The sequence below is a fragment of the Hemitrygon akajei genome, chromosome 22, assembly GCF_048418815.1.
Source record: "Hemitrygon akajei chromosome 22, sHemAka1.3, whole genome shotgun sequence".
Lineage (NCBI taxonomy): Eukaryota > Metazoa > Chordata > Chondrichthyes > Myliobatiformes > Dasyatidae > Hemitrygon > Hemitrygon akajei.
In genome coordinates, this window is record NC_133145.1 from 33,321,140 (window position 1) to 33,445,756 (window position 124,617).

Genomic DNA, 124,617 nt, shown 5'->3' on the forward strand with positions numbered 1-124,617 from the left:
GCTCTTGTTGCTGACAGTGCTTTCTTCCAGCTAATAAAAGCCTATCTCTTGCCTCACGTCTCCGAGAGTTATTGATGGTGCATCAGTGGCATTAAGGAACATTGATCCATTTCCCGTATTCAGAACAATTAAACATTTCATCTAACCCTGCCCTTCCTAAGCTATCAGATCCAATCACTAATTCTCAGGAACATTTAAAAATTGCATCATATTTTAACAAAAGCAATCAAACACATGAGCATATGTTGTGTAAATTTTAATAAGTATTATCAAATCATGCTGCAGAAATGTATTGTATAGTGTACCTTAATTATACAAATATTTACAGTTTAGTGTGCAATCAGGTATCACAAAGCAGTGCAATTCATCTGAATCACTGGACATTTTATGTACAGCCCTTCAATAAGGGAAAGTAATAAACTGCCAATGCATTCTCTGCAGCTTCTGGGGAAAACCAGCAGGAAGTCAGAACCAATAAGAAGTCAGGATATATTATTGCACATGTTATATTATCTCTGTCAAGACAGGAATAGACACGTCATGCCACTGGCTTATAATATTCTATTTACAAACATCAAATGAAAGTGGTTAATCTAAAAGAGGTCAGATTTGTTTAACACAGTCAGGAATTTTCCCCAGTCAGCTTTCAGATTGGATTAGCAGTAGACAACAATCAACCTGGCCACAATTCCATCATGTTTAATCTTTCTGAACCTCCAAATACCAGGTTAAAATTTACCACATGAAGATCATCTAGAGTAACATTCATATTCAAAATGTGCACGGAACAATTTGATAAATTCTGATACAATCAGTTGACATAATGCAAATTATTAGAGAAAAGAATTGGAGGAAGATGCAAGCTTTGGAGGCAAGGGAAGATTTTGTTTGTTAGAATAATGCATTCCTGATTTTGCTACCCAGAAATGTTAAAAACCTCTGGATGGTCTCACTTCAGCTTTCATTTGAAGGGAGATCCAGAATGCTTGATCTATCATGATCCAACTGAAGTTAGAAACAGAATCAGCTGCAAATCAGCTCAGGCAGGGCTTGCAGGCTATTACTTCCTACAAAACAATATCTAACATCTTGAGTGGCAGTGATGCTTCACTCACAGATGAGCTGAACATCTTTTAAGCATGCTTTGAAAGGGAGAATAAAACTACATCTGTAAGAGTCCCTGCAGCACCTGGTGACCCTGTGATCTCTGCCTCGGGGGCTGATGTTGGAACAGCTTTTAAGAGAGTGAACCCTTGCATGATGGTGTACCTGGTTGGGTACCAAAAACCTATGCCAACCAACTGGGCAGGAATGTTCAAGGACATCTTTGATCTTTCACAGCTGCAATGGAGGTTCCCACTTGCCACAAAAGAGCAACAATCAAATCAGTATCCGAGAAGAACAGAGTGAGGTGCATCAATGACTATTGACCAGTTGCACTCACATCTAAAGTGATGAAATGCTTCATGCACTTGGTCATAGCCGGAATCAACTTCTGTCTAAACAAGAACCTGGACCCTATCACCTATCACCACAATAGGTCAATGCAATCTCACTGGCTCTCTACTTGGGCTTGGACCACATGGACAATAGCAATACCTATATCAGTCTGCAATTTGCAGTTTGCAGTTCAGCTTTCAACACAATCATACCCTCAATTCTATTCAACAAGCTCCAAATCCAAGGCTTCTATACCTCCCCCTGCAACTGGATCCTTGACTTCCTCACCAGGAGACGCAGTCAGTGCGAAACAAAAATAACATCGCCTCCTCAATGACAATCAACATTGGTGCTTCTCAAGAATGTGTGATTAGCCCACTGTTCTATCCTGTCTACACCCACGACTGTGAGATTAGGCACAGCTCAAATGCCATCTATAAATTTGCCGATAACACAACTGTTGCTGGCAGAGTTTCAGGTGGTGACGAAGCAGCGTACAGGAGTGAGATAAATCTTGAGTTGAACGTTGAGTGGTGTCACAACAATAACCTTGAATTCAATGTCAGTAAGACCAAGGAATTGATTATGGGCTTCAGGAAGGGGGAAGTCGAAGGATCAGCAGTGGAAAGGGTGAGCGGTTTCAAGTCCCTGGGTGTCAACATCTCTGAAAATGTATCCTGAGCCCAATATATTGATGCAGTTACAAAGAAGGCATGACAGTGCTATATCCCATTGGGAATTGGAGGAGGTCACCAAAGACTCCCGCTAGTTTCTGCAGATGTACTGTGGACAGTATTTTAACTGGTTGCATCACCATCTGGTATAGAGAGGACACTGCACCAGATCGGAAAAAGTTGCAGAAAGTTGTAAACTTAGCCAGCTCCAGCATAGACACTGGACTCCAGCATCATGGATACCTTCAAAAGACGAGGCCTCAAAAAGGCAGAATCCATCATTAAGGACCCCCATCACCCAGGACGTGCCCTCTTTCTCATTGCCACCATCAAGGAGGTGATGCAGGGGCATTTAGACACGCTCAACTTTTCAGGAACAGCTTCTTCCCCTCTGCCATCAGGTTTCTGAATGGACAATGAACCCACGAACACTACTTCACTATTTTTCTGCTCTCTTTTTGCATTACTTAATTTAATTTTTCTATATACACTCCTTAATATAATTGATAGTTTTATTATTATTATTTCAATATATTGCTGCCGCAAAACAACACATTTCACGACATATGCCAGTGATATTAAACTGATTCTGATGATAACTTTACATTTATTCATCCTTCGCATCCTTCCGTGAATGTATTTAGAGATCACATCTGTGTACAATACTCCAGGTGAAGTCTCACAAAGGTTTGATACAAGCTGAGCCTAACTTTTCTACCTTTCAGTGATATCCATTGAGGCACAAAAAAGTAGTGCTTGGTTTGATACTTTTAATGAATCTAATAACAATTTTGCTATGTTTAGCAATTTTTGTATTTATTCTCCCAGGTTACAAAGATTCACCACCTTCGATGAGTACAGTTTTACCAAATGAGTTGTAAACTTCTCATTCATCTTATTAACTGTGTTGTGATTAACTTACTAATTCATATTCCTATTCAGCAAATTTATGAATTAACCCTTTAATTATCATTATCTCTTCAAAGTCACCACTCAAAACCAAACTACCGTTCCCTAGTTCACAACCACTGCAGTTACTGACACATGGTGTCATCTACAAATTTTATAACAAATTTTTAATATCAAAATCTAATATAGATGCACTGACCTTATACTTCAATCTATTATAAAGTAGCTAGAAGCCCTTTGGGAAATCTTCATACACTATGTTAGATTAATTACACCACCTTTAAGTATCCCGTCTCTCAGCTAGTTGAAGAATTCATTGAAGTTGATAAGACCAGACTTCTTTCATGAAATCCATGCGGTCTCTTAATTACAAGAATATTTATTTCACAAGTATCTTTCTTTTTTTTATTTATTTTAGTGGAATTCTATGCTTCCTTTACTGGTCTCTGTTCCCTCAAGAAACTCCATCTCCTTTCAGATATGCAGATGGTGTTAGCTATCTGCCTGCTTTCCAGCATGCATCTATTTTAAAATCAAGTATTATCTGACATCTCGACTAACTTTTCTTTTAAGATATGCTCTGGATTGAAGGATTTTTCACTTTGACTTTGATTATTTCATTTAATATTATTAGTCCTTTTGGATTCAATGTAATTATATTAATTCTAACCTTGCCTTCTGAAGACTTGACAATGTGATCTGTCTCTTGGGTCAATACTGAACCCAAGTAATCATTTAATATTCCTGCCATTCTGCTGTCTTTCCCCATCATACTATTCTTCTAATTAATTTGAATCTATATCCATTAGGCTCATTTTAAATGTATGTGCTACAGTTAATTTTTACCAGTTTATGTCCTTTGATAATTTAATCCAAAGATCCTCATGGTCAGCTTATTATTTTTGCTGACTTCTCACTGAATCTAATCACTGACAAGATCTCTCTTGCTCTTTTACACAGCTATCTATCTTTCTTACCTTCAGTTATTTTCCTTCCTGCCCTTATACATGCAGTGTATAGGTTTGCTTTTGTCATGTTGTTTAGTATGCTTTTGTTACTACTTCATCCTTTGCACTTTTTCAACTTTTAATCTAAATACCTCACAATCAAATTTTGCCCAATTCACCACCTCATCTTTATTTATACTTCAATTCTTCAAATTACTATCTGAACATCTATTTCATTAATTATTCAATTCAATAATAAAGCCTTCCATTTTTGTTGATCAAAATTCTGAGTTCAAAAGGAGTCCTCTACATATTTCAGGGAGTAATTTCCTTTATACAAGTAATCATTTGTTCCAGCCAATTAATTTTGGAATAATTCATCATTTTAAGTTTTAATACACGTCTTCAGTTTACTTGTATATTCCCTCCTCCATTTATTTTCCAGTATTTAATGATGTATGGATATGCAGTTAGTGCAAGAATGTGGGAGCTGAGCTAAATCATATTTGGAAGAGGAGCAAGCAACTCAAGAAGGGGTAACAGTGACTGAGCAATTTTGTAAGAGTGTTAGAGTACAAAAGTGAGAAGAAATTGCTACCATTGTCGAGAGAACTATAGTGAGACATCAACTGGAGTACTGTGTACAGCTGTGATGTCTATACCTATGAATTTTTATACCTAGTAATTTTCTTAATGTTTACATGAAAAAGGACTGATAAATCCATTTTATTCAACAACCTATCATCAACTATGGTCTTGAAGTATCATCTTGCAGAAATTTACCTCATTTCAGTGGAAGCTGATGGTAAACCTTGTGATTTGTGAAATGTAACCTTTTATTTTTGCATTATTTAAATCTTTCAATATTTACCTTTAAGCTTTCTCTATAGAACATTGTTTTATCTTCTAATTGCTTAAAGTGTTAAAAATGAAAAGAAGCACCTTTTTTTTCCTCTGCACCAAATTCTTATCCTCATCTAATTCTAAATTAGCTAAATTATTCAATTAACCTTTTGACCTCTGGATGCACCATTTGCTTCAGTTCATCAATATGAAAACTGAATGAGTTACTTTGCATTTAAGTTGAAGCATAAGCTGGCCTCTGCTATGACGCTTAAAGTTTCATTTTCTGAAATAGTACAGGAACAAATAACCACAACTTATCAAGGAACCATTTTCTTTCTTCCTTTGCAAGCAGCCTCATTTGCAATGGCTATTAAACAGCTTATGCTAAACCATTTCTACCAGTTGGGGTTCAATTTCAATTGGTAGTGCCTTTTTATGGCCTAATAAATAATTGTAATAGTGCCAGAACAAAATATAAAATCAAGTCCATTGTTTTGGCAGTATTTTTGGTCAGTAGAGATAATAAGTCATTATCTACCATCCCTAAGGTAACGCTCCGCTGAAGGTTATAATTGGAAGGCAGAGAAGTGAGTAGGACTTTGATGTACGATGCAACTTCTGGAATGAAGATTTTTTGTTCAGTTTCTGTGGCATCCTGTCTTCAGGCTTGTAACATACAGAAACCTCACATCTAAACAAAAGAAAGATTAGTAAATACCATTTCATTTAAAATATTCAAATTAGAAAAAAATAGGTATATCTTAAACTAATATGTTACAGATGTTACTGCTTTAACAATTTAATACAGTTTCGCCAAAAAATATCTGATGCTCCAGCAATATTTAACTTGTTTTTAGATACTTATGTATAACAACACATCAGCTTGTTACATGATTGTTCATCTGCTACAAAGTACATATGTATGGGATATAGAGGACACCGTATGGAAAGGTGGCAATTTCCTAGTTATCACTGTGTATATATTTGTGATTGTCCCAGTAAGATACAGGGTGCCAATACATAAAACACGAGATAAATATAGAAAAAGCTAAATACATGTCACAGTTCTGACATGATGATGCTTATGCAGTCAATTGCCTTTATGGTAACTTAGAGGTTCAGGTTCTTATCACTCTCTTAAATAAAGTTTTCTAAACTCCATTTAAGATATTTGTGACCATCGTTATTTGGGCATCTTGTATTTGGCTCCCTCAAGTGTCAATTTTATCACTTATAACTGCTTTTTCAGCCTGAATCTATGAAAAAAATACCAAAGCAAATACATTTTATTGATTCTGATTAGTGGACGTGCAGTATATGAAGTTAAAATAACGCAATAACTTGCAAATTGAACACTGGAGGTTGTGGAATACAGTGGTAAAGCTGCCTCAGCTAATCCTTGAAGGCTGAATTTGTTCTCTCCTCACTATTGTCTCTGCATCAGAAGTCTAAAGATGCTGGCCTCCGTACATGTAAATAAAGCTAACATCTGGAACAGAACTAGGGGAGACAGGATTATTGCATTATTGTAGGAGTGTACTCTGAGGAGAGTTAAACTAATATTAAATAATGTGAAAGGGTGTGAAATAATTCATGACACATTGGAGGATCTATTGTCCTGATCAATACTGCTTCAGGTAAGATCCCAGAGATTGGATTGACTAGCTACTTACTGAATTTATAAAAAAAAATGCGGGATGCCTACAAAACATTATGTTGAAATGTTATACCTGCGCAAAAGTAATAACAAACCATCACAGTACAACCATGTTTTTTTATATTAATATAAATTTGAAAAAATTAACAGGTGAAAATGATGAAATAATTCTCCCACCTGGTTACGCTTTGAATAACTTTTTTCTCATCCTGGTCCAGACAAACTGCAAATGTGGTATTATTAACTCCGACTATCTGTACCTTGTCAATTTTGATCTGTGTTACATTTATTTGCTGAAATATCAGAAAAAAAATCATTTGAAATAATTCTGATCATATATGGATTGAACAATCATTCTGTGGAAGATGTATTTATCACCAAATGAACCATTCACCATTAATTAATTTACCTTTTAAAGCAATTGCTCGCTTTAGCTTAGCAATCATAAACTTTAATTCAGGTTATTTATAAATTATGTTTATTTCCCTTGGACAAAGGTAACAAATTTTTGCCTTGGGATGGTAGAGACAATATTTTTCTGCTTTTCCTGTTTGTGCTGACTAAATGCATGTTATATCTCAATTAAGTCTCAACGAAGTGCCTAAATTTTGAAGGGTAATATCGAGTACACTTCCTGCTTCTCTATGACACACATCAATTGCTCATGGGATGATGATTGGGAGTTATCAGTGCTTCACCCAGCCGTGATATCCTTACTATCAGAAAACCCATGGCAATCATAGTCAAGAGTAATATAGGAATAAAGGTCACTTGTGCATCAGGATAACCAAACCTTAGAAATGCACTTCAGTGATAACATGAAAAATTGAGGTTATAGGTAATAGCTTTTGCAGAAAGATGATAATAATAGAAATTGGGGTGAAGTATTTTTTTTCCCTTTGAGGCAGACTTGGAAGGCTGTTTGATAATTTCCTTCACCCAGCAGAAATATTTAGTCCCTGCCTATGTCAAACACATTCACATAGAACTTCCCAATTGGCAAAAATTTAGGATTTGTACCTCAGAAATTCTACTTCCCAACAATATAAACTATCCTTTATTTGGAGCATCATGAAGTTTGTTATAAAAAAATTTAACTACGTATTAGCTCTGTTCCATTTTTAATATGTAAATGACATGATTTAATGCCTAATCCTTTACACTTTTTGGGGTTTGATTTTACCAAAACAAGGCATGCCATTTTGTATAAACAGATACAACTAAAAGCACATTACTTCTGGCAAGTTGCTGCCAATAACATAAAACAATTAAAACCAGCTACTTCATTTCAGTTAAATATGTTAATATCATTTACTGTGCTTTAAATAAAGATTTCATTATTCCCATTATAAACAAGAAGACAACAAGAACTTGTATATTATTGTCTGTGTGTATTATGACCATGTATTGCACTTGATCTAGGCTTGCAATAGATAATATTCCCCACCAGATAGTGGACAGTGAAGAAGGTTTTCAAAGCTTGCAGAGGGATTTGGACCAGTTGGAGGAATGGGGTGAAAAATGGCAGATGGAGTTTAATGCAGAAAAGTGTGAGGTATTGCACTTCGGAAGGTCAAACCAAGGTAGAACATACAAGGTAAATGGTAGGACACTGAGGAGTGCAGTAGAACAGAGGGATCTGGGAGTGCAGATACATAATTCCCTAAAAGTGGCATCACAAGTAGATAGGGTTGTAAAGAGAGCTTTTGGTACATTGGCCTTTATAAATCAAAGTATTGAGTATAAGAGTTGGAATGTAATGGTGAGGTTGTATAAGACATTGGTGAGACCGAATTTGGAGTATTGTGTGCAGTAATAAGGTTGAAAGAGTGCAGAGAAGGTTTACAAGGATGTTGCCAGGACTTGAGAAACAGAGTTACAGAGAAAGGTTGAATAGAAACATAGAAACATAGAAAATAGGTGCAGGAGTAGGCCATTTGGCCCTTCGAGCCTGCACCGCCATTCAGTATGATCATAGCTGATCATCCAACTCAGAACCCTGTACCTGCTTTCTCTCCATACCCCCTGATCCCTTTAGTCACAAGGGCCATATCTAACATCCTCTTAAATATAGCCAATGAACTGGCCTCAACTGTTTCCTGTGGCAGAGAATTCCACAGATTCACCACTCTCTGTGTGAAGAAGTTTTTCCTCATTGTGAAGAAGTTTTTCCTGTGAAGAAGGGAATAGGTTAGGACTTTATTCCCTGGAGCATAGGAGAATGAGGGGTGATTTGATAGAGGTGTATAAAATTATGATGGGTATAGATAGAGTGAATGCAAGCAGGCTTTTTCCACTGAGGCCAGGGGAGGAAAAAAAAACAGAGGTCATGGGTTAAGGCTAAAGTTTAAGGTGAAAATTAGGGGGGGGGCTTCTTCACGCAGAGAGTGGTGGGAGTGTGGAATGAGCTACCAGATGAAGTGGTGAATGCGGGCTCACTTTTGATATCTAAGAAAAACTTGGACAGGTATATGGATGAGAGGGGTTTGGAGGGATATGGCCCAGGTGCAGGTCAGTGGGACTAGACAGAAAAATGGTTCCACACAGCCAAGAAGGACCAAAAGGCTTGTTTCTGTGCTGTAATGTTCTATGGTTCTAGATCACAAAGTTCAACATCAGTGAAATATTAAGTCAAAACATCTTTGAATATTGTTTCATTTCCTGCATTACCCAATGCAGTGGCTAAGCTTTTCTCATCAACCGTGGTTCTTCAAAGCAAATTCCTTGAGTTCCTTAATTGCAAAATAAGTTTATGCTTACCTGATTATAACTTTTTTTGGATTTTGAGTTCTGACGCTTTACCACCTCAGTCATGGAAAGATGAAGGTACTCTGTATTAAATTCTAACAAAAATATAGGAATTTATTTTAGAAGCTAGTCATTTTGGCTAAAATAGTATAACCGTAAGATACAGAATTTTGTTTAAAATTTATAGTTATCTTGTGTATGCGGCTGAATGGCAATAATAGTATCTGTAAACTGTTAAGTAATGATCTAGCATAGAATGAATCAAATTTCATGAATGAGTGATAAGTGCTATTTACACATTATCATTTTTTTGCAGCAGCAAAAGTCTAAGGTCCTGTTTTTCATTTCAGAAACGCAACATGATTGCATTATAAATATTACCTAGCTCATCATATTTCTGACAAGCCTTGCTTAGATTTACAGATGTGCAGTTTTTTTCCACATTGTTCCATTGGTTTCTTCTGCTGACTGTTGCCTAGTGGAAGAGAAATATCGATTATAAACTCCTAGAATGTGAGATAAATAACATGTTGCTGACAGATTTTTAACATAGAAACATAGAAAACCTACAGCACAATACAGGCCCTTTGGCCCACAAAGTTGTGCCGAAAATGTCCTTACCTTAGAAATTACTAGGCTTACCCATAGCCCTCTATTTTTCCAAGCTCCATGTACCTATCGAAAAGTCCCTTAAAAGACCTTGTCATATCCGCCTCCACCACCGTTGCCGGCAGCCCATTCCACGCACTCACTGCTCTCTGTGTAAAAAACTTACCCCTGACATCTCCTCTGTACCTACTTCCCAGCACCTTAAACCTGTGTCCTCTTGTGGCAACCATTTCAGCCCTGGGAAAAAGCCTCTGATTATCCACACGATCAATGCCTCTCATCATCTTATACACCTCTATCAGGTCACTTCGCATCCTCCGTCGCTCCAAGGAGAAAAGGCCGAGTTCCCTCAACCTATTCTCATAAGGCATGTTCCCCAATCCAGGCAACATCCTTGTAAATCTCCTCTACACCCTTTCTATGTCTTCCACATCCTTTCTGTAGTGAGGCATCCAAAACTGAGCACAGTTCTCCAAGTGGGGTCTGACCAGGGTCCTATATAGCTGCAACATTACCTGTCAGCTCCTATATTCAATTCCATGATTGATGAAGGCCAATACACCGTATGCCTTCTTAACCACAGAACATTATTAAAAATTATTGTTCAAGCATCTATTTTCTTTCTAAAATAGATGTTTGAACAATAATTTTAGTGTTGCAATTTTGGAGCAGCATATCACTGTACAAAAGTCAAAAATAAATTCACAGAAAATGGAAGTCAGTAACAAAAACAGTAAATATTAGAAACAATCAGTAGGGAGGGTAAAACAGTAAATGTTTCAGTGAACCTTCATCATCTACAGATGTTCTCTGATCTCTTCCTGTCACTATGAATTTAAAATGGAGAAAAACTTATTTCAAGTGCAAAAGAATGTGGAAGTGAGTTACTAATCTTACTGCTACATTCATTGACAATATAATCTCTGATAGTTTCTCTACTGGTTCATGTACGAACAAAATCTGAGGAGATGTCATCAAATTATAAGCAGTAATTCAGTTCTGATCTACCTTCACAGATGCTGCCCGATCTACTGGGTGTTTCCAGCATTCACTTTTATTTCAGATTTCCAGCAGGTGCATTTGGCCATGATCCCAGCCCTTCTTTTATCCTCTGTCCCTATTCATCTTCTACTTTCATCGAAGTTACGGATCGGTTGTAATGAATAAACCTTCTCCACCCTTCCTCAGTTGGCCCTAAGGCTACCTGTGCTATTTAATCTCTCCTGGTCTCCAAACTGTTAACAGACATTAGCTTTGTTATCACCACTTTTCACTACAACTTAACGTTTGCTCATGTGATTACTAACATATCGCAGTTCTGATCAAATGCTACGGGTCTCAACTTGCAATCTCTCCACAGATTTACCTGACCTGCTGAGTACTTCCAGTATTCTCTTTCGCTTAAAGTGCTCAGGTCTCTAGACAACCGTGAAACCTTCTAACTCAGTTGAAGTTTGTAATGTGTTACTCTTCCCTTTGTATTTTCACAGATGCTCAATTTAAACCAAGGTGTGCATTTTATTTCTGCAGCTCTTTAAGAGCAAAATAAAATGGTTATAAATAATGCTTTCTATATTGTGTAGCATTTTCCCTACTTTTGATTATCAGGGCATGTGCATTTGTCAACTGGGGAGTGATATTAAAATTAAATGTTACTCTATTTGCATAATTTAACTGCTTCAGCTATTCAGACTGTTAGCTTTCCAATGAACAGGAGTCTGCAATGCAAGCAAAAACTGATTGCAAAATAGACTGCATGAAAACAGGAACAATTCCTCCAGTTCCTCTTTTTACAGATATATATCTTTAAAAAATATGCATTCCAGATTAAGTTATCAAGTATCACTCAATTTTAAAATACTTAATCAAAAATATTACAGAAGCATCCTTTTTTTTTACTCTGACCGTTCTCCATCATTAAACCTCTACAGTTGCAAGTCCAGGATCAGCACCCGCAGAGGCTGCTCAGCCAGAGATCTAAATCATTAATATAAATCTACTACAGGGGCTCTAATAAATTCTTTCTACTTATTTGAATTCTGGAACTATTTTTTCTGAATGTGATCCCAACATCATTAATATGATTTCTATACTTCTGTTTTATGAAATCTATAACACATATTAATATCAGATGAAATCAGTAATTAAAATTAGTAACAGCAAATGCAGTCCTGAGACAGGGCCTCGACCCGAAACATCATCAATTCCTTTCCTCCCACATTGGACCTGCTGAGTTTCTCTAATAGATTTCTTATTGCTCCAGGACTTTTTCCTTTGCGCAGTAATGATCAATACAGAATTTTACTGAATTGTCTTCCAGAAGTCCACAAATAGTTTGCCTACTACTGGCCCCTTTTTGTTTCCTTTTAATTAATGCTGTTTTTCAAAAACTATTTCATTTTCACAACTTAGCTATGATTTGCAAAGTGCCTTATCGCTATTTCCTTGATAAGGATTCCAGCAGCTTATCAATGTTGAAGACCAGTTTAACTGCCAGTAGCTCCCCGACTTCTTCACTCCTCCTCTTTTGAACAGAGCTCTTGTATTACACAATCTACTGGGATCCACCCAGAATCAAGGAAAGTTTGGAATATATATCTACCAATACATCTATCATTTCTGCAGCTGTTTCCTTTAAGACCCAAAGCAGTAGATCACTAAATCCAGGTCCTTTGTCAATCACTATTCCCATTAATTTACTCTGTATCTTTTCTGTAGAATGATGATTGCTTTAAACGCTTCCCTTCCTTTTATCCCTGATTTTCTACTATTAGTCAGAAGCATTTCAGTATCTTCTACCATGCACAAATATGCCTATTTGTTCAAAGTCTTTTCTATTTAGTTTTCCCCATAATTACTTCCCAAGTCTCATTATTCTAAAGGACAACATTTACATTACTTGTGTCCTTCCTATTTATAGACTTATAGGAGCACCCTCTGTTTGTTTTTATATTTCTTGCTTGTTTATCCTCACACGTTTTATCCTTCTATGTTTTTAGTCATCTTTTGCTTTTTTTCTAAATTGTTCTCCATCTTCCGCTCATCTTTGATATTATGTGCCTTTTTTACCCAGTTTGACATCATACCTCTCTTCCTTAGTTTGTCATGCACTTCATTTCCCAACGATATTATCTTTGTTGCAAGTTACAATTTAATTCTGAAACGTATGCAAAACTTTTCCAGGAATTCTAACTGAAGGCTACGTATCACAACGTACCTTGCAATAAGTAATCTGCAGTGCTAATGGTACTGCTTCTCTGTCATCATCGATTCCAAGTCTTTTACATCCAGGTCCTACGTTATTTAAGAATAAACAAGAATCAAATTAAATACAGGAATCAGCAAATCACACCAGAATAAAGCTGTGCAGTTGTTCTTCTCCTTTTTCTAGCAATATAGTTTATACAATAAATATGGTCAGTATTCAGATCTCCCTCAATTATGACTTTGAATTGCTCTAAGTTGGCACTTCAACATTCAGGAAGTTACTATAATTGAATTAGTGCTGGATTCTAGGCTGGTGCAGGCATAAGATGTGGTTGCACCTCATGGCTTCTGAACAGTTACACCCAGATGCATTATAGATCTCTTATTTCAACACAGCAAATTAATTATGAAACTTATTCTAGGAATTCTAACTGAATTGACTTCAAACAGGGACTAGCATATTTTAACAAAATGAAACTGGTCTAATCGCAGTTAGAATTCTGGTTAGACAAAAGTCTAAATGTAAAACTAAGTTAAATAAATATAACAGCACAGTTCATAATTGATCTAACCTCTACATTTCCAGCTATTTGAGAAAGTATTTCTTAGAAGAATTCACACTTTTATAGAGAGAGTGAATGAGCTCATTGAATATCATTATTTGCATTTAAAGGTTATCACTGACTTCAAAAATATAATCAAAAAATAATCCCAGTGTAGCAAAATACGATTATTTTCATGGTCACCCTACTAGCCTTCGGGGATAGACAGGCTCTGTGTATTCAGACTTCCAATGGGTTGTCCAGGGCAACTCCATCTAAGCATCAAGGAATTGCTAATTGGATATATATAGATCTACAAGGGTAGCATATCAGCCTTTGTATAAAGATACAGGAAACGATTCTTCTGAAATCACAGAAAATAAAGCCCACCTGAAGCCTTAATTGCTCTTGTAGCTGCTGATTGTCCAAGCTCAAGGGAATACACAAACACTTCAGATCTCTTCTCTCCTCCAGCCAGAGTTAACTGTCAAACAAAAATGTAATTCAGCCTAATTATTCCCATATTTTAGGCTTAGAAACACAATTTTCTCTCACTTGCCTTTGCAAAAGGTCAAGAACAAGTCAAGTCAATCAACATTGTCAGGGGATAGACTGAACTATTTAACTGTTGCACACTGTATACCTGAAATAGATTAATTGCAGATGAACAGTGTTTGAATAGATGCTTAAATTGTAAATGGCAATAAAGACTGCTGAATCAAAGTTTTATTGCAATTTTTGAACTAAAAGTAAGTGATTAATTATTTATCATTTTTTGACTGGGGAAGTTGCTTTGGTTATGAATTCTTTTATATGTAGAGTCCAATCTGAAAGAAGAAGAAAAGGAAGTAATGTCATGAGTTTAGATATTAGCTAAATGACTGCATTACTTAGTTTGAGACAAAAGACTCATTACTATAGGGATAATATATTAGGCCTAGGCATGGGGAGAAATTTCTGCCCTACTATGAATATTGGCATGGGATATTTTATGTCCACTCATGAGTAAAGCAGGTAATCTCAGCTCAGCACCATCTACCCTGAATTGATAGCATGTTCTCAGATCTCTGACGCTCCTTTAATTCACAGCCTGATGACTCATGTAAGAGGTGTAACCACTACGCCAAGACTTGCGCAAGCGGATTCAGAAAGTTCTGCTCTATACCGTTTTATTGGGACAGTGGAGAATCAAAGACAGACAGAGAGTCTCCCATGCTGACATTTTTTGCTATTTTTTTGTCATCTAGCTAGTTTGAGAAAGTGGTAGTGAATCTTTAATTACTGGCTTACCAAGCTGTCTGGGTCATCAGTTCTGCACCGCACTCTCCATCTAACTAGAGACAATCTTTTTTCATTCCACAAGTAAATTTCTTGATTTATGAAATGGAGGGTCACTTTGGGCACTAATGTTCCGTTTCAGTCAGGTAGTTCAGGAAATGCAATAAAGTTATCTGAGGAAGTTCTAATAGAGCATCATCAATGAGGGCGGGGGAGGTTCCGGAGGATTGGAGGGTTGTGGATGTTGTTCCCTTATTCAAGAAAGGGAGTAGAGATAGCCCAGGAAATTATAGGCCGGTGAGTCCTACTTCAGTGGTTGGTAAGTTTATGGAGAAGATCCTGAGAGTCAGGATTTATGAACATTTGGAGAGGCATAGTATGATTAGAAATAGTCAGCATGGCTTTGTCAAAGGCAGGTCGTACCTGACGAGCCTGATTGAATTTTTTGAGGATGTGGCTAAACGCATTGATGAAGGTAGAGCAGTAGATGTAGAGTATATGGATTTTAGCAAGGCATTTGATTAGGTACCCCATGCAAGGCTTATTGAGAAAGTAAGGAGGCATGGGATCCAAGGGGACATTGCTTTGTGGATCCAGAACTGGTTTGCCCACAGAAGGCAAAGAGTGGTTGTAGATGGGTCATATTCTACATGGAGGCCAGTGACCAGTGATGTGCCTCAACGATCTGTTCTGGGACCCATACTCTTTGAGATTTTTATAAATGACCTGGATGAGGAAGTGGTGGGATGGGTTAGTAAATTTGCTGATGACACAAAGGTTGGGGGTGTTGTGGATAGTGTGGATGGCTGTCAGAGGTTACAATGGGCCATTGACAGGATGCAAAACGGGGCTGAGAAGTGGCAGATAGAGTTCAACACAGATAAGTGTGAGGTGGTTCATTTTGGTAGGTCAAATATGATGGCAGAATATAGCATTAATGGTAAGACTCTTGGCAGTGTGGAGGATCAGAGGGATCTTGGGGTCCGAGTCCATAGGACACTCAAAGCTGTGACACATATTGACTCTGTGGTTAAGGAGGCATACGGTGCATTGGCCTTCATCAATCATGGGATTGAGTTTAAGAGCCAAGAGGTAATGTTGCAGCTATATATGACCCTGGTCAGACCCCACTTGGAGTACTGTGCTCAATTTTGGTGGACGTGGAAGGATGTGGAAACCACAGAAAGGGTGCAGAGGAGATTTACAAGGATGTTGCCTGGATTGGGAAGCAAGCCTTATGAGAATAGGTTGAGTGAACTCGACCTTTTCTCCTTGGAGTGATGGAGGATGAGAGGCGACCTGATAGAAGTGTACAAGATGATGAGAGGCATTGATCGTGTGGATAGTCAGAGGCTTTTCCCCAGGGCTGAAATGGCTAGCACGAGAGAACATAGTTTTAAGGTGCTTGGAAGTAGGTACAGAGGAGATGTCATGTGTAAGTTTTTTACACAGAGAGTGGTGAGTGCGTGGAATGGGCTGCCAGCGATGGTGGTGGAGGCGGATGCGATAGGGTCTTTTGAGAGTCTCCTGGATGGCTACATGGAGCTTAGAAAAGTAGAAGGCTATGGGTAAAGCCTAGGTAGTTCTAAAGTAGGGATATGTTCAGCACAGCTTTGTGGGCCAAAAGGCCTGTATTGTGCTGTGTGTTTTCTATGTTTCTATTAGAGAGTAAAATACAAATACAAAACACAAATATTTCCCAAAATACACATTTAAACAGAATATAATATGCAAACCACACAGACATAAAAATATACAAGTTAATGTGTCAAATATATTTATTAAAGTGCCAGTGTATTTTGTTTCTAAAAATAAGTATAATCTTGCCCTGGTCAGACTTTGATCTCTGATTTCCCATCATTTAGTCATCGTCATGAAGTGCAACTTTGACAAATGCAGTTCAAGATTTACCTCTGCTTGGTAGAGCTGGATTAACACTGGGTAAGTAGCATTTCGACAATAGTAAAGGATGAGGTCAGCCATGATGGGAAGTTTTTCTGGCACCCTTTCAGATGGACAATTCTCCGGCTTGGAAGGCTCCTACAGAAAACAGATTACAATGATATGGTAGCAGTAAGATTCATCAGAACACCTTAGTCAATAATATTTAATGTTTGTCAGAATTTCAGTAAACACATCTATGACAATAGTCAGCAACAATTTAAAAATCAGCCTTTATTGTATTTCTCCCAATTTTTCCCCTCCCTGTCTCTTTCCATCTCTTGCTTTATTCTTCTCAAGAGAAAGCTTCCAATTTTTTGAAATCTTTGTGACTCTTTATTTGTAATCAACCAAGTCCATTCTTTCACCTTCCTGCTTTCTCTTTGGGCCCTCTTTCTTTCAGTCCACACATTCCATAAGAGTGGTCCTTAAAACCAGTTTTGTGGGATGCACTGATCATAGTTTGCATTGCAATTAAGCTGCACTATTTCTCCAGTTTTGGAGCCCATTTTCCTGCCTTGAACGTGCAAAGCTAGAATCACCAGTTGTACAGTATTAGTTTCACTTTACACAGATTATACAGCTTTAGCAACAAATTACACAAAGGATTATTTTATCTGAACTTCTCCCACTAATTTACTATATCCGAGAAATTTCCTTTTGCTCTATCTCTTACACTCTCCAGCTTCTCTACTTGGCTCACTTATTTCTGTTTCCCATCTCCACTAAAGGATCCAAGACTTCAAAGACCTTAGCTTCTTCTTCCACAGAAGACGCCTGTTCTTCTGAGTTTTCCAGCATTTTCTACTTTTATTTCAGTTTGCCAGTACCTGCAGTTTTTAAAAATACTTTTTCTATTCCACATATAGTTCACTAACCCTATCTTTATGCCTCTTATTTGTGCATTTTCTTCTCACAAGGGTTTGGAGGCACGTAGTACTTTTACTAGCTGTCCCTCCGTGAATACCCTAGATTAAATGAGAGCCGAGAGACTAAGACTGGCAACAAGGTCATAGTATGCCTCTCAAGTCAGAGGCAGGTTGAAGGACAAAGAAAGGAAAGTGGGAAAGATTTGAACCAGACGTTAAGTGGGTTTAGTGATTGACAATTGGTAAATGCTTCATTGTTGTCACATGTAACCGCGATGCAGTGAAAAGCCTTTTGCTTGCATGCCATCTGGATGGATTATTCCAATAAAAATACAAAGGGGAAAACAGTTACATGATGCAGAATATAATGTTACAGCTAGACAGAAAGTGCAAGGTAGACAAATAAGGTGTAAAGACCATGATGAGATCAAAAAATCATCTTCATCTCTGAAGCGGTCAGCTTAAAGTGGCTAGAGTCAATAGAAACTCATGTTTTCAAACATTTGTGTCTTCTGCTCAATGGAAGGGAGTAGAAGTGTAATTGACTGAAGGGGGAAGGGTGTTTAATTATGTTGGCTGCTTTCCAGAGGCAGCAACAAGTATAGGTAGATCCAATGAAAGAGTAACTCATTTTAGTAATAGACTGAGCTTTAGTCACAACTTTCTACAAATTCTCACAGTGTTCAGCAGAGCAGTTGACGTATCAAGCTGCGATGCACATGGATAATATGACGCACTATAAAAATGAACGGAGCCAGTAGTGCCAGACTTGAGGCTGGGAGAGACCTGGACTCTGTGCTGACAGTCTTCCGATCTCCTTTGCATTGGTCTGAAGTAGTGATTTTACTCATCATTATACTACTATAGCATTTATGAGAAAACATAACCGGGGGATTGAGGGCCTGGTAGTGGAGACACAGAATGAGTCATAGACCAAGGCTGTGGTCAAGCTGCCATTTAATTTAGAGATTTGATATGAATGAATGGTATGGAAATTTTATAAAACATCTATCGAAATATCACTACTATACGGCTCCCATTTTAACAACTCACAATTACCTTATATTGTTGGAAAATACATATCAAATGTGCTCCAGCCTCCAGATCACCTACCACCCCACCAACCTCTGGATCCAACACATTATCCTCCGCAACTTGTGCCACCTTCAACAGGACCCCACCACCAAGCACATCTTTCCCTCCCTACCCCTCTCAGCTTTTCACAGGGATCGTTCCCTCCGCGACTACCTGGTCCACACGTCCCTCCCCTCAGAACTCCCACCTGGCACTTATCCCTGCAAGCGCAAATGCTACACCTGTCCCCACACCTCCCCCCTTACCACCATTCCGGCCCCTAGACAGTCCTTCCAGGTGAGGCAACACATCACCTGCGAGTCTGCTGGAGTTGTCTATTGCATCCGGTGCTCCCGGTGCGGCCTCCTCTACATCGGCGAGACCCAACGCAGATTGGGGGACTGCTTCGTCCGTCGCAATAGACAGGACCTCCCGGTTGCCACCCACTTCAACTCTGCCTCTCATTCCCATTTAGATATGTCCATACATGGCCTCCTTTACTGCCATGATGAGGCCAAACTCAGGTTGGAGGAGCAACACCTCATCTACCGTCTGGGTAGCCTCCAGCCTGGTGGTATGAACATTGAATTCTCCAATTTCCGGTAATTCCCTCCCCCTCCCACTATCCCAGGTCCCTCTCTGCCTCTCTCCCCTTTCAACTTTCTGCTTCTTTATCTCTGCAGTTCTTTCATGCTTATGCCCTCCCCACTTTATCTTTTCTCTGATTGATTTTCCACCTGGCACCTCTAGGCCCTACCCCATCCCCTATCTCTATTACTGGGCTTTGGCCCTCTCTTCCCCCCTCCATTCCTGATGAAGGGTCTCGGCCCAAAACATTGTCACTACCTCCTCCCATAGATGCTGCCTGAATGCTGAGTTCTTTCAGCGTTGTGTACATATTCTTCGATCCACAGCATCTGCAGTTGTATTTTTGTATCAAATGTGCTGTTTGTTGTCATGCAATAATAGAAATAAAAATCAAGCAGTACAATTGTGAAATGATCCTTTAAGAATTCCTAGCTACGTAGCTAGAACAAGATAAAGACTGAAGATTTCACATTGTAAATGCAGAGTATGCAATATCTCTTCCCAAAAATAGACCTATCAATAAAAAGCTGAAAATGAGGTACAATCTTGGTATCCTATGAACAGCAGAGACAATTAGTAATAATATTTCCAGTGGTAGGGTCCAATATTCAAGCAGAGCCAACAATCACTTTGAACTCAGTATCTGTCGGGACCACAAATCATGCACAGTTTAAAGAGAACAAAGTTAAGGCATCTAGAATATTCCAAATGATTTTCATACAATGTATCCGGACATGAAGCATATTTAAATGATCAAATACAACTTTCTGCTGAACCAGATATAAAGATGGATTAGTATTATATTTATTCTTCCAGCTATTGTCACTGCAGATCAATTCTTTCCTCTGTTACTCAAAAAGCAGCCAGCGTGTTCAAAAACCCCACCCTCCCCGTCATTCCCTTTTCTCTATTCTTATATCAGGCAGAAGATACAAAAGGCTGAAAGCACGTACCACCAGGGTGAAGGACAGCTTCTGCACCACTGCTTTAAGACAATAAAAGGGTTCTCTCGTACAAAAAGTTGGACATCATGATCTTGCCTCTCTGTATTATATTTTGTCTGTAGCTGCTCTACTTCACTCAGCACTGTTATTACCTCATTCTGCCTCAATGCAACATGTAACAATTTGATCTGTATGAACAGGTTTCACTGTAATTCAGTAAATGACCAATTCTAATTCCAAATCCATATTCACCAGATACAAGATCAAATAATTAAGAAGAATACTTTAAATAGCAAGCTCATCTGGGGAAGATCTGGGCAACGTAGTTGTTTTCCTTTGAATGGATGAGGAAGGCAAATACAGGGAAATGAAAACATAGTGAGAAAACAAAGAATAAAAACTCTTGAGTACAGTACAAGTAACTGTGATGTTAACCGTGCATTTAAGTGCCTTTATGCTTACCTGGCAAAGAAGAGTTGTTGGCAAGGTCAGTAAATCTAGAACATTTCGCTCGTACCAAGAATCCAACATGCCAATGTATTGGGCAATGTTATTGGTGTTATCTTTTTCTGCAGGCTCAAGTGAGCTGAAATCCTAAAATAATCATAAACCCACAATAAGCTACTGAAGAACAATGTCTATGCAACTTCATTTCATCTTGAATTATTCCTTTTGTTAAGCATGCTGGCACCAATAGACATTCAATTCAAGTTTAAGCAAATAAGTGAACAAATTTCACATTATACCGGAGATTCCCATTTTTTGTTTGGGAAGGAAACCCTTATGGCTTCCACATGCACTTATTTGCTTGTTCTTAGAGCACATTGCAAAGCCACATTGAAAGTCAGCACAGTGACACAGCTGGTAGACCTGCTATCACATAGCTCCTGCCCCTGAGTTTGATCCTGACCTCCAGTGCTGTCTGCATGGAATATACACATTCTCCCCGTGTTTCAACCGGGTGCTCCAGTTTCCAGCCAAATCCCAAAGTTGGATTGCTTGATTGGTTAACTACCACCATTATTGTCCCTATATAGGTGATTGGTAGAATCTGGAGTGGGTTAATGGGAATGTAGAGAAAATCAAATGGAAATAGAGTAAATGTACGCCTGGTGATCAGCTTGACTCAGTTACCCAAAGGCCTGCTTTCATGCTCCATAAATCTGTCCCTTTGGCTTCATGAAAGAAAACCTGGGGATTTCTCTAGGTGATGGCTGATCTTTGGTGTCTGTTATAAACCTGCACAGGAAAATAGAAAATCAACCAAGCTGATTTTGACATTTCCTGAAATACACAGTTGACTTAAAAGTCCAATTCTCACTTAAGCTTCTCCAAATGATCTCTCTCTCTACTCTTTGTCTGTGTAGTGGATTTACTCAATGAAAAGTAAAGCACCCAAATGATCTCTCTCTACTCTTTGTCTGTGTAGTGGATTTACTCAATGAAAAGTAAAGCACCCACAGAGCTTCTCCCAGCTCATGTTATAAAGTTTGGTAGAAATGCAAATTCATAATTAGAAATCAATTTAATAATTTAATCAGAATTTTTTTTATCATTTCTCTTAAGCCTTCTCTTCTGAGAAAACAAATCCAGTCTACTCCAATACTGCCACTTAAAATTAGCCTAGAGTTCCACACTGTAACAAAAATGTCTATGACCTCAGGAAACTCTTTTGGGAAAGTATTCTCTTTAGTTCCAGAAAATTATGGGAATCCATGGTAAGCAACATTAGAAAAGTCATCGAGTTAGATCAACGGCTAAGCAAGTTAATCGAGTTCACCAGGAAAGCAGGAAGTAAAAGGCTCTTTCCTATTAGTTTTTACCATTTTGCAACTATTGTTGGCAGAAATTCAGAGGGTGACGAGAAGGCATACAGGAGCAAGATAGACCAGCTGGTTCAGTGGTGTCACAGCAACAACTTTGCACTCAGCTTCAGTAAGATGAAAGAACTGATTGTGGACTTCACAAAAGGTAAGACGAGGGAACACACACCAGTCCTCATTGAGAGATCAGAAGTGAAAAGGGTGAGAAATTTCAAATTCCTGAATGTCAATATCTCTAAGGATCTATCCATATCAATGAAGGCATGGAGCAGCTGTATTTCATTAGGAGACTGAGGAAATTTAGCTTATCACCAAAGACAAATTAATACAGATGTTTTGTGGAGAGCATTCTAACTGGCTGCATCATCATCTAGTATGGCGGGTGTGGGCACTACGTAGGATTGAAATAAGCAGCAGGAAGTTGTAAACTCAGCTCTATTGTGGGCACTAGCCTCCCCGACATCCAGGACATCTTCAAGAAGTGATGCCTCAAAAAAGCGGCACCCATCGTTAAGGACCCTCAATACACAAGACATGCCCTCTTCTCATTCTTACTTTTAGAGAGGAGGTACAGGACTGTGAAGGCACACCTTTTTGGGGAACTGGTTTCTTTTCTCCAGAAAATTGTGGGAATTCAGAAAGCTTGAGGGAGAATATTGCTGAATTTATATCCTTAACGTAATGATAACTACAATGAAATACCATTTCTTGGCTTGGAAAAGAAATACAGCTACCTAAAAATTGGTCATTAATAATTGAGTTTAAAAGCAATCCAACTATTAGTTGCTGTTCTATGCAACAAAAGTCAAATTACTCACCATTTGCATTAATGTTTTTTGTTGATTGTCTGAGGGCGAGTTTGTGTTCTGTACAGGGCTGCTGATTGAATTTCTTTTGAGAGGAATGTGAAAGAATTGCATCCTGAAGTATTTTGTTAAAAAGGGTGTTTTGCTTTCTTGTAATCTGAAAAATAAAAAGATTTGTAATTTGATATCCACCAAATTTCTAAGAGAGCCAAAAGATTTTAACCACAAGAGATTCTGCAGATGCTGAAAATCCAGAGTAACACACGCCAGATGCTGAAGGAACTCAGCAGGTCAGGCAGCATCAAGGAAAGGGATAAAGAGTCAGCATTTTGGACCAAGACCCTTCACCAGGACAGTCCTGATGAAGGGTTGTGGCATGAAATATTGACTCTATATTTCTTTCCATAGATGCTACATAGACCTCCTGCATTTTGTGTGTGTGTTACAAAATATTTTAACCCTTTCAAAGTAGGCAAGATGAAAAGACTAATGTTACAGTTATGGTTATCTGCTGCCAAGGACAGGTGAACACAGTGGTAATGTGGCTTGTTTACAGCTTTGGCTGAATTCTCAGAACAACTTTTCACCTTTTGATGAGTTAGCTCTTTTGACAAGAATACATTGCTTTTTAGATTCATTCATAAGTACATTAGTCATTTTCCATCAGGGTGATTTTTGTGATTTCCATGGAATTTACTTGACTGTCTTTGATTTCTACAGAACTTTAACACAGTTAAAGGTTTGTGTGACTTGCTGTCACAATCCTAACTCATTTGTTATGCTATTAATTTTCTGCTCATTTACTTCAAGAGGAAATGACATGGAATTTGTGTTTCTTGTTCTTGTTATTAGGACTTCAGTGTTTCATGTGTGCAAGGCACAATCAGAGATGTAGACAAAGCTTCCAGGTTTTCTAATTTCAAACCATACATGTGGAACAGTATGTGAAGGACAAAGTAAAAAATACTTACGTAACTCTTAAGACTACTATGTAAAACGTCTCCAATATAATATAATGCAAGGCTTGTTGCTGGAACTTCATAATCTCAGGCATGAAGTTGGCCTCGAATGAGAGGTTATTAATTATTGCAGGCAATTTAATGTGTCCTCATATTTAAATTAAAATATATAAATGTGAAAACATACTACTCTGAACCATCATATACTGTGTGATTGTAGAAGAATTTCCAAAGATACACATCAACTCCCACTGATGAAGTGGGTAAGCTGCAAAATAATACATTTCTGCCAGTAGGAGTGAATACTGGCATTCTAAGCATGGTGATTTCACATCTTGGAGGACTTTACATCCATTAAAATAACAAATGTAAAATCAATTTGGAGAGGGGTGATGCACACTCAGCTCCATTCTGAAATCCCAAAGATCACATTTTGCTTGGAGAGAGGCTGTTGCAGGAGAACTGTTCATTGGGAATATGTCAAATAGTAATTAAGAAACTAAATTGTTAGCAATGGATTTGATTTAATCTCTGGATTCACTTGACAATCTTAAACAAGTTGAATTCTCCTGTGCTGTCATCTATAGGAGCACAGAAACAGATAGCAATCCTAAATTGACTATTAATGGTTAGTGTTTGTTCTGGAAAAGATGGTAACTTTATACAGAACTAGACAGGTTAAAAAAGTACATATCACTTACCTCAGGTTACTGTAGGCTCTTGCAACTTTTCCTAAAATCCTGTCAGTACCAAATACAACAACTCGCAGTGTCATAGTTTTACAATCGTCCTCAAAGCTGAGATATGGCCGGCGTTTGAAGTATGTCGGCTGTTGTAAATACCTTTCTGACTGGAAATTGTAGCTTGCATGCTGTGGCAGTGAGTTTGAGCGCCTGGACTTCATTGGAGGTTTGGATTTCACTTCAGTGCAGCCCAAACTTTCTGCTCGACGAAGAGGTAGGGTGCCTGACACAGGTATCCCTTTACAAAGATTTGAGTAAGAATTGTTTAAACTGTATTTTGGATCTGCTTTATGTGTCAGGGAATTTCTGGTTTTGAAGAAGTTCGTTAGCTTTTTTGCCAATTTATTTCCCACAGTGCTTTGCTTTTCGTCTTTCTGCTCTGACATCCCTGTTGTTTCGGATGAGCTTTCATCTCCATCTTCTACATAACCACTGTCCATATAATCTGAGAGATTTGAGACAAAAGATTTCATATAGTCCTTGGATGTTAGAGATATTGTAGAGAGCACGGAATCTCGCTCACTTTCAATTGCATCATCCTCTTCCTCAACATTGTTGTCTTCCTCAACTTCAATATTTTTGTTGTGCAAAGGAAGTAAGACACTATCAGGAACCTCACACTCTTTCTGGAGAACTTCCTTTAAAATATCTAAAATAAAAATTAAGATACTGAATTATCTTGTGGCAAACAAATTGATTCAAAAATTTGACAGATTCAAGAACATCATTTCAATAATTCACACTGAACCTAGAGTGTTGCATTAATCAGGCTTTTTCTGGCTCTCTCAAGTATAGCTACAGAATCAAAGAGAGATGCAGCACAGAAAGTGGCTCTTCAGCCCATCAAAGTGGTGTTGACCATTGAGCACCCAATCTCTACCAATCCTACCTTAACCCATTGGAAAAATTACTGTTGCTATTGCTTGTGAGCCGTTGAGTGGAAATAGCTCTAAAATAGTTAAATAAACAGGACTCTTCACATCTTCGCACTGCAGTACAGTTTAATTTTGTCCTTTGTAATCTTACTTCAATTAGTCCTACTGCTCCAGCAGTGAAGCTTTACAATTTTAGAAGTTCATGAATAAGTGTAATTTACTCCAGTTTGCGGATGATTCAGTGTGCGCTGTGAGGAAGATGCAAAGAGGATTGAGGGGAACATAGACAGGAAAAATGAACATGACGGAATATAGTGAAATCACTTACTTTGGTAGAAATGAGGAGAGGCAGAATACTTATTAAACGGTGAAAGATTGAAAAGTACTTGTGTTCAATATGATTCGGGTAGCATTATACACAAATCAGTGTAAGAGAGTTTAAAAATCTTAATTCATCTCAATCTACAAATTCTAATAAAATAAGCTATCCATTCATTTGTTAGATTGTGAGTTGGTATACTTGCAAAATTTAAGTATATTTGTCAAGATACGAAGAGGCTAATTTACACAATTTAAGGAGTAATTCAATGATAATAGGATGGCATAAACAAACACGTGGAGGTGTAGATTATTACAAGTGTTTGAATTCAATCCACATTGCAGTCTTAGCACTAATTGTATAGCTCCCCTGCCCCCGTTAGATCTTTGATATATAGAATTGCTTGAATGTTACTGTGTTGCTGTGTGCTTACCAAAGTTGTCCTGGTCCCAGTGATAGCTGTAGCAATTTGCAACTGGCAGTGGAATTGTTTGCAGTTTAGCCATCCCATTCTGGGCTATTGAATGTAACAAGAAAATAGACATTTCAGTTAATATAGTGGCAAATACTAAACTGTTAAGTAATTCTGTTTCAAACCATACTTAGATTGAACATAGGAAAGTACAACACAGGAACAGAGCCTTTGGCATGAGATGTCTGTGCTGACCGAAATATCAGATTAAATTAACCCCATCCGCTTGTTCATGTGCCTCTTAACTGCTTGTCTCTGCATCCACCCCTGACTCTGACAGTGCACATTCCAGGCACCAACTTGAGTCTTTATACAAAAAGGGGAACCTGCCTCTTAAATCTACTTTAATCATTCCCCCACTTGCACTAAAGCTGTGTTCTCCAGTACTTGTCATTTCTACTCTGGCAAAAAGACTATCTACCCTATCTGTACCCTCTCATGATTTTATAAACCTGTATCTGGTCTCCACTCAGACTCCTGTGCTCGATAGAAATCAATCTAAGTTTGGCCAGCCTCTCTCTTAAAGCTAATACTCTCTAAAACGTGAAGCATTCTGTGCAGAAAAAGTTCACCACTCTCCAAACCCTCCACATCCTTCCTGTATTGTGGTGGTAGGAAATGCTCACAATACTCCAAATGTGGCTTTATCAAAAGATTTAAACAGCCACAACATAACTTCCTGACTCTTGTACTCAGTGCCCCAACTGATGAGCACCAGTATGCCACTTGCCTTCTTTATCACCCTACTTAACTGAGTTTTTATTCTCAGGAACCAAAGTGGACTTGGACCTCATGATCCCCCTGTATATCAATATCCCAGAGGTCTTGAGTAAGATTGTTATAAAAGTGTTTTTTTTTTCACAATGGCTTTAATTTTTGGAGTAATTTGAATCTTCCAAAAAAACCCACATCCTTTGTAGACTTTACCCAGGACAGCCAGCAGACTGGTGCATGCAAACTCCCTAAAGGCCCAGCTACCGATGTAAGTGGATAGAAAATCAACAACAATAGTAACAGTACATCATACCTTTAACAAAGGTAAAATATATTTTTCTATATTCTGAAGTACAAATATAGAAAAATCACGTTTTGCCACCCAAAGTTGGTTAGGGCTTGACAAACATGGAATCTGGTCTCAGTTATTTATTTATTTGCATTTGCGCAGTGTATTGTCTTTAGCATATTCGCTGTTTATCCATCCTGCTGGGTGGGGTCTTACACTGATTCTATTGATTCTTGGATTTATTGTGGTATGCCCATGGGAAAACAAATCTCATGGTTGTATATGGTGACGGTTATTAACTATGGTAATAAATGTGCCTGGGCTCGGAGTGTGTTGTCCAGGTTTTTTCTGCATTTTGGATTTGGACTTCAGACTATAGTCTCTATTTTTCAGTCTTACAGTTTTTACATTTGTGTTTTTTTCCCCTGATCCTCTTGATTTTTTTTTGTGGGTGGTGGGGGATTTGGGGGTCAATGTGGCCGATCCATTTTGTTCATTTTTTGTGGAGTGAGGGGGATTGGGGATCAACGAGGCTGTTCCCTTTTTGTGCAGGACGAGGGATTTGGGGGGTCAATGTGCCTGATCCATTTTGCTCGTTCTTTGAGCAGGAGAGGGGAGTTGGTGATTGATGTGGCTGCTCCATTTTTGTTTGTTCTTTTTTTTGTGGGCAGGTGGGACTTGTGGTTGATATGCCTGTTCCGTTTTTATTCATTCTTTTTCTGTGGGCAGGTGGGATTTGGCAGGGGTTGATGGTCATGCTGCCTTTCTTTTCTTCTTCTTTCTTGGCTACCTGGAGAATTTCGGAGGTGTATACTTTGATAATAAATAAACCTCTGAACCTTTGAATTGAAATTAATCCAGTCAACCAATTTAGGATGAGGTCTCAGATTCTCTGCTGCTGCATAGCACTGGAATTATACCCGATTTCAAGCAATATCCTTGTTTTTTTTCCAGAAACTGTTTCTGAACGCTTCACACAAAGGACTGTTTTGCAATTGCAGATCATTTAGAGATCTGGATCTATAGCTCTTCATCACCCCTAGTGGCTTCATTGGGTAGTGTAGGGTGAAGATTTGCCAATATTCCTTCATTAATATAAATATGGTATCTGTTACAATAGATGCACAAATATAAATTTAAATGTGACAACGTTGAGATTTTATGTAGTTCAGCTTCAGGAACTAACTCTATGAGTGTACTTTGATTTTATAGAGCTGAGGCTTTCAAACAATGTGATACATTCTGTAACTCACTATTGTGTTTGTTAATGCAGAATTCAAGAAGCCCCAATAACCAGATTGAGGTGTCATTCAGTGTCTTATCTGTCTGACAAATCAATATCACCACTAAGTGGTGATCTAGGGAAACAACATCTCAATGTTTAGGAATAAAACTGCCTTGTAAAATGTTACACGAGTGAATCTGCAGATGCTGGAAATAAATAAAAACACAAAATGCTGGCAGAACTCAGCAGGCGAGACAGCATCTATGGGAGGAGGTAGTGACGATGTTTCGGGCCGAAACCCTTCATCAGGAGTCTTGTAAAATGTTAACTATGATCACAGATTAAGAGGGAAGGATAATATGACAATAACTCATGCAGTCAGCTCTATGCTCCGTCTCATCATATATCTCATTACCCACCACTGAAATGTGTGCCTGTCACCATCTGTGCTGAACTAATTAATATCCAATAATTTAATCAACGCACACCCAGCCTGTCTTCTCAACATCTCCCCCAGCCCCACCAAGCCAAACCAGCACCACTCTAATCACTGAGGCAGAGGTCAATTAATGTTTTTTTCCCCCCAACAAGAATGCTGCCTCCTCGTTCTCTCCAAAAGGAGAAGATTTTGCCTGGACCATGGTTCACAGTGGATCCATGCCCTGCTCGAATGTACATTCTCTGAGGCTGGTCGCCAACTTGTGGGCCAAGACGGGTGGACTTGGTCTCGTCCTGAGCTGTTAAACACAAGTACACTTTGGAATTGGATTGTGATCAGGAGAGGGAAATCCAATTCGCAGGAACACTGAAACCGATTATAGGTATATTCGCAGCTACCAATAGCCAACACTTGATAACGGACCAAACTTGCAAAGACTCATATTTGGCATTCACCACCTGATATACATTTTGGCTGAATAATTGTGTTAGCTACTATGATATTTGTAAAATCTCAGCAAATCTTATCCTGAGCAAAAAGAAATACTGCCATTGAACTCTAGTATTAAACACGTAACACTGACGTGATTTTGACTGAGGTAGAAACTCATAAGACAAAAGGTCTACAAAAATAAACCAGTGAATATGAAAATCACAATACATAATTGTTAACAGCTGCATGCAATATGAGGGTGGGAGGAATCATTAGCATGTCCCGGTCCAACTACAGAGACGCCACGATGAAGAAAGCTCACCAATGCCTCTATCTCCTCAGCTGGCATGTCCACATCGACCCTAGCCAATTTTTATTGATTCGCCACAGAATGCATCCTCTCTGAATGCGTAAGGTCTTGATATGGCAACTGCTCTGCATGTGACCACAAGCACATGATGGAATCTGGCCTCCCACTTTGTCTAATAATTCCCACTGTCTCAGTAAATCAGCCGGCATAATCAAAGACTCCACCCAGCCCAGACATTCTCTCTTCTCTCCTTTTCCATTTGGCAGAAGATACAAAAGACTGAAAATATACAACCAGACTGAAGGACAGCTTCTATCCTACTGTTATAAAACAATTAAAAAGGTCCCGAGTATGATAAATGGGACTCTTGGCCTCACTATTGACGTTATGATTTGCACCTTATTTTTTCCTGCTCTGTACTTTCTCTGTAGCTTTACACATTATTCTTCATTGTCATTGTTTGATCCGGTTCTATCTCAATGTCCTGCATGATGATCAGATCTGTATAAACAGTGTGCAAGATAAGCTTTTCACTCTGCCACAGTACATGTTATGTACAAAGTCAGCAACATGAAGTTCATCAGTATTATCATTTCAGAGGATTTTACCTTGGCCCAGCACATTCGGTGCCATTTTATAACCATATATAACCATATAACAATTACAGCACGGAAACAGGCCAACTTGGCCCTTCTAGTCCGTGCCGAATGCTTACTCTCACCTAGTCCTACCTACCCGCACTCAGCCCACATCCCTCCATTCCTTTCCTGTCCATATACCTATCCAATTTTTTTTTAAATGACAAAATTGAACCTGCCTCTACCACTTCTACTGGAAGCTCGTTCCACACAGCTACCACTCTCTGAGTAAAGAAGTTCCCCATCATGTTACCCCTAAACTTTTGCCCCTTAACTCTCAACTCGTCCTCTTGTTTGAATCTCCCCTACTCTCAATGGAAAAAGCCTATCCATGTCAACTCTATCTATCCCCCTCATAATTTTAAATACCTCTATCAAGTCCCCCCTCAACCTTCTATGCTCCAAAGAATAAAGACTTAACTTGTTCAACCTTCCTCTGTAACTTAGGTGCTGAAACCAAGGTAACATTCTAGTAAATCTCCTCTGTACTCTCTCTATTTTGTTGACATCTTTCCTATAATAAAGAAAGCATGACAACACCTCTACTTCCTTAGAAGTTTGCAAAGATTCAGCATGACTTTTAAAACTTTGTCGCACTTCTATAGATGTACGGTGGAGAGTACTTTGACTGGTTGCATGACCTGGTATGAAAACACCAATGCCCTCGAACAGAAAATCCTACCAAAAGTAATGGATATGGCCCAGTCCATCACAGGTAAAGCCCACCCCACCATTGAGTATATCCATCATCAAGGATCCCACCACATAGGCCGTGCTCTCTTCTCACTGATGATATCATGAAGGTGGTACCAGGGCCTCAGCACCCACATCACCAGCTTCAGGAATAGTTATCACCCTTCAACCATCATGCTCTTAAACAGAAGAAATAACATCACTCGACCCATCATTGAATTGTTCCCACAATCTTTGGACTCATTTTCAAGGACTCCAGTTGGAATTCCAATTAAAGAGTCATAGAACTAAACAGCACAGAAGCAAATTGCCCAACCAAGTTGCCTATCTGAGCTAGACATAATTACCTGTGGTTGGCTCAAGGACCAGAAGATTAAGGAGGTGCCTGCATTTGGCAGTAGGACAAGGAGATTTAAAACAAAGAAATTAAAAAAATAATAAAAACACAAAATGCTGGCAGAACTCAGCAGGCCAGACAGCATCTATGGGGGGAGGTAGAGACGACATTTCGGGCCAAAACCCTTCATCAGGAGTGAAGTTAAATTAAAAATATGTTTTTTTTCTGAAGGCTATTAAGACATAAACCAGTACTGTTTGTACAAACTTAATGTACTCAAAATTGTTAAGAACTTAGGAACTTGTTAATTTCATGGCTTTATCAGTGTTTCCATTGTCATTGCTTGATCAACACAGATTTAATAACACTAGTAATATTGTAGAAAATTTATAGCAAATCATTGGGAAGGTTACATAATAATTAACAGTGGTGCAGCATCAACTGAAATTAAAAAGTCTGAAGCCTCATTGTTCTGATCTGGGTTATTTTAATATTGTTCACTTTTCTGTAATGAAAATAGTGCTGATCAGAAACTCTCAGCTCATCCATGCTCCCCCCTTTCCAGACGCTGACTGTTCTCCTCGAAAATTATTACATCTTTTGCTTTCATTCCAAGTTTATGCAAATGGCATGATTCTACGAAGATGTTTCCACTTATTGGGGAATTGAGAACAAAATAGATAGAGCTCTTAAGGATAGTGGAGTCAAGGGATATGGGGAGAAGGCAGGAACGGGGTTACTGATTGTGGATGATCAGCCATGATCACATTGAAGGGCGGTGCTGGCTCGAAGGACCGAATGGCCTACTCCTGCGTCTATTGTCTACTCCCTAAAAGTTCAATCTTCTATTTAAGATTGAGATATGAAGAGCTTCTTTTTCTATCCCAAAGAACTCTGGAGGGCAAATCACCCAATGCAACTCTCCCCTGCCTAGCAGACACTCACTTGATGAATCTTTGCGACAACAAAGGGTTTTGTTTAATTTATTTTAGCACATAATCAAGGTTTGATTCATTGCATTCAGGGACATGAGAGTATTTGGAAATTATTTTTCAAACACAGGTCCCTGAACATCAGTTGTAGTTAATTGTCAGGTCAGTGGAAAGGAGATCGTTATATAAAGAAGGCTTTTAACATGGTGAAAACAGCTCTCTTGAACAGCTGTGCTCTTCCACCTGGCAATAATGTCCATTTGATGAATGAGTTGCATCTCTCAGCTTATCAAATCAGGTACCGTTTGTTTTTGATGCACTTCATCCTTACAAAGAGGAGAGACTGGCCCTTGACTTCTCCACCATCCATTTCAGCTGATATCTGAACAGCAAACGGAACATTACCAGCACAACACATGATTGTGGGATTCATGGCTCTCAGAATCCGTGGCTGTTCTACAGCATATACGCCTTGGAAGTTGAGGCTTACTGTACCTTCTGGTAGAGATTTTTGCATTACAAGGGATTATTTGTGAGCTTTACCTCTCCATTAACCAGGAGGGAGCTCCACAATCATGGCTGAGATGATCTTTCGTCCAACAGGAGAGTTAGAGATTGGGAGGAACAGGCAGGGGAGTGATGATGAGGTCAAGATTAAGTCAGTCATTATCCTGCCTGAGGCACAAGTGACCAATCTGGAGCAACGAGCAGGAATAATTAAGTAGGTCAATGTCTCTGCATTAGGACGGAGTAGGAAGAGAGCAGGTAGCTGATATAAGACTAGAGTGGGGGTGGGGAGAGATTGATGATTAGTTTACCGAGAGGAGAGTGAGGTAGGGAGGGGTGTTTGATGGTGGGCAAAATAAGCCAAGTAGGGGAAGGGGCAGGGTTGCGAGACAAAAGGCAAGTGTATGGTAAATGGAGGCAGTCAGAAAGAAAGATGTTGGAGCTAGATTGGGTGAGGGGAGGATAGAGGTGAAGACAGCAGCTGGGGATGTGAAGCAGGAACAGAAAGGCTACCCGTGCTGAAATCTGATAAGTACAGAAGGTGGTAATTATTCTGTTGAACATTGGAGGAAGATTAAAAAGTCAATATGGCCTAGGAAAATGCTTCTAATTCTTACTTTCACACTACTTCTTGCACTATGTGCTTGCAATAGGTTTGGAGCATAAAATGCAAGCTATTCATGATGTTGGCAATGAATTACATACCTGATTTTGCGAGAAGCCCATATCTTTCTTTAAGCTCCTCTAATTTGGCCACTAAATGTTCTTTGGCTTTGGCAATGTCCTTCATAGTAGCTGCAATTTCCATAGTATCAGAACAGTTTGAAAAAATCTCTAAGAGTTCACTTGCAGTTTTACACTGGAAAAAAAAGGCAAAACAGTTTCATGCAAGGAATACAGTTACTAACAAGTTTAAGTAGTAATAGGTCTACCACAATTTAATATCAAATAACTACTAGACTGTTCACATGGATGCAAAATGAAACTTCAGAGTATGCCTGTTAAAATGTCCCATGTTTATTGTGGATCTAGCATCAGTAAGATAGATGTTACTGGTCTTTCTTGTGGGCTCCTGCTATGTGCCATTTGGCAACCATATTGATTGCAAAATGTTGCTGATCACTCTTCAGAAGTAAGGTTGCCTCTTTCTCAAGGATAAATTGAAGGGAAGTGGCTCCAACTACTGACCAGAGGGGGAGCCAAAACTCAGCTTTAAAGATATAGGTGAAAGGGAAATCAGATTCTTCAGCAATGGTGAAGACTATTGAGAAACTATAGCTGACAACTAGTGACTGTGGCTGTGGGTAGGGACACATTGCCATTAAACCAGCACTTCCAGAAGCTCCATTGTAAATACCAGCATCTGAAAGAACACCGCATGTCAACCAACAACATTGGTCTTTGGAAATGATTGTGGAAGACGACTCTTCCTTTCCAGAATCAGATTACTTCACCACCTATGGAAATGCTGTGCATGAAACCACCTCACTCAAGTTCCACAAACTACATGGATGGAAGGGGGCCAGGGACAAACCAGTTGTGGTCATTCTGAGGTCATTGGGATTGATGAAAATGCCAGTGTATATTGGCACTGGCATTGGTTTAGTATAGTCACATGTACCAAAAGCTTACCTTGAGTACTGCTCACACAGATCACGCTGTGTACCGAGCTAAAACAAGGTAAGCAATAACAATCCAGAATAAAGTTTAAAAGCTACTGAAATAAAAAGTGCAGGTAAATGAGAAAACACAAGATCATAACCAGGTAGATTGTGAAGCCGAGAGTCTGTCTTATCCTACAAATCTACAGATTGCTCTTCAGAGTTGTTACAATCAGAATCAGGCTGAATATCATTATGTCATGAAATTTGTTGTTTCGTGGCAGCAGTACATTGCAATACATGGCAATAAAAACAATAAATTACAAGTACAGTACTGTGCAGAAGTCCTAGGCACATGTAAAAATTAGCTAAAGCAAAGATGCTTTCAAAAATAATGAAATGAAAAGTTTCTAAATATCAAAAAAATTTACTATAAAGAACAGTTAAAAAGTAAATCAACTCAGTATTTGGTGTGACGACCCTTTGTTTTTAAAACTGTATCAATTCTCTCAGGTACACCATCGTGCAGTTTTGTAAGAAAATCAGCTGGTAGGTTGTCCAAGCATTTGGAAAACTTGGCACAATTCTTCTCTGTAAGACTTTGGCTGTCTCACTTGCTTCTGTCTCTCCAGGTAATTCCAGATAGCCTCGATGATGTTGGGATCAGGGCTCTGTGGAGACCATACCATCTGTTGCAGAACTCCTCGTTCTTCTTTTCACTGAAGATAGTTCTTTGTGACCTGGGCCATGTTTGGGGCCAGTGTCCTGCCATAGAATGAATTTGGGACCAGTCAGAGCTGCCTTGATGATATTGCATGAAGGATGAGAACCTGCTTGTACTTCTCAGCATTGAGGATTCCATTAATGCTGCCAACTCCGTTGGCAGAAATGCAGTCCTAACCTGCAGGGAACCTCCACCATGCTTCACTGTGGGCCGCAGATACTCATCTATGTAGCACTCTCCAGCTCTTCTACGGACAAGCTACATCCTGTTGGAGCCAAAAATTTCAAGGTTTGACTCGTCAGTCCAGAGCACTTGCTGCCATTGTTCAGCACTGCAGTCCTTGGGATTTTGTGCGTAGGTGGCTTTGTTTCAGAGGAATGGCTTTTTGGCAGCAGTAGTTCCATGAAGACCACTTCTGACACGACATCTCCAGACTGTAGAGGGGTGTACTTGGGTTCCAGTGGTTTCTGTGACTTCAGAGCTGATAGCAGTGCTGGACTTTTTCCGATTTAGAAGAGATGTCAGTTTGATGTATCCCTCGTCTGCTGCACTCAGTTTCCATGGTGCCCACTGCATTTCTGGTCCTCCACCTTACCAGTATCTTTGTGCTTCTTCAGAAGAGCTTGGATGGCACATCTTGAAATTTCTGCTTGGGAAAGACCTTGCTGATGTAGGATAACCATCTCGTGCATTGTTGCTATGCTCACCCTTGCCACGGTGCAAGATTTAACGATCTGAAGGTTAAACTGTCACATCTGCCACACTTTCACTTTTAGTTTTGGTAGCTTTCACCCAGTTTGATTCTTTCTACGCACATTTGTTTCAGTTAATCAATTTAATTAATTCATTTAGTTATGTCATTGATCATTAGCAGCCATTTGTTACTTTTGTTTAAACGTGCACTGGGCTATATACCTACAAAGTAATCAAGTTTTTGTTTGAAAAATGGTCAATTACTTAATATGTTACTTTCTTTTAAAAAATACAAAAATTCTATGTAACATTTAATTTTTTGAAAAATGAATGTTTAGAAATCTAAAATACACTTTTTTCCACTGCCACACTAATGCAGAAGACAAAAAATAAACATCTAAAACAAATTTATATAAAAATTCCAGACTGTAAGAGTTATTAGAGTTCCAGAGTTATTATGTATTGCACAGTGCAAAACATAATAATATAAACTACAAATTACAATAAGATATATGTATATATAAAAAATTAAATTCAATAAGGAGTGCAAAAAGAGAGGAAAAATAATGAGGTTGTGTTAATGGGTTCATTGCCCATTCAAAAATCCAATGGCAGAGGGGTAGAAGCTGTCCTGATAGGCCGAGCACGCGTCTTCAAGCTCTGCTGCCTCATCTTTGATGCCAGCAATGAGAGAAAGCATGTCCTAGGTGATCAGGCTACCTAAGGGCATCGTCTTTCGAAGGTATCCTTGATGCTGGGGAGTCTAGTGCCCATGATGGAGCTGGTTGAGTTTTCAACTTTCTGCAGTTTTTTTCCAATCAAGTGCAGTGGCCCCTCCATACCAGATAGTGATGCAACCAATTAGAATGCTCCTTATGGTACTTATTTGTGAGTGACATACCAATTCTCCTCAAACTCCTAATGAAATATAGCCACTGTCATGCCTTATTTGTAATTGATTGCATCAATATGTTGGTCTGGATAGATCTTCAGAGATGTTGACATCCAGGAACTTGAAACTGCTCAACCTTTTCTCTCTTGATTTCTTGATGAGGTCTGGATTGTGTTCCCTCACTTCACCTTCCTGAATTAGTTAGGGTTGCCTCTTTCTCAAGGATAAATTATAGGGTGAGTGGGTCCAAATAATGACCAGAGGGGGACCTAGAGTTCACTGCCCATTGATAATTGCCTCTTGAGCATCCTAAGGCATATTAGAGGCTAGATTGCAGCAGACTGGATAAGCATGACTCATTTCCTTCCCTGAATTACATCATGCAACCAAAAACCGTTCTCTACATTACTTGAGGATTTCACTATCGGAGGACTGCTTTATTTCTGTGAGTTGAACTCTGGGTCACTGGCGCAAGTCAAATTCTAGTCCAGTAAAGCAACAGCTAGGGTACTATAGATGGCTGGGATGCAATCCGAAATTAAATAAAATGCATTACACTAGATCAGAACCTTACACAAAAAGCCCTCAATAATACTGTATCAGGGCATATCCCAGATCCATGGCTAATGGAAGTGGACAGTTCTTATTCAGGGTTTTGTTACAAGTGTTACTTTCCTACAATCAATGTTGAACAAACATTGGACACATGCGACTGGACCTATTGAGTTCTTCCAGTGCTCCTCTTCTTTCTTCACATTTTCATCATCTGTAGTGTTTTATTTTGAAAGGACAATGCAGGTTGGTTCCTTCAGTTACCTGTCTCTTTTTCTGTGTCAATATTCATACTTGATTTATTTCATCTACATGCTTTTGGCCTTCAGCATTAACATAAATCTACCTCACATTATTCTCTGACTGAGTAACGTCCGGACTGAGTCACTATGATCATATTATTTAACCTTAATAAAAATTCTGCTGCTCTTCTCAAGGGTGTATTATTATTTTAAATCACTGTCATCACATAATGGAATCATTTCATATTCATTCCCATTAACAGGAAGCTTCTTTACCTCAAGGGCACTTTGAATATCATTCAAGTTGTACTTAGCACCAAAAACTGCCTGGTACATGTGCTTAATCAGGGTGATGTAAGAATCTCCTGGGGGCTGACGCTTGCTGCTTATCTTCTTGGCGACTGACATAAAGTCACTGGATACTTCAGAGGAATTAAGCAGAAGGACTGTTCTGTAAGGGAGAGAAAAGAAAAATATGTATGAGGTCTCGAGCACACGTTCAATTGCCATGACAATAAAGGATTTGTAGAAAAATATTTGGAAAAGATGTCTTTATTTTTGACATTAAATCTAATTTAACTGGAAGCTGTTGCATAAAAAAAGTCGCAAAGAATCGAGACTTGCTGGCTGTGAGTTGGGTGTGTCAAGGGGCCAAGCATTCTGTTACTTCAGCACTGAATTACTGTATCAAATCTAGCTTAGTCTATTCACTCTGACTGCTAACATAAATAATGAAGACAGTGTTAAACAAGATGCATCCAAACCAGGGTTCAACCCTGAGATGTTATACTTGAGAAGCTGAAAGATTCAGTCTGTAGAAAACATTGTGGAAATTCAAAATTCAGTGATAGGGGGATTGATGTCTGAGCTAAGACATAGAGCCCTAAACAACAGAGCTGACTGCTTGAAGTAGCTGAAAGAATACAATTAAATTTGGAAATCTATTATTTAATTGCCACTTTATTCCTGGTCTTGTTCCTCTGTGCCCTTGGATACTTAAATTAGCTGATATTTAGAAGGAAATACACCTGCTGGAAGTTCTGCCATGTTAAGGTGGTGCTGTTTAGTGGGTTGCCATGTTGGAGCTGATTGGAGATGTTAGGGCAGAGATGGTAGAAAGTCTGGGAGGGATGAACAGAATCTAGAGCTGGATTCCAGGAGGGATTGTCAGAAGAAAAGGGCACCAATAGGAACTGGGGTTGAGGATGGTCAGGTGTGCAAATTAATGTTAGTGAGGAATAGGGGTCGGATGCTTTCATCAGGTCAATCGAGCATGGGAGGTGTCATCTGTGTGATGCATGGGAGAAGCCTGCAGAACAGTGAAGTGGAAGGGTGAGGGGAAACCTGGGAAGTTGTCAAGAATGCTGAGAAAACTACAAAACTGAATTCAATAATTTTGTGAGAAAATGATGAGCGGTTTTTAAACAATGGTGAAGGAGATTTTAGTTCTCTCCTGCACACAATGTCAAAACATCTGTGGTTTGTTTTTCTCATCATTGTACGTGCCTAGAAATTTCTGTGTACTCTTTTATTATATACAGATAACCCAGACTCAATTTGTTGAAATATATTGCGCATGAAAGAACCAGGGGTCCAGAAAGTGCGATGGATCCTTCAAGGTATGAAACAATTGCTAGTACTCTCAAATAAAGCTGGCATAACGACAGAAAATGCCAGAGGCCAGGCAGCTTTTATGGAGAAAGAAACACAGTTAGCATTTCAAGTTTATGGCCATTCACCAGAACCAGATGAAAAGACCTTTAACTCTGCTTCTCAGCTACTACCTGACCTACTGAGTGCTTCCAGCATTTTCTACTGTTAGTTCAGATACTCAAAAAGCACAATTTTTTTTTACATTTCCATTCCTTACATTGGGATAAATGGTTTACAGCCTTCCCAGAAGGTTTTAGAACGCACATAACTAGACTCAAGGTAAAATGCATCCACGTTATATTCAAAAACATTACACTATTCCAACATTTCTAGTCTGTAATTTTTTGAAGCAAACATTGTATGATTAACTTAAAAACATGGAACTTTAAATTAAAATAGAATTCAACAACTGAAGTTGCATAAAGATCCACTGGAACAGTAAGCCTGAAGATTTCATTGATCGATTAACTGGTTTAAGCTCATAAAAGGTTAAAAATTTCAGAAGCAGAACAATTAATTTTTTCAAAGGAAAAACTATGCATTTAATAAGAAAGCAATGCAACAATGCCAGTAGATGGCAGAATTGAGACAAAGAATGTATTCAAGGACTTTTAGCAATCGATCCTTGCTGCATTTTTTCCCCATAATGACGATGGCCTTATTTTGATGTAGGGTCATGACCGGAAATATCACCCGTCTCTCTGACTTACAGATGGTTTCTGACCAGTTGAGTCCCTGCAGCAGTTTCCTTTTTCTCTGCAGATTATAGTATCTGCCCTCACTGGGATCTCAATCATACTTCCATATTGAGTATTCATTGGGCAGATGCCCAGAGCAATGTAAAATTATATTGTTTTGAATTTCTAAATAGGTGCACCCAAGAAGGTGGAATGTTATAATTCAGATCTGCTTATAAGCCAGCATGTGCACTGCCACTTAAAACTTCCTGTGGCACAGGGAAAGGAAAAGCACACTATCGCAAGCATATACAGAAACATGTAGAGAAATTTATCCAGTTATGTTGCAAACATCTCATTGCTCCTTTCCCCTCAATAGAACATACTTTGACAAAGTCAAAAAAAGGGAAGCTCTAGTCAGTTTGAAGTATTTAGCCATGGCGTTACATTTATATTGAAAGTACTCCTTGAAGCAGTTAGTTCTTACAGTGTTTTATTTTGAAGATTTTTCGTTGTTAATCCTTGTTCAGCTCTCACCAACCTCTGGAATGAGATTCCTAAAGGTGAAACAATTTCATTAATATGAGTAAAACTTAAGAGGCAAAATAATCTTCAAATTAAAATCATTGTCAATTAGAAGACAAATGGTTTTTAAAATTATTTATTAATATCATGAAACATTACACTGAGCAGTTTATTCTGAAATATAAATTATGGGAGATCTGTTCATCCTGAACTGTGAAATAATTCAATTCCTTTTCTAAAACTTTTCCTGATTTTGAATACCGTCAACATTACTGTTATTCATCAATCACATACAAAAAAATAAGGACCTTTTCTATCATGTAAAATCTGGTGAATACCAAGGAAGTAAATCTTTCTGAAACATCTTGTCAGTCCAAAAGTATTCCAGCATTTCAGTGTTGAGCAGATGACTGAGGAGCAGTATGCTACATTCCCCAAGTCTCCTTCTTAGACCGTCCCTCAGGTTTGAGGATGACTTGCTTTCCCACTGGTTTAGTGGGATTTGAGGCCAATAAGTGGAAATTACAGTTTCTGCCTGAGCTGGGCAGCCAATGGCTAGTGGTGCACCTTGCCTGATTTAATCCTTCCCACTTAATCAAGAGTTATGTGAGTTTCTATAGCATGGCCTCAAGGTTCTCAGTAACATCCCAAATGCTCCTCAATTTTTTTTTTAGCAAACATGGGCCGGAAGTCCCCAGGATTCAATGGGAATATGGCATTTCTTAAAGGTACAGGTTCGATTTATGTGTCTCATGTATGTCGAAATATACAGTGAAAGGCACTGTTTGCATCAAAGCAAATCAGTGAGGAGTGTACTGGTCAGACCACAAGTTGTGACATGCTTCCAGTACCACAATTTACTAACTCTAAACAGTACTCATTTGGAATGTGGGGGGAGCCCCACGTGGTCACAGAGAAAATGTACAGACGCCTGACAGAGCTCTTAGAGGATGCTTTAAGCACAACACAGAATATTTTTCTTTATCCATTTGGTAATCTCTTTCTGTAAAAGATAAGAAATAGAGTGCCTTTTAGGCAGTCTGTGGCCTGTCTAACACTGTTCATTCAGTGTACCTATGGCCTCAATATGTGGAATGTTCACGTTCCTTTTATAACATTCAAATCCCGGTTGACCCATGGAACTAAAGACTAACCACAGCATCGTTACAGGGTATTTTGAATCTCAACATCAGAGATGATCAGGAAGGACAGCATGGCATGACATGTTCTGTTGCAGAAAATAAACCTAAACTGCATAAAAAGGACTGAGAATTCCCCTAAGTAAACAGCATATTGTTTGCCCATTGATAAAGATTATTTGCATACCCAATTTTCTATAGTTCGGAATTTTTCACTTCTGCTTCCTGTTTTAAGATTTTAAATTAGGATTTGAAGAATAAATTTTGCTTTGGGGGTGTAAAGATGAAGAGTTTGCAGTTTCATGAATAGATTCTGGTTACGTCCAGCTTCAATTCAGAATGGGGAGGACCAACCTGCTCGCAGATACACATTGAACTTTCATCCTCCAAATATCCTCCAAACATTTCATGTGAAATAAATTAATCCTTCATAATGCTAGTCATGGCTGAAGTCAACAATATTGGTGGATTCAAGGACCGCTGGATATGGAGTTAGGGAAGAAGGGATGTATAGTTATGGTGACAGGAATTAGACAAGTAAAAATGGGTCCATGGGGAACTTACATGTGGAATGGAGCAACCTGAACAAAATGCAGCAAATAAACAGGTTGAACAATCCGCTTAGTTGCTCTATCTTGTTTTATAATTCTGATGAACCTTCCAAGAGATTTCGCATCTAACAGATATGTCATTCACTTCAAATTATGAAATGCAGTAAATTTGTGATCATCGAATTGTGGGAAGTAAGTTACAATTTGGTATTCTATAAACATCACTGATTGCACGCATGCATACAAATTCAAATGGAGAATTGTGGAATTGGAGACCACAGAATCAACTCAAGTGATTCTGTTACCAACATCAAACCAGAACAATCACACTGCCATCACTGGCCAAGTCCTTGAAACACAAGGTAGCTTTCAAATCTGTGAGCTCCATATTACTTAACAGTAATGGGTGATAAAGATCCACAGACTCTAATGAAGAGTTCAGATATTCTCCTGCTTTTTATATTGTAGGCATGGTTAAAGTCAGGGCTGGTGTCTGGAGTTTCACAGATTAAGCTAGGTATTTAGGTGAAGAATATGAAGAGTGCTCTCATCTTCATAATCAGAATCCAAGGTTTACTGTCTGTGGCAGAGCAAAAATCCATAAGCCTGAATTTAATTCAATTCCGGTGATTGAAAAGAAACTATGAGTTTAAGATGGAAAGAGCAAAAGTGAATAAACACTTTATCAAAAGCCGTTTTTGCTCTCCTAATTAAAAATCAATTGAACCAACATTAGTTTACAAACACTAAAGGGAGGTTTAGAGAAAAACACTTGTTCATTTGGACAAATGGCATGCAAATTGCTATAAGTGGGCAACAATCAGTTGATCTTGGAACAACAATTAAGCTAGAACCAATTTTTTTCCAAAAGTATAATCAGTCTGAAGATGCAAGTGTATCTGCGGTTCTCAGTTGTGACACCTGGATAAAGCATGGGAAAGAGGGTCAGAGAGTTACACCAAACAAGTAGGGACTAAAGTCAATTTCAGAAATGGAAACAGACAGGGAGAAAATGAATTAGTCTAGACAGTGTTTATAACATAAATGCCCAGATTTAATACATGAGTGCCTACACTGGATAACAGATGAGCTCTAATAATAGACAATTAATATTCCTGACATATTTGAAAGGTAAGGACGGTAACAGTGGAGAGATTATGGCAGAGGTATTGAATGAAAGTGTAGCATCAGCAATCAGAAAGTTAGATATGCCTTGGGGTCCAAAGAGAAAAGGTTTATCATTAAAAGTAAGCAGGCATAAGGAGCTACCACTTTTCCTATCCCTAGTACTTTCAAGAAATGAAAATTAACTGATCGAAAGAAGACGGAGGAGAAAATTTTCATGCAAGACTTTCAAGTAACAATAATGGGATATTCAATTATCTAAGTGTAAATTTGGACATTGACAATGTTTCAGGGCGAGACCCTTCAGCAGGACCCCCACTTGAGTCTTGCCAAAGGCTCTCTGCTCAAAACGCTGACTGCACTCTTTTCCATTGATGCTGCCTGGCCTGCTGAGTTCCTCCAGCATTTTGTGTGTGTTGCTCGGATTTCTAGCGTCTGCAGATTTTCCCTTGTATGTGATTAGGAAACAGGCATTATCGGGATTAGAGTAGTCGTGGAAACGAGTAAGGAAACACTTATTGTGGAAATACTCAACCGAAGCATGACTGATTTCCAATATCTTGCAGCAGAATTTGGCCGCAGTAAGAAGGAATCAAAGATTAACAAATTTAACTGTAAAAGTCCAGTGGGATGCCTTGAAAGAAGATCTACTGTAGTTCAGGCAAAGACTAGGCACACTGGGGAACTGAGGAAATGCATTTAATGTTCCCTAGATGATTAAAGATATAATTATTATTTTGAAACAGAAAAAGGAAGATAAATTCTAAACTCGTTATTCAGCAGAGAACCAAGTTGAATAGAGGATACTTTATATGATAACTAAAATAGATAACAAAGGGAAGGAGAATGATTGAGAATAGATCTGCGGACAATGTAAAAAGGAAGTTAGATGTCTTATAAAAAACATGCATGAAGAGTAAAGCAGCAATCACATGATGTGGAGCAGGGTGGGGGGTGAGTACTGACCAGAGAAGAAACCGTATTGAATCAAAGGGTGTGACTGAGGTGCTAAAATATTGTACTTGTTTTCTATTGTTGCAGCAAGAAAGTATAAACAAGTTGGTTTGGATATGAAAAATAAGATGGAGCCACTTAAAAGGATGACAATATTCAAGGTCAATTTGACATCCAGTCTAAGTGAAATGTTTTCTAATCTCTTCAGAAGATTCTCGCCACAAACCTTGATGTGACTTTCAGACTGGACTAAAAAGATGACCCCAGTGATCAGTGTTTACTTGAGTTGTAAATGATATATAATCTACACCTGTGGTTACAGAACTTGTTTTCAAAGCCAGCAGATGCCACAAAGCCTGTAAATACTGCTGATGAGAAAAACACTCGACTTCAGGAGGATAGCGACAAAGAGTCGAATGACCAGGTGCTGGCCGAGCTGAATGTAGCTGGGGGAAGGGTGAAGAGGATGGAAGAACGGGGACAGGAGATGGGAGGTAGATCATCCACTCTATAAATGGAGCAGGATTACAGAAACCTGGTGTAGGTATCATGTCTGAAGGTGGCAGGCAGCATCAAACAGGCTGCTGTGAAACAGCAAGCGCATTCTGCAGCTTTGCAAATAAAGATAAGGATGTTTACTGAAATGTTCAAAAACACATACAAGTACATCAAGGTCACAAAAGAAAATAGAACGCAGAATATTGTGTTTAGGGTACAGTGAGAGTGCAATACAGGAAAGCAGATGAACTGACTGGGATGAGGGAGAGTGAGAAATCACAAATTCAGCTTTGGTGTACGAGAAGTCCATTCAAGAGTCTGAAAGCAGTGGGATAGGAGCTGTCTTTCAGTCTGGTGGCATTGTGCTTTCAGGCTTTTGTATCTTTTGCCGAATGAGAGAGGGGTGAAGAGAGGATGACGGGCGGGAGCAGTGTTCGTTTCTGTTGGTTGCTTTCTGGCTGTAAATGGAGACTGAGTCAGCGGAAGGGAGGCTGGTTTGCGTGACTCTCTGCTTTCTCTTGCAGGGCTGGGCAGAGAAGTGCCAGAACAAGCTGTTATGCATTCAGATTGGAAGCTCCAAAGGAACAAGAGGTGACCTGACACTCTATATATTTATTTTATTTTTTATATAGAGGTACAGTGCAGTAACAGGCCTTTCCGGCCCAATGAGCCTACACTACCCAATTGCACTCATGTGACCAATTAACCTACTAACCCGTACATCTTTGGTATGTGGGAGAAAACCTGAGCACCCGGAGGAAACCCATGTGGTCACGGGGAGAGCATACAAACTCCCTACAGACGAAGACGGGCATTGAACCTGGGTCAGTCATGCATTGAGCTACCATGTCACCCACATTTAGAAAGAAAGTTAAATGATTTAGGTAACACCCAAAGAAGTGTGAAGTGGTTCATTTTGGTAGGTCAGATATGATGGCAGAATATAGCATTAATGGTAAGACTCTTAGCTGTGTGGAGGATCAGGGGGATCTTGGGGTCCGAGTCCATAGGACACTCAAAGCTGCTACACATATTGACTCTGTGGTTAAGAAGGCATATGGTGCATTGGCCTTCATCAACTGTGGGATTGAGTTTAGGAGCCGAGAGGTAATGTTGCAGCTATATAGGACCCTGGTCAGACCCCACTTGGAGTACTGTGCTCAGTTCTGGTGGATGTGGAAGGATGTGGAAGCCATAGAAAGGGTGCAGAAGAGATTTACAAAGATGTTGCCTGGATTAGGGAGCATGCCTTACGAGAATAGATTGAGTGAACTCAGCCTTTTCTCCTTGGAGCGACAGAGGATGAGAGGTGACTTGATAGAGGTGTACAAGATAATGAGAGGCGTTGATCGTGTGGATAGTCAGAGGCTTTTTCCCAGGGCTGAAATGGCTAGCACAAGAGGGCATCGTTTTCAGGTGCTTGGAAGTGGGTACAGAGGAAATGTCATGGGTAAGTTTTTTACGCGGAGAGTGGTGAGTGCGTGGAATGGGTTGCTGGCGGCAGTGGAGGTGGAAACGATAGGGTCTTTTAAGAGGCTCCTGGATGGCTATGTGGAGCTTAGAAAAATAGAGGACTATGGGTAAAACCTAGGTAGTTCTGAGGTAGGGACATGTTCGGCACAGCTTTGTGGGCCAAAGGGCCTGTATTGTGCTGTAAGTTTTCTATATTTCTATCTGAGTTGCCTGCTTCGAGAGGTGCAGAAAATAGATTTAATAATAGTGTTTAAGAGTGAGCTGCATGAAAACCAAAATCTTTCAGGACATGGGAAAAGGCAAAGGGAGGGATTAATTGGAGTACTGTTTCATAGGCAAACTGCACTGAAGCACTTCCTCTTTTCTATTATTCTGGGGTCCAATGATTCTTGGTAATTCAGTTTGTTGGGAGCTAAATAAGGTTTGTTTAGATCTGTGAAAATGCAAAGCACATACTGCATAAGGCCTTTTGAAAGCTGCAACTGATATAACATTGTTTAGTTAAGGCAGATCAACCACAAGCCATTACTATATTTATACAGGATGTTCTATTTTTCTCAGAACATCTTTAAAATTCATGTTGTAAGCCCTGAATCTCCGAACTGGTATTGTATAGATATTTGAGTGAGTTCATACTACTTTCAGTGAAAATAAATATGTTTTTTCTTGGTGTGACCTTCTGAGGAAAGTTGGTGTGGATGAGCACATTTCCCAGGTATATGAGGAATGCAACAAAGAGTGAGAAATAAATTCCTCAGATTTCTTAGTTAATGAACAGTTTCAGAACTGCTGCATTTCAGGAAACAATAGGAGTTTAGAAGTCAAATGCAAGAAAATGCTGCTCCACATGGCTGATGCTTATGCTTTATCCAGTGAAATCTGTCAGTGTAACCCTGTGTTTCCCATTTACATCTCCTAGGCCCCGCTTCCAATGCATCCAAACTATTTGCCTCTGTGCGATAAAGAATCACATTCATACCACCTTTTGCGTAAATAAGCTTCTTCTAGATTTTCTTCACAATTTTTTTGTGATTATTTTATAATGATGGCCTCGAGTTACAGTTTTCCCCAGTCCTGATAAGACAGCTTCTGTCTCCACTCTGTAGAAACCTTTCATAACTCAATTAACCGATTGTTTGGAATTAAATTACCTTGCCTGGTGTGTCGGGGATAGGTGTGGCTGCACCCATACCACCCCCTCACCCCTGGAGCTCCTACTCTGCCACCTGTCCCACACCACCCCCCCCCCACAGCACCCCACCCTCACCATTCTCACCATCCTTTGTTCCCGCCAGATTTACAATCTTGCTCTCTGCTTCATGCTGACAAATGCAGTACTGTGAAAAAGTCGTAGGCACCCTAGCTATATATTTGTGCCTTAGACTTTTGTATGGTTCTGTATCAGTTAGTACTGATGTTAGCACAGCTCCAGGAACCCAGGTTCAATGCAATCTTCTGATACTGACCCAGAGGAGTTTGCACGTTCCGGCTGTGACTACATGGGATTCCCCTGGATATCTCAGTTCCCTCCCTCATCCCAAAGACATGTGGGTTTATAGGTTTACTGGTTAATGCAAATTGCCCCTTTTGTGTTGATGATTGGAAAAATGTGGGTATTTGGGAGACTAAAATGGAATTAATGTAGGATTAATGCTCGTGGAAACTTGACGACTGGTACATACTTAATGGGCTGAAAACTTTGACTAAAAACCTTTACTCTGTTAGGTTTGGTGTTACAAGCATTGTGATATGGAAGTTCGATAAGAAAAATCATAAACAACTTAAGCAAATAATACATGATTAACTGCCTGATATAATAGTTACATCGTCCATATGAACGTTGAGTTTTAAAATAAATACTTCTCAGTCTTTGTATACTGTTTGTGTAATATCTCAACGACGCAACAAGTATAATTTTTTGATGATAAGCTATTCTTACCTGGTGTCTTCATTTCATCATTAATAAATGATAGAAGCTCCTTGCAAATGTGACAATAAGGTAGAGGCCAAGTCATGAGACTGTGGTAGATGCTGTATGCATTTTGTAGCAGGTTAGATTCTGGAGGGAAATATGGTGTCTGCAAACCACCAGACAGAAAATTAAGCAAATGTGAAAAGTCTAAATACATAATACAAAAAATAAAAATCATTTTGAAACAGCAATATTTTCAAGAAAGTGCATTTAATTGGAAAAGCATCCTATTTTCATAACTTGTAAAAATATTTTAAATTAATTAACTTATTTGTAATTTTCTACCATTTAAACATGAAATTGCAACAGAATTCTTCAGTCACTCTTCTTGATCGTCTTCTTAAATGTAGAATAATATTTTAATGTAGCAAGTTATATCGAGGGGACTTCACAGTGACCAAAACAGAGTCTAAAGAATGATAGGGGGCATTAAGTCGGATGAAAGGAAGGGTGTTTTGGAGGATCTGATGGAGAATGTTCTTATCTACCAGGTGGTATAATGGCACCATTTGTAGAGCTGCTGCCTCTGTAGCTATCAGTTTGGAATGTGCACATTTTCCTTGTGACCATGTGAGCTCCCCCTACATCTCCTGCCTCCATTGTCCCTCCATCCCAGCTCCTCCCACACCCAATAATATACAGGTTGGTTGGTTGTTGGCCATTGTAAATTGGTAGAATCAGAGGAGAATATGAGGAAAAGAGGGAATTGGTTATGGTAAGATTAGGGTGTTTGCTAGTCAACATGCACACAGTGGGCCGAATGGCCTGTTTCTCTATTGTACCTTCTCTATAATGAGAGGCTGAGAAATTGGAGAAGGAAATTACTGAAAGGACAGCCAGAAAGGAGAAGTGAAAGGAAGTTCACTGCACTGGTAATAGAAAATAGGTGTGTGAATATCTCTCAGAGAAGAAGCCATCTTAAGAAAAAAAACAAACAAAAACCGTCACTATGAAAAACTGGTTATTTTATGAATCACTCTAACTTCCTAAATTTTATGGAAGTACCATCACACAACACAAATCATCCGCTACGATGTATATCTTCAGTACTCACTCGTAATGCGGAAGAATAAAACATTAAAGCCAGTGGCACCAATAATTCATATTGACACATCTCTTGCACCTGCAAAACATTATTCATACATGTAAGACATTTTATTACCATCTGAAGTGATTTACCATTTACCAAAGCCATGTTATACAAACAAATGGGTACATAATACTTGTGCGTAAATTGACACTTATTTGTGTCTCAGTTACTCAAAGGCAGTTTTACCATTTTTAAAAAAATATGAAAGCCTAGAAAGGGTATTGTGTGATTGTGTTTTCCATTTCTTAAACAGGCAGGATGCAGGTTCATGTGTGCAAACCACATAACGGGAGGGGACTTCCTTGGTTTGTTGTGAAGATGTATTCAGAAGTTTATTACAATTTCAGGCAGAGAAGAAATTAGTTGTAGTTAGCAGTCAACCTAGCTACATGCCAATTCACCACAGGTAAAAATAATATAAATAAACGTGCAGGTCCTTATTCAAGTTACCTATATCAATCGGACCCTTGAGAGAATGTCTGAGAACAGATTCTCCCACATGTTTCCTACCTGGAAGCGGTGCACTGTGATAGGGAGCAGGTAAATATCCCTGTGAGGCACATGGAGTATAATAATCCATTTGAAATGAATGGCCTGATCTGATGCTGTAAGTTCAATCTAAAATATGATTTTAATGCTTAAATATAAAACATCAAAGTTCAGACTGGAAAATCGATGCTCTGAAATGGGGTTGTACATATTTTAGTCTGTTAAATGTTTGCTTTTGTAATGCCCATGCCAAAGCTGAAGTCACTGAGAGAGAAAAAAAATTGCAAAAGCAGATTATCTGTGCAATGTTAAAGGATCTGTACATAGTAACTTAACTTTGGGTGGAGTGACATGGGCATGAAGTAGCATGCTAGGATGGGGGAACGGGGAAGGAGGAAGGGACAATGAGAAATTGATTGGGTGATGGGAAGAGGAAACCCGCAGATCCCCAGAGCCATTGGTTATCTATATGGGGAGGCGGTGTAGGAAGATAGATGAGTCAGGGAGTATTAGGTCCACAATCAGGGTAGCTGGGCTAAGGAAGGAGGCAGGAGTCCCGATCAGCGGCAATCAGAATGGGCTGAGTCAGAGGTTACAGTCAGACCCCAGACTACAACATAAATCATTTCACTACTTTTATCACAACATGTCAACTCATTGTACCATCGCTAATAACAATGGCCCCTTAATCCGTTCTTTGCAAGTAAGAGCACAAAACATGCTTGCACATTAATGACATCATTGTGTGCACGAGACCCAGCAAGGAAATGGCATCAGGGAAGTTTTGGTGAAGCACGTCACGAAGTTCCTGACCCAATGTTGCAATGTCAGTGGTTTCACCAGGAAATGTGCAATAATAGTAAAACACAGCAAGAGTTGTGCTTCACGTGCTTTTAAAGCTCAATAATGGATACAAGTAGAGTTATACTAATCCAGGTTTGCAGCATAAGATTCTTATAAACCATGAACCATGATCCTTAAACCATGAATGCATTTGTGCTTTTGGACACTTTTTCATCTTTTGGTCCTATGGTGTTGCTTCTGTCATACTACTGTTAGTTTACTTCTTTTTGAACCTGGCTGTTAATTTCCAATCAGGACGCTGGTTCTTAACAACTTTTGATCTCTTATCATGTAGAAAATACACTACCTTTCTGTTTACCTACCAAAGTGGATGGCTCATATAATCCATTTATATCCCCCTAAAAGATGTCTTCAATTTATTCATGGCCCATATTTCCATGTCATTTTCCTTCATCAACAAATCTGAGAAGCCTTCATCCCATCATCCAAGATTAAGAACATTTTGTGATGCAGTGCCATCTGCAGTGGTATCTCATTAGTCATAAACTCCCAAGCTGAAAATGACCCTATAAATTCAACTTGTTTTCTGTGCTTTAACCAAACTTTAATTCATTCCATTGCAATATTGACAATACTTTGTTTAAACAAGTACTCAATGTTTACCAGTTATCAGTTTCAATATTGTTGCAGGATAACTCATATTATAATAATATTAATATTAATATTAATAATAATAATAGTAGTTTATAAGTCTCAAGTGGAAAATTATTTTGTTACAGCAACACTTAAAAACACACTTAGCAGTGTGCTTAATTAATAATAAATATTGAATAATAAGTGTAACATAAAATGAGTACCAAACTGCAATAATAATACATATACAAAATAATAAAAAAGAGTCTATTGTACTGTGATGTGTGTTCACTTAGAACATAGAAAACCTACAGCACAATACAGGCCCTTTGGCCCAGAAAGCTGTGCAGAACATGTCCTTACCTTAGAAATTATCTAGGGTTACCCATAGCCCTCTATTTTTCTGAGCTCCATGTACCTGTTCAGGAGTCTCTTAAAAGTCCCTATCATATCTGCCTCCACCACCGTCGCCAGCAGCCCATTCGACGCACTCACCACTCTCTGCGTAAAAAACTTACCCTTGATATCTCCTCTGTACCTACTTTCAAGCACTTTAAAACTGTGCCCTCCCATGCTAGCCATTTCAGCCCTGAGAAAAAGCCTCTGACTATCCACACGATCAATGCCCCTCATCATCTTATACACCTCTATCAGGTCACCTCTCATCCTCCATTGCTCCAAAGAAAAGAGGCCGAGTTCACTCAACCTATTCTCATAAGACATGCTCCCCAATCCGGGCAACATCCTTGTAAATCTCCTCTACACACTTTCTATGGTTTTCACATCCTTCCTATAGAGAGGCAACCAGAACTGAGCACAGTACTCCAAGTGGGGTCTGACCAGCGTCCTATATAGCTGCAACATTACCTCTTGGCTCCTAAATTCAATTCCATGATTGATGAAGACCAATGCACCGTATGCCTTCTTAACCACAGAGTCAACCTGTGTTGCAGCTTTGAGTGTCCTATGGACTTGGACCCCAAGATCCCTCTGATCCTCCACACTGCCAAGAGTCTTACCATTAATACTATATTCCATATTATTATTCCATACTATATTTTCAATAAGCATATGCATATACATATTCCATACTATATTTGACCTACCAAAATGAACCGCCTCACATTTATCTGGGTTGAACTCCATCTCTCACTTCTCAGCCCAGCTTTGCATCCTGTCAATGTCCAGCTGTAACCTCTGACAGCCCTCTATACTATCCACAATACCCCCAACCTTTGTGTCATCAGCAAATTTACTAATCCATCCCTCCACTTCTTCATCCAGGTCATTTATAAAAATCACTAACAGCAGGAGTCCCAGAACAGATCCCTGAGGCACGCCACTGGTCACCGACCTCCATGCAGAACATGAACCATTCTACAACCACCCTTTGCCTTCTGTGGGCAAGCCAGTTCTGGATCCACAAAGCAAAGTTCCCTTGGACCCTTGCCTCCATGCCTCCTTACTTTCTCAATAAGCCTTGCATGGGGTACCATATCAAATGCCTTGCTGAAATCCATATAAACTACATCTACTGCTCTACCTTCCTCAATGTGTTTAGTCACATCCTCAAAAAATTCAATCAGACTCGTAAGGCATGACCTGCCTTTGACAAAGCCATGCTGACTATTCCTAATCATATTCTGACGCTCCAAACATTCATAAATCCTGCCTCTCAGGATCTTCTCCAGCAACTTACCAACCACTAAAGTAAGACTCACTGGTCTATAATTTCCTGGGCTATCTCTAATCTCTTTCTTGAATAATGGAACAACATCCACGACCCTTCAATCCTCCAGAACCTCTCCCATCCCCATTGATGATGCAAAGGTCATCGCCAGAGGCTTAGCAATCTCCTCCCTTGCCTCCCACACATCCCATAGTAGCCTGGGGTACATCTTGTCCTGTCTCAGTGACTTATCCAACTTGATGCTTTCCAAAAACTCCAGCACATCCTCTTTCTCATCTCATGCTCAAGCTTTTCAGTCCGCTGTAAGTCATCCCTACAATCACTAAGATCCTTTTCTGTAGTGAATACTGAAGCAAAGTACTCATTAAGTACCTCTGCTGTCTCCTCTGGTTCTATATACACTTTTCCACTATCACACTTGTTTGATCCTATTCTCTCACGTCTTTTCCTCTTGCTCTTCACATACTTGTAGAATGCCTTGGTGTTTTCCTTAATCCTGTCCACCAAGGCCTTCTCACGGTCCCTTCTGGCTCTCTTAATTTCTTTCTTAAACTCCTTCCTGCTAGCCTTATAATCTTCTAGATTACCTGTTGCACAGAGATGAACTGTTGTATATGCTTATTGTATTTGATAGGAAAGATTTTCTGTTATGATCCTTGTGACAGCAGAGCTGAATGAGTCTGTTTGAAAAGGTGCTTCTTTGCTTATTCAGTAGGTCATGGAGAGGATGTGACTGCTTGTCCATAATGGTAACAAATCATGCTGGTGTTCTAGTACTCATTTATGCAGCATGTTTACTGAGAGGCCAGAAGAAAATCAACAAACACATGGGTAAGGTAGAGCATTACTTATTGTGGTTATGACATCAACTAAAAACTATGAACCATCGAAAATAAGCATTCTGCGGTGAACCATTTACCAAGAATTTTCACGCAGACCTTACAGGAAGGTATACCTGATTCAAAGTGTTGCTTATCACTGAGCTGCAAATTTGCAACCAGTTTGCATTTGAAGATAAAGGCACATTAGCATATGTGCAGAATACGTGCCCCACAATATATTCAAACTTACAGCAGCAAGTCCAGCTTTGCACCTAATTTCAAATTGGGAAAATTTATTTCTGTATTTCAGTTACTTTCAAAACATCGGTACACGGATGAAAGCAAAATGGAGGCCTATGTGGGAGGAAAGGTTACATTGATCTTGGAGTAGGTTAAAGGGTTGTCACAACATCACGGGCCAAAGGGACAGTTCTCAGCTGTACTGCTCTATGTTTTGTGTTCATATAACTTTGTAATTATTAAGGTTTGTTTGTTCTCAGTGATATGAAACTATTTGGCCTGGATTATGGTGACAAGAATAATACAATGTTAGGTTATGAAAGATCAAGAAACTAATTTAGATGGGCAAGAGTTCGCGAACGAAGTTTGGGAATTTAAATACAAAGCAAAAAAAAATGAACATTTGTGACAGTGACCATGAAAGTTATGAATAGTCACCAGAAACAAGCTCATCTAGTTCTTCGACACCTTAAAAAAAAAGAAAATCAGCAGCCCTTAATTGGAAAAACCCTGGCCCCAACTTTTGATTTTTCTTCTGAAATGGTTCAGCATATTCTGAAATTCAAGAAGAAACTATCTCATCAGTTGCCCCAGAAGAAACAAGAAATGGGAGCTCCATCTGTGAAGATGAACTATCAGTTAAAGGTAACACCAACAACATCAGCAGCAGCACCAACACCACCAGCAGAAATGTTCAAAATCAAGGTATAGTTATTATCCAGGTATATATATTACCATATATTACTTTGAGAATCAATTTCTTGGAGGTGCTTACAAGGAAATTAAAGAAACGTAATAAAATTTTTTGACAAACTCTACATAAAAAAATGAAGACTGACTATCACAAATGTGCAAATAAAAATTAATACAGTAAACAAGTTGACAGAGAGTCTGCAGGTAGTATAGCAGTTTGCACCTGTTGCTACCTTTAAGGAGTTTGCATGTTTTCCCCATGACCCTGTGGGTTTCCTCTGTGTGCTCCAGTTTCTGCCTACAGTCCAAAGACTACAGTTGGTAGGTTAATTGGTCATTGTAAATTGTCCCCTGATTAGGCTACGATTAAATTGGTGGATTGTTGGGTGGCACGGCTCGAAGGACTGCAAGAGCCGATTCCACACTATAGCTCAACAAATAAATAAATAATTGCCATTGAAGTTATCCATGTTAGTTCAGGAGCCTGATGAATGGAACTAGAGCAGCGACACTAACACAATGCTCTTACTATGCTCTTGCACATGGCTCTTCACAGCAGCGAGCCATAGTTACACCTAAGTCAACAAAATGAAGATGAGAATATTCATTTCTAACTGGTACATTTCTCAATTTCACAGTGATTCAACACTTAACATTCAGATGCTGGTAAATCATTATTTATCTTGACAAATTCATCTGAAATGACCTTAGTTTTCACTGCAGACTCTATCGACCACATCAAATTTGACAGAATGGTTGTCCAACATCAAGCCAGTGCTGAACTTTCCCACATCTGAACACTAACAGCTACTATTTTCCCTATGACAGAACTGTTCATGTAGCTTCTTACGCATATTTGTTTTTGTCTGTTATTTCGGCAAAAAAAGCCCCAGATTAGTAATCACAGAATGTAGCCTTGATCATTATTTCTCTAAATTCTTGTACACCAGATATCTTGGTCTAAATTGGTAATTATCAAGTGAAAACATCAGATGACTAATGTAAAACTTGTTTTATAAATTTACAAACCTCAGGTTCAAGCCTCCAATGAAAAATTCATTTCATGATGCCCAACAACAAGCAAAATACTGCTTGTGAGACAGATTTGGAACTCTGCCTTTTAAAGATACATGTGAGCGTAACATCAAACTAGTACTTTGTTTCATTTCTTGATTAACACGCTATAAATTTCACCGGTCAAATCTCCTAATTTCAGAGTTAGAAAATCCCCCAAAACCTCCCTGATGCTGATGTTTTATTATGCTTACCTCTTTAGTTTTGAGCAAAATCTTTTCAATCAAGATTAAGAAGCTCTGGGGATCTCTGCTTACAAGTTCTTCCAGGCTCCAACGGTTCACACAGAGCCCAGCTGAAAAAGAAAAGCAGGTTTATTCACAGTATAAGAACAGGAATAACTCCTTGCATTAACTTTCTGGGATCAATTGTAATTGTCCCTTTGAATGGAAATGAAAGAAAAATGGAAGATATTGCCATAAGACCATTCAATATAGGATAAAATTTAGGCCATTCAGTCCGTTGATTTTGCTCTGTCATTCCATCATGGTTGATTTATTATCCCTCTAAACCCAGTTCTCCTGCTTTCCCTCTATGACCTTTGACACCCTGCCTAATCAAGATCCAATCAACCGCTGCTTTAAATACTGTATAACCAATGACTTGGCTTCCACAGGCACTTGTGGCAAAGAATTCCACAGATTCACCACCCTCTGGTTAAAGAAATTCCCTCTCATTTCTGTTCCAAAGGGACATCCTTCTATTCTGAGGCTGTGCTGTTTTGTACTACACTTCCTGACTATAGAAAGTCTATCTAGGACTTTCAATATTTGATAGGTTTCAAAGAGGTCTCCTCACGGTTCTAAACTCCAGTGAGTACAGGCACAGAGCCATCAAACACTCCTCATACGTTAACCCTTTCATTCCTGGTGGAGTCGTCGGGGTGCCGTCATGACAAGCTTTTTGCACTGATCTTCTAATGGTGATCGCTCATCGTACGGCGTGTCTTGGGCATCTGAAACCTGGCAGAGCCCATCCCTCTCCAGGTTTGTTTTTTTTATGAGGTCGAGTTGCTAGCCCAACGCTTGACCCAGCACGGATAGGGAGCGTGCAAGGGTGTCGGCTGGATTCGAACTCGGGACCTCTTGCCCCGAAGTCCTGCGCTGATGTACCACCAGCCGTATAGTACAGTCTGACCAATGCCTTATATAGCTTCAGCATTGCATCCTTGCTCTTATATGCTAGTCCTCTCAAAGTGAATGCTAATATTGCATTTGCCTTCCTTACAACTGACTCAACCTGCAAGTTAACCTTTAGGGAATTCTGCGCAAGGACTCCCAAGTCCCCTTGCACCTCTGATTTTGTAATTTGCTCCTCTTTTAGAAAATAGTCAATGCCTATATTCAGCAGCTCACCAGAATACTCTGTCCTAAGCCAGTATTTCAACCTTTCCCCAGATGTAGCCCATTTTCAAAAATCTTTCCTCTCCTCGGGAAGCTCTGGGCTTTTATGTGTTGGGTTTGCTAGCTGCATGCCCAGCCCTCCTCCTTTTGCAACTGGGTATGACAGATTTTACCACATACTTCCCGACACTATATTCCATCTGCCACTCCTTTGCATATTCTCCAAATCTGTCTGAGTCCTTCTGCCAACTCTCTGCTTCCTCAACACTACCTGTTCCTCCTCTCATCTTTGTATCGTCCACAAACATGGCCGCGGACAAGCTTTGCATCCTGGTTGATTCTCATTTCCAGCAGCTTCAATATGTAAACTGGTTATCAAGATCCTGCCCATCCTTTATCTTCAGGTAGCCTCTCCCAGTGATGGTCACCAGATAAGCAGGAGCCAAACAGGTGTCTTGTTCATTCCCATTTTTAATGCTTCTATCACTAATCACTGCACCTTCTGATACCCATACGCCAAGGAATCCCCCCCAAATATCATTCTCTCTTTAGCTCTTAAGACTCACATTAAAACTTAGCTCATTTAACAATTTTTATTAAAATGCCACTATTACTTTATGAAAACACATGTTAGGTGACACTATAGGACATATATCTAAACTAATGTATAACATTTGCTGCTTAATGCCCAAGAATAACACAGCCAGGTTTTAAGGCTTGATGAATTCTTCTCATTATCATCAGCTAATTGCAGATGAATTGCTGCCCGGTGGTGTAGTGGCATTAAGTATGGGACTAGGAGGCATCTGGTCCAGAGTTTGAATCTGGCTGGATCCTTTCGTGCTCTCCATCTATGCTGAGTTTTGCTTTGGGCTAGCAACTTGGCCTCGTAAAAAAACAAACAAATGCTAAAAAATGGCAAAAAAAAAGTGCTGCTCAAGGTGCAAAAAGGAATTGCAGACAAAGCTCGAGTCTTAGAGCAACTGAAACTAATAGGACAGCCTTTCCTTAACATCAAAACTCCTTGGTTTCACCTTTAAAATAAAACTGTTTGATCAAATCAACAGAAGTGGCAGAATACATGTTACTTTAAATCTATGTAATGCTTCATCTTTTGGAAATTTGATGATTACTACTGATTTGGGATCATTTAGGGAAAAGGTTTATTTTGTCATGGGGTAATACCAAGAAGTAATGACTTGATGCATGCTTAAAAATTTGTCTATTTTCAAATATAACTATGTTGAAAATTGCACTTCAACCCATTTCCCATTTTCCACACAGATGGTCAAATGCAACCCAATAGTTACAGTGCTGAGTAATTAATGTAGCCCAGAGTAGTCTTACTTACCATCAAGACACTAATTATAGACTTCATTACCGGAGGTTTAGAGCTAAATTTACACTGTTTTTGTCCTTTGGAATGCATTTATTAACATCCTTAAGTGAAAATATTCATCATGTTTGCTGTTTTCCTTTACCAGTCTCAAAATAATGACAATAAGTATATATATATATATATGCTGTATATATATAGCATTAAATAAGCAGTGCAAAAGAGCAGGAAAATACTGAAGAAGTGTTTATGGGTTAATTGTCCATTCAGAAATCTGATGGCAGAGGCTAAGAAGCTGTTCCTGAAATCTTGAGTATGTGTCCTCAGGCTCCTTACCTCCTGGTAGAAATGAGAAGAGAGTACGACCTGGGTGATGGTGTGGTGAATTACATATACCCGTCTGGACATGCCCCCTCTGCTGACTACTCCTGTGGCTCCTCCCACAGGTGATTGGGGACTCCGCCCTGGCCTCAGTCTCCAGGATGCAGTGTGGTGGTCAATTGCTGCTTGTTCTTTCTTCCAGCCAATAAAAGCCTATATCTCGCCTCAGGTCTCCGAGAGTTATTGATGGTGCATCAGATGGAGTTCCTTATGAAGGGTGCTGCCTTTTTGAGGGTCACCTTTTGAAGGTGTCCTCGATGCTGAGGCTTGGGCGTGTTGGGGAGGAAGCATTAAGAAGAGGGACGCCTCACGTCTTAATAAGCTGGTAAGGAAGGCGGGCTCTGTCGTGGGCAAAGTACTGAAGAGTTTAACATCGGTAGCTGAGCGAAGGGCGCTGAGTAGGCTACGGTCAATTATGGATAACTCTGAACATCCTCTACATAGCACCATCCAGAGACAGAGAAGCAGTTTCAGTGACAGGTTACTATCGATGCAATGCTCCTCAGACAGGATGAAGAGGTCAATACTCCCCAATGCCATTAGGCTTTACAATTCTACCGCCAGGACAAGAACTTTTTAAAAGCTATTATTAATGCTTTTTGAGACGGTGATTTAGATGCATATCATATTTTTTTTTTACTGAGTTAAGTATTGTATGTAATTAGTTTTGCTACAACAAGTGTATGGGACATTGGAAAAAAAGTTGAATTTCCCCATGGGGATGAATAAAGTATCTATCTATCTATCTGTCTATCTATGATGGAGCTGACCGAATTTAGAACTTACTGCGGGCTATTTTGATCCCATGCAGGGGCTCCTCCACACCAGACAGTGATGCAACCATTTAAAATGCTCCCAATGGTACATCTGTAGAAATTTGTGAGTATCTTTGGTAACATACCAAATGTCCTTAAACTGCTAATGAAATGCCGCTGTCATGCCTTCTTTGTAATTACATCAATATGCTTGACCCAGTATAGATCTTAGGCGATGTTAACACCCAGGAACTTGAAACTGCTCACCCATTCCATTTCTTTCTGCTCAATGAGGACTGGAGAGTGCTCCATCCACTTACCCTTACTGAAATCCCCAGTCAATTCCTTGGCTTATTGACATTGAGTGCAAGGTTGCTGAGACACCACTCAACTAGCTAATCTATCTTGCTCCTCTACACTTCCTCATCACCATCTGTAATTCTGCCAACAATCCAACAATAGTTGTGTCAACAGCAAATTTATAAATTGCGTTGGAGTTGTGCCGATTCATACAGTCATGAGTGTAGAGAGAACAGGGCAGTGGGCTAAGCACGCATCCTTGAGGTGTGCTAGTGTTGATCCAGATTACTGTGTGTAGAAAAAGTACTTGATATCTTCACAAAAATCTCAAAAAGTCTTAAACCAAAAACCAGACTATTGTAATTATTGTTATAACATTCCCTGTTGCAATGTAGAGATACACCAGCCAATCTATGCAAATATAAAAATCTTGCAAATGGTGATGAAGTACTGTTCAAATTAATCACGAGGGCCTAAGATAACTTAGTCAAGGATTACGGTACTTCAAGTTATCTTTTTCATCCAACTGACATAATAAACATCAGCTTGACATCTCATTCAAATGATTGTACCTCAGGCACATCAATGCTCCCTCATCACTGTATTTGGCTATTAGACAACCGGCTCACTGATTTGGAGGGGAACATTAACTCACAACATCCTTATTCAGTGTGGTACTGCTGAGACAAGGCAGCAATTTAAACCTTGTTCTATTATGAAAACAAGAAAATATGAAGAATACAAATTATTTCACTAAATGTGAAAAATTAGCCCTGCAAAACTCTACTTTCCATATTTTATTTTGTAAATTAATAAAGGATTGGTATTCTAGAAGCATTTCTTTATCACTATCCAAACTTGCAATTTGTCTTTACCACTCTCTGACATTAGACCAAATCATGTATAGCTTATGCATGGTAGATAGTGAGAGATATTGCAGGGTCAGATGTGTTCCTAGAAAAGGAGAGGATGTCTACATTAAAATAGAAATATGAATTAACATTGTGTATAGCATTTGGTAAACGTGGCCTTTTATCACTGGCAATCAAAAAGCATTTAGCAAACAGTCGTAACACTGATAATTAGTATCACACATCATTTCAATAAAGAAAATACATCATCCGGTTCCCATCTTACACCCACAAAGAGTGTGATTAATCAGAGTATAATGAATGCATATTCACTGAGAGACTTAAGAATATTATTAATTTTCTGAAAAACATCTACAACAGAATATCACAATTGCTAATGTAGTTAACTGAATAGTATTGGTTTAATTTACACACTTTTAAACAACATTTTTCATCACTATCTTTAAGAATTTCAGAATGTATATTGTATACATTCCTCTGACATTAAATGTATCTTTTGACCTATTGTTATCTGAATTTAATGATAGATTATCAATATTGATTATGTGAAAGGCTACGTTCTGACGAAAGCCACTGGTTTAGCATTTGCCATAAAGTATATCTTCATGGCATTAGAGTCACATAAAGAAAGAAAAATATAAAGAGTGGCGAGGGGATATAGATAGAGAGAAATATTGCAGGGCCATTTGTGTTCTGAAAAATAGATGGCTGAACAAGCTTAGAGAGGGACAAAAAGAAAATGGGAATGTTAGATACAGTAAATAAAGAAGGACAGTCAATAAAGTGCTACAATATGTTGTCAAATCAGTAAATGAAAGATTCAGGACATATTATAACCTGTTTATTATATTTTGGCCAAGATTTCAGAGTCAAAGTCCAACAGGTTTTAGAGAGAGTACAGAGGAGATTTACTAGAATGTTACCTGGCTTTCAGCACCTAAGTTACAGAGAAAGGTTGAACAAGTTAGGTCTTTATTCTTTGGAGCGTAGAAGGTTGAGGGGGGTCTTGATAGAGGTATTTAAAATTATGAGGGGAATAGATAGAGTTGACGTGGATAGGTTTTTTCCATTGAGAATAGGGGAGATTCAAACAAGAGGACATGAGTTGAGAGTTAAGGGGCAAAAATTTAGGGGTAACACGAGGGGGAACTTCTTTACTCAGAGAGTGGTAGCTGTGTGGAATGAGCTTCCAGTAGAAGTGGTGGAGGCAGGTTCGATATTGTCATTTTAAAAAAATTGGATAGGTATGTGGACAGGAAAGGAATGGAGGGTTATGGGCTGAGTGCAGGTAGGTGGGACTAGGTGAGAGTAAGCGTTCGGCACGGACTAGAAGGGCTGAGATGGTCTGTTTCCGTGCTGTAATTGTTATATGGTTATAGGTTAAAGGACAGCTTCTATCCCACTCTTATAAGACTATTGAGCAGTGCCCTTTTATGATCAGATTGACTGGTGCAAAGAAAAGTTTACCTGAAACAGCATTACAGGCACATAGCATCATATAAGCAGCATTCTCAGGAAAAAAACATCAATTATACACAATCTGACAAGAAAAATACAATTATAATTTTTAAAAAAGCTCTATTTTGTGTAAAGTGATCAAAGTGATCATGGTGGTGCTAATCTGCAATGATTATAGTTGTGCTGGTTGGTTGTGGAACTGAATGGCTGGAGGACAGGAACATGTTCTTCAACCTGGTGATGTGGGACTTCAGACTTCTTTGCTTCCTACTGACCAGCAATGCAGGAAGAAGGCAACAGTGCAGGTGGTTGGGGTCTTTTATGATTGATGTTGCTTCTTGGGATAACACCTCCTATAAAATCTACTAGTGGTGGGAGGGATGTTGCCTTGCCTAATGTGGAATGTGGAAAAGGTGGAATTAGTGCTTGAGAGAAACTTTAAACTTCTTTCATTTGCATATTTACCAGACCTATGCTAATTAAAATGGTCACTCATCGAGTAAACACTTGTTAATTTAGACTTCCAAACCAGCACCGCTATCTCACTGCAGAACATGTGATCCAATGAAGAACTATTGCTCTTTGTTTACCTCTACTTTCCACTTAACACAAGCTTAAATTGTACTAAATTATCAAATTCTGCTAGTCTTCTTCTCAGCTCTTGCATGGCATAAAGAACACTGAATGCGCATCATGAATGAAACATATTCTTTTCATTTTCACTGCAGTTTTCATTGACTGGACTGTTCACAATGAGGAACTGTGTGGTGAGATGCCATTTTGCATTCATTATTACTTTGCACATGGGGATTTCTTGGCTTTGACAATATTATCTGAAAGTTGTGGGAAGAAGAGATTAGGCATTTCCCTCATATAAGGGAAAGGGAAACCAGTGTGTCATCCTCAACCAGATTCATGGTTCCTATAGTTACAGTTTTATTGCTGCTGAGTAAATTCCCTCACTTTTTGCCTACAGAGCAAGCAAACAGATAACTGAATAATAATACATTTTCAAAATGTTCATGTGGTTAAGTTTGAAGTCCAGCCTTTTTAGATATGCTGAATGTATTATCTTAAGTCAAATTTGTGAGTGTTATTAAATTTAAACAATCAATCAATCCACTAAAAACTTGACATGGCAAAACTTTATTGAATTTTATACCCAGATAAATGGCTGCTAGATCAGCTGACACAAGAACAACATAGAATTAAATAGGCCAATGTAAAGCCTTCATGTCAAATTGTTGTTCTAGAAATGAGCAGGGGTTCAGTTTGAACTATTTAAATTTTGGTTGTGCCCCTTCTCTTACACTGATGATTGCATTGTAGGGATTACAATCCTTCATATGAAGGCAGCACATGCTCAATGTAATCTAAACTTTTACATAAAGAATGGAGATGGAGGTCTAACAAAGTGGATTAAAATAATTAAAGAATCTAGCACGTCATCATAATGTCACTTAGGCAGTTTGAGGGTGAAGTTACATGACATATTGTTAAGATGTCATATAAATCTAAAATTTAATAGTTCCTGGTATTAAGGTTTTTGGTAAAATAAAACGTCCTTGGAGATAAGATAAAGATCAGCTTTCCTCCGAGTGGTGACCCAAGTAGATAGACTGGTGAAGAAGGTGTGTGGTGTACTTAAGACCATAAAAGACAGGAACAGAATTAGGCTGTTTGGCCCATTGAACTTGTTCTGCCATTCCATCTGAATTATGATCCATCTCAAGCCCATTCTCTTGCCTTCTCTTCATAGCCTTTAACACCCTTGCTGATCAAGAACCTATCAACCTCTGTTCTAAATGAACGATGTGATCTCCACAACCATATGCAATAATGAATTCCACAGTTCACCACCCTCTGGAAATTCCTCCCTCATCTCTGTTCATCCTTCTTTTCTGAGACTTTGCCCTCTAGTCTTAGATTCCCCTGTTATAGGAAACATCCTCTCCACATCCACTCTAACTAAGCCTTTCAATATTCAATAGATTTCAATGAGATTCTCCCTGATTCTTCAAAATACCTGTGGGTGGATGAAGGCCCACAGCCATCAAATGATCCTCATACATTTACCATTTCATTCCCAGGATTATTCTCGTGAACCTCCTGTGGACCCTCTCTAATGCTAGGGCATTCTTTCTTAGCTAAGGGGGCTCAAGGCTTGCTTTTGTTGGATGGGGCACTGAGTAAATTGGAAGACTGGTTTATTATTGTCACGTAGAAAGGAACAGTGAAAAACGTTATTTTGTATGCCATCCTTACAAATCATTTCACCACATCAGTACATCGAGGTAGTACAGGGGCAAAACAAAAACAGAATGCCAAATACAGTGTTACAGTTACAGAGAAAGTGCAGTGCAGACAGACAATAAGGTACAAGGCTACCACAAGATAGATTAGGAGGCCAAGATTCAATCTTATCATTAATGGGTACTGTCAATAGTCTTATAAGCAGCATGGTGCCTTTGAGCCTGATGGTACGTATTCCTGGGCTTTTGTATCTTCCACCCCATGGGAGGGGAAAGAGGGGAAAATGTCCAAGGTGGGCAGGGTCTCCGATTATGTTGACTGCTTTATCAAGGCAGTGGGAGTTGGGATGCCATGTTACAACTGTACAAGACAGCAACAAGACCATGCCTGGAATATTGTCTGGTCACCGTGCTATAGGAAGGATTTGACTGAGCTAGAGCAGGTCCAGAAAAGATTCAAAAAGATGATGCAGTGACTGAGGAGCTTGAGTTATAAGGAGAGACTGGACAAGGTGGGATTGTTTACTAGGGAGCAAAGGAGGTTGAGAGGAGATTTTATAGAAACTTAAAATATCATGATAAGTTGGATTGTAATACAATATTTCCTAGAGTAGGGGTGTCTAAAATAGAGGGCATATGCTTAAGGAGCATAAAGATTTAAAGAGGACATAAGAAGCATGTTTTTCACACAAAAGTATGGTGGGAATATAGAATGAGCTGCCAGACGAATTGTTAGAGGTATGTACAATTGCAAGATTGACAGTCATTTGCACAAGGATGTGGATAGGAAAGGTTTAGATGGATAAAGACCAAATGTAGATAGATGGGAATAGCTCAAGAAGACATCTTGACAGCATAAATGAGTTTGGCCAAAGGACCAGTTTCTGCATTTTATGACCCCATGACACTAATGGAATTGGCTCAAGGTAAGGCTGGGAAATCTACCACTGAGCCTGTGTCTGGTTATGTTGGCACAGCTCAGCGAGCCCACTAGTTCTTAAAGGAAGAAACATCCATGTAGAGAGGCTTGTAATTTCATGCTCTTGTAATTTATTGCTATTTATTTATATTTGCATTTACACAGTTGTTGTCTTCTATGCTCTACGTGATCTTTCATTGATCCTGCTATAGCTACTGAGTGCATCTGCAGGAGAAAGAATCTCAGGTAATACTATTAATAATACTACTTACTTTATTTTCAATGTGCAAACTTAGTTCCTCATGTTTAGTCATGAGTTGATTTGTTATTTAATTCTTTCCTAAATATACTTAAGGACTGTCTCTAAACAAGGTTGGGGTTTGAGGATATGTGGCCAATGAGCTCAATTGGCTCTTTGGTCATTGAAAGTTCCAATTCATTAAATTTCATTCCTCCTGATGCCTTAAGGCATAACTAGAACCAACATCTCAGCAGCAAGGAACTAGTTGAAAAAAGTTTCACAATTTTTCACCACAGCCTATTCATAATCAAATTCAGCTCATTCACAAATAACTATTTACAGTACATTGTGATGAATTCCCTATAACAGAAAATGGTGTGTCTCATTCAGGTTCATCTACCTGGAGAACAGCTCTTCATATTACAATCCAATGTGATAAAGATCAAAATTCAGTGTCTATATTGGCCTCATTCCAAAAGAAGCAATGTTGACAGCATCTTTCAAAGCCTAGTTAATATGTTGAGAAGAAATAGAACACTAGAATACTAAAATAGGATCAGGAGTCTTCCATCTGGTCCATCAAACCTGCACCTCCACTCTTTATGAGTACAGATGATATCCCAGTCCTCATCTCTTCTCTTGAGCCAGAGACCCTTAACCCTGAATCTCTTGATCTTTCAAAAATGTATTCACTTCTTTAAACACCTCCAGTGATCAAGTCTCCACAATCTCCTTGGGTGGGAAGTTCCAGTGTTTCACCTGCCTCTACCAGAAGAAATTCGTATACACCTTAACTTCAAATTACTGCCCCCTAATCTTGCAAGTATGTCTTCTTGCTTGAATGGAAGCATCTCCACAATAACCCTGTCAAGCTCTCTGAGGGTTTTCTTCTCCCTATTACAATAAGATCTCCATTCATTCTGCCAAGCTCCAAAAAATATGGATCCACCTTCTTCAATGGGCCATGATAGGACATTCCTTTCATCCCAGGTATTTGCCTCGTGAATCTCATTTGACTGCCTCCAATTCTACCATGTCTTTTCTTAAATAAGGAGTGCACAGTTTTCCAAGCATGGTTTCACCAGTACCTTCTACAATTGAAACAATACCTCCCAATTTCTAAACTCCAATCCCATGATGATAAATAATCATTTGCCTTCCTAACTATTTGCAGCATTGACTGTTAACGTCTGTATTCCATGTACAAGAACTCCTTGGTCGCTCTGTACTTCACTCATTTGTAATTTCTGTTTACACAATAGTCTGCCTTTTGATTCCTCTTACTGAAGTGCATGATCTTATATCTTTCTGTATGAGGAACATCTGGCAGCTCTTGGGCTGTACACCCTGGAGTTCAGGAGAATGAGGGCGGATCTCATAGAAACATTCCGAACATTAAAAAGCCTGAACAGATTAGATATGGCAAAGTTATTTCCCATGGTAGGGGATTCTAGGACAAGAGGGCACAACTTCAGGATTGAAGGACGCCCTTTTAGAACTGAGATGTAGAGAAATTACTTTAGTCAGAGGGTGGTATATCCGTGGAATTTGTTGCCACAAGTGGCTGTGGAGGCCAATTCATTGGGTATATTTAAGGCAGAGATAGATAGGTTCTTGATTAGCCAGGGCATCAAAGGGTATGGGGTGAAAGCAGGGGAGTGGGGATGACTGGAAGAATTGGATCAGCCCATGATTGAATGGTGGAGACTTGATGGGCCGAATGGCCTACTTTTGCTCCTATATTTTGTGGTCTTATAGTCTTAAACCCTGCCATTTTTTCAGCTATTCACTTAATCTATCCACATCCTGTTATTTGGAAATTGACAACTACCAAGCTTACTGAAGCTAGGCTTTCCTCATCTTTTGAAAAAAGTACATCAATATTTAAGTAACTGACAGTCAATCTGTGATTTGTAAGAACACTGACAACATTCCGTGATGTTGTGAAATTTAACATTTCAAAATGTTACTCTAGGACTCATTGTCTGGAAATTAATGCGGTCGTCATTTCCACTTGCTATGTAATTTCTGTTTAAAAACTTGCATTAATGAGACTGTAAAAATTTTTGCAAGAAGTGAAGCAAGATAGATTATTGATGATAAAATAAATAAACGTACTATGCCAATTTCAGATTATTGATAGCTTAAAATCTAAGGAATTTAAAGATAATAGACCAACTTGAGCTGGTCTCACCACATCACTGTGACATGCATCTCTGGGCTCCCACCCACTCTTTCCTACTTGGAGTCTGTTTGTGAGGGCTCAGCGACTATGATGGAAGGTGGCATCCGTCATTAAGAACCGCCACCACACAGGACATGCCCGCTTCTCTTTGCCACCATCAGGAAGAAGGTACGGAGGCCTGAAGGCACGCAGCTAACGATTCAGGAACAGCTCCTTCCCCTCTGCCATCCGATTTCTGAATGGACATTGAACTCTGGAACACCACTTCACTACCTTTTTTTTAATTTCCTACTTTTTGCACTACTTATTTGTTTAACTATTATATTGTTTACTGTAAGGTACAGTTTTCTTTTTCTCTCTATTGTCATTCTGTGCAATGTACTGCTGCTGCAAAGTTAACAAATTTCACGTCATGTGCCAGTGATATCCAACCTGGTTCTGATTCATACTGAGTAGTTTGCAGCAGCATGACAAGTGCTACCTATCAAAGTGGGAAGGAGTTTCAACTGTGGTTGAAACTGAGAGTGAAGTCATGCAAGCTCAGCTGTTATGGTGGTATTTCCAACGTCCAACATGTCCAACAGCAGATATTCACAATAGCTGAGGGAAAACCACCAGTGACTTGGCAGTGATATCATAGACCACTTTTCTCAAGATTGCTTTCTCCACTATTTCCCCATTTTTCCCCATTCGGCCAAACAACCAGCTGTGCTGCCAACCACATCAGAAAGATGCGATGTGTCATTGACAATTCCAGGATGCGAAGGGTCATCTTTCGAATCCATCTGTAACCTCCTCCACTGAGAACCAGAGATCTTCCACCAGGCCTGCCTCAGCCAGGGGGGTAGCAGTGATTAAGCACACCATCGCAGATTTCAAAGCTAAGCTGCGCAGTGGTGCTGCCAACGTCACTGCCTCTCTCCCAGATGAGCTAAGTCTTTTTTATGCTCAGTACGAGATTTCCAACACAGAGCCGCTGAAGCGACCTCCACCTTGGTCATCTCTGAGGCTGAAGTACGCAGGTGTTTCCAACGAGTGGACAGTCGCAAGGCTGTAGGACCAGACAGCATCCCAGGGCGAGTACTCAGGATGTCCACAGCACAACTGGCAGGTGTGTTTACAGACATTTTTAATCTCTCCCTCTCCCAGTGTAGAGTGCCCTCCTGCTTCAAAACATCCACCATTTTTCCTGTACCTACAAATACCAAGGTAACATGCCTGAATGACTGGCATTGTGTCGCACTCACCTCAATAATAAGCAAATGCTTTGAGAGGCTAGTAAAGGACTATATCTGCAGCATGCTACCACCCACACTGGGCCCCCTATAATTCGCCTACTGACACAATTGATAGACAGATAACGCAATAGCCACAGCTCTACACACCGTCCCTACACATCTGGAGAAGGACGATGCTTATGTGAGAATGCTGTTCTTGGACTATAGTTCAGCATTCAACACCATAGTTCCCTCCAGGCTTGACAAAAAGCTCAGAGACCTCAGCCTTCACCCTGCCTTGTGTAGCTGGATCCTGGACTTCCTGTCAGATCACTGGCAGGAGGGAAGAATAAGCTCGCTCACCTCTGCCCTTCTGACCCTCAACACAGGAGCCCCTCAGGGCTGTGTCCTAAGCCCCCTCCTTTACTCTCTGTATACCCATGACAATGTCACCACCCACAACTGCAATCTGCTAATTACATTTGCTGATGATACTATATTGATTGGCCTTATCTCAAATAATAATGAGGCAGCCTACAGAGAAGAAGTCATCAACTTGACACAGTGGTGAAAAGAAAACAATCTCTCCCTCAATGTGGCAAAAACAAAGGAGCTGGTTGTGATCTACAGGAAGAATGGAGACAGGCTAACCCCTACTGACATCAATGGAAATGGATTTGGGGTTGAGAGGGTGAACAGCTTTAAGTTCCTTGGCATACACATCATCAAGGATCTCACTTGGTCTGTACATACCGGCTGTGTGGTGAAAAAAGCACAACAGTGCCTCTTTCACCTCAGACGGCTGAAGAAGTTTGGCATGAGTCCCCAGATCCTAAGGACTTTCTACAGGGACACAACTGAGAGCATCCTGACTGGCTGCATCACTGCCTGGTATGGGATCTGTACTTCCCTCAATCGCAGGACTCTGCAGAGAGTGGTGTGGACAGCTCAGCGTATCCGTAGATGTGAACTTCCTACTAATCAGGATATTTACAGAAACAGCTGTGTAAAAAGGGCCCAAAGGGTCATTGGGGACCCAAGTCACCCCAACCACAAACTGTTCCAGCAGCTACCATCCGGGAAACAGTATAGCAGCATAAAAGCCAGAACCAACAGGCTCCGGGAGCAACTTCTTCTATCAGGCCATTGGGCTGATTAATTCACACTGATATAATTGTACTTCTATGCTATATTGACTTTCCTGTTGTACATACGATTTATTACAAATTACTAGAAATTGCACATTGCACATTTAGACAGAGACGTAACGTAAAGATTTTTACTCCTCACGTATGTGAAGGATGTAAGAAATAAAGACAATTCAATTCAAGTGGAATAGAACAAGCAAAAACGCCAGGAAGGCAGGCGAGAGCAGAATGCAAAAGGTGCATGCAAAAAAGAGAGCTTTGAATTATATCCTTGCTCGGAATATTTACGTTGTGATGGCTTTCATGTCTGAATTGTGGCTGAGAGGATACAGCGATGGTTAGTAGAAGAGGGAAGATAAGGAGAATGAGCTGCTGATTGAGAATCTGGGGTTGAAGGTTTGAGTTTGATTTTGTTCTTTATGAGCAGCATTGCCAGAAAGAAAGGTCTGACATTGCAGACACCCTTTCTCTTCCATTGCCTCCTTCACCTCCTGTTCCTTAGCTTCCTCTCTGTTGTATCTTAACAAGGTTTGTTCCTTCACAGTAACAAATCTGTGGCACGTGCAACCATCATTGCCAAAGGCAACCTAATGGACTAGAAGAGGGTTTCCCTTGAGTGCTTTATTTAGAGCACATCATTCCACAGCTAATCAATATCAACAAATTTGTTGTGATATGATTGAAAGCACTGTAATCTGAGTAGAGTTTTTCTGTTAATAGCTCTTCTTGCCCAGAAACCAGTCTTTATACATTGTCTTAAATTCATTTGGAGCAGCATAATACCACAGATTGACAGCATTCATGGCTGTTGCCTGGGTAAGAAGCATTCAACCACATGAGCCTATGGTCATTGTGTCAGTGGAATATCCTTCAGCACCAACATGTAGTGCACACAAATTGACGTGTATTTAGTCAATGGCTATCTCACACCATGGGGGTGTCACAAAACCCTCCATGATCATGCCATCAATTTTACTCCACTTGATAGCATAGCAGTTAGCGTGACACGATTACAGGATGGGTTGTTGAAGTTGGGAGTACAATTCTGACATCATCTGTAAGGAGTTTGTACGTTCCTCCCTGTGAATGCATGAGTTTCCTCTGGGAGCTCCGTTTCAGCCCACCGTCCTAAAACCTACTAGTTGTTAGGTTAATTGGTCATTGTAAATTGTCCTCTGATTTGGCTGGGGTTAAATTGGTGGGTTTCTGGCTGGTGCGGTTCATTGGGCCTCTAAATAAATAAATAATACCAATCCTACACTAATCGCATTTTTTCTTCCACATTCCCATTAGCCCCTGCACACATAAATAAGTTAGAGTGGCCAGTTAACATATTATCTCACACTTCTGTTCCAATGCATATGTGCTAAATAAATAAGTCCGAATCTGAAGAATGGCTCCCTGCGCAGTCACAGAAAATAGTGTTGCGGTCACACAGCTGCCCTTCTCCCGCCTCCTCTAGCAACTACTCCCAACATACATGACCACCCATTCATTCCCAATGCCAACTTGGATGCCTTGACTGTGAGCAAACTCTCTGAAGCCTTGAAGTTAGCAAAATCTTCTTTGAGTGGAGCACTACCGTAGGTATTCATTCGAAAGAGCAATCAAGAATTGCACGAGAAGCACCAAGAATTGCAGAACTGTACCAGCAACGTGAAGACATAAGACAGCAACAAGCCTGCATGCCTTTGATAGTCCTCTTAAATGATGCCTATGGGAGGTTTGTGTAGGGGTGTGTGGGTGCTTAATGTGGCTTAACAAGCTTTCAGTTGCTCAAACTTAAGTCGTCAGCTGGGTCTTGAAGATTTAAATGACGAGGTGGCATCAAATCAGTATTGCTTGATTAGTATCATGATGTTTGTGCTCTGTATTCTTACAGTAGACTCAATGACAAATCTGGCATTGCATCCCCAAAGCATGCACACAAACATCAGACGTTATTCTGGATTTGCAATAGCATTCATGAGGCTGAAAACATATTTTACTGAGCACAGTTTCTCACCCAGTCAGTAATATACCTGCAACAATGGCCCAGAGTTATTTCCCAAAATAACAATCAGCTTAGTGGAATCAATTAATCCGTAACATACTTGTGGTGAGGGGGATGAAAATATGCACGGTCTGCTTGATACTTTTGCATTTTTATGATGTTAGTTAAGGGAAGAACCAACACTGATTTATTGCTCAGTGACATCCCCACTGGATAAGCAAACATGGCCGCTGGCTCACTCTACTGTGGAACCCATGTGCCATTGTCATCAGGTTGCACAAACCAAACCTGGAAGAAACGGTTGGGAACAAGAGGGAGACATATGCAACCTTAGGAATCTCTGGCCCATGTTCCAATCTTCCTTGTATTTTCCTTCGGTGGCAGAGTCCAAAAAGGCACAAATCTCTACGAAGTTGTGACAGGCAAAAATAGAGAAGGGAAAACTAACTCCAACAGTGTCCTCTGGTTGGAACATGGTCTTGTCACACCAATACCCCATTTGACAAGTAGAAGACCTCATGTCCAAGTATTGCAAATACTAGATTACATTATGGGCAGAGTGAGGGACCACGGAGATATCCCCATGACTGAGTCCTGGCTGGTGCCAGTAAGTACTGGACAATCCACTACCCAGTCCAGTCAATTATCTCCATCAACATGATCACTAAACAAAAATGGCTATAAAGTACTGCTGCAGCAAAATCAATGTGGAAAGACTCGAGAAGTCCTCAAAGTACCTGTACGTAGTCAGCACCTCATAAACAACTTGATGATTCCAATCCAAGAGGAGCTGCAGAGCGCCTGCAGTCCCTGACTGAGAGTCTCAGCATTATATTAAAAACTGGGACAAGTTTGTTGAGAGTTACCAAGAAATTCAGAGTGGTAATTAATGGCAAAATATAACATTCTTGGACAGGCCCTCAGGCATCTGAAAGCAAGGCCCAAAAACAAGAAGACGTTTTTGCTATGTGGAAAGATTGGACAGGCTTTTTTTAGAAAAGAAAAACAACAGATACACAGAAAGCCCTGGAGAAGTTCCATCATTGCTGTATCTGTCAAATCCACCAAATTAATTGGTCAGATGAGTGAACAATCATCAGCATCCTCTCTGAAACCAATATCTCCACATGTGAGAGACTCATTCACCAAGAGAGACCAGGACATGTTGCCTGTCTGGAAACAAGTACTCTAAACAATTTGGCCAGAGGTTTCCAGGATAACAGGGAAAATATTTCAAGGACATTCTCAAAGTGCCCTCAACAATTGTATTATTTTTACTTGGGCAAGTGTTTTAAAGTTAAGTTATGTCCAGCAAGTTGTAAGAACAAACATGAAAGTTTTGCTTGATTGTCTTATTCACAAACATTGGTGAATAAATTGTTCCATGCCTGGACCAATTTCATAGTCAATGCTTGTGAATAAGAAAATTAATGATGCACATGGTGCCAATGTATGTTTTGGGTATGATTCCACTGTAAATTTCTGGTGTGCTTAAGACCTAAGCTATTGGTTCTGCCCTGCATATAGAGTTCATTTGAGGCCCCACCCATACTGAGGGTCACAGTTAGCTGTGAGGGGAAGGGTGCTAGCCTGGCTCATAATTCACTACAGAGTCAAGGGACCAAGATCACAGTTAGGTGGTGATGTGGGTAGGATTGGTTGGAGAGTTGGGAAAAGGGGTTAGGTTGCAGTTCGGACTGGTACTGAAAGCAGGATTTGCAGAAAACCTTAAACGTGACTTAGCAATAGATCCTCCTGGTACAGTACTCTCAAGCCTTGCCTCTGCAAGAAGTTCACAATTAACTTTCCCTACTGCATGATGAGCTAACACTATAAAAGGACTATCTTGGATTCTGTTGATATTAACTCTAGCTAAGCTGTTGGATGTCATTGCATTTCCCCTCTGCAGGAGAGCATGTGCACTAGGGACCCTGAAGCAATCTGGTGATCTTTATGAACCACAATATAATTATCTCCAATCATATCTGGCAATTAAGTTGTTGATGAAATTGTTTTGCAAAGTGCAGAAAAATCAGATTACTTTTTAAATATAACAGTGAAGGGATTAAGGCAATTAGATAAATATCAGGAGGCCACAGTGGGGTGAACCAATACTTTTCTGACAAACTAAAATTACCTGGCAAAGTTTCTTGTGGAATGATAATAAATGCTTTTTTTTCCAATCTGGGCTTAATATTTGATACAGGAAGCACAAGATTCATCACACAAAACTTGAAAATAAGTAGCTTGTGGGCAGGATATCAGCGGGCTTCAGAAAAAAGCAGGTAAGATGAACAGACTTGCGGCAAATACAGTTTAATTCTGACCTGAGAATGATGGAAGAATAAAGAGGGGTGGTTCACCCTCTGACAGGCTGCTTAACTTAAACAGAACAGGAAAAGGTGGGCAGATGGGGGATGGAGGAGAATGGAAGATTTGCAAACACAGCAGTTTTTCAATATGCGCATTCACAAATCTTAGAAGCTGGAGGAAATTGAGTAAGAATGTCGACAGTAATTCCACAGCTTACAAGTGTATGATTTATAAGTTTTTTTGTTTCGGATATGACATTATATAAAAAGTTGGTGAGGCCTAATTTGGAGTATTGTGTGCAGTTTTGGTCACCTACCTACAGGAAAGATGCAAATAAAGTTGAAAGAGTACAGGGAAAATTTACAAGGATGTTGCTGGGTCTGGAGGAAAGATTGAATAGGTTAGGACTTTATTCCTTGAACGTAGAAGAATGGGAGGAGATCTGATAGAGGTATACAAATTTATGAAGGGTATAGATAGGGTAAATGCAAGCAAGCTTTTTCCACTGAGTTTGGGTGGGACAACAACCAGAGATGATGGGTTAAGGGTAAAAGGTGAAAAGTTTAAGGGGAAACATGACGAAAAACTTCTTCACTCAGAGGATTGTGACAGTGTGGAACAAACTGCCAGCACATATGGTGCATGGGAGCTCGATTTCAACTTTTAAGAGAAGTTAGGATAGGTACGTGGATGGTAGGAGTATGGAGGGCTATGGTCCCAGGGCAGGTTGATGGGAGCAGACAGTTTAAATGTTTCGGCATGGTTTCGGCCAAAGGCCTGTTTCTGTGCTGTAGTTTTCTATGACTCTATGTGTTTTCGATGTGAAGCTACTTTTTCTATAAAAGGCATGCCTCTTCCTGCACATCAGAATACACGCATCAAGAGATTCACAATGAATTTTACCCCAACTTCATGCCATACAAAATTCCACTAAACAAAATTCCTTTGTACTTTGTGCAAATATTGTGTATACTGAATAATTGCTCAAATACAAAGGTATTTTCTAAGTAGAGACAATTAATACAAACACCAAAGAGTCTCTGGCTGGACAGAAGCTTCTAGGTTGTGCTCAATTTTTAGGCAACATTCCCAACAAAGTCTGAGTGAGGAATGAAAATGAAGCTGGGATTGTTCTCCTTTGCGAAGAGATTAAGGGAAATTTAGAATTGTATACAGAATTATGAAGGGCTTGAATAGAGCATTTTGGGAGAAATTACTTCCTCTTGCAAATGGATCTAAAGATCACTGATTTATAATGAACTTGAGGGAAAATTAGCAAATACAGAATGTGAATGAGATCAAAATAGATCACCACTTGAAAGTCTGGAGGAAGCAGTTTCCACAGGAACATTCAAACAACACTTGGACATTTATCTGAAGAGATTTATTTGGCAGGATAATAAGGAAAATACTGAGTAATCCCAACTGTCCTGCTCTTTAAAAAAATACCAGAACTTCTGTATAAAAACAAAAAAATATTTTGAAATATCTGTATCAGGTTAATTTTCATGAATGATCTCATTTTTATTATGCACCCAAAAGAGATGTGGAAATATTTCAGGATATTGCATAGTTTTAAAATGATGAGCACCTATCAAGTCAGCAAGTTTCAATATGAATATCTATAAAACCAATGCTGTACATTCATTCCTCGCCTGACTATGTTGTGACAAGGACAGTGTCCCACTTTAAGCAGATGTTTGTTATAAAGGTCAATCTCACATCAGGTCCTTATCATTTCCTATTTAGACCAGCAGTGTACCAGTGTAATACAGAGGACAGTGCATATCTACAATCTGCTTAAAAATAGGATGCGTTTACAGTTCTATCAATTAACTAATTTTAATATTTTCTATGCAGCAGTTTCACAATTCATTAAACTCCCTTTGAGAACAAAGTTTCAGCCAGATCTTAACTGAGGCATTGTAAATCCTACTGAAAAGCATGATTAAACAGTTCATATTCAGAAAGATGAACACACCAGAATCATACAACAGGAGCAACACACAGTGCTGAAGGAACTCAGCAGCATCTGATGAAGAGTATCGATCCAAAACAACAAATTTTTATTTCCTTCCATAAATGCTGCCTTACCTATTGAGTTTTGCCAGCATCTTGTGTGTGTCGTTCAAGGCCTCCAGCACATGAAGAATCTCTTGGGTCTCACATACAACAGGAATATATATTTAAAATGGAGAGGCTTACCCTTCCAATTAGAAGAGGCGCTTCTGTCAAGACCATGCAAACATCTCTCCAAGGCGTGGTGGATACGATCCTCTGTACAGGAGGTATGCTGCATTTTATATCAGCTCCTAAAGAAACCAAAGACAAAAAAAAGAATTCCACTGGTACTCCAATCGAGAAGAACTGACTATTCAGGTTAGCGACCATAAAATAATAAAGGAGCAATCCAGATTCAAAAATCTTAGAGCCACTGCTATGAGGCCTCAGTCTTTTGATTTGCCTTTCTCATTTTTTGAGTCCTTTAAAGAGCATTTTTTTGTGTGGGGGTAAGGACGATATTCCCTTAATTTCATAATCTCAAGTAATTTTACTAAAGTCAGGAAGTCCCATGTAACAATGAGAGCTAACAAGTGATGTCATGGTGTTGAGTACACTGTGTCAAGAAGAACATTAGAACGATGTGTTGATTTCATCATTTTATACTTGGACAAGCCATACCGAAGCACAGAAAAGAGAGAATTGTTCCATCTTTGATCAATAGTTGCAGCCAATTCAAAGCAGACAACTCTGATAAACAGGATGAGGACACTGAAACTTTTAAGACCTTAATTCCCTTCTCTTTATTTAGAACTGATTTATCAACTCCAACCAAAATGGCTGAGTGTGAGAATTATAAGAAACTGGAAACTGCAGAAGGTCTTCACAAATCCAATCTTTTGCCAATGAATCATAAAATAGATTCAAAGAACAGTGCCAGGACTGACAGGTATAATTCAATTCAGCAGGACCACTCACATCTTAAGAGCAGAGTAGTTAGTCACATTTGACTTCCTCCTGTACCCAACAAATACACTCAGTGGCCACTTTATTAGGTACAACAACAGTGGATTCTGGTGTGACCTTCTGCTGCTGTAGCCCATCCACTTCAAGGCTCAATGTGCTGTGCATTCAGAGATGCTCTTCTGTACACCACTGTTGTAATGCGTGGTTATTTGATTTACTGTCACCTTCCTGTCAGCTTGAAAAATTCTGGCCATTCTCCTCTGACCTCTCTCATTAACAAGGCCTTTTCACCCACTGAATTGCCACTCACTGGATTCTTTTAAAAATTTTTTTGGGGGGGAACCATTCGCTGTAAACTCTAGAGACGGTTGTTCATGAAAATCCCAGGAGATCAGCAGTTTCTGAGATACTCAAACCACCCCATCTGACACCAACAATCTTTCCATGATCAAAGTCACTTAGAATGTATTTGCTCCCCATTCTACTGTTTGGTCTGAACAACAACTGAACTTCTTGACCATGTGTGCATGCATTTATGCATTGAGTTGCTGCCAAGTGATTGGCTGATTAGATATTTGCTTTATTGAGTAGTTATACAGATGTACCTAAAAAAGTGGCCACTGAATGTTCATTGACTTCACATATTTGTCCTATTTCCTTTTTAAAACCACAGACACATCTGCATGCACAATACTTTCAGGAAGTGCATTCTAGATCACGATAATGCTTTGTTATGTCTGGTCTACTCTTCTTGAGTGACCGTATATGCAGAAATAAAGATGGAACTGGGGAAGGTACTGGCTGCTACTACTACATCATTAACTTGCCTGGAAACCTCCCACTCCCAGTGTTTCACAGGGAATTGAACTTTGAGAAACGTGAGTTTCTCTTAAACACACAGTGGAAAGTAACATATTACCAATATGCATAAAAGAGATCTTATAATCATGTTGCAAATAATAAGCAAAGAAGATCCTTTATAACCAGCTTTATGAAGATTTCCCCACTTTGCAGGGAAGCTGCTAAAGTTTGGCAGAAGTTATTTAGTTTGATTAATGTGTTGCTCTCATATAATTGCCGTTCGCAAGGAGTGATCACTCTTTTTGACCATGAACATCGTGTTCAAGATTGTTGAATGTATACAGACCATATTATGGTTTCCACTTTCTGAGGTTGTACACCATAGATTCCAGCCTATTACATGTTCACTCAGAGACAAGTACATTACCAGCAAGGTGAAGATTCATTCCTACCTTTCAATATTAACTAACTATCAGGCCACAAAGACAGCATACTTCTAGCATGCTCTTTTGACCACTATTTTAGTGGAAACAGTGGACAATGTAATCTCATAATAATACATTTACTATCAGTGACATAGTACTGCAAACAGAAGTTCTATGCTTGGATGTTCTAACTTCTTAAGTTATATTTTTCCATTGACTTGTGGTCTTTGCAATGGTTGCACACTAATCGCGCATTTTCTGAGGACTGAATTGGATTTTTCAAAGGGAAAGCTTAGCATTAAACTAACAGTTTCAAGGAGGAGCCTAAAACAACTTCTAGCGTTTCAGTGGAGGTCTTTAAAATACAGTATATGGCAATACAAGAGAGTAGAATCTGGAGCTATGACATTCTGTTAGACTAGAAGTGTGGAATTCTTTGCCACAGACAGCTGTGGAGGCAAACTTTATGTATATTTCAGGCAGAGGTTGATGGATTCTTGATTGCTCAGGGCCGGAAAGGATATGGGGAGAAGGCAGGAGATTGAGGCTGAGAGGAAAATTAGATCAGCCATGATGAAATGGTGGAGCGGACTCGATGGATCATATGGCCTAGTTCTGCTCCTATATCTTATGGTGTTATGAACTTGATGGGTCATGTACCATATGTGGAACTAAATGAATTGCATGAAGACATCAACTTTGCATGAGTCCAGCAATCCAGCGTATTGGAAGATTGATCATCCAGAGTTTTCTGAGGTACAGAATTCCAAAGATTTACATGCTCTGCATGGACATTTTTCCCAATCACAGTCATAAATAGTGAACCCCTTATCTTAAGCCCTTTTACACCCTCCCCCGACCCCCAGTCTAGCTTTGCCAGCTCGAGCTTCACAACATCTACCCTGCCAGACCTTTCATGAAGATTGTAACATAGAATAAAACAATAATATTGTTTGACTTTTTGAAGAGACTGATACGTCGGTGGGTGAAGGCTGCCTCTTTAATACTAGAGATACTTTTTGTGATAATTCCTCAGAAAATATCATTGAGTAAGGAGATTTATATGATGATGCCAATAAATGTTTAATTTCCCCTTGGAAACCACCTCCTTTCATGATCTTTGTGACAAACATTGGGTAGAATAGTAACTAAAATATTAGATGAATTACATTTATGAATTAAATATAATTCATTCAACATATTAATTACTACTCATCCTACACTCTATATTCCTGTTAATTTTAAATCAATCGTTTCAAACTACAAGATAATTTGATATCATTTGGCACAAAAGAAGCATTTTGAATCGTGCTGACTTAGTAAAACTTTCTATAGCAACTGATCTCAACTGTTGTCAGAAACAGCTGACTCTGTCTGTGGCTTTTCGCACTTAATTCCTATAGCACGAGCTTCATATGCAGAAGAGCTTAATAACTCATCCTAGCATACATCCTGAAATCATCTTGAAACTACAGTTGTTGACTGAGGGACCCCACAGTGCCAATTTTTTGCTCAACCAATTGATTCGTCTATATTCCTTTGCAGACTCTGCCCTAGAAATTGGACTTCAAATTCCTATCCTTCAGGTCTTACATGCTACAATTCTGAGTTTACCTTAAGTGGATTATAATGGAGAACATTTCCAAGTGAAATTGCATCAGGTGCAAAATCAATCAGATCTGGCACTTCTGTGAGCTTTTCTCATTAACTCACCTGATATTTTCTGAGCACGAATTACATTACTGATGATTACTTGCATCATGTACATCTCCACTGTACCAAAATAAATTGGGAGCAAATTATCCGTACTACAGTCATCATTCAGAAATAATATATCGTATTCATTTGTCACTGGTTTTGTTATTTAAAAGGACACCATGTTCTCATTGGGATATATGACTGTGAACTTTCAAAACTGACCATAGGCTTTTCTGATGGCTTCTCTACATGCAAAGAATATGCTAAAATGAAACAAGTAGTTTCTCTTCCGTTTAGCCTCTGGGGCACTGTTCCATGGGTGCCTCACTGATTATGCCACTGTTAGTGGAGATACTGTCTAATTCGCCACTTTCCACACTGTCAAAGCTCAGTCGCTGAGACCACTAAGATTAGAGCCAAGAGCAAGACAGGAACTAGGAAAGTGCTTGAAGGTTTCACTGATCTCCTCAAAATGAGATTTTGCCATCTGCATCATTTCAGAAGTGCCCTGAAACCTGATCTACTTGAGGCAGAATGGGAGGTACAGGGAGAAGGAAAAGGCTATAGAGAAGAGCAGCGCTTAAACTCTCAGAAGAGCAGAAGAGTCAGATGATGGCTCTACAGGATATAAAGGACTTCCAAACTGAGAGGAAACTTTTATAAGCTACCAGTAAAATAAAATTTCCCTTTGCAAACTGCGTTAACCCCTCTTCATACAAAGCTTAACACCAGTACAATCCACCAATACGGGCCAGGAGAGGTCTGATGACACATCAAATTCACTCACATTCTGCTGTGGAGGTCCATCTGACTGAATTTTTTAAAAAAACATTGAATAGTAAATCCTGCAACATCTTCATACTTCCAGATGAATACTTAAAGAAATCAGACATCCACATAAGACACATTTTCTTCCCCAAGCCACAGGTATAAAGTGTGGTTTACCAATTGCTTTAATATAGCTTTTGACATCTTGATTTTTAGATTACTCCATTGTGGGGGATTTTCACTGCAGGTAGAAACTCTCGATGCCACATCCTGCAAGACTCTTCTTCTGGAGTACGTACTAGGTCGCCTTAACACCTGCTGGATGGAGTCATTCTCTGGAAGTTTATCTCATTAACCAGAACTTTAAAATCCCCTAAGGAACTGTTTTTCTCTACCTTACAGCCCCATCCAGCCAAAGTGTGTTGCTACTGTGGGGTGGCGTGCCTAATCCCTGCACATTAAAGCATCATTCGGTCGGTGGATTTGCACTGAGACTTGCACTGGTTTTCTTTCATTACCTGTTGATATATATAAATCATTTCAAACTGGATTTAGGCCAATATTGATAAATACTGTGGTGACCCAACTGGTCTTTAGCACTGAATGTAGTCAAGTTTTAGCTGTGGGAAATTGGTCCAGTTCAATTTTTAATCAATTGTATCCTCCTCACAATCTGCTTTCCCACCTATCTTTGTCTCTCAGCAAATTTGAATGCAGAAGACTCAGTTCCTGCATCTAAGTTGCAAACAGCGGGGATCCAGTTTTTACCCCAATGGCAGCCCATTAGTTACTGGGTGCAGGGACAGGTCTGTTGAGCTGGCAAAACATTGGTTCTGAATATAATATTAACAGTATGAGATCTGGAAGAGCAACACATCTCAAAGGTCTAAGGCTCCACATACATATCTGGGGTGGCATGGTAGAGTAGCAGTTAGTGCAATGTCAATACAACACCAACCAACTGGGTTCAATTCCACCACTGGGCTTGCTCCAGATTCTCTGGTTTGCTTCCATATTCCAAAGACGTACAAGTTAGTAGGTTCATCGATCACGTGTGTAATTGGGCAGCGCAGGCTCTTTCAGCCAGATGGGCCAATTACCGCACTGGAGCTCCAAATAAAATAAAAACATCATTTAAACATAATGAAAAGGTTCAAAGCTTCAGCCTGTACTTTGAGAAAGCTAGAGAACAAAACAAAGGATGTTTAGTTCTGATTATGCAGAGTCCTGATTCATTTAGGCATTGCTCAGGGCTGAATAAGGATGTATTGCCTTCAAGAAACATGTATTAAAAATGATCAGATTAATACCAAAGCATGTAAATTCAAAGGACATGTAGATATTTGATCAAAATGACACACAATGGAGCAATCACTCTACAGAGCTAATTATACCTTGAAAGATTAGCATTTCACCCGTAGCTTGTGAAAATTCCAGGAGTTTTGGAGTCATAGAGAAACACAACACAAAAACAGGCCCTTTGGCCCATCTAATCCATGTTGAAACCATTTAAACTACCTACTCCCATTGACCTGCACTGGGACCATAGCCCTCCATATCCCTACTATCAGTGTACCTATCCAAACTTCTCTTAAACATTGAAATCGAGCTCCCATGCACCACGTGTGCTGCCACACTCTCTCGACCCCCTGAGTGAAGAAGTGTCCCCTCATGTTCCCTTTCAACATTTCACCTTTCACCCTTAACCTATGACCTCTAGTTAAAGTCCCACCAAATCTCAGTGGAAAAAAAAAGACTCAGTTGTTCTTGTATGAGCCTTACACGTGTAGTATCATCACTGCATTTCCAACAGCAAAAGAAAAGAAAATCAGGTGCATTATTTATGGCCATGAATAAGTTGCTTCCCCTTCTGTTATAAAACGCTTAACTTGGATTACCACACATTCAGCTTTGAACAAATAATGAAAAAGAAAAACAAGTTTTGAAACAGAATTGGAAAATACTGGGAAAACTCAGCAGGCCAGGCAGCGTTAGTGGAAAGAGGCAGTTAACACTGTGTGTGTGTGTGTGTGTGTGTGTGTGTGTGTGTGTGTGTGTGTGTGTGTGTGTGTGTGTGTGTGTGTGTGTGTGTGTGTGTGTTGTGTGTGTGTGTGTGTGTGTGTGTGTGTGTGTGTGTGTGTGTGTGTGTGTGTCTCTTTATCAAACTCAAGCAGATAACCTTTCTAAAGAATGAAGACAGTGGGGGAAAAACCTCGCACAAAAATACTCCTATGTATATGTCACAACATAAACCAGAGAAACCAGAAGAGCTGAAAGTAAAGATTATATCTTTACTGGCATGACCAGTACCTTTGCAGCCCACCCACAAATGAAATTGTCGGATAGAGAGAAACCTTTGATACTTTCTTAACAAAGCTGTAAATATTTGCAGATTTTTGAAGAATATTCTCTTCTAGTATGTGTATATTTGGATATCTGTGTACTTGTAATGCTACTGTGACACTGTCATTTCCTTTGGGATCAATAAAGGATCTATCTATTTGGAAATTTGCACGATTTGCCTATCAGAGGCAAGGCTCTTCGTGGAATCCTGAAGTTTATCAGAGGTTATGACTAACACATAATACAGAATTAAATCTAGAAACCTCATCCAGCTATGCAAACCTGTGGAACTATTCAAAGCCAAACTGAAATAGTGGTTGGCCAATAGCAGGAAGTGCACATGATGAAGCGTGAGATAAATGGCAAAACAAGGAAAGCACTGCCAAAACATTTTAAATGTTGCAAGCCCTGTGGGCAACAACATGCAAGACTGAAAAAGACACCTATGGACTATAGACGTCAGCAGTTGAGTTTATTGTCATCTGCACAAGTCCAGCCCTATCACATTAATGCATCTCATTTGGAATAACACCCTGATGGTGTACCTTGGTCAGTTTTGTGATATTTTGCACATGATCAGAATCAGCATCAATGCTACCTGCAGTGACAGTTTGATTCACCAAATTTTGAAAGATGCTATAATAGCAATGAAGCAAGATATGGAGGATAGGCATTAACATTAAACGTACACTAAGTATATTAGGCACAGGAGTGGAAGCTACTGTGGCCTTCTGCTGCTTCAAGTTTCAATGTGTTGTGCATTTAGAGATGTTCTTCGGCACACTACTGTTGTAACATGTGGTTATGTGAGTTACTGTCACCTTCCTGTCAGCTTGAAGTTTTCATAGAACATTGAAAACCTACAGCACAATACAGGCCCTTCAGCCCACAAAGTTATGCCGAACATGTCCCTACCTTAGAAATTACTAGGCTTACCCATAGCCTTCTATTTTACTCAGCTCCATGCACCTATCCAAAAAACTCTTAAAAGACCCTATCGTATTGGCCCCCACCACCATTGCTGGCAGCCTATTCCACGCACTCACCACTCTGAGTAAAAAACTTACCCCTGACATCTCCTCTGTACCTACTCCCCAGCACCTTAAACCTGTGTCCTCTTGTGGCAACCATTTCAGCCCTGGGAAAAAGCCTCTGACTATCCACATATGCTAACAGTTGAACCATTCTGGCCATTAACCTCCAACTCTCTCACTAACAAGATGTTTTCACCCAAAGAACTGCTGCTCACCGTGTGTTAATTTTTGTTCTTTTGCACCATTCTCAGTAAACTCTAGATACTGCCGTGCACAAAAATCTCAGGAGATCAGTAGCTTCCGAGATACTCAAACCACCCTATCTGGCACCGACTATCATTCCACGATCAAAATCACTTAGATCACATTTTGTCTCCATTCTGTTGCTTGGTCTGAACAACAACTGAACCGCTTCACCTTGTCTGCATGTTTTTGTGCATTGAGTTGCTGCCCTATGATTGGCTGATTAGATATTTGCATTAACGAGCAAGTGTACAGGTGTCTTTAATAAAGCAGCCACTGAATGAACAAAACAGCACAGGAGGAAGCCCTTTCACTCACTACATCTGTACATCCCATGATGCCAATCTAACTAATCTCATCTACCTGCTCATGGCCTGTATCTCTCTATTCCCTCCTTGTTCACATATGTCTGAAGACCTCTTAAAACTTGTGATCTTACCTGCTGACACCACCTTCACTGGTTGTGCACTCGATGCTGTGATAAAGCAAAATGTCTTCTACATCTCAGTGCAGGAGGCCACAAGCGGCAATATCAAACTGGGAAGAAGAATTAAAGTGGCAGTGGATGCGAGCTCGATTTCAACAGTTAAGGGAAGTTTGGATAAGTACATGGATGGTAGGGTATGAACGGCTATGGTCCTGATGTAGGTCGGTGGGAGTAGGCAGTTTAAGTGGTTCAGCACTAACTAGGTAGGCCAAAGGGCTTGTTTCTGTGCTGTACGTTTCCATGAATCTCTGACTACATAACAGAAAGCATGGAACCATCCCTGCAGATATGCACAGGTGCTTCTGAAATGCAATCACCCAATTTACATTTGGTAAGCCTGATTTGGAGTGGAGCATCATTATGGACAATGAATGCAAAGTTGGGGTTAGGAAGAGGTGGTGATGAATCACTGCTCTACTTGGGAAGAATATTTTGGTCACTGGTTAATGAGCACAGAAGAGGCAAAAGGATTGGAGTACATGTTGAATGAGAAAATGCCAGAAGGTGGGGTGTAGTTGGAAGGGTGTGGCGGTAGAATCTTTTTGAATTTGGCAGAAATTGTGAAGGATAATATATTGAATGTGGAAGTTGGTGGGATCAAAGATGAGGATCAAGAGATCTCTATCCTTGTACTGCTTTGCAAGGGCACACAAAATGCTGAAGGAACTCAGCAGGGAACAGATCTCCTGGTGGACGCTGAGCTGTAAGCGAAAGCAGACTGTGAGACTGAGATGTTGTGACGGAGGATCTCCTGAGGAAATGAAGTCAGTGACTCCTGGAAGACAGTATCTTGAAATTCAGTGGAAGGATCATGGCTCAAACAGAGATACTGAAACAGGTCTTACAGCTTATGTTTGGTCTCTGCAAGATTGAAATCAGTTCACAGGACCACATCAGTACCACCCCTGTTGCTATGTTCAGAAGGGAGTAGATTAGAGTAAGGTGAGTGGATGATCAAAAAAATTAATGTTCTAGAGGTGTCCTGCCAAAGGATCTCGGCCTGAAACATCGACTGTGCTTTTTTCCATAGATGCTGCCTGGCCTGCTGAGTTCCTGCAGCATTTCATGTGTGTTGCTCGGATTTCCAGCATCTGCAGTTTGTGTCTTGTTTGTGACTGCTTAGGAGGAGTCAGGACGAGCACAGAAGGCTTTAAATAGATAACACACAGCTCCACTGGTGCTGAGGGGAAACCACAGTTCAGGAAGGAGGAACAGTTCAGAGGCAGCTGTAAACTACACAATGGAGATAGCAGAAGTGGGAAAATAAAATGGAGACCTGCAAGTGGAAGTGAAGTCAAGATAATGCGGGAGTCAGTATGTTTGTAATGGATGTTTGGTGCCAGCTCATCTCTTGAAATGGAGACGGAAAGACCCAGAAATAGAAGGGAAGTATCAGAGTTGGGCCATGTGAAGGCAAGAGCAGGGCAGAACTTGGAATGAATGCTGAGTGAGTGCAGAAAACAGCGATGAAGCTGCTGATAGATCAGGAAAGGGGTTCAGGAAAGGGGTAGGATAGAGACAAAGACTGGTCCATGTATCTTACAAAATGACTGGTGCAAGTAGGCCCCCTGTGACTCCCTCTGATCCAGCAAAAGTGAGTAGAGCTGAGGACAAGTTATTCAATGGAAGATCCAGTTCAGCCAGGTGAGTGGCTGTGCTGCTGACAGGGAACAGACTGAGTCTTTTCGAGAAAGAAGTGGCGGGCCCTCACAGCATCGCAGTGCAGGATTAAGTCGTAAAGGGATTGTACATCCAGATGCAACCAGGAAAGAGTCAGACACTATCAGAGTTTTGGAAATGTAAGGAGGAAGGGCCAGACTGGGAGAAACAATGAAGTCAATACACAAAGAAATTAGTTTGGTGGGCCAAGAGCGAGGTGAAACACTGTGTCTTCCTGAATAGACCTCCTGGTGGATGCTGAACTGCAAGTGAAAGCAGACTGTGAGACTGAGATGTTGTGACGGAGGATCTCCTGAGGAAATGAAGTCAGTGACTCCTGGAAGACAGGACTGTATCTTGAAATTCAGTGGAAGGATCATGGTTCAAACAGAGATACAGGAATGTGTCTGACAGCTTATGTGTGGTCTATGCAAGACTGAGGTCAGTTCACCAGACCACAACAGTACCACCCCTGTTGGCAAGTTCAGAAGGGAGTAAGTTAAAGTGAGGTGAGTGGAAGATCAAAAAAATTTAATATTCTAGAGGTGGTTTGGAATTAATAGATCTAGTGTGAGTAATAGGCCAGAGAGGCGTCCAGGTGGGCTTGGAGCTTTGGAGATGAGATAAAGTCTAACACAAGGATTCCTGACAAACAAGTACCACAGAGGTTGAGGAAGGGCTCATGTCAGACTCAGAGTTAATTAAGATTAAGAAGTAGAGGGAGGATATATGGTCATGCAGAGTCAGAGTTAGTAAAAGATAAGAAGAGATAGTGAAAGTACTTCAGGAAGTGAGAAGAAATGGGAGAGATGGGGGTCAGTGGAAAGTGAAGAGGGAAGAAGGTCAGGAAGGATATTGTATTTCAAGAGCTGGTTTGGGAATGTTAAGATTTAAAAGGAAGGAAAAAGTCATGGGTTCCAGCACAAATTTGGAACTGTGGTTGATAGCAGCTTTGAGATGGTGTTGTGGAGTTGCTGCAGAGAACATACGTGCATTTATGCATGGCACTAAAATGGACCTCAGGATGTGTCAACAATATTGCCTATAGAAATACTAGATAGTTTGAACATGCCTATGATCCAGGTTAGATCCAGTTGGTGGCCGTTAGAATTTCATTTGGAATCCACATGGGGCAAGTTGGAGCCAGAGGCTGTGTGAAAGAGGTGTGACAGTAAAAACAATTGTTGGTCAACAGCTTACTAGAAGAGAAACTGAAACAAGTGAAGGTAAAGATGACAGAAGACACAGATGGAGATAACACCAGGGAGCAAAGGAGAACTTCGTCAAGTGGCATTCTTGTAAGAGAAGTGGCATAGAATTCTGCAGTAAATGAAAATCAAAGAACCACAAATGCGGGAAACACACAGGCAGCTGTGGAAAAAGAAATGGACTTAACATTGCAGATCAAAGATCCTTTATTTGGCCCTTTCCGAGAAAGAGACTGGGGTCTGAAATCTTAACTTTGTTTCTCTTGCTACACATGCTACCTTAACTGTTGGTCTTTCCTGGCATTTTCTCTTTTTATTTCACATTTCCAGCATCAACAGTCTTTTTTCTCTCTGTTTTCATCTGCTGGCTCCTGGAATGTCAACACCTAATCCAAATTTGCACAAATGCAGATTGTTTAAATTAAGGCAACAAGATGAATCATGTCAACTAATTTATGATGTTTTTTTCCCATATTATCCAACTTCTCCATTTGTGTAGTGAAGAGCCAATGGGCTGCTCTTGCCAATCAAAAAAGGGAAATAACCCTTGTTCCAAGAGGAAGTTTCAAATTACTTCCTGTTTCAAGGACATAGCTTATTCTAAAAACCATACTTCTTTTGTTTTATCTAAATGAATAGGTCTTAAAATCACTCCCTCTGTAATAAATCCATTTGTTTTAGGTTTGATGACTCAAGTAATCATTTAACGTAATTCCAGGTGTTACCTTTGCATAAACACTACCTGGTGGCACAGGTCACTTTTATTTTCCAATTCAGTTGTTATAGTGTAACAACTGAAGTTATTGATCCCAAATACAGATTCCACTCCACTATTGCAGTCCTGGTGAAGACACTCCCAAACTGCAGGTAAGGAGTTCCACGATTTAGACCCAGCAGCCCTGAAGGAATAGTAATTTATTTCCAAGGAGAACGACTTGGAGAGAAATTTGCAGGCGTTGATGTTCGTAGACGCCTGCTATCCTTGTTCTATTTGATTATAGGTTCAGGATTTGGAGGTGCTGTTGAAGTAGTTTAGGAGACTAAGTGCAGTCCATTTTGAGGGTGCATTCATTCCTTTCAGTGCTAATGGTTGACATGTTTACACATTGAAATATATAGCACGGGTGAAAAGGAACCTTTGAATATAAATATGGAGGACATGTAACTGGTTGATACCACTTGTGCACTGAGAAAGTAAAGGAATAATTGTTACTGTTAGGTTCATTGTCAAGATAAGAAGTTACACCAAATGTGCAATGAAATGCCACAGGTATTCCTGACTTATATACAGACTGTACGTATAAGAGACAACAGGGTTGATGTACTGGCTGCTGTGGGCTGCAGGCATTTGGAATTGGTTTATTGTCACATGTACTGGGATATAGTGAAAAGCTTGTCTTGCATACTGTTTATACAGTTCAAATTGTAACACAGCAACTCGGTTTCCAACCTGTACTATCACTTCCTTGTTACATTGTTCCAAGTTTGAATATATAAAATTTGATAACTTTACACCAGCTTACATGTTTCTCAACAATGAAGCTACCTCATGAGCTTCTTTAGCAGCAATGCCCGAGAATGTCAGCCAACCAGTTCTTGCCTAGAGACTCAGTTTGATGGCTTGCAGCTGTAGTTCCTGAGGATCTTTGCGAGTCCACCAAGCAATTTGTAAACTTCGGGTTATCTGCTGAGGCACCCACAACTTACAAATGACACAAGGTCAAATTGCACCACCAGATCAAGCTTCCAGAGGACACATAGAGGATAATCATTTGAGAGAGACTTTGGCAACACACATTGTTGGTAGAAATTTCACAGTCTGGAATAAATTCCACCATGCTTGTTTTGATGCAGTTATAAAGACGTCACGACAGCAGCTATATTACGATAGGAGTTTGAGGAGATTTGGTATGTCACCAAACGCACTCACAGATTTCTACAGATGTACCATTGGGAGTATTCTAACTGGCTGCATGCAGGGGCCACCACACAGGATTGGACAAAGCTGCAGAAAGTTGTAATCTCAGCCAACTCCATCGTGGGCACTAACCTCCCCAGCAGTGAGGACATCTTCAAGGAGCAATGCCTCAAAAAGGTGACATCCATCATTAAGGACCCCCATCACACAGAATATGATGCCCTCTTCTCATTGCTACCATCAGGGAGGAGGTACAGGAGCCTGAAGGTGCACACTCAATGATTCAGAAAGAGCTTCTTCCCCTCTGCCGTCAGACTTCTGAATGGACATTGAACCCATGAACACTATCTCACTACTTTTTTTCTCTTCTTGCACCGCTTATCTAATTTAACTTTTTTTTGCACTACTTATTTAACAAACTTTAACTTTATACCTTGTACTGTAATTGCAGAATGCCTTACGTTTCATAAGCAGAATCAGAAGGAAGGGGAATGCATTTCAGCTCATGCGGCTGAATTGAAGAGATTGTGTGAGCATTGTCAGTTCAGTGATGGCCTTAATGATGTACTGAGAGATTGGATAGTTTGTTGAATCTGACAAGAAAGCATTCAAAAATATCTCCTAAATGAAGCACAACTTACATTTAAAAGAGCAGTTTAAATAACCAAATTAATGGAAACAGCAGAGATGCAATAGAGTTGCAGCCAGGAATGAAAGTGAGCGTGAACAAAATTGAAGGGTCTAACCAGAAACTGGCCTGGCCAAACAGATTTTGTTATCATTGTGGCAGGGACTCACTTACCCTGGACCAGTGCAGATTTAGAGGCAGAACTTGCAGAAAATACAAAAAAAATAGGACATAAACGAAGAGCATGTTGGTCAGACAAAAACAAATGGACTGCAAAGGGCAAAGTAAAAGATAAAAGGTCGGGTTGCAGTTTCAAAAAGAGCACTAATCTGCATGCTGCTGATGAAAAATATGATAATGATTAGAGTAACAGAGGACTAAGTAGCCTTAATATTCACAATGCAAAAATTAATAACAGACAAGCAATGTGACTTACACCAGAATCAAATGGCAAATTAATTAAAACGAAATTCAACACTGGCTTGGCTGTTTCAGTCATTTCACAAAACGTGTTTGAAAGGCATTTTAAAGATACAGAAGCCTGCAGATATCCAAGAAGGGTCAGCATGCTGGGGACATGATTGGTTGAGACAACTGCAACTTGATTGAAGATCCATCCACCAGCTGCATGCCACATTTCCTGCAAGACAGTCATCTGGAAGTGAATTAAGAAAGGTACTAGATGATGCCACAGAAGTGTTCAGGGTTGGCATTGGGAAACCCAAGCATATCGAGGGTAAAATAATGTTAAATGAAAATACCACACCAAAGTTTTATAAAGCCTGTCCGGTTCCATATACTATCTGTGATAAAGTAGCCAGTGAGTTAGATTGCATGGAGTCTGAAGGCATTCTTTCCAAGCCTGTGTGGAGCCCATGGTCAATAGCAGTAGCTCCAGTCACCAAGAAGAATGGGTCTGTCAGGATCTGTGGTGATTTCAAGGTCACCATCTGCCCAGTACCAAAAGTAGATCAATACGCTCTGCCCAGGATAGTGGATATCCTTGCAATCTTTCTGGTGGGAAATACTTCAGCAAAGTGGACTTAGCAGAGGCCTACCTACAGATGGAGATGGAAGGAGAGTCCAAAGTGTTTCTCAGCATAAACATTCACAAAGGACTTTATCGCTATATGTGGCTTATTTTTGGCATAGCATCTACACCTGCACTTTGGTAGAAAGCTATGGACCAAGTGCCAATAGGCTGCTCAGGCCATCAGTGTAACCTGAATTGTTGCCAGTAAGAACTACAAGGAACATCAACAAAATCTGGACTGTGTTAAAAAGATTAGAAGATAATGGGCTCAGAACACAAGTGTGATTTCTTTAAACCAAGCATCACCTATGTGGACACACCATTGACGCACAAGATTTACACAAGTGTGCGGAGAAAATTCAAACTGTGGTGGATGCCCCAGGGCCAAAGGATGTATTACATGGCCAATTCTTTTTCAGGATTTCTCAATTACTATAACAAGCTCCAAGCAACCTGGCTAGCGTGCTCCAGCTCCTGGACTCCTTTCTACAGATCAGGAAGAAATGGCAATGGACAAAGTAGAGTGAGGTGGCTTTCCAAAAGGCAAAGAAAATGGATACATCAGGCTGTGTACTCACACAGTATGATCCACATGCCCAGAAGAAGGGTACTTAGAGCTGTCAGAAGCACTTCCTGCAGTCTTAGAGTGAACTCCCACAAACACCCAGAATCTGAGATTATTTCACAGCCATGTCTCACCTGCCAGGCAGAGTGATCCCCTTTATCAGGAAAGACATTATCCCACAAGAGTAAGAGAAACCTCCACAGTGATTAAATCTTGAGACCTGAATGGGATGATTTAAAATTTACTATGCTGTGGATGTCTGTACTTATTAGTTGTATTAAATGGCGTATTTTGTCTACGTAGTTGAAGATGCATTCTACATAGAGCTGGAGTTTATAGCCAAGCAGAGAGGAATATTGTGTATTTAATAGTTCAGTAATATTTGAGTAATATTGTAAATATATTATTTAAATAGTTCACTACAGGTTTTATGTAAAAATATCTGAATTGCATATGACATGATGTTACCACATTATACATGTGTGCCTCATTTTGAATTAAAAAATTAACCAAGACTCTCAGCTCCCTTGTTTTCCTTTGAATTTGTTTTACGTTTTGGAGTTACAAAACATAACACATGGCTATAGTATAGCGGTTAATGATACATTATTACAGCTCAGCTCATCGGAGTTTGGAGTTAAATCTGATGTCATGTGTAAGGAGTCTGTGCATCCTCCCTGTGGAATATGTGGGTTTCCTCCGGGTGCTCCGGTTTCCTCCCACAGTCCAAGGATGTACCAGTTAGTGGGTTAATTGGTCATTGTAAACTGTGATTAGTCTAGGGTTAAACTGAGGGTTGCTGGGTGGTGCAGCTCAAAGAGCCAGAAAGGTCTATTCCACACCCTATCTCAATAAGTATAATGTAAATAAATAAAACCATTTCCAAGGCTATTTATGTTATTAATGAACCCAAAAGCCAGCAATAAGTGGTCAAGGTCCATTTAAGAATGCTACAGAATAGATTAACAGGGAATCTCCTCTGCAGTAATGGCATAAGACATGACCAAAATCTATGCATTGGACAACCCTTATGGAAATGTCCTATACCATCTGTCTTTGCTCAACACATGTACTCAGTTGCAGGCTGTTAGAATATCAAAGTAAGTTTTACAGGCAGGGTTTCATTCCACACATCAGTCATTGGATGAGACAGTAACTGTTGGTGTGGTCACATTTGCAGTAACCTCATCATACTAAGGAAAGAACTAAAAGCCATTCACCAGAAAGAGAGGGAGAGATCTGGTTACAAAAAATTAGTCAGAGCCATTTACCAGAAGCTTATTGATCACTGCCCAAGACAGAATAACTCCATCCACAAATCACCAAAGAACTCCATTTAATAGATTCACCATATTCTGGTAATGACCTTCACAACAAATGACCACCACTTAACACATGCCAAAAGTAGAACTACTAACAAACAGTGGGTATGATCAAAGGGAAAGAATAAATGGGTATTCTGCCATTGTGAAAGTGTAAAATTAACAATAAAAAATCAGCAATTCCATGTCTCCAATTTTTCATTTGCACTGAGTTCTTCATCTGTTCAGTCTCAATACTATGTAATTCCAGTCTAAGAAGCTTGGAAGACAAAAATCTATTAACAATTGTTTTAGAATATCTGGCTTATTACATACACGGGCTCAGCTACAGAGAGCAGCACCTGTATCTGGCCTAACTGGCATCTTGGTTTTGCATGGTCACCGACACGCAAATGGGCATTCCTTTATCACTACAACATCTGCCAGCCAAGCGGTGGTGATGAGTTTGACTACATAGAAACACTAGGCATTAAAATAATGCCAGAGAACATTAGCGTGACCGAATTTCCACTAGCAGAATGTAGGAAATCTTTTGTTGTAACTGAGAGGAGGCAAGGATAGAAGAGTCCAGAAGAAAAATAGCAATCAGTTTGCACTTCAAGCAAACTGGCACTAATGTGAAAATGTACTCTGGCATTATTTTAATGTCTAGTATTTCTATGTAGTCAAACGCTTAGATAGCATGCATTATGAATGTTCTTTATGGAACTGCTTTTGTCCTCTAAAGCAACATCCAAACATATTGCAACCCTTTTTTCAATCTAAAGTGATTGTGTTTTTTATTCATATAGTGCATAGAACCATGAGTTAAACCAATTTGACCTCAGTGGTTGTAGTGCATACAATTAGTATAGATGAAGCTTTTCACCTGATAATAGAATAATTTTTATTTTGTTCAGGTGCACCTGCAAATTGAATATAATATTGATGTATCTGATAACATAATGATAAGATTTATGGTGTATTGCCATCTCTGACAATTAGACAAAAAAGACTCACAATTTTCCAAACTCATCAGTCCAATTTCATTGGACAATTTAGCTTTGCCTTTTAGTTAGTTAAAAAAAAATAATGACCCCTCCTGAAGAATCACAGAAATACTTCCAGTTAACCACAATAGGGGAATTCATTATCTCTGGCTTCAGGCCTGGTACAGAGAATCCCCAATAACGTAGGTAACAAAAATTCAGCTTCAAACCCATACTTTTAATGAACAACAAGCCATTAAAATGTCTCTCTACAGGCATAAATATTACAATCAGGGAATACATTTCCCATTCAAAGGAATAAGGTGGTAAATATGATCCACCCTCAAAGCACAAATTATGATATTATATCTTTTTTTAAAGAATATGAATTTTCTAACTAAACAGAGAAATCAGTTAATTAGCTGAATTGACTGCACCCTCTTTTGTGCCATTAAGTGTCTTTTTGGTATGTGCAAACTTCATGCTCGGCCAAATTGCACTTGCTATTTTCTGTTGAATGATTTTCACTTTTATGTTGGGGTTCCATACCATAACTTCATAATTACACTACTTCCGCAACTCTGAGGCCTGGTCAGATTTAGATTAAGACACCCTCATTAAAATAGATCAATTAGAACCTCTGCAGGTGAAGTGAAAATATTCTCACATGTGCACAATGGATTAAAATTTAGGAACTGGTAGTGAAAGTAATATGCAACAATACATTCCATTTTGTTAAGTTTAGCGTTCTTGTAACACTGAGTGTTGGTGGGTGCTGAAAATCTAAAATAGTTTCTGAAGGTATTAAATTGAAAAAATAAGTCGTGATTTAAATTTACACTACCTTGAAATAATATGCGGTCACAGTGTATTGTTAAACACAGGTGCAGCAGGTGACTGTTTGGCCTTTCAACCTGCATCACCAATCACTGCGTATCTTGTGTCTCAGTACCAGTTTCCCTTTCTTCTCCATACCCTTTGGAGCTTCTCATGTCTGCAAATTGATCTGCCTCCTCCTTAAGGATGTTCAGTAGTTGTGGCAGAGAACTCCACATTTACCATTTTGAGTGAAGAAATTTCTCCTCATCACAATCTCATCTCATACTCTAAGACTTCTACACCTCATTCCAGACCTATCCGACCTATAGCTCAATATAGGGTGAGATATTTAGACAATTCGTTGTTTAATATGCAGTCAAACTTCTGTGAAAGATGTCTCTGAAAGGAGCATTTAAATGGTATTGACACATATGATCTTAAGAGATTTACCTATATTATTTTAATACTCTGCAATAATAAGTTCCAAGAACTCATTATTGTTAACTTAAGTGTTTCACGGTGGCATACAATGTAATGAACCAAGTTACTAAACTAACCTGTAGTTTTCAAGACATCTGGAGACTTCCCATTCCCACTCAGATAATTTCCTCTAATTCTTTTTTTGACTGCAGTGTCGCTTCGCGCCCGTGTACAGACCCAATGAACTGGAGCTTAACCACATCCTTGATGAAGAAGATATTCAGCAAAAGAAAAATGCTGCTAGGATCTGAAATTCACAGTTTGTAAGCTGTCTGATATCTGTGCAGTTAAAACAAACAGGAACTGAAAAACATATATAGCCTCAAGAACAGGAAGTGGGGGTGGAGGCTATAGTAACTCAATCAGGAGGAGGTGTGGAGTTTAAGGTTCTAATCCAATCACTCATCTGCTTTTCACGTGATGCTTATCTTCTGTGGATCTGATTTAAATAACATTCAGTGCTTAATTTACATGCAGCACAGGTGATAAATTCTAGTAAAATTAAACCCGATTTTCATTGTATTTCAATATTGTTTCATTAATTTTAATATCTAGTTCAGAAGGGCTCCTGATAAATTATTCTTCCCTAAACAGAAGCACTAATCCTGTGCTTGCATTGTGAACCTATTCTCGTTCATACTGGTTCCTCTGGGAGGTAACATTCTATCGTGATCCTGGGACAAGTGCACTTTTCAATATGGATTTTATCATTTCCTTCACTACCGCCCAATAAGTGATCATAAATCCTGCAATAATGCGCACCTGTCAAACCATTTGTCTACCACTTGACGTGAGAGCACCAGACCTTCAGGAACACCTGCTCACGAAACCACATGCGTCTGGTAGTCAGCTCTTCGCAGACAGCTGCAGGGAAAACTCAGCTGAGGAGGTTGCTGCTCCAGGGTTAGGGAGCAGATCATCCCAGCTGACAAGGTGGAGGGGAAGAGAAAATGTGTGCTTGGCTCCAGGATTGTCAAGAAGTGCCTCCAGATCTGAAAAGAAGCATATTTGGTAACAGGTGATGGATCAGCTTACACCAGAAACAAGGAACAGGGGGCAATGTAGAAGGAAAATCCCATGACTTCTTTCCATTTTATAAGGTGGAGCATTCTGTTTGTTATAATTGCAACTAACCAATTCTTCCTTGCAGTGTGCAGATTCCACCACAGCAACATGCACTCCCACATTATGGCAGCCATCTCTCTAGCTACCCCAATATAACACTAACACCCTCAACACCTCACAGTCACAGACAGCCATATCAAATTAATTAGGGTTGTCGTTTAATAACAGTCAAAGCACAAAGAGAAAATCTGCAGATGCTGGAAATCCAAGCAACACACACAAAATCCTACGGACAAAAATGTAGAGTCGGCGTTTCGGGCTGAGATCCTTTGGCAGGACTGCTTACTGTTTAGTAACAGTACTGCTTTCATTTAATTTTGGATAGGGGCATGATCGGCAAGGCTAGATTTATTGTTCATCCTTAATTGCTTTTGGAAAGGTGGGCTGGGACAGGATGTAACCAGGGATTGTGATGGGACTGTGTCAGGCACACTGTTTGTAAGATATGATTCTGCAGATACAACTACGTTGTGATATTGCGTGACTGATATGTGAGGCAACACTTACTAATTTAGGTAACCAGTTTTCACATGTGTATGAGGAAGACTTCACAAGCTTGAATGGATGGGAGCAGATTTTCCATATCCAAATTTGGTGTGTATTTTGGAGCTGGATGTTCTGTCCCATTTAATTCCCTTTTTTGTTTCAGCACAGCTGTAATGGTACAAATGAGTCACCCGTTGTGGAAACCGAAGGTTGAAGAATGAATTCTAATTCTTCTTTCTGTCATTCTCCTTGTCATTCCTCACAATTCCCAGTGCTTTCAAATGTTTATACTATTTTGCTACTAGTTAACATTATTTGCATGTGATGTTTCTCAGATACTTTTGTTGTGACAAAATAATTCACATAGATGGTCTAAAAACTTCTGGGGACAGAGATCCCAGACTCCCAAAATTAATGCTGTGAGGGCTGATTCTCTGACTACACAAATATTCCAATTATGATTGATGATACCTGTGACCATGTTTGATGTGGTAAGTGACATAACCCCATTGTCTTGTGTTGGGCTAATGCAGATCAGAAGGTGTTATTTCACTTTGCAAACCTTATCTCTTGAGCAGCTGTGCTCTGTAAACAATGCTGTTTTCAAAGCTAGGCCTTAAACTTCAAATTGATCGTTGCCTGCAGCCTACATTAAGAACTGAAGATTGGTTCTTGTTGACAACATGAAGCTGAGCAAGGAATATTGTTAAAAGTTTAATTTTGTCACAAGCAACTTCTGACTCTTTGAAAAGATCGTGAGGCTGTGCTGGGAGCCTACGGTAAGCGATTAGCCTCTCGGTCCCAGAAAGTGAATATCTATCACATTGGAGAGTGAGGTAGCTTCTCTGCCAGCGATGAATACCTGTGTATGCTCAGGTCATATTGACTTAGCAGTGCAATCAGGATATACTGCTTGTCCAGCTATCCCACCCCATCTTTTCATCCAGGAGGAATGTCCTTGAGGAGAAGCAGGACAATGTTGACCATGCCTGATACCACCAAGCAGCTTCTCAAATACTATCCTGTAATGTAGGAAGACCTCTACCAAAACAAGTATAGGTAAGTTCGTTTGTCAGCTCCCCAGAAGTAGATGTCATGCACTTAGAGACTTTGGTGAGGTCTATAATAAGAAAGTCTTCTGTGGATTTCCATTGATACATTTGCCAAATTAACCATTTTGCATAGTTAGGTCCTCTCCTAATCTACTGGAGGCCTGGAACACATCTTTCACAGTCGGGGTATGGTGAGCACCTTACTGCCACAACAGTTCCAAATCTAATGCAAGTTTGTGGTTCCATCGAGATAACAGAAGAGCCCCACCCCCCCACCCTACTGTGCCACCCAATGTCAATACGTTTCAGCACACTCGTTTCATTTCAGTTCTTTCTCAGTCATTCCTGTTGCCACCTAAAGCAAACAGCTCTTCTACCGCATCAGGGAGATGTTCCTTGACAATGCACAACTGCAATCAGAGATCAGAGTGGCACTATCCAGGAACTGATCGTATTCTTTGTGATGACCGGTTTATAACAGGACGAAGCTCATTGGGATCTTTCTAGGACAGTGTCAGTGGCATCATGGAGCTGGTAAGTATTGACCTCTCTTTGGACCCTATCACTGGTTCTCTCGCAATGCTGTTGTATCTGCTTACAGACACTTGATCCAAGACAATGTAGTCAATCAAGCCATTGAAGTCCAGAGACATCTTCTGTCACTGTAAATTCACAGTCTTCCACAAGCCTGGCTGTATCACAATGAGGGATTTTTTGTCTTAACAAGCCAAGTTGGAAAACAGCTATTTACAGACAGGAAAAGAATAATGTACATATGATTCTGGAATTTTTACTTTCCTTTGGAAATTTATCCTCATTAAGACATGGTATGGCAGGGGGGAGCATGGTGGTATGGTGGTTAGCACAACACTGTGCAGCACCAGTGACCTGGGTTCAATTCAATTCCTGTCACTGCCTTTAAGGAGTTTGTACATTCTCACCTTGACCGCGTGGGTTTCCTCTGGGTGCTCCAGTTTCCTCTCATGTATCTGTTGATAGGGTAATTGGTTGTTGTCAATTCTCTCATAATTAGGTTAGGGTTAAATTGTGGGTTGCTGGGTAGCGCGGCTTGAAGGGCTGGGAGGACCTATTCCATGCTATATCTCAATCAATCAATAAATCATTCAATATTTATTTACTTGCTTGTTTATTTATCTATCTATTTATTTATTATCAAGCCTAAATAAAATGAGCAGATACAATGTAAACCATGGCATGGTGAATATTACTTGTATAATTCACCTTTACTTTCATGTTTCAGTATCTTCTTTAGATCAAGTAGGAACCTTTGTGATTGATGAAGTTTCTTAAAGGAGATCTCAAGGATGGCATTCCAATAAAATGTCGTAATCCCTCAACAAAGGAAGCATCTAATCCTTGTAAATCCATGTGACCTAATTGCCTCCGCTCAGCCAGTCATCTGTGCTGTGACTATGTCAACACCTGTTTCGTCAGGATCCCCAAACTCTGAGCTCTACGCAGGTTTTAAAATGTGCAAAGATAAATCCTCTTTTCAATTATTGTTAGCTTTCAGATTATTTAGATCTTCAAGAAATACTAGAAATTGTCATGAAAGGAGCTTTCAGAATGGCTCTATCAATTCCAAAACTTCTTCAACGAGAGACACAAACGTGCTGATGATTTTTAAAATGCACGATGATTTCTCAATGATGATAGAAAAGCTGCAGCTACTTTTTGGAATTCATCAAAAGCCTATATTCAACTTCACTGCCGGAATCACCACAAATGGAAGAAAACATTAAGACTGATTTCTCTCAATATGTTTCATGTCGAATGAGTCATATAGAATGCTGTTGTATCTTTCAAACAAAAAAACAACTATATGGTTAACCTATTAATTTTCATTAACATAAATGATTACCAACATCTGTGGAAATTAATTTAGGAAACTGCATATCTAATCCTTATGTTGAGGGCAAAGTTCATCCTGAGTGAATCTAACTGGCAGAAACAGGAATTGTGAGAATAATTTTCAAAAAACAGGAAGCAACGTGAAACCAGACAAGTATTTGCAACTGTTTCGTGCAGTTCTGAACTTCTGCTAACCATTTGAAAACTGCTGTAAACATTACCATCACTAAAGTACACCAAGCTTAAAAACTGACTGCACCGATTTCAATGGATTGGTTTTGTAAACAATTTCCACAGACAGTAATGCGCTTCGATGGATACTGCTTTCTTTATATATAAAAACTTCAGTTAGTACTTATCAATATTTGGCAAAATTCTTGTTTCTTTTAACATTTCTTTACAACAAATTAGATTGTGTATTTTAGCTTTGAAATTAAAGAGTATATTCCATTATTCCAGGGAAGATGAGCCTGTGGTATAGAAACATAGAAACATAGAAAACCTACAGCACAATACAGGCCCTTCAGCCCACAAAGTTGTGCTGAACATGTCCCTACCTCAGAAATTACTAGGCATACCTATAGCCCTCTATTATTCTAAGCTCCATGTACCTATCCAATGTTGGTATTTATTGCCCATCCTTAACTTTCTATGAGGTAGTGATGATATGTGAGAGTGATGTGCCATTGTGAATCAAAGTAGTCCTTCTAGTCAAGGTACTTTCAAAGTTCTGCAGAATTAGGAGTCTCTGCATTTGGATCCAGAAATAATGAGAGAAAGGAGATGCATTTCCAATTGAAATTTTGTTGTGGTGGTGACAGCTTCCTTTGCAATTTATATGGAAAAGATCATGGATTTGGGAAGAATTAGAGCTGAGTTAAATAGACCTTCCTGCTTTATATTGAACATGCTAATCTCAACTTAAATGTTGGAAGTCCCAAAATTATACCGATTCCAAAGGAGTTGGCAGAATTGACTCATAATTGTTTTCCAACTACAATTTGTACTTTCTGGAGAGGACACGTTGTATAGTGGCATGGAAGCACAAGACCAGCTTTGATTGGAGACAAATGTAAATGCTCATTCTCCTTCACAATGAAGAATGGTTAACAAGTTTTCATTGCGGCTATCATTTACCATAAGAGGATAGCACCTTTGGAAGAGCAAACTGAAACAAGTATAAATAGAAACAGAAGATCAAGAGATATGTGATTGATTTACAATCCTTTCAGTGAGAGCCTTTATGGACATCTGAAACTCTCCACATACCACAAAACATGTGGTTTTTGCCAAACTTGATTGACAGCATCATCCCCAAAAGCTCAAATTAATATGAGCAGTTTGAAAAAATGAAGATAAATATTAAAATATTTACATCTCCATTGGTTTTCCAAACATATTTTAATTTCAAAGTTTGTTCAAATAATAACTTGTATTGCTAATAAATGTAAACAGAAATTAAGGTACAGGTAGAAGAGATAGGGTTTAATTTGGTATTGTGTTTTGTCCATGCATTGTGGGCCAAGAGGCCTTTTCTTCTGCTACATGTTTCTATGTTCTGTGTGATATCAAATTCTAGATTGTAGCTGATAAAAATTAACAAAGATCCTAAGTTGTAACAGCAAGGCAGCAAATTTGAATTGGGGTTAGAAATTAATACTATGCAGATGAAATGAACTTGTTGATAATAATATATCATATACAACATAAGAGAAAGACAACTTAAAATAAATCAGTTGGTGCTCTGAGTCCACCTGAGACAATTGCTCCAAATCTGAAGAGCTGATCGATTTGACATTCTGCAGCTGGCAACCAAGGAGCAAGTGAACAGATATCAACCATCCCCAAACCCACGAAGTCCAAACAAGCCCCAACCCACAATGTCCAAACTAACCCAACCTCCACAATGTCCAAACCAGCCCCATTTCCAAAATGCCCAAACCAACCAACTTTCACAATGCCCAAACGAGCCCCACTTCCACAATATCCAAATCAACCCCACCCCCATAGTGTCCAAGCCAAATCCATCTTCTCAATGACCAAACCAAACACACTCCCTCAATGTCCAAATCAGCTGCACCCCACAATGTCCAAACCATCTACATCCCCTCAATGTCCATACAATCCACACCTCCACAGTCCAAACCAGCCCCATTCCAACAATATCCAAACCAGCCCCACTCCAACAATGTACAAAACAACCAAACCCATCTCCACAATGTCTAAACCAACCCAATTCCACAATATTCAAACCATCCCCACCCACTCAATGTCCAAACCATCCTCACCCACTCAATGTCCAAACTAACCCCATCTCCTCAATGTCCAAACCATTCCCACCTCCACAATGTCCAAACCAACCCACCTCCACAATGTCCAAACTAACCCCATCTCCTCAATGTCCAAACCACCCCCACCTCCACAGTCCAAACCAGCCCCACCTCCACAATGTCCAAACTAACCCCATCTCCTCAATGTCCAAACCATCCTCACCCACTCAATGTCCAAACCATTCCCACCTCCAGAATGTCCAACCCATCCTCACCCACTCAATGTCCAAACCATTCCCACCTCCAGAATGTCCAAACCAACCCACCCCCACAATGTCCAAACTAACCCCATCTACTCAATGTCCAAACCATTCCCACCTCCACAACGTCCAAACCATCCCCACCTCCACAATGTCCAAACCAACCCAACCTCCACAATGTCCAAACTAACCCCACCCACTCAATGTCCAAACCATCACCACCTCCACAATGTCCAAACTAACCCCATCTCCTCAATGTCCAAACCATCCTCACCCACTCAATGTCCAAACCATCACCACCTCCACAAAGTCCAAACTAACCCCATCTCCTCAATGTCCAAACCATCCTCACCCACTCAATGTCCAAACCATCACCACCTCCACAATGTCCAAACTAACCCCATCTCCTCAATGTCCAAACCATCCTCACCCACTCAATGTCCAAACCATCACCACCTCCACAATGTCCAAACAAACCCACCTCCACAATGTCCAAACCATCCCCACCTCACAATGTCCAAACCATCCCCACCTCACAATGTCCAAACCATCCCCACCTCCACAATGTCCAAACCATTCCCACCTCCACAATGTCCAAACCAACCCACCTCCACAATGTCCAAACCATCCCCACCTCACAATGTCCAAACCATCCCCACTTCACAATGTCCAAACCATCCCCACCTCCACAATGTCCAAACCAACCCACCTCCACAATGTCCAAACCATCCCCACCTCACAATGTCCAAACCATCCCCACCTCCACAATGTCCAAACCATCCCCACCTCCACAATGTCCAAACTAACCCACCTCCACAATGTCCAAACCAACCCAACCTCCACAATGTCCAAACTAACCCCACCCACTCAATGTCCAAACCATCACCACCTCCACAATGTCCAAACTAACCCCATCTCCTCAATGTCCAAACCATCCCCACCTCCACAATGTCCAAACCAGCCCCACCTCCACAATGTCCAAACTAACCCCATCTCATCAATGTCCAAACCATCCTCACCCACTCAATGTCCAAACCATTCCCACCTCCAGAATGTCCAACCCATCCTCACCCACTCAATGTCCAAACCATTCCCACCTCCAGAATGTCCAAACCAACCCACCCCCACAATGTCCAAACTAACCCCATCTACTCAATGTCCAAACCATTCCCACCTCCACAACGTCCAAACCATCCCCACCTCCACAATGTCCAAACCAACCCAACCTCCACAATGTCCAAACTAACCCCACCCACTCAATGTCCAAACCATCACCACCTCCACAATGTCCAAACTAACCCCATCTCCTCAATGTCCAAACCATCCTCACCCACTCAATGTCCAAACCATCACCACCTCCACAATGTCCAAACTAACCCCATCTCCTCAATGTCCAAACCATCCTCACCCACTCAATGTCCAAACCATCACCACCTCCACAATGTCCAAACTAACCCCATCTCCTCAATGTCCAAACCATCCTCACCCACTCAATGTCCAAACCATCACCACCTCCACAATGTCCAAACAAACCCACCTCCACAATGTCCAAACCATCCCCACCTCACAATGTCCAAACCATCCCCACCTCACAATGTCCAAACCATCCCCACCTCCACAATGTCCAAACCATTCCCACCTCCACAATGTCCAAACCAACCCACCTCCACAATGTCCAAACCATCCCCACCTCACAATGACCAAACCATCCCCACTTCACAATGTCCAAACCATCCCCACCTCCACAATGTCCAAACCAACCCACCTCCACAATGTCCAAACCATCCCCACCTCACAATGTCCAAACCATCCCCACCTCCACAATGTCCAAACCATCCCCACCTCCACAATGTCCAAACTAACCCACCTCCACAATGTCCAAACCAACCCAACCTCCACAATGTCCAAACTAACCCCACCCACTCAATGTCCAAACCATCACCACCTCCACAATGTCCAAACTAACCCCATCTCCTCAATGTCCAAACCATCCCCACCTCCACAATGTCCAAACCAGCCCCACCTCCACAATGTCCAAACTAACCCCATCTCATCAATGTCCAAACCATCCTCACCCACTCAATGTCCAAACTAACCTAATCTCCTCAATGTTCAAACCAGCCCCACCTCCACAATGTCCAAACTAACCCCATCTCCTCAATGTCCAAACCATCCTCACCCACTCAATGTCCAAACCATCCCCACCCACTCAATGTCCAAACCATCCTCACCCACTCAATGTCCAAACCATCCTCACCCACTCAATGTCCAAACCATTCCCACCTCCACAATGTCCAAACCAACCCACCCCCACAATGTCCAAACTAACCCCATCTACTCAATGTCCAAACCATTCCCACCTCCACAACGTCCAAACCATCCCCACCTCCACAATGTCCAAACCAACCCAACCTCCACAATGTCCAAACTAACCCCACCCACTCAATGTCCAAACCATCACCACCTCCACAATGTCCAAACTAACCCCATCTCCTCAATGTCCAAACCATCCTCACCCACTCAATGTCCAAACCATCACCACCTCCACAAAGTCCAAACTAACCCCATCTCCTCAATGTCCAAACCATCCTCACCCACTCAATGTCCAAACCATCACCACCTCCACAATGTCCAAACTAACCCCATCTCCTCAATGTCCAAACCATCCTCACCCACTCAATGTCCAAACCATCACCACCTCCACAATGTCCAAACAAACCCACCTCCACAATGTCCAAACCATCCCCACCTCACAATGTCCAAACCATCCCCACCTCACAATGTCCAAACCATCCCCACCTCCACAATGTCCAAACCATTCCCACCTCCACAATGTCCAAACCAACCCACCTCCACAATGTCCAAACCATCCCCACCTCACAATGTCCAAACCATCCCCACTTCACAATGTCCAAACCATCCCCACCTCCACAATGTCCAAACCAACCCACCTCCACAATGTCCAAACCATCCCCACCTCACAATGTCCAAACCATCCCCACCTCCACAATGTCCAAACCATCCCCACCTCCACAATGTCCAAACTAACCCACCTCCACAATGTCCAAACCAACCCAACCTCCACAATGTCCAAACTAACCCCACCCACTCAATGTCCAAACCATCACCACCTCCACAATGTCCAAACTAACCCCATCTCCTCAATGTCCAAACCATCCCCACCTCCACAATGTCCAAACCAGCCCCACCTCCACAATGTCCAAACTAACCCCATCTCATCAATGTCCAAACCATCCTCACCCACTCAATGTCCAAACCATTCCCACCTCCAGAATGTCCAACCCATCCTCACCCACTCAATGTCCAAACCATTCCCACCTCCAGAATGTCCAAACCAACCCACCCCCACAATGTCCAAACTAACCCCATCTACTCAATGTCCAAACCATTCCCACCTCCACAACGTCCAAACCATCCCCACCTCCACAATGTCCAAACCAACCCAACCTCCACAATGTCCAAACTAACCCCACCCACTCAATGTCCAAACCATCACCACCTCCACAATGTCCAAACTAACCCCATCTCCTCAATGTCCAAACCATCCTCACCCACTCAATGTCCAAACCATCACCACCTCCACAATGTCCAAACTAACCCCATCTCCTCAATGTCCAAACCATCCTCACCCACTCAATGTCCAAACCATCACCACCTCCACAATGTCCAAACTAACCCCATCTCCTCAATGTCCAAACCATCCTCACCCACTCAATGTCCAAACCATCACCACCTCCACAATGTCCAAACAAACCCACCTCCACAATGTCCAAACCATCCCCACCTCACAATGTCCAAACCATCCCCACCTCACAATGTCCAAACCATCCCCACCTCCACAATGTCCAAACCATTCCCACCTCCACAATGTCCAAACCAACCCACCTCCACAATGTCCAAACCATCCCCACCTCACAATGACCAAACCATCCCCACTTCACAATGTCCAAACCATCCCCACCTCCACAATGTCCAAACCAACCCACCTCCACAATGTCCAAACCATCCCCACCTCACAATGTCCAAACCATCCCCACCTCCACAATGTCCAAACCATCCCCACCTCCACAATGTCCAAACTAACCCACCTCCACAATGTCCAAACCAACCCAACCTCCACAATGTCCAAACTAACCCCACCCACTCAATGTCCAAACCATCACCACCTCCACAATGTCCAAACTAACCCCATCTCCTCAATGTCCAAACCATCCCCACCTCCACAATGTCCAAACCAGCCCCACCTCCACAATGTCCAAACTAACCCCATCTCATCAATGTCCAAACCATCCTCACCCACTCAATGTCCAAACTAACCTAATCTCCTCAATGTTCAAACCAGCCCCACCTCCACAATGTCCAAACTAACCCCATCTCCTCAATGTCCAAACCATCCTCACCCACTCAATGTCCAAACCATCCCCACCCACTCAATGTCCAAACCATCCTCACCCACTCAATGTCCAAACCATCCTCACCCACTCAATGTCCAAACCATTCCCACCTCCACAATGTCCAAACCAACCCACCTCCACAATGTCCAAACCATCCCCACCTCACAATGTCCAAACCATTCCCACCTCCTTAATGTCCAAACCATTCCCACCTCCACAATGTCCAAACCAACCCACCTCCACAATGTCCAAACCATCCCCACCTCACAATGTCCAAACCACCCCCACCTCACAATGTCCAAACCATCCCCACTTCACAATGTCCAAACCATCCCCACCTCCACAATGTCCAAACCAACCCACCTCCACAATGTCCAAACCATCCCCACCTCACAATGTCCAAACCATCCCCACTTCACAATGTCCAAACCATTCCCACCTCCACAATGTCCAAACCATTCCCACCTCCACAATGTCCAAACCAACCAACCTCCACAATGTCCAAACCAACCCACCTCCACAATGTCCAAACCATCCCCACCTCACAATGTCCAAACCATCCCCACCTCACAATGTCCAAACCATCCCCACCTCCACAATGTCCAAACCAACCCACCTCCACAATGTTCAAACCATCCCCACCTCACAATGTCCAAACCATTCCCACCTCCTCAATGTCCAAACCATTCCCACCTCCACAATGTCCAAACCAACCCACCTCCACAATGTCCAAACCATCCCCACCTCACAATGTCCAAACCATCCCCACCTCCACAATGTCCAAACCATTCCCACCTCCACAATGTCCAAACCAACCCACCTCCACAATGTCCAAACCATCCCCACCTCACAATGTCCAAACCACCCCCACCTCACAATGTCCAAACCATCCCCACTTCACAATGTCCAAACCATCCCCACCTCCACAATGTCCAAACCAACCCACCTCCACAATGTCCAAACCATCCCCACCTCACAATGTCCAAACCATCCCCACTTCACAATGTCCAAACCATTCCCACCTCCACAATGTCCAAACCAACCCACCCCCACAATGTCCAAACTAACCCCATCTCCTCAATGTCCAAACCAACCCACCCCCACAATGTCCAAACTAACACCATCTCCACAATGTCCAAACCATCCCCACCTCCACAATGTCCAAACCATCCCCACCTCCACAATGTCCAAACTAACCCACCTCCACAATGTCCAAACCAACCCAACCTCCACAATGTCCAAACTAACCCCACCCACTCAATGTCCAAACCATCACCACCTCCACAATGTCCAAACTAACCCGATCTCCTCAATGTCCAAACCACCCCCACCTCCACAATGTCCAAACCAGCCCCACCTCCACAATGTCCAAACTAACCCCATCTCATCAATGTCCAAACCATCCTCACCCACTCAATGTCCAAACTAACCTAATCTCCTCAATGTCCAAACCATCCTCACCCACTCAATGTCCAAACCATTCCCACCTCCAGAATGTCCAAACCAACCCACCTCCACAATGTCCAAACCAGCCCCACCCCCACAATGTCCAAACTAACCCCATCTCCTCAGTCCAAACCATCCCCACCTCCACAATGTCCAAACTAACCCACTTCAACAATGTCCAAACCATCCCCACCTCCACAATGTCCAAACCAACCCCATCCCCACCTCCACAATGTCCAAACTAACACACCTCCACTATGTCCAAACCAACCCACCCCCACAATATCCAAACTAACACCATCTCCTCAATGTCCAAACCATCCCCACCTCCACAATGTCCAAACCAGCCCCACCTCCACAATGTCCAAACTAACCGACTTCCACAATGTCCAAACCATCCTCATCTCCACAATGTCCAGACCATTCCCACCTCCACAATGTCCAAACCAGCCCCACCCCCTCAATGTCCAAACCATCCCCATCTTCAATGTCCAAACCATCCCCACCGCCTCAATGTTCAAACTAACCCCATCTCCACAATGTCCAAATGCACTTCTACAATATCTAAACCAGCCTCACCTCCAGAATGCCCAAACCAACTCCATGCTTACAATGGCCAAACTAACCCCACCACAATATCCAAACCAGTCCCACCCTTACAATGCCCAATCTTGCTCCATTCCCACAATGTCCAAGCCAGTTTTGACAGCATTTAGCTGGCTCGTATTGTAAAGACATTAAAATAATTTGAAGAGATATAAATTATTTAAAAAACTAAAAATAAATTAGTTAAAAGCTTTAAAATAGCAACAAACTAATATACATTAAAATAAGGCAAGTTCTTACTTTTTTTAGCCAGGATGGTAATGTCATTCAGATCAATGAGGGAATAATTCCTAGCCAATCCCTCCTTCATGGAGATTAGCTGTACACGGCCCCTCTCTTCAAAGGTCAGCAGTACATGTCAGTGCTCCAGTACGTCCAATGAGATAACTATCATATGTTCCGGTGTATTAACCTCTAGTCATTACCAATATTTTACGATCGCTGGGCTGCACATAACACGCATGAATTGCAGTTCAGATTCCATTTAATTGGACTTGGCAAAATGGTTTCTTTAGAAACTTGGTTGCGGGAAATTATGATTGCCATTGACATTTCTGACTTTGAATATTTGTGCATAAATATTATGTGGCTTTGACTCCATTGAATGTTCATCTGCTGCGACCCAAAGGGTTGGTATTATGGTATTAACAAAGAGCAAGAAGGGAACATTGATATAGTCAAATGTAATCCTGCAAAATACATAGATATATGAAAATGATAAGTGATGCTGAGATGAGTTTTTTAATGCATTAACTTCTATAAATCAGTCAGATACTGTGACAGAAATGCATAGTAGCTTAATCGAAGCCAATTTGCCTCAATGTAGAAAGCAAACATCTGACTGAACAATCATTAGAAGACTGGTGATGTTAAGAGGAAGGTTACAATTTAATTTGTTGTTACCTGGTCTCAGAATAAGTGCTGAGGATAATATCATAATTGGACAAATTATTATATAAACCATTGCCCAAGGTTGTAATACATTCTTAGTTCTTATGGTCTTTACACTGTATGAGCAAATTATATATTGAAGCCCAAAATGGAGGGAATTGCTAGACAAATAATGAAGTAAGGTTGTTACCTGATATAATTAAATGGCATATCAAAATAAATTAGTTAACTTGCTTGGTCTTGATCAACATCCCGACATTTCACTGATCAAATAATGTGCAAAGAAAATAGCTATTGCTGTCATATAATATTTATGTTAAAATAATGCAAAAATATTATTAACACATTTGTTTCATTTAAAGCTAGTAAGCCAATTATAGACTAGTAAGGTAGCAGAAAATGGTATCGTAGGCAAATATGAGACGAATTAACTCAGTCACAAGAAAGGCTAAGCAAACTGAAATGGTGAGAAATTATTAAATGATGGCATTCAGATGGATTTGAGTACCTTCAGTCATAAAAAACAGTGAATTAACATGAATGCATTAAGACTTTTTCTTGCAAAAGGACTACAATTAGAAGCAAGAACTGGAGAAGGCTCCGTGAGATCTCGGTGAAAGTTCTATCAATGGTCACTTTGTTAGGTACACCTGTACACCTGCTCGTTAATGCTCATCTATTCACCCAATCGTGTGGCAACAACTCAATGCATAAAAGCATGCAAACATGGTCAAGAGATTCAGTTGTTGTTCAGACCAAGCATCAGAATGGGCAAGAAATGTGACCTAAATGACTTAGACTATGGAATGCTTGTTATTGCCAGATGGGGTGGTTTGAGTATCTCAGAAACTGATCTCCTGGGATTTTCATGCACAGAAGTCTCTAGAGTTTACAAAGGAAAAAAAATCCAGTGAGTGACAGTTCTGTAGGCAGAAATGCCTTGTTAATGAGAGGAGAATGACTATATTGGTTCATGCTTACAAGAAGGCAACAGTAACTGAAATAACCACACATTACAACAGTGGTGTGCAGACGGCAATCTCTGAATCCCCAGCACGTTGAACCTTGAAGTGGATGGGCTACAGCAGCAGAATACCATAAATAAACACACAGTGGTCTCTTTATTAGGTGCAGAAGGCATCTAATGAAGTGGCCACTATGCACATGCACTATATTTAGTGCAACAGCATCTCACTGTATTAATTCCTGTGTTAGGAGGATTGTCCCATGAAAAGAAATGAGTATATATTTCATGGAGTTTAAAAGAATGGAAAGCTCTTACTAAAATTAATGATTCCAAGCAAATTTGGAAAGGGTACAGAGGAGATTTACCAGGATGCTGCCTGGTTTAGAGAGTATGGATTATGATCAGAGAGTAAGGGAGCTAGGGCTTTACTCTTTGGAGAGAAGGAGGATGAGAGGAGACATGATAGAGGTGTACAAGATATTAAGAGGAATAGACAGAGTGAACAGCCAGCGCCTCTTCCCCAGGGCACCACTGCTCAGTACAAGAGAACATGGCTTTAAGGTAAGGGGAGGGAAGTTCAAGGGGGATATTAGAGGAGGTTTTTTACTCAGAGAGTGGTCGGTGTGTGGAATGCACTGCCTGAGTCAGTGGTGGAGGCAGACACACTAGTGAAGTTTAAGAGACTACTAGTCAGGTATATGGAGGAATTTAAGGTGGGGGGTTATATGGGAGGCAGGGTTTGAGGGTTAGCACAACATTGTGGGCCGAAGGGCCTGTAATGTGCTGTACTATTCTATGTTCTATGTTCTATGAATTTAATAGGTTTGATGATAAGGACTTGTTCTAGCTGAAATACCGAGAAGTGAATGGATGAAACTGCCATGAGTAGTGATGAGGGGTCGGTAGTGTGGTTTCAGGATAGAGTCATTCAAAAGAAGCTTCTTTATTCAAAGGATTATGAATCTTCAGAGTACTGCACAGCAGTGAACTCTCTGGTCAACTACTTTCAAGCTCAGATCAGCAGATTTTTGGGCACAGAAAGATGAAGTGAGAAAATGGAGCAGGCCTGAAGGGTTGTACTGCCAAATCTTTTTTTAAGTTTTGTATATCGTGCGTTCTCTCCTGTCAACATTGACCAGTTAGCATGAGCATACCACCTAGTGGATCAGCACAAGAATGATATCTGTTAAAATGTACAAAAATGTGGATTTTGATGAAACCCTTGTTGTCATTGAAATGAATGGATGAAGGAGAATGGAACACTGCGTAAATCAGACACTCAGAGCACCACCTCATTCAAGAGAGAGAATGCTGTTTTCAAAATATGGCTTCAAACAGGGCACAGCCCTTCCTGTGCAAATTCAGATGAGTTACTCTGCACTTAAGATTCAAGAATATCGGTGCAATACCTAACATGGAGCAATCAGCAGGCAAAATAAGGAGCAGATTGGGGTGGGTGGGGTGGAGAATAAATATGAAATTTAGACATGCAGTTAAAGATTTATATCTTGCTTTGATGCTATAAAAATACCCTATGGAGCAGATATACTAGAGCTGAGGGTAAGCAAGGCTTTTAAACCTGGTGTTTTGACTACAGAGACAGATTGGCAATATTATTGTATCAATAAGATACAGAAATTGCTAGAGATATATATTAACAGCAAGGAAGTTGGCAAGGTTAATTATGACACTGGCAATGAATAAGTGTTTTCTCAATATAATAAATACCAAATTGTAAATACTTACCTGGATGGAAATGAACAGCAGAATCAGAATCAGGTTTATTATCACCGGCATGTGTCATGATATTTGTTAACTTAGCTGCAGCAGTTCAATGCAATACGTAATATAGAAGATAAATAAATAAATTACAGTATATGTATATTGAATATATTAAAATTCGTGCAAAAGAACAGAAATAATATATATCAAAAAAGGGAGGTAGTGTTCAAGGGCTCAATGTCCATTTAGGAATTGGATGGCAGAGGGGAGGAAGCTGTTCTTGAATTGCTGAGTGTGTGCCTTCAGGCTTCTGGACCTCCTCCCTGATGGCAACAATGAAGAAAAGGATATGCCCTGGGTGCTGGAGGTCCTTAATAGTGGACACTGCCTCACTGAGACACCGCTCCTTGAAGATGTCTTGGGTACTTTGTAGGCTAGTACCCAAGATGGAGCTGACTAGATTTACAACCCTTTGCATCTCCTTTCGGTCCTGTGCAGTAGCTCCCCACCCACCCCCCCCCCCCCCCACCCCAAACCAGACAGTGATGCAGCCTGTCAGAATGCTCCCCATGGTACATCTATAGAAGTTTTGAGTGTATTTGTTGACATACCAAATCTCTTCAAACGCCTAATGAAGTATAGTCTTTGTCTTGCCTTCTTTATATCTGCATTGACAATCAGTACCAATGGTCAAAAGCAGATGACCAATCTGAAGAAACAATTGGCTCCTTTCAAGTCCTTTGCTGTTGCATATATTTTACATTTACCTAAACAACAACCGTGAAACAACTCTCTTCAGAAACGCACTCAATTTCATTTTCATTTTTTTGAAGAAGGGGAGCTTTTTTTTTAATCAGAGGACTCCAAAGGCAAGAGGCAGCATGCACAACAGTTTAAACCATTGAATTTTCCTGAGGACAGGGAGCATGCTGAAGTAGAGGATGACACTGCTGTTTCTCAGAATGATGCTCGCCTTCTCACCTTTGCTTCAACAGGTGCATGGAAACAGGGGTTGTACCCCCAAAGCATTCATCTGCCATAAATAAACTATTATTTTTAAATGAGCAGCAGGACCTCAAGTTAAAGTTAAAGTCTGTCCTGAGCCTTATAGGCTCATCAGGACAGTGCTTACGCCGGTCTCTGTGGTGTGAAGTGACTGAGAGAACGAGACTCCCCCCCCCCGGATAGGGCACTAGTCTATCGCAAGGTTAACCCCCAGCATTTTGCCGGTACCCATTTTCAGCTGGGTGGACTTAACTGTGCAATCATCAGACCTTATGATGGAAGGAAAGTCATTGACGAAGAAGATGAACATGACTAGGCCTTGGACCAAACCATGTTCATTGGTCATTGGTTCTCAGGCTGAATCATCAGCTCTGTACTCCCCTCCATAGATGCTGCCCGACTTGCTGAGTACCTCCAGTACTTTGTGTGTTTGGCCTCAAGCACTGCCATGAGGAGGACCTACATGATCTCCTGAGCCCAATAAAATCCCTCTCACAAATAAACACCTTCACTTTTATGAAGTACAACTGCAAGCTGTGGAGAGTACTCCACCTGACGATTGGTTTTACTAGTACTCCACGATGCCACATTGAGTCCATATTGCCTTCATGCCAACAGCAATCACTCAGTCCTCACCCTGCAATTCATCTGTGTTCCAAGACGGTGATGTGGTAGGGAGATAAAGTGTCCTGGCATGACCCGACTGGACAACGGTGAGGTTATTGGAGAATAAATGCAAGTTCCATCAGTTTGCTGATTATTAAAAAATCTGCAATGTGCCCAGACTCAAATTATAAACACAGAGCACATGCCATTTGGTTTTATAATTGAGTTACACTTCTCCAGCTTTACACATCCTGCTCTTACACTAGGTACCCAAAGGTTCGGCTAACATTGGCAAGAATCTACTTGATGAATGATGTTTTGGGTGAAAATGAGTAAGCTATCCTTGAGAGAAAGCAAGTACAGACACTATCCCCAAACCTCAACATGACTCGAAGCACACAGGAAGCCAGACTGTAAAATGGAAGACACTTCATAAGCATTGAAGATTTTAACATCATGCAGAATATGAGCAAATTTGAGTTACTGTGGTTGCAAGCAATTTGGAGATGGTATTATGCACTAAGGTGCTCTCTATTTTGCTGACTACTGCTGAAGAGCTCATGATCTGGGTGACCTTCAAGTGACCTCAGACCCAAAGGGAACAGTCAATTGATGCAGCATGCTAATGTGCATCTTCTAAAATCAGCAGACTTGATGTTAACATTCTTTGAAATACCAAAGATATGGAATAGTCTACGTGACTAGGTCAGCAAGCAACCACTTTAATTCAAGAAACAAGCATTTGATTTCCAGCTGCAACGTGCGTGCAAGGTAACAGATGGATAAATGCATTGGTCCTTTATTGTTTTTGGGCAAGTGGCAAAAAAGACACCTTTAATGACTCAGTCTCATCTGAACAGCAGACCAATCACAACAAAGCTGTCTTTGTTTTATCTACCGCATGAGTTCAGCCACGCCATATGGCTCGTTGTCTACATTCCGCCTCCCCGATGCTACATATGACGTCATACGCACTACCATTGCGAGACTCCGGAGTCAACGCTCCAGTGCATTTATCGCAGTAGCAGGAGACTTCAACCATGTTTCTCTCTCAACAACCCTACCCACCTTCGATCAGTTTGTCAAGTGTCATGCAAGAGAAATAAAACACTGGACCTCTTGTATGCAAATGTTAAAGATGCATACAGCTCCACAGCTCTCCCCCAACTTGGCAAATCAGATCACAATCTAGTTCGTCACATGCTCTTATGTAAGACCAAAGTGCAGCAATGGTTAGTTACCACAAGACAGTGAAGAAATAGTCTCCAGAGGCCATTGAGGCCTTGAAGGGCTACTTGGAAGTTACTGATTGGAATGTGCTTTGTGAATTCATATGGGGAGGACATTAATGGACTTACAAATTGTGTTACTGGCTACATCAAGTTCTGTGTGGACACTGGAATACCATCAAGTACTGTTCACAGCTTCCCCAACAACAAACCATGGGTCACCAGTGATCTAAAGGATCTTCTCAACCACAAAAAGATAGCCATTAGATCAGGAGACAGGGAGAAATTGAAACATGTGCAGAAGGAGTTAAAGGAGAAGATCAAGATGGCCAAAGAGGAATACAGGAGAGAGCTGGAGAGCAAGCTTGGGTGCCACATGGGAAGTGTGGAGAGGCAGGAAGAACATCACTGGCTTCAATCAGCCTAGCTGTGGACCCTCGGAATACAGTTGTGAATAGGATAATGAGTTAAACCAATGGGATAATGAGTTAAGCAAATTGCCCTCCTGTGTTCACACCCCCTTCAGCATAACAGTCCAGGTGCTGAGGCACCTCCCCTCCTCCCTGCTCTCCCTTCAGTTTGACATGTAGATGAGTAACACAGGCTACCACTGTCTACATCCCCTCCTCATCCTGTAAGTACTATCCACACCTCCACATACTAACCGCTATCACTCCGATCTTCACCCCACCCCCACCAATCCCCACCTTCCACCAGTCATCATGGACTCACCTTCACTACTGAGCAGTTGAGAAGGTCTCTGGGGAATCTCAGACGTGGCAAAGCATTGGAAGCAGATGCTGTGAACCCCAAGGTCCAGAAGGAGTGTGCTGAGCAGCTGTGTGGAGTTCTCCAGCGCATTTTCAATCCGAGTCTCAACCTGGAAAGGGTCCCGATTGTGGGAAACAACATCAGTGGTCCCAGTACCCAAGAAGGGCCAGCTTAAGGTCTTGAATGACTACCATCTAGTGGCCCTGACCTCCATGTCATGAAGACCCTAGAGAGGCTGGTCCAGGCTCACCTCCAATCCCTGGTCGGATTATCCCTCCATCCCCTGCAGTTTGCCTAACTGCAGCACACTGGAGTCAATGATGGTGTCATCTACCTGCTGAACAGAGCCTACTCCCATTTGGACATGCAGGGCAGCACGGTGAGGATCATGTTGTTTGATTTCTCAAGTGCCTTCAATACCATATTGCCTCCCTTCCTGTTGATCCTGTAAACCTCGGATTTTAGATACAACACTGAGTCATGTCATCTGCAGAAATCTTCGGATAACTCAGCAATAGTTGGGTGTATAAAGGGAGGATGGGAGGATGAATTCAAGGCCCCGGTGCAGGATTTTGTCAAATGGTGCGAGCTGAATCATCTGCAGTTCAACATCAGTAAGACAACGAAGAAAGTGATGGACTTCAGGAAGGCTCAGCCTGCTCTGCTCCCTGTTACTATTGATGGTGAAGACGAGGATGTGGTGAGGACCTACAAGTACCTGGAGGTGCACCGGGATGACAGACTTGAGTGGAGCACCAACAAGAAGGGCCAGAGTTGCCTTTATTTCCTGAGGAGACTGAGGTCCTAAGGAGTAGGCAGGCCTCTCCTTCATGGTTCTACCAGACTGTTGTTGCCCGTACAATCTATGTGGTGCTGGTAGTGGGGCAATGGCATCAACATGAGTGATCCCAACAGGCTCAATAAACCAATTAGAAAGTCTGGCTCTGTTATAGAAGTCAAATTGGACACACTGGAGACTGTGGTAGAACAAAGGACCCTATGGAAAATCTAGGCAATGCTGGACAATGTTTCTCACCCTCTGCATGCCACCTTGGCTGAAAAGAGAAGCATTTTAGTAATAGACTAATACAACTGTGCTGCTCCAAAGAGCGCTATATGAGGTCATTCTTGCCTTTGGCCACTAGGCTCTGTAATGAATCAACCTATAGCCAGGGAAGTGATTACCCCTCCTGTTAGACTGTTTGTGGCAACTTGTTAAATTCTTTCTTAATTCTCTTCTAATATTTGTATGTCTGTGCACTTCTCATGCCACTGTGATACTGTAATTTCCTTTGGGATCAATGAAGTTTCTATCTATCTCTCTAAACCACCGTTGAAATCAGGAGAACCTTACATCCATTCCTTCCAGTTCTTTTATGTTAAGCTTAGCAAGTAGAACAAATATAGCAGAATATATAAAACACAAAGAGGAATCCCACATGAATACTTTTCCCAGTGTGCAACTGAAACATCAGATCTTATGTAAGCAGAATGTTTCACTGAAAAATATTCGTAAGATAGAGTAGTTCATGAAGAATGGTCAAGTACTATCATAGTGCACAACAACCAAAGTAGACTTGTTGGACAAGGTTAATTCTCCATCTGGTGTGTTACTTGCACTCAATTCACCTTGATTCATGAGTTGCTTAATCTTAATTAAAAAGTAATGCAAAGGTCAATTTGGAGTGCACCATTGGTCCATTAAGCCTATTTCATCGAAGTAAAATGTACCGAGCTGAGGGTTTTCAGTCTTGTATTATCTAAATAGTAGAATAGGTACTGGGATGTGTTGATATGTAGACCTTGCTAGATCAAACTGTTTAATTCTTAGATCATGTTATTTAATTTTTATTTTCTTTGCAGTTTAATGATTAGTTATCTACTTGTATTTTAAGTAGTTCTTATATGTATATAACAGTTTAATATGACTCTGTGTTGGTATAATTCTGGAAGCGTCTCTCAGTACTGCGTTATTTGAATAAGTGCTTTCTCATTGGTTGACTCATATCTACATATTTGAATAGGATTTTCCTTATCTATTTAGCATAAAAGAGCTGCCCCATGCTGGACCTCATCTTCTTAGTTCTTCTCTCTCTCTCTTTGCTCAGCAAACATCTATCCCATACCACTTAATTTTTCTTTCTTCTATTAATGCTTAATAAAACAATTGTTCATAAAACAATCATGATGTAATAAGTCTGTGCCTCTTTTCTGGCTTCCAAAAGAACCTTGAATTAAAACACCAGAATCCAACAAGCTCTAGATTAAACTCACTCACTCATTTATTCACTTGAGCTGATAGTGGGCCGGTCCGGCAATGAACTGTAAGTTCACAATTGAGGTTGAACCTAAAACTTACCCTAATTGCCTGTATTCATCAAGATGTTAAGCACAATGCAGGGTCACCTGGCAATGTCCAATATCCCTGACTATAATGGTAAGTGATCTGTGATAGTGATGATAAATTTCACAGGTCCCTACTGTGTATAAATATACTAAACAATTTTTCCACATGACAAAAATAACTACAGGCCACTAGTTCAGTTAAACTTCAATATTCCAAAAATTAAGACATGCTACTTCTGTTCAAAATAGTAAAAATGGTTTTACTTTTATAAACTTTCGATTTTAATTGCTTCTTTAACCCATTACGGGATATTATTTAGCAATTAATAACTTAAGTATACTTTTAATAACTTGATAATTATTAACTATTGTCAATTAATCTTTTCTGTTTCAAATTAATTTAATACTTCTTAGGAAGTGTTAATGTTTCAATTGTTCAATAAGCTTTGTATGTTTTTTTTATTTCTCTCATAATTCAAATTTTCTGCCTATTTTCTTTCTGTAACTGATTTGAATGAATCAGTTATCCCCCATTGCTCAGCCCTCAGTTTATTTCTTGATCTTTGCATCTCACTAAGGAGACATGTTGCTAACATTATTATTGGCCAAGGTCCAAAAAATATTTACTTGCCATTGCTGTGCTGTTATTATGAATACCTCTCAAACAATTTTGTAGTTGTGCTTTTAAAACCTAAGTTAAATCTGTTCAAAATAACATGCATAAGCATGGCAACAAACAGGACGTTGTCACAAGATACAGTAAATCTGCCCGATATCACAAAATATTGAACCTTTTGTTCAGAGTTGAATAAATGAGATGGTAATTCCCAAGACTACGTCCACTGTATCAAAAAAACCCAGCAGTACTCTATTGCTCTGCAATAGATACTTAACACACATATGCTTTATCTTGTATTGAACTTTCAAAGGTTGTGCATCTGTCTAGACATTAACTTCCTGTGCACATTTTGTATCTATTAAATTAAGGATTAATAAGTTTGAACATTCTTCTTTAACTATAATACACTTATATTTGAACATTAAGTGTAAAAGCTTGAAAAATTAAGCAAAAATATGAAGATTTTATTCATGTATATGTACGTGGAAATAAAAATTACGAATGAAATTTTCTCCAAATTTTTAACTCAAATATGACGTCAAATACTGCCAAGTTAAATATAAAGGTGGTTAGTTGATAATGCTGGAATTCCAATTAAAATGCACTAATAGTATACTGAAGAATTCCTTGTGGTCTAATACCAGACCTCTCCTGTAGATTGATCTACAACAAGCAGAATCATTATTCTTCAAAATGATAGTAATATTCATATTATCTATCTTTGTTCTTGCTGTCTGGAGTTCATTGTAATAGAATCTAAAAGCAATCAAATGAAATTCACACCAAAATACATCACACCTCTGAAAATAATGTTTATATGTAGTTGTAATACCACAATGAAGCATTTTGTCTCCTTGTTCTGTCTTCTCAATACTTCATCTTCTTTTATCAAAGTATCTTAAATAAATAAATGTCAAATAATCTTAAAAGGGGTGGTATAGTTTACAAGGAATGGAAAGGTGACATGGAGGAACCGATATTAGAGAGAAACTTAGTTTACAGGTTTTAACCTTCGATTGTATTGGCTGTAAAATTGTGACAGACCAAGTCTTCTCTTGGTTTCAAATGCTTGCATTTAATCATTTGGTGAATCGTGCATTTAATTTTTAAACATTCTAATTTAATATTGCTAACTATTTTAAGATAAAAGTCAGAAACATTTTGAATGTAGACCCTCGGGGAAGCTTGCACAAGAATTTTCTGGCAGTCTTGTTGCAGATCAAGGATATCACAAGGCAGAACTGTATTCACCAATGAAGATGGCAGGCCATGAATTTGAAAAGTATTTGGGTTTGTGCCACAAATAAGTGTTGGGAATCAAGTTGAAGGCAGGATGCTGAGGCTGAAGATCAGCTATGGCTGGGTGCTGGTCCACATGAAATGTACAGAATAAATCCTGAACTTCGACTGAGGTGAGAGACTGCAAACCAGCGGCATTGAAAAGCTAAAAATTGCAGATGATGGAAATTTGAAATAAATGCATTAGACGGTCATTAAACTGCAATATAAATTCATTTCTGCTCTCCACAGTTGCTGCCCAATATCTTCCATTTTTTTATTGTCAGTGTCACACATCCATATCAAAAAGGCTATGAACAGAAGTAAGATTTTGCCTGGACTGGTATAGCAGCAGGTCAGGGTGGGGGGGGGGGGGGGGAAGCTTCTTCTTACAATCAAGGCAGATGAGCTGGCTGAGAGACAAGCCAATCTTTGGATGAGGAGGTAGGCACAACTGCAGCACAAGAAAGAATGAAAGAAAAGCATTTCTCCAAAATAACAAGTGAAGGTTTGATAAGCACCAGAGATCTGCTGTAAAAACTGGATCCTCAAGAGATATGAAATTAAGCTGACGTACACATTAGATATGTGCTATTTCATATAAACTCTATTGGACAACATAATCTCTAATATGATTCTCTAAGAATTTTTGAAGCTCTGAAATTCTGCTGGGGTTTACAACTGTGCATTTACCATAGACATTTTCTTCTGCTGTCCCTCAGACCACCAGATTGACATATTCAAACTATTGTCATTCAACGGTTTATTGGCCTAACCTCTGCATTCCAAGAATAGGACCATATCACTGTCTGCCTTGGTCAGATAGTTTATGTTATGATGAACCCACACTGGGTGCTCTTAATTCTGGGTATTGTGTATAATCATTCATCTTGTTACGAAACACAAAATGTGTTAAAAGTTAGCTTATCTGGGGGCAATATCATCAATTGAGAACTGAGGTTCTTTGCTGTTTCTGAGCAAATAGCAAACTATTTGCTATTAGAGCAAATAATTGCATTAGCAATAATTTGCATTAGCAGATGGTTCAAAGGAATACAGATTTAAAATTTTGGTTAAAAGCTGCAAAGATGCCATGAGGAAAGCTTTCATGACTAAGCAAATAATCGGGACCTGGAAGTATTGCCTGTGAGCTGGTGAAATCAGAGTTAATCAGTAACTTCAAAAGGCATTGGATTGACAAGAATGATTGGCCCACTGCTGGAAACATTTGAGCAGGAGATGTGTAACTATCTGAACATTTGTAATAAATTCAGCATATCTTTTGTGAAAAATTGCAAATGTTTCCCAGATTTTCTGCATTTCGGATGTGGACTTGGACTGTAGACTTTTTCAGTCTTATGGTTTTTTATATTCTGTGTTTCTCGTTGGATCATTCTTAGTTTTTTCTGCGTGGGGGAGGGGATTTAGGGGTCAATGTGCCTGTTCCATTTTGTTTGTTTTTTGGTGTGCAGGGAGGAGGAATTTGGGGTTTGATTATCGCGCTGCCGTTCTTTGCTTTCTTGATTTTGTGGCCAGCTGGAGACGAATTTCAGAGTTGTAAACTTTAATAATAAATGAACCTTGAAATACTGACACGATGCATCCACAGGCAAAAATACAGGTATACCTTGAAAGGGAGATCAGTGATCAGACAAATTCACACGTTTGATTTGATAAGAACTTAAGAGAATCATAACATCACAAAAATGTTACCTCACAGAAGTGGACAAACTGCTCAGTCAATGCTTGTTTCTGATTTTCGCTTCAGCTGTATTCCCCTGTCTTCTGTAATCATTCTTGTCAATCCAATGCCTTTTGAAGTTACTGATTAACTCTGATTTCACCAGCTCACAGGCAATACTTCCAGGTCCCGATTATTTGCTTAGTCATGAAAGCTTTCCTCATGGCATCTTTGCAGCTTTTAACCAAAATTTTAAATCTGTATTCCTTTGAACCATCTGCTAATGCAAATATTTCTCAGTTTACCAGTTATGATCTTGTACACCTCCAGCTAATCTCCTTTCAAATTTCACTTTCCAAGGAGAACAACCCCAGCTTATCCACTGCAATATTGTGTTTCAAATTTCTTAACCCTGCAATTACTCTATGAAGACCTTTCTGTATGCTTATCTATGATTTTCACATCCTACCTAAACTGTGAGACCAGAACTGGATGCAATACTCCATCAGTGTTTATAATTTGAGCCTAACTTCCTGCTTTTGTATTGTATCATGAGGATATATCCCAAGAGTTGAGCCCATTTGTTGCTAATATTCTACTTCATTTTCAAATTCCTTTGATAATGTAGTTCCTCGTGTAAAAATGCAGCAAGACATATTCATAGGCGGCATGGTAGCAAAGTGGTTTGTATAATGCATTACAGCGCACTGTCTGTACGGACAGTTCTCTCTATGTCCATGTGAAAAATAAAGCTAATTTTTAATATTCAGACACGGACTGATTGGTGCCAAGTGCCACTCAAATGTCAGGCAATAAACGTCTCCATTAAGTGAGGAATTCTAACCTTCTTCTTACTTACTTACTTTACTTTATTGTCACCAAACAATTGATACTAGAGCATACAATCATCACAGCGATATTTGATGCTGCGCTTCGCACTCCCTGGAGTACAAATCGAAGTAAATATAATTTTAAAAATTAAATTATCAATCATAATTATAAAATAGAAAAGGGAAAGTAAGGTAGTGCAAAAAGAAACCGAGAGACAGGTCCAGATATTTGGAAGATACAGCCCAGATCCGGGTCAGGATCCATTCAGCAGTCTTATCACAGTTGGAAAGAAGCTGTTCCCAAATCTGGCCGTACAAATCTTTAAGCTCCTGAACCTTCTCCTGGAGGGAAGAGGGACAAAAAGTGTGTTAGCTGGGTGGGCCGTGTCCTTGATTATCCTGGCAGCACTGCTCCGACAGCGTGCGGTGTAAAGTGAGTCCAAGGATGGAAGATTGGTTTGTGTGATGTGCTGGGCTATGTTCACAATCTTCTGCAGCTTCTTCCGGTCTTGGACAGGACAACTTCCATACCAGGTTGTGATGCACCCTAGAAGAATGCTTTCTACAGTGTATCTATAAAAATTAGTGTGGGTTTTAGGGGACAGGCCAAATTTCTTCAGCTTTCTCAGGAAGTAAAGGCACTGGTGGGCCTTCTTGGCAGTGAACTCTGCTTGGTTAGACCAAGTCAGGTCATTTGTGATATTCACCCCGAGGAACTTAAAGCTTTTGACCTGTTCCACCTGCGCACCACCAATGTAGACGGGGTTGTGCAGTCCGCTACTCCTTCTGAAGTCAACAATCAATTCCTACATTTTGCTGACATTGAGGGATAGGTTATTGTCTTTGCACCATGCCACCAGATTCATAATTTCCTCTCTGTACTCAGACTCATCATTACCCAAGGTACGGCCTACAATTGTGGTGACATCAGCAAACTTATATATTGAATTCGATGGAAACTTGGCTGCACAATCACGGGTGTACAGTGAGTACAGCATAGGGCTGAGTACACAGCCTTGCGGGGCACTTGTGCTCAGAGTGATTGTAGAAGAGAGCTTGTCCCCTATTTTTACAGCCTGGATCCTGTCTGTGAGGAAGTTGAAGATCCAGCTGCAGATCTGAGAGCTAAGACCCAGGTTCCGGAGTTTAGGAATCAGTTTATTTGGAATGATGGTATTAAAGGCAGAGCTGTAGTCGATGAAAAGGAGCCTTACATATGCATCTTTATTCTCCAGGTGTTCTAAGGAGGAATGTAGTGCCAGAGAGATGGCATCTGCCGTTGACCTGTTGCTCCAGTAGGCAAATTGCAAAGCATCGAGGTTGACAGGTAGGCTATGGTTGATGCATGCCATAACCAATCGCTCGAAGCACTTCATAGCAATTGATGTCAGAGCCACAGGTCGATAGTCATTCAGGCATGCCATCTTGCTTTTCTTTGGCACCGGGATTATCGTTGCCTTCTTAAAACAC

The 124,617-nt window shown here is 40.2% G+C and overlaps 1 protein-coding gene across 1 annotated transcript; it reads right to left on the bottom strand.

Moving 5' to 3' along the window:
- Positions 1–254: 254 nt before the first annotated feature.
- On the bottom strand, positions 255–95,943 carry pik3r5 (phosphoinositide-3-kinase, regulatory subunit 5). Its single transcript, XM_073025950.1, has 19 exons — positions 95,748–95,943; positions 76,510–76,616; positions 55,786–55,886; positions 49,112–49,180; positions 48,025–48,163; positions 40,308–40,377; positions 37,767–37,941; positions 33,492–33,645; positions 26,232–26,315; positions 24,563–25,253; positions 22,915–23,059; positions 20,736–20,867; positions 16,769–16,897; positions 13,970–14,063; positions 13,048–13,124; positions 9,603–9,696; positions 9,234–9,316; positions 6,651–6,766; positions 255–5,507 (listed from the first exon to the last, which is right to left on the bottom strand). Exons 2-19 carry the CDS (start codon positions 76,601–76,603, stop codon positions 5,360–5,362), a joined length of 2,595 nt encoding a protein of 864 aa, XP_072882051.1. The 5' UTR covers positions 76,604–76,616; positions 95,748–95,943; the 3' UTR covers positions 255–5,359.
- Between the last annotated feature and the right edge of the window lie 28,674 nt (positions 95,944–124,617).

Bases quoted from the DNA above. Each gene is read 5' to 3' on its own strand.
- pik3r5 (XM_073025950.1), bottom strand. From the start codon at position 76,603: ATGCAGCATACCTCCTGTACAGAGGATCGTATCCACCACGCCTTGGAG. The intron at 26,316-33,491 runs GTATGTAATTCA...TACATTCAATAG, and splicing joins TGGGCTTCTCGCAAAATCAG to CCCAGAATGGGATGGCTAAA. The intron at 6,767-9,233 runs GTAAGCATAAAC...CTGATATTTCAG, and splicing joins CCAAAAAAAGTTATAATCAG to CAAATAAATGTAACACAGAT.